Source organism: Chelonia mydas, chromosome 1 (assembly GCF_015237465.2).
Source record: "Chelonia mydas isolate rCheMyd1 chromosome 1, rCheMyd1.pri.v2, whole genome shotgun sequence".
Taxonomy (NCBI): Eukaryota; Metazoa; Chordata; order Testudines; family Cheloniidae; genus Chelonia; species Chelonia mydas.
In genome coordinates, this window is record NC_057849.1 from 20,716,477 (window position 1) to 20,830,329 (window position 113,853).

Genomic DNA, 113,853 nt, shown 5'->3' on the forward strand with positions numbered 1-113,853 from the left:
CCCCCTACGGCCAAGGGTGCTGAATGTAAACACTTTGTTCCCACCTTTTCACCCATTTCTCCCCTCACCCCCCCCACACTCTCTTGTAGTAGAGGCAGTGACTGAAAAGGAAAGGCAAGGTCAACAGGCTCCCGCACCCAAATCAAGGGATGCAAAATGCCTTGATTTGTTTGGCAGGAAGATTTATTGCATAGGGGTCTTTCTCTCAGGATCACAAACCAGCTCGCGATTCTGAGTAGGTACAATTATAATGCCTGGTCCTCAATCCTTAAATTCAAGGAGCTCCTTCCATCCGAGTTGTGATTGGAGTTTGGAGCCATTGCAGAAGAGGGTAAAGCAGTCATCTGGACTTCCCTCCAAGGCTCCCTTGATGCTGTGGACTCTGCACCATGTACTCTGGCGTCGGGGATAGCGATGAGATGCAATGCTTAGCTCCAGTTCCCTGGCCTTCCCCCAGAGGTCCAGCAGACAGACCTTACAGGACCTCCCCTTTGATGGGCAGGGTCTGTTTGCCGAACAGACAAATTATAGGCTGCATAGCCTAAAGGACTCCCGGAATACAGTGAAGTCCCTCAGAATGCACACTCCAGCGACCCAAAGAAAGCCCTTTAAACCGCAGACCACTCAGCAGTGGTCCTTCCTGCCCTAGCCCAGACAGGACTTCTCGTGTAGGAGAAGCAGATACAGCTGGCGCAAGCCATCTCGCCCTCCAACTGGGCAGGACCAAGGGCAGCCCAAGCCCCCCTTGGGCCCCAAACACCGCTTTTGAAGGTGCGCCCGAGGATGGAATACCAGTCGACCCCCCGGTTGCCTCTTCTCCATTTTTGAATGGTCTATCCCACTTCTACCATGCGTGGTCCCTTATTATGTCAGACCGATGGGTGCTCCACATGGTAGAGGCAGGATATTCTATCCAATTCTGTTCTTCCCCACCTTCCCACCCCCTTTGCCTGTCTCTCTTCAGGGACCCCTCTCATGAGCAACTCCTCATCCAGAAGGTTCAGGTTCTTCTCGCCCTAGGAGCGGTGGAGACCGTCCCTCAGGTACTCAGAGGCAAGGGTTTTTACTCCTGATACTTCCTCATCCCCAAAGCGAAGGGGGGCCTCAGGCCCATTCTGGACCTGCAAAAACTCAACAAGTTCATAGTCAGCTTGAAGTTCCGCATGGTCGCCCTGAGCACAATCATCCCTTCCCTAGACCCAGAAGACTGATATGCTGCCCTCGATATGAAGGATGCCTATTTTCACATATCCATCATGCCGGCTCACAGACAGTTCTTCACTTCGTAGTGAACAAGGTGCACTACCAGTTCATGGTCCTTCCCTTCAGACTGTGCACAGCACCTCATGTCTTCACCAAGTTCATGGCAGTTGTAGCAGCTTTTATCCATCGCCACCACGTACATGTCTACCCCTACTTTGACAACTGGCTCCTCCGGAGCCGCTCCCGTCAGCAGGTGGAAACACAGGTGAATATAGTCAGAGACACATTTGACCAACTAGGTCTCATACTCAATGTCAGCAAATCCAGAATAGAGTTCATTGGAGCTGTTCTGGACGCGATTCAAGCAAGAGCATTCCTGCCAGAGACACGTCACCTGTCCCTCTTACAAATAATCAGCAGCTTTTCCAGCTTCCCCACCACCACAACAAGGCAGTGTCTCAGGCTGCTAGGCCACATGACGGCCTGCACACACGTAGTTCAACACGCCAGGCTGCGACTCAGACCCTTGCAAGCGTGGCTTGCTTCTGTGTATCGCCCGGGCCGTGACAGGCTGGACACAGTGCTAACTATCCCTCGGCACATCCTCGATTCGTTACAGTGGTGGCAGAATCTTCACGCAGTAGGCACTGGAGTTCCTTTTCACCCACCCCAACCCGCCTAGACCTTAGTTACAGACACGTCTGCGTTGGGCTAGGGAGCGCACCTCAGGAGACTAACAAGTCAGGGCTTGTGGCAAGTAAAGGAACTGACCCTACATACCTGCTGGGCACTCAGAATGTGCTGGCGGACAGACTGAGCAGACGCTTCCTCACACATGAGTGATCAATCCGCCCGGACGTCAATCACTCCATCTTCCGCAGTTGGGGGTTTCCCCAAATCGACCTGTTCACCAGGAGGACGCCTTCAGGAGTCACAGTCCAGGCTCGATTACAGACGCATTCACGATCCCATGGAACGGGCAGCTGCTATACGCCTTCCCGCCATTTCCACTGATCCACAAAGTGCTCCTCAAAGTCCGCAGAGACAAGGCGGACATCATTTTGGTGGCCCCAGCTTGGCCTCACCAGTACTGGTACCCTACCCTCATGGACTTACTGGTCCAGCTGCCAATACGGCTACCTCTCCTTCCCAACCTCATTACGCAGGACCACAGTCGCCTCCTTCACCCAGACCTTCAGTCTCTCCACTTCACAGCCTGGAGAATCCATGGCTAAATCAGGCAGAGCTTGCCTGCTCGGATCAGCTGAGGCAGATACTTCTGGAAAGCTGCAAATCGTCTACTAGGGCCACATATGGGGCGAAATGGAAAAGATTCTCCGGCTGGTACATCCAAAGGCAGGTGCTTCCATCCCAGGCCCTCATTCCTTGTATCCTGGACTACCTCCTGTATCTAAAGGACTAGCGTCTTGCGTTTGGTTCTCTCAAGGTCCACCTCGTAGCCATCTTGGCTTTTCATCCAGGCGATTCTGGTTGTTCAGTGTTTGCTAATCCCATTGTGGGTCATTTCCTGAAAGGCCTGGAGAAGACACATCCCCCAATAAAGCACCCCATCCTGGCTTGGGACCTTAACCTAGTCCTCTCCCGCCTCATGGGCCCTCCCTTTGAGCCTATAGCTTCCTGTTAACTTCTTTACCTTTCTTGGAAAGTAGCTTTTCTGGTGGCTATCACCTTGGCACGACAAGTGTCTGAGCTGTGGGCCCTCACCTCAGAGCCCCCATACATGATTTTTCATAAAGACAAGGTGCAACTTAGACCTCATCCAGCTTTCGTTCCCAAGGTGGTGTCCCATTTTCATATTAGCAGGACATCTTCCTGCCTGTCTTTTACCCAAAGCCACACAACAGCTCTCAAGAACAAAAGCTGCACTCGCTGGATGTCAGGAGAGCGCTTGCTTTCTACATCGAGCGAATAAGGCTGCTCCAAAAGACAACTCAGTTGTTTGTTGCAATAGCAGGATGGATGAAGGGATTACCAGTCTCATCCCAGTGGATCTCCTCCTGGATCACCACCTGTATCTGCACCTGTTATGACCTGGTGAAAGTTCCTCTGCCTGCTATTACAGCTCACTCTACGAGGGCACAGGCCTCGTCGGCAGCCTTTCTAGCCCAAGGAAATCTGCAGGGCCATGACGTGGTCTTCTGTGCATACTTTCACGTCGTACTACGCCATCATCCACCAATCCAGAAATGATGCGGCCTTCGGTAGAGTGGTACTATGCTCAGCAATACCTTGACTCTGACCCCACCTCCTAGGTAAGGCTTGGGAGTCACCTCACTGGAATTGATTATGAGCAAGCTCTCGAAGAAGAAAAAATGGTTACTCACCTTTTGTAACTGTTGTTCTTCGAGATGTGTTGCTCATATCTATTCCATTCCCCCCCACCTTCCCCTCTGTCAGAGTAGCTGGCAAGAAGGAACTGAAGGGGGGTTGGGCCAGCAGGGTCGTATATAGAGCGCCATACCAGCGCCACTCCCACGGGTCTCCACAGCCGGCCCGACTGGTAGCTGCTAAGAAAAAAGCTTCTGACAGCCATGCATGCAGCACACGCACACACCTAACTGGAATAGATATGAGCAACACATCTCGAAGAACAACAGTTACAAAAGGTGAGTAACCGTTTTATTCAACCGAAGAAGAAAGGCTTGTTTTCAGAAGAACCAAGCAAAAAGAAGAAAAAGCAAGCTGCTTTGCGGGGGTTAGAGCTTGTGACTCTAGATTTTAGCCCTCCTTGTTATGAAGAGTGTCCTAAGTAGCCCTTCCCAGGATTTTATTGCTTACCAACAGAAGAACCAGAAGAGTTCCAGAGGCCACCGTTGGTGGCCCCAATTGTTACTTCCACAGTAACAAAAACTATTGCACAAGGAAACTGAGGAGGTATAGAAGAAATGGTAGAGGAAAGACCATATACCCCTGAACAGGTTAGGGCTCCAGGGAAATCTATGGTTCTTTAAATAGAAATACAGTAGTTGGATGACTGGCAAAAACATCAGGAATGCCTGGATTAACAGGAAGTGCTCTCTCAGCATTAATAAAAGAATATATGAATTCAGATTATTTTTCTGGACTCCCCTATAAAATACAGGATGGAGGAAAGAGATATAGATAGAATAGAGGAAGAAATTCTGAAGTTTTTCTTTCCTGGAGAAGATCCAGTGGTATGGTTCCATAAGGAAAAGCAACAACAAAAGGAAAGGCCAGAACCATACATAGCTAGGAAAAGATTATTATATAAACATTCAGGAATCCCTCAAGGAGGTAGAGTAATATTATATGATGTCCCGTAATTCAAAAAAGCATTATTGTTAGGATTTAATCCAACAATAAGAAGGGCTACAATCTCTGATGATCCTATCCAGACTCCTCTGTGTGACATAGAAGAAAAGGGAAAAAGACTATATGAAATAGGAGGCAAACTTGTTTCCCTTTGTAAGGGGAAGAATGAAGGAGTATCAGTAATAACTTTCTCTAATAATGGTCCAGGAAGACAGGGAAATCAACAAAATAAAAGAGGACTGTAGCGGGGAAACTACCCCGCTCCTGCCCTGAAGGAGTTAAAGCAGCCCAGGAGAGGGCTATGAATGGGAAAAGCAGGCTGATTGGGAAAACAGCCACAGCTGTGGCCAGCTTAATCAGGGTCCAGCTGGCCCTTATAAGAGGGCTGTGGGCCAGAAGCAAAGAGACATACTCTCTCTAGCTTCCTAGAGAGAGAAGGACCTGGCTGCCTGGGAAGCTAAGGGTATCTAGGGTGGAGCAGTGCTGGGGAAGGGCAGAGGGAGCTGGGGAGCTCCAGCCAAGCAAACCCCCAGGCTGCAGGCCTAGTTAAGGACACACAAAAGGTACCAGCAGGGTACCTGAAGTGGAGCAGTACTGGGGAGGGGCAGAGGGAGCTGGGGAGCTCCAGCCTAGCAAAGCCCCAGGCTGCAGGCCTAGTGAAAGGCCTATGAAAGGGTACTGGGGCTGCAGAAGGGCAGTCCAGAGATAGGCAGAGGCAGCTGGTCCAACCCTCCCTTGCCAATGATGAGTGGTTCATAGACTGCAGTCTGCCCCAGGGAGCGGGGGCTAGATGGTGACTGGCAGTAGCCACCGAGGCAAGGTGGGGGTAGAGGGTTGGTGGATCCCCTGGATGGGGAGACTTGGATTGTGGGTTGCTGCTGGGGCCGAACCCTGATGAGGAGCGCACTGGGGTCTGGGAGGGACACGGGGGCCAGTGTCAGGTGAGACACCAGCCTGCAGAGGGCGCTCCTGGCCGGAAGAGCTAATTCCCAGGACGACCGACAGGAGCTGTCGCACCGGGGAGTCATCGCCCTGTGACAAGGACTAAGAAAAGAGAAAGATAAAAATAAAAAGTTTGTTTCTTATGAACAAAGAATCAATGATCCAGGAAGAAATTGGCTATGGAAAAGATTGCTGCAGCACGAATTTAAAGAACAAATTAATGGGTACTTACAGAAGAACTGCTTCAAAGATTAGCAAATCATGAAAAAAAGCATACCTATGGCCCCAACCAGTAGAGATCAGGTATAGGGAAGCCAAGTGCCTCCTATCTCCCCAATATCAGCAAGAGATCATGCTGATTTAGTGGCACATTTACAAACAGACAATTGGGGGAAACCCACTGTTCATGGGGAGTTTAATAAGGGAGCGTTTGGACAAAATATGTTGATAGATACAGGTGCTACATTTTCTTTAGTAAATACAAGGAATAAGAATTTATTTGGATCTCCTGTAATAATCAAGAAGCTCCAGGGATTTAATGAAGCAAAGTGTAAGGTACAGTTTAGTGTTCCAGTTTCTTTTCAATTAGGAACAAGACAAGGAAGAGAACAGTTTGGTTTAATGAATCTGGATGGCGATAGAATAATTGGGATTGATGTATTAAGCAAGCTCGGAGTGACAGTAGATTTGGTAAATAAGGTATTATGGGAAATACCTTCCAATAGGACCAGTATAGTAGATCAACCAATTGTTATTGAAGCAGGGTATAGATTAGCTACTATTAAGGCAACAGAAGAAATAAAATGGCCAAATTGGCCAATAGAAGTTTTAAAAATTGCACAAAAATATAAAGCGGTCTGGACTACTAATAAGGCAGAGTGTGGAAAGACAGAAGCAGAGGTACTAATTAATTGGACTGATCCCTCACCGCAAAGACAGTATAACTATCCCAAGGAAGCAGAACCTAGCTTGATGAAGACTATCCAAGGACTCTTGGAGCAGGGAGTCATAGTAGAACAACAAAGCATAAATAATGTTGCTATTTGGACAGTTTTAAAAGCAGATGGTAAAACCTGCAGGTTAACCATTGATCTAAGACCCCTTAATAAAGTAACCTCAATGACTGCCCCAGTAGTTGCAAAATGTCCTGAAGTAATTGCTTCCATTATGGGAGGAGCATGGTGGTTCACCGTCTTGGATCTGGCAAATGCGTTCTTTGCCATACCGTTACATCCAGACTCCTGGTATAAATTTGCCTTTACATTCCTGGGAAAACAGTTCTGTTTCACCAGAACCCTCCCAGGATTTCATAATAGCCCCACCATTTGCCATATGCATGTAAAGAAAATGTGGGATAAAATGCCTAATAAGGATAATATCATATCATATGTAGATGATATCCTTATTAGCACAAAAACAAAAGAGGAGAATTTGGAAATACTAGGTCAAGTATTAAAAAAAATAAAAGAAACGGGGTTCAAGATTAGTCCAGAGAAAGCTCAGATATGTCAGCAACAAGTTAATTATCTAGGAATAACGTTGGGACAAGAAGGGTGGACACCAGATAGGCAAAAGGTAGAATTTTTGCAAAAATTACCAGCTCCAACAGATATATCAATTTAAAGGTCATTCTTAGGGATGACTAATTTCTTGAGGGAGTTTATAGAAAACTATGCAGAAAAGGCCAGTCCGTTGTATCAATTGTTAAGAAAAGGTCACAAATGGAAAAGGGGTTTAGAACAACAGGAAGCATTTACTCATCTTAAAAGGGCATTAGCACAAGCCCCAGCTTTAGCATATCCAAAAGTAGGACAGCCTTTTGTATTGCAATTGGCTACTACAAATACTGGAATAAGTGCTATTTTAAGCCAAGACCATGGTACAGGCCTTCGACTGGTGGCATATGCATCTAAAATCTTAGATGGAGAAGAACAAGGATTTACTCCTTTTAAGAAGGAGGTATTGGCATTAATTTGGGCTTTACAATACTGTGAATATCGAGTAAGACTATCCCCAGTGCTTTTGAAAACATCCCGTTCACCTGTGAAATACGTGCTGACAGGGAAAATTAATGATGGGCATATTTCCAGTCCCAGATTAGCAAAATGGACGTTAGCCTTGTTAAATAAGAATATAGCCACAGAAAAGATTCCAAGTTTATCTCCTATTCCTTATGATCTTCTGATAGAAGGAGAACAGCATGAATGTCCTTTGCCAGAAACTCCTCCTGAGGGATCTGCCATGTTCCAAGGTGGAGCAATCTCAAGTGTGGTCACAGATACCATAAAAGTTACTTGGTTTGTGGATGGGTCTAGTTTTTATGAGAGAGGCAAGGCATATATGGGATATGCGGCCATAAGGATATCAGATGAGAAGGTTTCTGAAGGACAATGTTTACCGCACTTGGCACAAGCTGCTGAAATTGTAGCAGTAATGGTGGCGCTGGAGAATACACCAATAGATGTGACTGTGGCTATTTTCACAGACTGGGTATTAAGAGCTATAATAGGTTAGATGCCTCAATGGCAAAAGAGGGGTATGAAATCAGCAGATGGTGAACCTATAAGTCATGCTGAAAAATTGAAATTTATTTATGGGGATTGACACAAGAAAGAACACAACCTGTGTTAATGGGAAAAGTAAAGGCCCACAAGAAGAATGTTGAAGGGGCTCAGTGGAATAGGAAGGCAGATGAACAAACTAAGAAGGATGCCAACGAAGGGATGATATGGAAACCAAAGTTCCAGTTAGCACCTATAACAAAAATAGAATGAGAAAAGATAGAACAAACTAATCTAGCAGCCTTACAAAGGAAAGATTCTGAGATACAAAAATTGGTGTCAAAAGAGAAACACCAAGGATGGAAAATTTGGCAGCATGAAACAGGATTAGTATTAACTACTAAAACAGATAATATGTCTGTATGGGTAGTCTCAATGAAATAATCTCCTTAGTACATAATAATGGGCATATGGGAATAGATAAAACCCTTGATAAACTGCAAATGGCAGGTTGGTAGCCAAGTATGAGGGCGGATGTAGAGCAATATGTGAACAATTGTTTACCCTGTTTAGCTAATAATGCAGATACCAAAGTAGTAAAAGGACCATTCCATCAGAGAACAGAAGGCCCATGGGCAAGGTACAAATCAATTTTATTAGACCACTTGCAAAAACTGCAAGAGAAAATCAATATTGCCTTGTGATAATTGATCCTTTCACTAAATGGGTTGAAGCAATTCCTTCGAAAAATAATACAGCATTAACTACAGCTAGGGTTCTAGTGGATCAAGTTATTATAAGACGGGGGATCCCTATAGAAATAGTTTCTGATCAGGGACTTCATTTTATAGGAGAAATTACAAAGGGATTGTGTCAAGCTTTCAGTGTTAAACAGAGGCTACATATAGCTGGCCATCCTCAAAGCTCCAGGCGGGTAGAAAGAACGAACAGGACAATAAAAACTGCCCTAAGAAAAGTGGTAAACCAGCAAGGAAAAGATTGGGACCAAAAACTGCCTTTGATATTAATGGCTATTTGATAAAAGAAGTGGGCGGGGGGGGGGGGGAGGGGCGGAGGGCGGAGTTTCCTTTTATGGACAGCCAGTTAGCTACAAAATCCCTGTTAGTAGCTGTTCTCTACTTGCTTTACCTGTAAAGGGTTAAAAAAGCCCATAGATAAAAGGAAGGGAGTGGGCACCTGATCAAAAGAGCCAATGGGAGGGCTAGAACTTTTTAAAATTGGGAAAAACTTTCCCTTTGTCTGTCTGTCTGTCTGTTGTTAAGATAATGATAGCTAGATGGCTGGGTGTCCCTGCAGTGGCTGCATGCTGGAGACTGGACAAGATCCTGCTACTTATTTTTAGCTCATAGACTTCCTTGTTCAGCCCAGTGGGAGAGGATGGCATTAAAGGTCCTGGGCTGGAGCATTGCTAATGGTAGTGGTTTCATGTGTTCCATGGATCCATTGCTACGTGGCATGAAAAGAATCCCGAGTGAGTGAGTTACTGCAAGATTGTGTCTTTGGGAATCCAGTTCCTGTCCCTGTCTCCCTGGCTGACACATGAGTTTCTGAGAGGGGAGCCACTGGGTTGGTGAGTGGGCAGGATACACCCAGCTATTGCCTGACCAGATCCTTGTTGGAATCCCAGAAAATGGGTGGGGTTTGCCATCACAAGTCAGGAAGCAGAACACCCACCCACCCCCACCAGGGAACTATTGTCTTTGTGGTGAGGTCACATTGTCCTTGTCATGCTGCAGTTTGGATTCTCCTTGGAACAAACCCGTGCGCTTCAGTCGCCAGACCCAGTTACTAGAGAAATCATTAAGGGGAGGGGACTAGACCTTTGGTCTGTCAGCTCCAAAAGTCCCATGCCTCAAGCAACTACTTTCAGGAAGTATCTCTGCTGGAGGCAATCGAGGGTCCCCATTGTCACTGAGAGCTGCACTCCAGAGCATGCCTGCTCACCCACACAGATACATTCCCAGCACATCATGGCCCCTGCTGTGATTCCCCCTCCAGAAAGAGCCACTAGGCTTTTGATCCGTCAGTGCCTGCAACTGAGTCACCAGACAGAAATACCATTCCAGCCCAGGATTTGGAGCCTGGCTCTGGGCAGTCATCTAAAGACTCATGTTCTGTTGGTTTCAGGTCTTCGGAAATATCTTCTCGGAGGTACAGAGAAGATCATTCCTCAAAACAGCAACTCTGGCCATCTGCAACCCCCTGCTCCAGATCAGCCAGGCTGGGCTGGTCCTAACCTACTCCATTCTGGGGGAAGCCGATCAGCTGATGGGTGATGAGGTAAGCAGCTGGGTTAGGCTCAGGAGTTTGGGGGTGGGACCCACTGCCTTTCACCTTTAGGCTATGGAAAATCATTCCCATCCTAATGCCATTCAGTGGCTGGGCAGCAACAAGCTTGGTGGGGAATGAGAGTCAGAGCTGGTGCCATTGGGATGGGAGATGAATTCACCTCCACAAGCAGGATGGAGACAGCTTGTCCCTGAGCAGTTCAGAGCCAGCTCTTTAGCAAGGCTATTTAATTACAAGAGTTACACCACCAGGAGAAGCTGCCATTGCTCATGGTATGGGCAAGAGAATCCCCTAGTGATGTCTATGAGCCTTTCCTGCCCCAAAGGGCCTCAGCCCAGTTCCCAGTGGCCTAGTGTCCATGTCACCAGATACGCCATTTAGAGTTGCCCCTATCACTGGCAGCTTTGGGGGGCCAGGATGGTGCAGAGCTGGTACATTACCTTGGCCATGGCAAACTGACCGGGCAGGGGTGAGGCACGTGGGCTGGGGGAAATTGCTTTGCTGCTGCCCAGGCTGGACCTGCTCTGGGGAGAATTGGATGATTCCATCCGCAGGGGCTGTTGATCAGCCTCATTCACTAGGGCTGCCAACCTGCAGCTTCACCATTAGTCACTCAGGGTCACTTGGGGAAAGAGCTCAGCCTCCCCCATCCCATATTACTGCTGCCAGAAACCCTTCCACCCACTCTGCTAGAGCCCCATCCCTGCCATGACTTGGTTGAATGGATGGTGGAGGAGAGATTCTGATAACATGAGCTGAGTCCCCAGGTGGGTTTGGAGATGGAACACCTATCAGAGGGAGGCTGAGGAAATGGAAGCCGACGCTCACCCTACAATGAGGGGATGGGGGGAGGTTGTTTAGCACTGGAGGTCACTAGAGAGAAAGGCAAGAGTCCATCCCAGCAGTCAGGAGAGTATAGCTGCCCCAGAGACACGGGCAGATGCTGGGTGGAAATGCTGCTGGTTTCTATTGCCATTAATCCCTCCTGATTCTTAAGGGCATCCAAGTCTCTGACAGGGTCTTGTTCTCTTGCAGCAGGAGGATGTCACGGACAAGGTAATGTGCCAACTCCACACAATCCATTCCTTTTGCCAGATGCCTGAGGCGCTGCAAGGGCTGTGCCTCTTAGGATGCCTATGATGGGGTGTATAAACCCCACACTGGGCCAGGAGGGTTAGATAGCAGTCCTGGGCCGCTGTGATCTCACCCCATGGAACTACAGAACCTCCTCTAGCTGGACGAGGAGTGTGGTGAAGCAGAGAAACCACCCGTTAGCACAGAAGGAGTTAAGGAGAGCCTTTGGGCCCAGCTAGCCCCCTCTGTGATACCTGCAGCTAATGCCAGGCCTGGAGGGGAGAGAAAAAAAGAGAACCTGATTCAGTTTGGGGCTGACTTGTGAAGAGAGAGGAGCCAGCCTGCCAGCCAAGGCATCCACCAAGAACCCAGCACTGTCTTCCAGGTCAAAGGACATGGAGAAAGAGTCTTAGGAGCACCCAGCCTTAGAGGAACCTGGGTGACAGAAGCGCAGAGACCTGGTGGGTGTTCTGACCCTGCCAAAATTACAGTTGTCCCACCTGGAGGAACCTGGAACCTCAGCAGGATGCTGCACAGGGTCTATGAGGGATCATTCTAGAGACAAGCCACCACAGGCACTTGGACTATAGGGGCCATGCCCCAAACCGAAGGAGCAACAGCAGGAAGTAGCCCAGGGCAGCAAATGTAGACTCCCCCTTGGAAGGTCCCCTACTCCGGGGTTAATTTACACAGGGCCCTGGGCTGGGACATGCTGGAGTGTGACGGCCCGGGTCCCCTTACTGCCACCTGCTTAAAGACTGATTGTACACAGAAGCAGGAGGTCAAGCAGGAAGTCAAATATTGCAACTACTGGGTCAACTGGCTTTCCAAGGCCCCTGTTTACAAGGAGTTTAGAAGGGAGCCAGACACCTCAGAAGGGACCGAGACAGCAGAGAACGAGAGGCTTTACCTTGAGAACTCCTGAATAAGGATGCAGCAGAAGTCCTGGCTACAAGAAAGATTCTGCAAGCAGCAGCTACCCCAGGCCTGAGAGAAGGGACTATCCCTTCCCTAAGACTAGGGAACCCTGGGCTCTAACTTCTGGAGGATCACTGATGAGGCATTTGACGATATGCCGATTGGAGAGGGAGGGCCTGGGCTCCCCTACGAACCACCCTTTTTCGTGGAGGGGGGATAAAACCCTTTCCCCTCCTTTGGAGAGGAAGAGAGGATAGAGATGTTGTAAGCCCTGAGTCTACGGTGTGCCACTCACAGGCAACATGTGGGTTGAAGACTCTTCTGTGGGGATGTTGGACTGTATACACTGTACTGGACTCTTAACTCAGAAGGGGGTGAACTTCAATTGGTGAAGTGGCCCTGTGGGTCAAGTCACTGCCCATCAAAAGGTGGACTGCCACTGGAGTGATGGCTAGCAAGGGAGGCCAGAGACAGGACAGTTGATACCCAGTGATGTACCTACTAGGCGGTACCACACATAAACCCGGCCCTCATCACAGTTGGCAAAGAAAGCAGGCAACATCCCAGATCTGCTGATAGGCCTAAAAAAGAGAAAAAAGGCTAGATATGGTAAAAGTATTGAAGTGGCTGTTAGATAGTCAACAATAACCTGCAGCCCAATTGCAGCAACAACAGTATCAGCTGCTCCAACAAATGGCCAACCAGGAGCAACAACAGGAGATACTACAGTAGCAGCTCATTCAGGAATTGGCAGAGCAGCAATAAGAACAGCAACAATGCCTCATGCAACAAATAGTCACCCTCTGTGATGGGGTGTACTCTCCCCACACTGAACAGGGAAGGGTTAACCCCTCACTGTGGGCTGAGGAAGCCATGCCCTCTCACCCCTGCTGCGCATGCTCCAGTTGGAGCACTAGTATAAAAGGGAGCAGCTCAGTTCAGTCAGGGCTGAACATCAAGGGGGGTGGACACACATCGTTGACTCCAGCCCAGGAGCTGCAGAAGCCCGATTCCAGAAGCCAGGCCTGCTGAGATCCAGGCAGATACCTGGCTACCTGAAGATGCCCAAGAGAGGACGGAGCTGCTGAGAGCTGCGCAGGCCGAGGAACCCAGAGTCCCCGGAAACTCCCAGACTGCTGTATCGGAAGTAGACCAGAGGGACTATACATGGAAATGGTTATAGAACCAAAAGCTAAGTCAGCATGTTTTGGTAGGATCCCCGCTGACCCAGTGATGAGCAGCAGTGTGGAAATAAGGCTGGCAATACCATACCCTGCCACCCTTACTTCTGTGGTGCTGCTGCTGGTGATGCTGCTTTCAGAGCTGGGTGGCCAGCCAATGGCCACCGCGATCTGGCCACCAGCTCTAAGGCAACTCTGCCATCTGCAGCAGCCCGGAAGTAAAGATGGCAATACCATAGCATGCCACCTTTACTTCTGCGCTGCTGCTGGCTGCAGCACAGAAATAATGGGAGTAATATCATACCCTGACACCCTTATGTCTGCGCTGTTACCAACGGCAGCGCTGTCTTCAGAGCTGGGTGACCTGGCAGCGGCCACCACTATCTGGCCACCCAGCACGGAAGGCAGTTCTGCCATGAGCAGCAGCATGGAAGTAAGGGTGGCAATACTATACTATGCCACTCTTACTTTCATGCTGCTGGTGGCGGTGGCTCTGCCCTCAGAGCTGAGCAGCCATCCAGCTGTCACCACTCTCCAGTCATCCAGCTCTGAAGGCACCGCACAAGTAAGGGTGCCATGGCCCACCCTTACTTCTGTGCTGTTGCTGGCAGTGGCGCTGTCTTCAAAGCTAGGTGGCTGGAGAGCAGCAGCTGCTGGCTGGGACGTTTATGTCATTTGTGGGGTGGGAAGACTATTCTTTTAATCCCATTACGTTCCCATGGGGTGGCATGGTGGGATTAAATAAATAGTCCCAGGCAAGGCTCTAGTTGGGGCGCAAATATGCTTGCTCGTCCCGGGTGCTAAAATGTTTGGTTCCACACTGTTTGTTAGCACCATCCCTGATGGCGCTGGCAAAAGCCCAATATCATGGTCTTGGTGCCATGGCCAGGCCTGACTATGCATCAGTCAAGGTGGCCATTTTAGACATCTTTGACATCACAGCCAAAACCCAAGAGTGCTTTCACTGGGAGAAAGATCCACTGAGGTCCTGATCTTGAGCAGTGGCTCAGACCCTTTAGAAATGTTGATGACTCTGACTCGAACCTGAAAGGTGATCTGAGTGGATAAACCTCTTTTCTCTCCCTTAGACAGGAGGATAGAGACGTTGTAAACCCTGAGTGAAGGGTGTGGCACTCATAGGCGACATGTGGGTTGAAGACCCTTTCTTTTGTGGGGATGTTGGACTGTATACATTTTATTAACCCAGAAGTGGGCATACTTCAATTGGTGAAGTGGCCCTGTGGGTCAAGTCGTTACCTACCAAAAGCAGAACCACCACAGCACTGGAGTGATTGCTGGCGAGGAAGGCCAGAGATGGGGAGAGTTGATACCCAGTGATGTAACTACTAGGTGGCACTACACATAAGCCCAGCCCCCATCACAGTTTGGCAGAGAAAGCAGGCAACATCCTAGACCTGCTGTGAGACCTAAAAAGAGGTAAGGTAAAATTATTGAAGTGTCTATTGGACAGCCAACAACACCAGACAGCCTAACTGCAGCAACAACAGTACCAGCTGTTCCAAAAAATGGCCACCTAGGAGCAACAACAGGAGATACAACAACAGCAGCAACTCATTCAGGAGCTGGCAGTGCAGCAATAAGAACAGCAACAATGCCTTGTCCAACAAATAGTGACCCTCTTACAACTTCAGGAGTCAAATGTAAATCCTGCAGCAAGACCTTCAAACACCGCTCCAGCTCCAAGCATTCAAATAAAACTCACAAAGAAGAGGACTGAAGATGACCCAGAAGCCATCCTCATCACTAGGTTATCTTAGTCATCCTCATCACTTTGACTAGGTTGCCATAGCAGCACTGTCCATGTAAATTGGCCAAACCGGACAATAACTAAATGGACACAAACCAGACATCAGGAATAGTAACATACAAAAGCCAGTAGGAGAACACTTCAATCTCCCTGGACATTCTATAACAGATTTAAAAGTAGCCATCCATCAACAAAAAAACTTCAAAAACAGACTTCAAAGAGAAACTGCAGAACTAAAATTCATTTGCAAATTTAACACCATTAATTTGGGCTTGTATAGGGACTGGGAGTGGCTGGCTGGACATTCCATAACAGATTTAAAAGTTTTATATTTGTCAGAGTGAGATAAACTCTGATCTCATTTACACGCACCTCTCTGAGGAACTCTGCACAGGAACCAACCTGACACTATGTCGTGCTCCTGTACCAGACATGGGAGGGTCACAGAGCTTCTTTCTGAGCAAAATACTCACCAGGGCTGAGCTTAGCTTAAATAAGGTTTGTTACACACAGCACCACCCAGTGGTTCAACAGTATAATATAGTTTAGCATTCTATTACACAGCCCGCTCTACTCAAAATGGGAGACGCACACGCACACACACAAACATCTCTCCACATAGGGACTTCCCTACAGAGATCCCATGCCATATTGCTTCCCTAGTCATCCACTTACATACACCTCACTCAGTTTACAGAGATCCATCAGACAAACAGGTTTCAGAGTAGCAGCCGTGTTAGTCTGTATTCGCAAAAAGAAAAGGAGTACTTGTGGCACCTTAGAGACTAACCAATTTATTTGAGCATAAGCTTTCGTGAGCTACAGCTCACTTCATGCCAGACAGGCATGGATGCATCCAATGAAGTGACTGTAACTCACGAAAGCTTATGCTCAAATAAATTGGTTAGTCTCTAAGGTGCCACAAGTACTCCTTTTCTTTTTATCAAACAGGTCACCTTTAAAGAGACCTCCAACCACCTTTTCCCTCAGACACACCTGATATGTCTCTTTAGAGAGACCCACATCCATCCCCACAGTTACCACCCCACCCCACTCAAAGACACCTGTTACACACACAACTGACACTGCCCTCCTCCCCCACTCCCAGACCTCTAAGACCTACACCCTTCACAGGCACCCTGACACTGCCCTACTTCTCCCACAGACCCAATACCTAGACCCCCCAGACACTACCCTCTGTTCCCACTCACAGAGACCCCTGATGCTTACACCCGTCATAGACACACTGACAATGCCCTTCTCCCCACTTACAGACCCCCCACAGACACCATGAAACTGTGTTCCTTCCCAACTCACAGACCTGCGATCTAGACTCCCCAGACACCCTGACACTGCTCTCCTCCCCACACTCACAGATCCCCCCCTGAGATCTAGACACCCAGACACTGCCTTTATCCCCCACTCACAGACCCCTGGTACCTACAGCCCTCACAAACACCCTGACACTGCCCTACTCTGTCCCTCACAACCCCCTGGTACCTACACCCCTCACAGACACCCTGACACTGCCCTCCTCCCCCGCTCACAGAGCCCTGGTACCTACACCCCTCACAGACACCCTGACACTGCCCTCCTCCCCCGCTCACAGACCCCTGGTACCAACACCCCTCAACACACCCTGACACTGCCCTCCTCCCCCGCTCACAACCCCCTGGTACCTACACCCCTCACACACCCCCTGACACTGCCCTCCTCCCCCGCTCACAACCCCCTGGTACCTACACCCCTCACACACCCGCTGACACTGCCCTCCTCCCCTGCTCACAGACCCCTGGTACCTACATCCCTCACACCCCTCTGACACTGCCCTCCTCCCCCGCTCACAGACCCCTGGTACCTACACCCCTCAACACACCCTGACACTGCCCTCCTCTCCCGCTCACACACCCCTGGTACCTACACCCCTCACACACCCTGACACTGCCCTCCTCCCGCGCTCACACACCCCTGGTACCTACACCCCTTAACACCCCCTGACACTGCTCTCCTCCCCTGCTCACAGACCCCTGGTACCTACACCCCTCACACACCCCCTGACACTGCCCTCCTCCCCTGCTCACAACCCCCTGGTACCAACACCCCTCACACACCCCCTGACACTGCCCTCCTCTCCCGCTCACACACCCCTGGTACCTACACCCCTCACACACCCCCTGACACTGCCCTCCTCCCCCGCTCACAGGCCCCTGGTACCTACACCCCTCACACACACCCTGACACTGCCCTCCTCCCCCGCTCACACACCCCTGGTACCAACACCCCTCACACACCCTGACACTGCCCTCCTCCCCCGCTCACAGGCCCCTGGTACCTACACCCCTCACACACCTCCTGACACTGCCTTCATCCCCCACTCACAGACCCCTGGTACCTACACCCCTCACACACCCGCTGACACTGCCCTCCTCCCCTGCTCACAACCCCCTGGTACCAACACCCCTCACACACCCCCTGACACTGCCCTCCTCTCCCGCTCACACACCCCTGGTACCTACACCCCTCACACACCCCCTGACACTGCCCTCCTCCCCCGCTCACAGGCCCCTGGTACCTACACCCCTCACACACACCCTGACACTGCCCTCCTCCCCCGCTCACACACCCCTGGTACCAACACCCCTCACACACCCTGACACTGCCCTCCTCCCCCGCTCACAGGCCCCTGGTACCTACACCCCTCACACACCTCCTGACACTGCCTTCATCCCCCACTCACAGACCCCTGGTACCTACACCCCTCACACACACCCTGACACTGCCCTCCTCCCCCGCTCACAGGCCCCTGGTACCTACACCCCTCACACACCCCCTGACACTGCCCTCCTCCCCCGCTCACAGGCCCCTGGTACCTACACCCCTCACACACACCCTGACACTGCCCTACTCTGTCCCTCACAACCCCCTGGTACCTACACCCCTCACAGACACCCTGACACTGCCCTCCTCCCCCGCTCACAGAGCCCTGGTACCTACACCCCTCACAGACACCCTGACACTGCCCTCCTCCCCCGCTCACAGACCCCTGGTACCAACACCCCTCAACACACCCTGACACTGCCCTCCTCCCCCGCTCACAACCCCCTGGTACCTACACCCCTCACACACCCCCTGACACTGCCCTCCTCCCCCGCTCACAACCCCCTGGTACCTACACCCCTCACACACCCGCTGACACTGCCCTCCTCCCCTGCTCACAGACCCCTGGTACCTACATCCCTCACACCCCTCTGACACTGCCCTCCTCCCCCGCTCACAGACCCCTGGTACCTACACCCCTCAACACACCCTGACACTGCCCTCCTCTCCCGCTCACACACCCCTGGTACCTACACCCCTCACACACCCTGACACTGCCCTCCTCCCGCGCTCACACACCCCTGGTACCTATACCCCTTAACACCCCCTGACACTGCTCTCCTCCCCTGCTCACAGACCCCTGGTACCTACACCCCTCACACCCCCCTGACACTGCCCTCCTCCCCTGCTCACAACCCCCTGGTACCAACACCCCTCACACACCCCCTGACACTGCCCTCCTCTCCCGCTCACACACCCCTGGTACCTACACCCCTCACACACCCCCTGACACTGCCCTCCTCCCCCGCTCACAGACCCCTGGTACCTACACCCCTCACACACACCCTGACACTGCCCTCCTCCCCCGCTCACACACCCCTGGTACCAACACCCCTCACACACCCTGACACTGCCCTCCTCCCCCGCTCACAGGCCCCTGGTACCTACACCCCTCACACACCTCCTGACACTGCCTTCATCCCCCACTCACAGACCCCTGGTACCTACACCCCTCACACACCCGCTGACACTGCCCTCCTCCCCTGCTCACAACCCCCTGGTACCAACACCCCTCACACACCCCCTGACACTGCCCTCCTCTCCCGCTCACACACCCCTGGTACCTACACCCCTCACACACCCCCTGACACTGCCCTCCTCCCCCGCTCACAGGCCCCTGGTACCTACACCCCTCACACACACCCTGACACTGCCCTCCTCCCCCGCTCACACACCCCTGGTACCAACACCCCTCACACACCCTGACACTGCCCTCCTCCCCCGCTCACAGGCCCCTGGTACCTACACCCCTCACACACCTCCTGACACTGCCTTCATCCCCCACTCACAGACCCCTGGTACCTACACCCCTCACACACACCCTGACACTGCCCTCCTCCCCCGCTCACAGGCCCCTGGTACCTACACCCCTCACACACCCCCTGACACTGCCCTCCTCCCCCGCTCACAGGCCCCTGGTACCTACACCCCTCACACACACCCTGACACTGCCCTCCTCCCCCGCTCACAGATTCCTAATACCCCCCCAGACGACACTGTCTTCCTCCCACACTGACAGACCTTAGACCTGCCCCACACCACTACCCTCCTCTCCCATGCCCAGCCCAGCCCGACATTTCCCTTTCCCGTGTGACAGTGGCCCTAGCCCCCCCTCCCCAGCCATACTGCAGGGACACCCAGCCAAGGGGAGGAAGTGACCAGCACAGGAAGTGTACACTGTTTCTATAGCAACCCCTCTGCAGCAGCCGCCAGGGCAGGCACAGAGAGGAGGAGGAGGATGTGAGTGAGGAACGCTCCCTCCTGGCTGAGTGACCAACATGCCTACGAACGCGGCTGCTGCCTCTGCCACTCCAGCTGGTGAGCCTGGCTCAGCTCCTGCCCCTTCCCAGCACCTATGAAGCTGCTTCCTCAAGGGCTGGAGCCACAGGGTTCATGACTTTGCGGGGAGGCATGCAGGGTGGAGAGGCAGGTTATTCTGAATGCTCCTTCCTCCCCACCCTGATCTGTGTAGACTGGAAGCCCTACTCCAGCATCGGGTAATGGCATGTCATAGCACAGGGATGTGACTGCATGGCGTTTATCCTGCTTGACAAACTGTTAAAAATATGGTTAAGCATGGCCCTGGGGCGTCAGGACACCTGGGTTTTATTCCTGGCTGTACCATTGATGACTCACTAATAAATGAGGCTCACTGAGGTTCCTGATTAAAGTCTGCAAGTGGCTCAGACAGAGAGGTTATGATTGCTATTATCATAAGATCTTTCCTTCTGTGTGCACTGTGAAATACCCCCTTAGAGGTTCAGTGCGTAGCTGATTCATATTTTTTTTTACTAATTAACAACAACAAAAAAATCAAAGTCTCACCGTTGTTTCTCCTTCACGGGGTTCAGAATGAAACTATTGTTCATATTTTGAAATTTTTTCCAGATTTTTTTACCTCAAAAATGGTATTGAAATTTTCACCAAATTGGTTATTGATGTTTTTGTTTGCTGAAAACTGGGTTTTCTGTTAATGAACAATCTCTATAACCACTTTGATAATAGTTTCAATAAAAAATTCAATACAATGTGACAAATCGGGAGGTTAGCTGGGAAGTAGTACAGAGGTATTGGGCATCTGGTTTACCTTTACCCTTTCAGGTTACAGATCTCAGTATATCTGCAGTTTTAGGGGGCCACTGTCCATTCCATAGAAAATGGGGAGTGCAAACTTCTCCCTCTTTACCAATTAGGTGTTTCCAAGGACATGCCACAAGTCTAAATTCACCATGTTTGCCAGCCCTTCTGTGTGTTTGTGTTATGGAAAAGATTATTTAACCCAAACTCATTGCATTAACATTGTCAAAATGCCCACATGTTCTTCTCATTGAATACAGTAGGTCAGATTCTCAGCTGATGTAAATCAGTATAGTTCCATTGAGGTCTGTTGGGTTACTGTCCTAATGATACTGCTGACACTGTTTCTGAAAATAAACAAACAAAAACAAATAACTCCTCTCCAAAAGAAAACAAACCCCCCCCCCCAAAACCACCAGCCAAAAATAAGCCCCCAAGATTGTTGAGGCCTGGACCATCTCTTTGTTCTGTGCTTATACAGCACCTAACACAGTGGAGCTCTGGGTTCACAACTGAGGCTTCTCAGTGCCATTGCAATACAAATAAATAAATAGCAATAATATGCGGAGATAGAGAGAGGAGAACACTTGTTAGGGACATTCATGCACTTTTTACATAAATTGTGTGGTGATTTCCTAATAATACTTAGCATGTATATGCTTTAGCATCTAAAATTGCTCTACAGCGTTGAGTAACCATTATTATTCCTACTTTGCACAGGGAGAAATTGAGGCACAAATAGGTTAAGCCCCACATTCTAAAACTTGTGTGATCTGTAGCATTGGACCCTGTATCTGTGAGGATCCTCATCACCTTGGCAAACCTAATGAAATAACACAATAGTGCACTCTGATACCACTGCTGTGGAAGATGGTTCTTTGCTGACATCTTATTAGCCATTTTGGGTTACTTTTAAACTTAGCTGTCTGAGGTTAACTGTCTAGAACCATACATGGGCTCATACCAGGCCATTTATTTAGGTTTGCAAATTTTGGCCCTAAGTGACTTGCCCAAGGTCACACAACTAGTTTGTGGAAAAGCCCAGAAGAGAACTGATGTCACCTGATTCCCACTCCAGTGCCAGATTCTCTGGATGATACTGTCTGTAAGTTTACAGCCTGATCCTGCATCACCAAAGTCATTGAGACTGTTTGCCAGAAGTTGGGAATGGGCAACAGGGGATGGATCATTTGATGATTATCTGTTCTGATCATTTCCTATGAAGCACCTGGCATTGGCCACTGTCGGAAGACAGGATACTGGGCTAGTTGGACCTTTGGTATGACCCAGTATGGTCGTTCTTATGTTCTTGTCACAGATGTCAATGGGAGCAGGATTGCAGGCCATAATAACAAGCTGATGGCTACTGTAGAAATGCCATAGCTATTAGTAATACCAAGCAACACAGGATGATTAATAGAGTAAGTGTAGCCTAATGGATTGTGCACTGGACTGGGATCTATTCCTGGCTCCCCTGCTGGGTGACCTTGGGCTTGTCTCTCTGTGTCTCAGCTTCTGTAAAAATGGGATAATGATGCTTACCTCCTTTGCAACGTGCTTGGAGAGCTGCTAATTACAAACGCTATGTAAGAGCTAAGCATTTTTACTGGACAAAGAATCACTCTCTACAGTAGTTGTCATTCTGGTATCAAAATATGCTAAATGATAACTTGATGTTTCAGTAGGTTTGACCGTGTGATAAAGGTTCTCACAGACATAGCATCCAGTCCTACAGCCCTCATTCTGAAAAAGTTTATATTGGCTACTAGGGATGGGGAGTTTTGTCAGAGTAAAGATCAGGTTCATTATATTGCTGATGAGCATCTTCAAAACTAATAAACATTTCCATGTCAGCATCTTCTGATTCATTCTATGTTTCATGTCCCCACAATGTCATCCAAGTGGTTAATGACCCTTTGTTATTCTTCAACAGCTGTCAAGAAGAAGCCAAATTATGCTAACCTACATGAGGCAGTGAAAGCCGGTGATGTAGAACAACTTGCATCAATGGTAAAAAGCGGAGCCAGTATTAATGAGGTGGATTTAGTCCATAAATTTACACCTTTGCACTGTGCAGCGCACTCTGGAAGCCTGGAGGTAAAACATTTTTTTAGATCTAGGACACAACAAGGTTCTTATGGATCAATGCTTTCCTTCTCAGGATAGGAGAGACTGAACACAGGCTTGCAAGCTCATGCTGATCTGGCTGAATCAATAATCTCTTTGTCTATTTATTGCTTAGTAAATCCATTCAGCATTAGTAAAGCAGGAACTTATGATGCATATACACTTTAAATATGATGCAGAAATTAATATATTATTTTTCAGTTTTCTAGACTTATTGTGCCTTTTCCATGCCCTAGGCATGTTATATGTATTCAGTGTCACAGGATTTCATAGTACATTACAGAAAAACCCAGAGGAGACTTTCCCAGTCCTAACATAGGCTCCATTTATAGTCTTCCTTACAGACTCATGCCTTCCTCCATCCCTCAAGCAACCTGTTCCGTCCTCCTCCCCTTCACTTCAGGGAAAGCCCAGGGAAATATGTAACATTTACAGAAAATCCTAAAAGTAACCAAATCTGGGCTCTGGCCAACTAGATGAAAAGTGAATTTAAGAGCCACTGATTTCAACTGAGAACTGTGCCACCAGCCCAGTTCCCTCTTATACCAATGGAATCTTAGTTTGAGTACATCAGGTGACTGAAGAAGGACTTGACAGGACTGTAACCATTTAGAGTTTTACAGATCAAAATCAACACCGTGACTATTTACCCGTAAATCAGTTGACAACCGCTGCACCAGTGTTATGAGCTTCCAGAGATTAAAAACTGGGTTACCACATTCTGAACTAGCAGCTGTGTCATGTTGTAACCTCATGTGCAATGCACCGTAGCAATCTAACCTTGAAGCGACAAATGCATGCGTAACTATGGTAAGATCCATATACCAAAGGAAACTGCTTGCTAAATGCAAGTAATAAGAAATACATTGCTGCTTTCCACGTGTCCAGAAACCACCAGGGAGCTAACAAGACCCCCAGGTTTTTGGTCTTTAGAAACAAACTGTGCTCATATCCCATCAGTCTGGGCTGTTTCTATAATTTCTGCCATTTTTCCAATGATTCCCCCACCCTGTAAGTCAAGTCGTGGTCTTGTTTGGGTTGAGTCTCATCTAGCCAACCTTCTCCAATGCCCCAGTTAGAGAGACAATAGAGGAACCAGTGATGGAGCCTGGCTTAAACTGCTGCTGGAGAAAATGCTGTACACCTAACAAATAAAGTTTTATTTCATGCTCTGGAGGGCACCTAGAGTTGCTGGAAGTGACCATTAGAGCACAAAATAATACCTCTGAAAGTGAGGCTTGGTCATGGGAAGATGGGAGGAGAGAAAGGGTACCACAAGTCCAGGAGTTTAAACAGAAAAATGTAGGAAGGCAAAGGGTTGATATTTTTCTTTGTTTGCAATAAACATAATCAGAATTGTAGAGAAGTATGTTTGTGCCCATTTCTCCAATTTTTAAATGTATCCTTTCACTTTCATAGTGGAAAGAAACATTACACAAATAGCCCTATAGGTTACATCTTAAATCTTTTAAAATTGAAATGTAAAATTACATAAGCCATACTGTAAGATCAGTAGGGCATGCTTGGGTCCGCTTTAGTACGCTATTGGTACATTTCTTGGATGGATGAAGGAATGAAGCTGTAGCTTTCTAATGCAGCAACAACTTACTAATGCATGCTCTGTTGTGATTTATTGTAATAATGGAGAATTCCGATAATGCTTTGAAACATAATATAAACTGATAATTTGCAGTGAATTCCCTATTAGAACTGTATACTGGATCCATGATAATAACCTATATTTAAAACAAATGAATGTCTTTGTCTTTGTTTTGATTGGTAGTGTCTTCACTGGCTGCTCTGGCATGGGGCTGATATAACAGCTTTAGCTATAAGAGACTGGACAGCAGCTCACCTTGCTGCTATCAGAGGTCATGATACTTGTATGCAGGTAAGCGTAAATATTGACATCAAAAGTAAATAGGGCCGATCATCACCCATTGTGAAACTGTGACAGTTCACACCAGCTGAGGATTTACTCCAGTGTTCCGAAAAGAAGTGGTAACAAGATTCATACTGTACACCATGGTGGAGTTTTCAAAGCTGCATAGGATATTTAGATGCCAACTGGACATCTGTATCCCTTAGATCAGTGGTTCTCACCCAGGGGTCCGGGGCACCCTGGGGGGCCATGAGCAGGTTTCAGGGCGTCCGCCAAACAGGGCCAGCATTAGACTCGCTGGGGCCCAGGTCAGAAAGCTGAAGCCCTGCCGCATGGGGCTGAAGCCTGAGGCCTTGAGCCCCACCACCTGGGACTGAAGCCAAAGCCTGAGCAGCTTAGCTTCATGGGGGTTGCTGTGGCATAGGGCCCCAGGCAATTGCCCTGCTTGCTACCCCCTAATGCAGGCCCTGGCTTTTATATGCAGAAAACCAGCTGTTGTGCCATAGTTGGGCCGTGGCGTTTTTATAGCATGTTGGGGGGACCTCAGAAAGAAAAAAGTTGAGAACCCCTACCTTAGATAGCTTTGGAAACCTCAGCTAGATATTTTCAGAATTAGAAACATTTCTGATTATAAATAATACACAAGATAGATCTACCTATACATTATTATTATGTTCTTTATTGTTTGTACAGTGACAGTGCCTAGAAGCCCCAGTCAGGGACCAGGACCCCATTATATTAGCTGCTGTACAAACCCAGAATGCAAAGATGGTCTCTACCCCGAAGACCTTATGATCTATGTGTAAGGCAAGAGACAACAGGTGGATATAAGACAGAGAGATGGGGCAGCACAATATACTGGATTCATTGCTATGAGAGAAGACAACATCCATGTACTTATTTAATACTCCTTCCTACTTCACCCAGAAGTTACCCTGCTGACAGTATAAAGTAATCCTCCCAGGCGACATTTGCTATTTAATTTTGTAAACTGAATTTCTGCTTTGTATTTATTTAGGCCCTTGTAATGAATGGAGTAAACTTAACAGCTCAAGATGACCGAGGATGCACTCCGTCACACCTAGCTGCAGCCCATGGACAATCATACACTTTACAAACCATACTCCGGAGTGGAATGGTGAGGAAATTTTATCTTCTGCGGGGATTTTTTTTTCTTTTTTTGAGAAATGGTACACTTGCATTATACCATTACAACTCCCTACAGGAGGGCCAAATCATGGTATACTTTTGCAAACAAAAATGTCCATTGATTTGATGGGACTTAGGACTGTAGGATTTGACCTGTAGTTTAGTTATTGTGTGTGTGCTATTGGTGAGAGCATACTTAGTTTAAATTAATGTTAGTTATTTATTATGAGGCACATAAGGAAAATGATCCAAGAATTTAGAGAGAATGAATACTTTGGAAAAGTAGAACATTTCATTAGCTGATAGTGACTTAGTTAAATAGAGATCAGAAGCTTTTATTATCATGATCTTTTTCAATCATAATATTTTTTAGCTTTAAAAAAAGGCAAATTTATATCTAACATATTGTGAGCAGCAACATGGCCAGAGTATGTCAAAAATGTTATATATATAATGTGTGTTTATGTGTTTTAATTTTTTAAATAAAACAAAAAAATGTAGGGGAAAGTATGTATCTATATGCCTATAAATGGGAATCATTTGTTCATAGCATCTTTATTTAAAGTAACTTAAAAGTAATATAGGTTTTCATAACTGATTTAGTTACCTACTATAAATTCCTGATTTCTATTTACAAATGTAATCTCTGATGTACATGTTGTTTCCACTGAAACATAAAGGAATTAAATAAATGAACCTGCTGCTTTCGTTCTAGGATGCAAATGTTTCAGATAAGAATGACTGGAAGCCAGTTCATTATGCTGCTTTTCATGGCCGCTTGGGTTGTTTGCAGCTTCTTATTAGATGGGGAGCTACTGTAAATGACGTGGATAACAATGGAAATCTTCCAGGTACCTTGGGGAAAAAGAAGTCTACAGCTCTAACTTTTGGCTTTTAGTTGCTCTGTTATGTGAATATTTAGCAAATGACAAGTCATATACACTAGCAATATTTGCTAACAGATTTCACACAGTTGCCACAGTTATCTTCTAAGAATTGGGGGAATTTATGTTATCCATAATGCTGATGCATGGTAACTGTTAGCTAATGCTGACTTCTTTTTATGGCAACCAGTGATAAGTTTCATCAAACACATTCTATGGCACTTTCTCATTCCTATATCCCAAGTTGCAACTATTGGGCCATATTCTGAACTTGGTGGCACTGGAATAAGCCTGGAGTACCCCAGTGTTTTCATTGGAGTTATTTCAGATTTACATTTGACTGAGATCAGATTCTGGATCATCTGATTTTGTCCCAATTCTGTCTCTTCCCCATCCCTGGCTCTTCATCCAAGTCCCATTCTCATCACATACAAAGTTTCAGTCTCCATTTCTCAGGTGTCTCATCCTAGTCCCAGTCTCCTTGCCCAGCAGGTCCTAGGACTTGTCCAGATGAACATTTAATGCACAGCATGCTGGGGTGTAAATCTGCATCACACTAGCATGTTGCATACTAACTTCCCATATGGACTCTGCTGCTGCACACTAAAAATTCCTGAGTGCACTATGATCTACTCTGCTTTGAAACAGAAGTAGATCAAAGTGCACTAGGAACTTTCAGTGCATGGTGGCAGGGTCCACACGGACAGTTAGTGCATGGCAGGCAAGTGCGAGGTAGATTTACGCTCCATCTTGTCACGCACTATTTGTCTAAAAAAGCCCCTAGTCTCACTCCTTCAGAATACCTGTCCCAGTCTCCCCACAATGTCCAGTCCCCTTGTCCAGCTGGTCCCAGTCTTCCATCACCTGGTCTTCCCCGATCTGTCTCTCTCTCCACCCAAACCTCCACTCACTACCCCACGCACATTCCCACTGGCTCCCTGCTCCTAGCTCCAGTCTCCCTCCCCAGGCTTCTCATCAAGTATCAGTGTCATCCCCTGCCAGCTCCTTTTCCCAGTCTCTTGGCCCAGCCAATCTTTATCTCCCCTCCCAGGCTCCTTGTCCCAGTCTACTCCTCCTGCCTTTCTCCAGATCTGGTTCTTGTCCCCTCTGCATTTGAATCAGGCATCTTCTTCCTGTACATTGCCTTGGCCCAATGATGGGGGATCACTGAGAGCACAGGAGAAACAGTCTCCCAGTTCTCAGTTCACATATCTGGACCCAGAATCAGCATGACCTGCAGCAGGCAGGGAAAGTCCTGCTCAGCCCTGGATTGGAGCATGCCCAGTACGGACAGAATCTTCAGGGAATTTAGCTTCTAAAATCTAAGAAGTCTCTACTGAGCATGTGCAAACTGCAATTTTTTTAAAGGCTTATAACTTGGCCAAATTCGGGGGGGGAGAAGGGGCTAGAACAAGGTAAGGATGGCAAAAGGCATATCCCTGACACAAAGGCCACAGGCCTGCCTAATTTCAAATCCCTGCTCCAAAGTGTGCGAGTTATAGACCTTTTCAAAGAAAACCTTAACAGACTTTTTTAAATGGGCAAAACAACATAATTTGGCTGAAATTAAATGACAACAACAAAAAATCAGCCTGAGGCAGATGCCTGGCATGGAAAATTTCAGCCTAAATGGTTAAAGTTCGGCAAAGTTATAAGCAACTGAAAACAGGATCTTATAATAAGAAGTATCGGGCCACCTTGATAATAGGGAATCGGCAGTGCTACCAGCCCTACCTACAATATAATGGCTCCATTGAATTCACCTCTTCCTGGGAAACTCTGCATCTGCTTGGGTGAAATCCTGACTCCACTGAAGCCAATGGCAAAATTCTCATTGACTTCAACGGAGCCATGATTTCACCCCTTGAATTCTGGCCTTATGCAGCAGGCTTTTTTACTGCAGAGCCTCATAGAATTTGCATGGAGTGGAAGGCTGTGCACAGTTTGTTAGATAGTTCCTTTAGTTTACACATGGCAAGAATTTACTTATATGAAATACATTAGTGGTGCTTGAACTGGATATAATGTTTTAGCTATTCCAAGGGTAATAGAATTCTTAATTGAAGAGAAACCATTTTTCTTTACAATAATGGACTTTACAGTGAAATATTCCATCTTTCTGTCAGTAGCATATCAGCCATATTATATAGAATGTTTTCATGCAGTGACATTAGGTAACTAGTAAGTTTTTATTTGACATTCAGTTCCTCCTTCCCCTTTCCCACTGATGGGAATGGAAAACACGACAGTTTATAATGCAATGAGCATATTTTTTGCACTTCCATAGCTCATTTCATTATGGCTGCCAGCGCTCTTTACAAACATTAAATATTTAAGCCGTACAGTACCCTGTAACATCAGCAAGGTAACATGTAACCCACCATTACAAAGGAGCCACCTTTGGGGTAGAACGTAGCAGCTGCTGTACACAGCAATACTATACAACAATCCAGGACAGAAAAGGAATAGGAATTCTGTATAGAAATGAAATTATAGGGGAATTTATGATTTTATATTTAAAAAAAAAGATATGAAATTAGATTAATCTTTTGCTTGTTGTAAATAACTGCACTATGTACGTCAAATATAAATAAGGTGAATTAAGCTCACACTTTGGAGCAGGTTTGAAGCTGCTGAGAAGCTGCTTTCTGAACTGGTGAGATATTAATCCTCACATTTATGTATTGTGCTGTTTTGTCTTTGCCTAATAAAACCTGAATAACCCTTGGTTATCTGATATCTGATCAATAGTCTAAATCAGACTCTAACAGTAGGCTGAACAGTAACAACAATTTAGCTAAGTAGCTCTTCATTTGGCAGGTGGCTGTGCTCAGGTTTAATATTGCCATGTTCTTCCTTTGTGCAATAGCTCATCTGGCAGCAATGGAGGGCCACCTGCATTGTTTTAAGTTCTTGGTTAGTAAAATGCCCAGTGTGTCTCACACCTTGAAAGCTAGGAATGACCATGGGGAGACCCCAAAGGACTTGGCACAGAGGTTCTATAAGGATAATATTGTACAGTACATCGACGGCGTGGAACATGAGAGAGATCATCCAGAAGAACAGGAAAGTGAGTAGGTGTCTGAAAAGCTTCTGAGATACTAGCTTGTAAAACAGAAAATGCCACAATGCAACAATAACTCTGTAGAAATGATTGATACAAATGATCTGGGCAGCAGGTGATTCCAACTTTCAAGTGGAACTGTGTATAAGCAGTGTGAGAAACAGCTGAAGCTTCCGATAGTTGTTACCTTTATTTACATGTGTGTCATGTCTCCAATTTTCTCATAATGAAAACAAACCAGCAACACTATGCTATACAGTCCTTTTGCTTTAGTTATACAAAGCTGTTCATGTTCCTCTTAGAATCTGACACATATTCCAATGTCCACAAATTTTCAGGCAGTTACATATTTAGGACAAGATTTTGGTTCCCTTATTCATTTTGAGTTATACCTTACTCTGGCAATAGTCCCACTGAAATCAATAGGACTACTTGATAAGTAAGTATTATTCAAGAGAAAGGATAGCAGAAGCTTGCCCATTATGATTATTCTGAAGGGAAGACTTGCTCGATTTTTCAAGCACTCATTCCATATCTATTAGTCTTTTCTTAGTATTAATCATATCAACTAACAAGAAAAATCAAAGTGCCTCAATGGATAATTTTTCCACCAAGAAAAATTAATACATTGTATATCCTACCTAGGACCATTGACTTGAAAATAAGGAGACAGCTTCAGTTTCCAGCATTATTAGTCCATTAACTTTCAACCAAAGGTATATTTATTACTACAGAAATATGAAGTGAATCTCCTCTCTGTAAAATTATATAAGATGCCTGTAGCCAGTAGCCAAGACATGCTTAGTGAAGCCTGTGATGATAATGCTATGTTCTGCAGCCGTGTTTCAACCAATTAAGGGTGCATTAACCTCACTAACAAGTATGACATTTCCATGTTTAAATTATTATTTAGAGAGAGAAACTATGAAAGGTGAGGTGAAAAAATAGCTTGTTTGCCTACTTATTGGAGTTACCGGCATTTACTTGCAATCATGTCTGTTCCATTTTTCAGATTTAGCATTTCCAGGTCATGTTGCTGCCTTCAAAGGGGACTTGGTGACACTTCGAAGATTAGTGGAAAGTGGAATCATCAATATTAATGAGCGGGATGATAAGGGATCCACTCTCATGCACAAAGGTCAGTAATTAGGAACTGTGTTGCAGCTCATTACTGTTTGTTATTGACTTGTTCAGTTACTTATTTAAGTGGCTGCTCATCAGGTAAGCTCATGAACTACAGCATCTCATTTTCCCAAGGGCTCCAAAGGGCAGCCAGCAGAGATTATGCAGACAAAAATACATATTTGGTGGCTGTCATCCTTTGTATGCATCACAAGTTGAAGTCTAGATTGTTACTGCTGCATCACCAAGGGTAGCAAGATGGTGCAGTGCACTCTCCAATTTCCTAATCATGCATTTCCCCACCATATTTGACCATCTTCATCACTGCCCTTCAGTCACGTTGTAAAGATTGAAGTAAGCCAAATTTCTGCATTGTGGCAGCCACTCTGGCCATTTCAGTCAGCAGCCTGTTAAGCCTAGTCCAGGATCTGCATCCCAGGTTGCAAACAGCTGGATGTAAGTGTGATATATCTGGGTACAATCTAAACTATATGAGCAGCTGTGCCACCCTTGCCCTGCAACCTGGGGTGCCTTACAATGCCTTGATGAAGAAGTTCCCACATGGGCTGCTCACAAAGCCTTCCAGCATGCAAGCCACACCTGAGTGTTTGTGTGTAACTGCGGCCTGCCAGCCACATTTGGCTTTCACCAGCCTTGGTTATACTGCAGGGTGACCCCAACATGCTCCCAGTTTTGATTTCCACCCAGGAAATTTCCACCCTCTCCTGGGCAATACAAGTTTATATAAAGTCTGTTATTTCTTTAATAGAAATAATATATATACAACTTGCCACCCCAAACGGAGTTTCCCAAAAACTAAAATTTAAACACACTGGATTAGATGAAACAACAGAACAAATGTATTAACTACAAAGAGAGAAATTTTAAGTGAGTACAAGTAACGAGGCATGAAAGTCAGAAATGGTTACAAGAAACATAGTTAAAATGCTGATGCCTAAATTAACAAACTGTGTTAAATTCAAAGCACTGTTTTCTCACCACATGCTTTCATCAGTCTCACTGACCAAACTTCTTAGGTTAGGACCGCTTCTCCCTGTATCCAGTGAATGCTTCCTTTGTCGCTTCAGGTGCCGTCAATGAGACATGCAGGGAGAGAGAGATGGGGTCCTTGAGATATTTGTCCCTCCTTTTTATAGTTTCTGTCCCCCTCTTAAAAAACATTTCCAGCTGAGTACCAGGAGACAAAAAGTCTATGGGAAAGGATGTTCCCTGCTTCTTTTTCCTCACCTGTTCGAGCTTCCTTTGTTTCCCTTCCTGCTTCAGGACTCTGTTTGCTGCTTAAATGCAAATTAAACAGAGCTTACATCCCTTTGTTTGAGACAGACCTATTTGCCAACCTCAGTATGGAACGTGTTAACACCATATAGTGGAATCTTATAACTTCACATACAATGTGGACATACACATTTTATCAGGACAATAATGAGCAGCAAATTATGAGTTTTCAAATGATACCTCATAAGGCATACATTGTACAAAGATTATTACAGTAGTGTGTAGGGTGTGAATATAGGGGTACATTCTCCCACAGTAAGTTATATCCATTTTTGGTGGTGCATGCATGCATAGGTGGGAATTGCTTAAAAATGAGAATAATCAAGTTGAAGTCCAAAAAAACTTTAAAATTTTTTAAAAATTCAACAACTCTAATCTGTTTAGATGTAACCTTTAGAAATATTGTGTATGTAGCTATGGAACTGTACTGTACTGTGAACTGCATCGTTACTCTCTAAGCACTTGAACACTATAGTGATGTGCAATGTACAAAACCACATGATAGACATACGGTAGTACACTGTGGAGGACTATGATGCTGTATATACAGGGCTATCTAACACATTGCTTTGCAGCAGAGTGATGCAGAAGGTGTGAGCTATTTTTTGCAGTTTGCCTTTAAAGCTCATCCCTCCCCTGTGCAGGGCTGGCCCAAGCTGTTTGCTGGAGCCCAGTCCTCCATGCCCACGCGGGGCTGGCGTCGCTGCTCACCCAAGCCCTACCTGCTCCCCACTCGAGCCCTGCCTCTCCCAATGTGCAGGGCTGGCATCACCACTCCCCCCGCCCTGACATTTTCCTCCATACACCACTTTTTTGGCAAAAGTGGGCATTTGTCCCATTTGCTGCAAGTTGGCAGGAGCAAACGGGGAAAATGCCCACTTTTGCCAAAAAAGTCAGGGTAGCTGGGACAGGGCTTAAAAAAGGGACTGTCCTGGCCAAAACGGAACCCTGTGCTTAGGTCATAGCTGTCCAGGAGGAGCTGCCTATATACTTGTGGAGCTAGAGGGGGGCACAGAGTGGGTTCTGGCTCTAAAAGAGACAGACACCCCAACCAGTACAGTCTACACAAACAAACTTCCATTACACATTTTCCCTTGCAGACCCTGATTCAACAAAGCACTTGGTCTGTTGACTTCCAATGAGACTATTCATGTGCTTAAAGATAAACAAGTGTTTAAGTGGTTTGCTGAATCAGGGTCCTACTCTGTGTGTGTTTTCCTTTCTGTGTCCCCTAGGATTATATTATTGTAAATTGTTCTATATCAATCATAAAATCTGTCACTTTCTTTTAAAAACATATTTAATCTTTTCCAGGAATAATTCTCCAGTCCTACAATGTTTGTTTGTAACTCCTCAGATTGATGCTATCCCTAAGGCAAATGCTTTTCTTCTAATATATACTAAAAAATTACCACTTGCTTGATTCAGATCCATCCCTTTTGCAGCACTGTTAATTATGAGTCAGATGCCCTACTTCTGACATCATATGCTATGTGGGAAGCTAAAAGAGATGGATTTTCCCTTTTATAACTGTCAATGCTGTAGTTCTCAAAGGGAACCAAGCAAAGCTCTCCTCCCCGCACCCTGATGCCAACGTGTTACTTCACAAACAGGAGCAAGAGAAAGTTGTAAATGGTGTTAACATTTCAGGTCAAGTGTTTGTACCAGCTCTAGATGGGTGAAGGAAAGCCAGTATAAGGAGCAAACAGATGGTATCCCATGACATTGATGGCTAGAAAAACTGTGAAAAGAGAGAAATATTGTAGGGATACAAAGCTATGGTTGGGGAGGACCAAAAAGAATGGAACTGCTTGACATTTCACACTCTCTCTCCAAAAGCCTGCCACCCAGATAAAATAAACATGCACGTGGCAGCTATCATTTGGTGCTTTCTCAGGGGTTGTATTGGCATTTGTGAAAAGCATTTGCCCAGATCCTGAAAACAATTTAGGTGCCTAACTTATTGAAATTAATGGGAGTTAGGCACCTAAATGCCTTTGAGGATCTGGGCCTAATCATAACCAGGAGGCATAGTAGATAAATAAGGAACCCGTAAGTAGCATAAAATACCGCACCATAGTTTTAGAACATATGGTAGATCTGCAGCTTCATATTATGCTGCATTGCAAGAGCCATGAGCCAGTAACAGAATTCTCTCCCAGGCAATCAAAGCTCTTGTCCATTCAACACTCATCCTTAGGATACTGTATGGAACCTTTAATGGATGCCCAGTGTTACAGAAGCCATAATACTTCACACAGCTGAGAACATACTTGGGGACACCAGATAATAAGGACCAAACTGACCAGCCTGTAGTGGATGAGCTTAGGTAGTGTACCTTCAGGAGGCATCCTGAGATCAAACTCCAGGCTGATAGCTATAGGGCCAGAACTTTCTCCTGACTTCAGTACAGTTGCACCACTTACAGAACTGAGGATCAGCCAATAACATTTACTTTACATAAAAGAGGAAATGAAAATAAAAACAGGCTTATACTCCAGGGTAGCATTTGGCCCATTATAAACTAATATTTCCATCATAGGTTCCTAGTGACATGTATAAACTATTCATACTTTAGAGGGTGTCAAGTCATGTTAGGGAAAAGGCATTTTTGAATAAAAGTGTGTATAATTGACTTTAGTACATATTCTTTTTCCTTAGCTGCTGGACAAGGACACATAAGCTGCTTGCAATGGTTGATTGATATAGGAGCTGATTGTGACATTACAAATGAAGCTGGAGAGACTCCAAAAGACGTAGCCAAAAGGTAGCAGTTCAGATCTCTGAGCTGTAATTTATTTGTATAGGGGCTGATTCTGCACTCACTGCTTTTATACCATTGCAACTCTGTTGACTTCAGGTAATGTTACTCCTGATATACATTGGTGTAGGTGAGAGCAGGATCAAGCCCATGAATTTCAACTTTGGGTTAACAGCCTTTTGGCTCTATTGGTGTTGCAAAGGGTTTTATTGAGGGTATTTATATTGTAACTAGACATGGGTCAAATTCTATATAAGGCGAGATGAGACCTGTTTAGTTTAGAAAAGAGAAGATTGAGAGGAGACATGATAGAGGTATACAAAATAATGAACACTGCAGAAGGCCAGCTGGGCACTCCTGTTTACCCTTAAATATAACACAGGTGCTTATTTGATTCAAATAAAAGGCAAAATAAATTTAAAATAACTAAAAGGAAATACATTTTTGCACAACTTATTAAACTGTGCAATTAACTGCCACCGGATATTACTGAGGCAGAAGTGTAGCCTCATGAAAATGGTGCAAAACCCATTTTAGCTGGCTGCAGCTTGTGCGCTAGAGATATAGGCTCCCCTGTGTACCTTAAAGTCCCACACCAACTACCACTGAAGTAAATGGGAGTGTGAAGAACACATGGGAGCTGCTGCTATTTGACATATATTCAAGTGTGTGTGTTCTAATCAGCAGTGGATCTTGGGCTGCTTTTTCAGAGGTGCGTGTGTATTTCGCTGGCTATGAACTATTGACTGTGTTGTGCAGATTCGCCCAGTTGGCAGCTGCGGAGCTTTTGAGACGGGCAATGGGAGACGATTCTGATGAAGAAATAGATGACAACGATGAAAGGTTTTTCGACAGACATGGTGTGGAAGGGAGCACAGACACCACGGAAGATTTAATTCCAGATGAAGCAAAAAAAAGAGACGCCCGCAGTAAGTTCTGTCTCTCTTTACTGATTCTTCTCTTGAATAGGTGGGAAGGAATGAGAATCCTAGAACAAAATATTTTTAGTTGCAGAGTTTCTCCCTACTGCTGCAGAATCTTTTGTCAGTACCAATGAGCTTTAAAAGAAATTGTGGAAATCAAGAAAAATATTTTAATCATGGAAGGATCTAGTCCAAGAGGTAACTATAACAGGACCGCTTGGAAATAATGACCATAATATGATAACATTTAACATTCCTGTGGTGGGAAGAACACCTCAGCAGTCCAACACTGTGGCATTTAATTTAAGAACGGGGAACTATGCAAAAACGAGGAGGTTAGTTAAACAGAAATTAAAAGGTACAGTGACAAGAGTGAAATCCCTGCAAGCTGCGTGGACACTTTTCAAAGACACCATAATAGAGGCTCAACTTAAATGTATACCCCAAATTAAAAAACACAGTAAAAGAGCTAAAAAAGAGCCACCGTGGCTTAACAGTGAGAGATAAAAAGGCATCTTTTTAAAAAGTGGAAGTCAAATCCTAGTGAGGTAAATAGAAAGGAGCATAAACACTGCCAAATTACATGTAAAAATGTAATAAGAAAAGCCAAAAAGGAGTTTGAAGAACAGCTAGCCAAAACCTCAGAAGGTAATAACAAAATGTTTTTTAAGTACATCAGAAGCAGGAAGCCTGCTAAACAACCAGTGGGGCCCCTGGACGATCGAGGTACAAAAGGAGCACTTAAAGATGATAAAGTCATTGTGGAGAAACTAAAAGAATTCTTTGCTTCAGTCTTCGCAGCTGAGGATGTTAGGGAGATTCCCAAACCTGAGCTGTCTTTTGGAGGTGACAAATCTGACGAATTGTCACAGATTGAAGTGTCACTAGAGGACGTTTTGGAATTAATTGAGAAACTTAACAATAACAAGACACTGGGACCAGATAGCATTCACCCAAGAGTTCTGAAAGAACTCAAATGTGAAATTGCGGAACTATGGTTTGTAACCTGTCCTTTAAATCAGCTTCTGTACCTAGTGCCTGGAAGATAGCTAATGTAATGCCAATATTTAAAAAGGTCTCTAAAGGTGATCCTGGCAATTACAGACCGGTAAGTATAATGTCAGTACCGGGCAAATTAGTTGAAACAATAGTAAAGAATAAAATTGTCAGACACAAGGAAGAACATAAATTGTTGGGCAAAAGTCAACATGGTTTCTGTAAAGGGAAATCATGGTTTACTAATCTATTAGAGTTCTTTGAAGGGGTCAACAAACATGTGGACAAGGGAGATCCAGTGGACATAGTGTACTTAGATTTCCAGAAAGCCTTTGACGAGGTCCCTCACCAAAGGCTCTTACTTAAATTAAGTTGTCATGGGATAAGAGGGAAGATCCTTTCATGGATTGAGAACTGGTTAAAAGACAGGGAACAAAGGGTAGGAATAAATGGTAAATTTTCAGAATGGAGAGGGGTAACTAGTGGTGTTCCCCAAGGGTCAGTCCTAGGACCAATCCTATTCAACTTATTCATAAATGATCTGTAGACAGGGGTAAACAGTGAAGTGGCAAAGTTTGCAGATGATACTAAACTGCTCAAGATAGTTGAGAACAAAGCAGACTGTGAGGAACTTCAAGAAGATCTCACAAAACTAAGTGATTGGGCAACAAAATGGCAAATGAAATTTAATGTGGATAAATGTAAAGTAATGCACACTGGAAAAAAATAACCCCAACTATATATACAATATGATGGGGGCTAATTTAGCTACAACTAATCAGGAGAAAGATCTTGGAGTCAGCATGGATAGTTCTCTGAAGACATCCACGCAGTGTGCAGCGGCAGTCGAAAAAGCAAACGGGATGTTAGGAATCATTAAAAAGGGGATAGAGAATAAGATGGAGAATATCTTAGTGCCCTTATATAAATCCATGGTACGCCCACATCTTGAATACTGCATACAGATGTTGTTCCCTCATCTCAAAAAAGATATACTGGCATTAGAAAAGGTTCAGAAAAGGGCTACTAAAATGATTAGGGGTTTGGAACGGGTCCCATATGAGGAGAGATTAAAGAGGCTAGGACTTTTCAGCTCGGAAAAGAGGAGACTAAGGGGGGATATGATAGAGGTATATAAAATCATGAGTGGTGTGGAGAAAGTGAATAAGGAAAAGTTATTTACTTTTGTTCCCATAATATAAGAACTAGGGGCCACCAAATGAAATTAATGGGCAGCAGGTTTAAAACAAATAAAAGGAAGTTCTTCTTCACACAGTGCACAGTTAACCTGTGGAACTCCTTGCCTGAGGAGGTTGTGAAGGCTAGGACTATAACAGGGTTTAAAAGAGAATTGGATAAATTCATGGAGGTTAAGACCATTAATGGCCATGAGCCAGGATGGGTAAGGAATGGTGTCCCTAGCCTCTGTTTGTCAGAGGGTGGAGATGGATGGCAGGAGAGAGATCACTAGATCATTACCTGTTAGGTTCACTCCCTCTGGGGCACCTGGCATTGGCCACTGTCGGCAGACAGGATACTGGGCTGGATGGACCATTAATCTGACCCAGTATAGCCATTCTTATGTTCTTAAATTAGAACAGAAGATAATTTAGGTCAATCTAGTTCATCTCTGGAAAGCCAGCACAGGATTGTTCCTTACAGTATTTTTTTGAGTGATGTGTCTGATGTAATTTTAAATCTATTCAGTAATGGCGATTCTGCTACTTTCTTTGGGAGATTGTTCCACAGTCTAATACAGCCCACTGCCAAAAAACATCTCCCAACATTCAGAAAACCCAGCTTCTTCATGCACATCCTCATGTTAGCTACCCAGTCTGCTACCCCGTTAGCTGTCTGTCTTGCAGTCAGAGCCTACCAAAAGATTGAAAAACTTCGGCAACTTCTAGAAATTGCCTACAGCAACTACAAACAGCTGGGAGGAATAACTGTAGAGGAGAGGAAGAAGAAGAAAGAAGAAAGGGAGGCTGAAAAGTAAGATTCAATTAACTGTAATGTTTGTAAAATCTGTGGAGATCCATGGATGGAAGGAGCTAGAAAAGTGCAATGTATTAGTGTTACTTAATATTGTATTTATTTATTATGTTTCAAATGCAGAACCTATGGTTAAGAACTTATCAGGTGGCTACTAGGTCTAAAAAACCTCAGCAAAGGCATACTTGGGCTTCTAGCCACTTCCATAATGTTTACTTAATTCCCCAGTGTCTCATTACTGTACAGAAATGTTCCGTTAAATGTCCTGGGTTTAAAGGAAGTGCAATATTGTCTTGCTATGATTTTGGAATATTAAATGGCGGTGTCACTTTTTGTAGGTTATTTCAACTTCCTCCTGGACACCTGGCTACTTACCATTGTCCAAGGCCCAGAGTTTTAAAGGTAGTTATGCATGGCTCCACTCAGTGTCATTGTCAAAAGTGATGTGGGCACTTAGGATCCTATGTCCCAGGTGCAAAGCAGTACCTAAATACCTTTAAAATCTGGGCCTGAATCCCTGCAGATCCACTGTCCCTCTCTCTCTGTTACAGTCTGTTGGCATCCCCGAGCCAATGCCTCTTGTTAGTCACTGATAAAAGGTGCGTGTTTGGGAAAGAACTGACCTACAGCAGGATAGCAGATGGACAGCAGGGCTGGCAGAGACTCTGTTGCTTTGGGAGGAGCAAAAGATGTCACCAGTGGGATTAAAAGTATTAACTTAAAACTTTAAAGGATATGACTCAAGGGACTGCTAACAGGGTCCCTTTCAGCTCTAAGTCAGTGTTCAAATCCATCCATCCCAGGTTGGTAGTGACCGAAAAGGCATGACTATCTTGTTTGGCTTGTGAAAAATGAATTTGTATTTTCAGTCCAGTTGCATCCACATCACAAAAGCCGCCATTACAACTGGCACTGATTGGCTCCTTTACTGACAATATCTGCAGAGTAACCAAGGACTGAATGGGCATATGGAGACTATACTGTCTCCATACAAAGGATTCCTCCATGGATATTTCAAGACATGCTGGCCGAGCAGCGTGGGGAAAGCTTGCCCTTGCTATTGCCTCCATGGCCAGTGACCTTTATTCTCGAGGGCTGTTAATTCCTGGCTTTTCTAAATTCACTCCAATGGCTTTTCAGTGCCCACTCGCACATTTTAAAATGTTTTGTTTTATAAATAGTTGGGGTGAAATAGACAAGCAAAGGAGCCACTCAGGACATAGTTCCCCCTTGTCAGCATATAGACTTGACAACAATCTGACTCCTTCTGTTCAACACTTGTCAGCAAGGCACTTGGCATCAGGATACCTGCCTCAGGTTCCCAGCCCCAAATATCATAGTGGTGGAGCAAGTCACTTATGGCCTGATTTTCAGACATGCTGAGTATCTGCACTTCACGTGATTTCAGTGGGAACTGTGGATGCTCAGCATACCTGACAGGCAGGCAAACTCTCAGTGCTTCCTTCTGTAAAATGGGGATAATACTTACTATGTTTCTTCCCTGTTTAAATTTACAGAGCCTGTGTGTTTCTAATGTACACCAGTGTGATTGTGTTGATTCATGGTGGCGTGAGGGAGAACAGATTCAGACACGGACATTTCAGTTTGACATTAGACAGCTGGTCACAATAAGAATGACAGGATATGAAATGTGAATGTCTAAACTGAAAAAGGGATTGCTTAGTAGCTCTTGCTGCAGCTTCACCAATAGTAAACCACATGCACATTTTGGTTCATCTTTGAATCTCTTCCTTCATTTGGGATTTAGCTTTAGACTTGGAAACAGTTTAAGGGAACCATCTACTGCTATGCAAGATCTGCCACCTGAGAGCCCATTGTTTAAGGAACTTGTTTGGAAGAACCTTCACCATTTTGTACTATCCTTTTGGTTCTGCAGTTATTTTTCTTGTCCTGTTAGTTGTGGCCAGGAGCTGAGCATGTAGCCTGGCAGGTACTTCTAAGGCTCCCAAACTTTTTACTAAGACAACCCATCAACGACATTTTGTCCCTTTTGGGGACCCATCATTACCCGTTTCCCTCCCATCACAGCCTAGCCTCCAAGGCCTCTGCTCGACTTCCCCCAGGCCCACCCGTTTCTGCAGTCCCCCTCTCCCTGCAGCTGGACTGTGATTGCTGCCCGGCTGCTGACTATCCACTCGCTTCCTCCCTGCTGTTGCTGCTCAGGGGAAGTGAGAGCAGCGGGATGCGGGCAATTGTGCAGAGGAAGTGGCCAAAGCCAATGATAGGACAGTCAACAGCCTATCCCTGCCTGTGCGTGCCTTGGAGGCACTTCTTCCACGCTCCTGCTGCCCAGTCCCACTCCCCACGCGAAATGAGAGCACACGGGGAGAGCAACACCTAGACCAGGGGTGGCCAAACTGTGACTCTTTTACTGTTAAAGTGTGGCTCACAGAGCCACCCCATGCACCCCCAGTTCTCCACCTACCAGACCTGGGGGGCGGGGGGCAGCTTGGGACCTTTGCCTTGCAGTGGGGTGGTGGGGTAGGGGCTTCTGCTGAGTGGAGAGGTGGGGCTCGGGCTTCTGCCCCATGGGGTGCATGTGCCGGGGCTTGGTACTTCAACAGGTGCGGGGCTGAGGTCCCAAACCCCGGCAGGCACACCCCAGCTCTCGAACTTCTGAAGATTTGTTGTATGCAGCTCCGAGGGTCAGTAAGTTTGGCCATTCCTGACCTAGACCCTTCCTGCAACCTACTGTTTGGGTAACACTGCTCTACAGGCTGTCAGGTCTGCTCCAGTGTGTGGGATGATGTTGCCCTCTAGTGGTTGGTCTATGTTGAGTATAAACTTTAGTACTAGTCTGCTGCCAGCGAAGGGTTATTGTCCTTTTGCTCGGGCCTGTGATGACAGCTGTTGGTTCTGAGTGACTTATCGCCCATGAACGTGATTTAGTCTTTACGTATGTAACCCTTCTGCCAGGTGGTGTTGATAGCAACAAGGGCCAGGTTCAATACCAAGCGTTTCTCCTAACAACAGAAAATAGAACCGGCTTGAGCCCCCACCCAGCAATCTGGAAAACCAACCAGAACCCCCAGCTGCCTCGAAGCATCAGTACTTCCCCTCTCACAAGCACTGAATCTGTGTATCGCAAAGAAAATTTTTAATAAAAAGGGAAAAGGAACCCAGCATTACTTTGAGAAAACCCCACAGCCACGATTCAAAACCCCAGGACCATGGGCAAACACCCACCCCAGACTACGTTGGGCAGTGTCCTTTGCCTCAGTCTCTCACCTTGTGGTGTGAAAGTCTGACATCCAAATGTTCCTCTAACATGCCACTGCCCTCTCCCTCCACTGCACTCCACTCACAGTTGCTGTCCTTGGTCAGCAAAGATCCAGAGTTCAGAGGTGTGTTCATGTGAGTTCACCTCCCATCCCGGGATGGGGTGAGGGGAAGATATGGAGCGATGTCTCTGTGCTGACACCGCCGCGGTTCACTCTGCTGTCATTGCCGGCTGCTGTTGGCTGCTCTCTGTCCCCACTGTCAGTCTCTGCCTCTGCTGGCCGCTATTCTTCTGCCTCTTCACGTTCTGAAGTTCCACCACTTAACCCAGCTCTCCGTGATGTCAGCAGGTAGCGGGGAATCTCACTGCTAGAGCAGGCTGTCCAGTCTCTTTCACCACACCATTGTCCCACACCAGATCTAAGGCTATGTCTAGACTATCACTTATATTGGCAAAACTTATGTCGCTCAAGGGTGTGGAAAAAAACATCCCCTGAGCAACATAAGTTTCGCCAGCATAAGTGGTACTATACACAGCGCTGTGTTGGTAGGAGAGCTTCTCCTGCCGACGTAGCTACTGCTGCCCATTGGGGGTGGTTTTATTATGTCGACAGGAGAGCTCTTTCTCGTTGGCACAGAGCAGCTACAGGAGAGATCTGACAGCGGTGCACCTGCATCAGTACAGCTGTGATGCTGTAGGCTCTCTAGCATAGACATAGCCTAAGTGATTTCAGCTCCAGTGATTACAGAACAAAACAAGGTTCTCAACTGAGTCTAATCAGTTCTGTCTTTAAACAGTGGAGAGATGAGAGGAGGGTCAACTGGTGTCTAAAACTCCTGAGGCAGAGCCAACGCTACCAGGTAGAAACACCTGTCCCTACTCTCTCTCCACTTCACTGGGGTTTATCCCTACCCCCTGCTTAACGAGTGAGGTTCAATTTAGGGTGACCCCCTCAATCAGGGGCAGGTTAAGTACAGTTCTGATGCCCTTTAATCGTACAATAAGAATAACAACAATTCATTACTCCTGCTTTCAATACGTCAATGCTTTAACAGAGGCAATATCGTATTGCCTCTATGTAAATCCATGGTACGCTTACATCTTGAATACTGCATGCAGATGTGGTCATCCCACCTCAAAAAAGATATATTGGAATTGGAAAAGGTTCAGGAAAGGGCAACAAAAATGATTAGGGGTATGGAATAGCTTTCATCTGAGAGATTAATAAGACTGGGACTTCTTAGCTTGCAAAAGAGACAACTAAGGGGGGATATGATACAGGTCTATAAAATCATGACTGGTGTGGAGAAAGTAAATAAGGAAGTGTTATTTACTCCATCTCATAACACAAGAACCAGGGGTCACCAAATGAAATTAAGAGGCAGGAGGTTTAAAACAAACAAAAGGAAGTATTTTTTCACACAATGCACAGTCAACCTGTGGAACTCCTTGTCAGAGGCTATTGCGAAGGCCAAGACTATAACAGGACTCAAAAAACAAACAAACCAGCCAACCTAGATAAGTTCCTAGAGGATAGGTCCATCAATGGCTATTAGCCACGATGGGTAGAGATGCAAAACCATGCTCTGAAATGTCCCTAGTCTCTGTTTGCCAGAAGCTGGGAATTGGCAACAGGGGATGGATCACTTGATGACTACCTGTTCTGTTCATACCCTCAGAAGCACCTGGAATTGGCCACTGTCAGAAGACAGGATGCTGGGCTAGATGGACCACTGGTCTGACCCAGTATGGCCGATCTTATGTAAAGTGATTTGTAACTCACCACTAGTTAAAATTGATCACTTTGGCAAAGCAGCTCCATCGGCTGCATTCCTAGTTGGAATAGGTGTGTTTACACAAATACGGTCCGTTCCTCAAGTCTTCTCCCCACAGCTCATCACTAGATGTCAGGGAAGAGTTCATTCAGACCCTGCTTACATCTGTGTAGACCTGGCTTGTTACAGCAGCAAAGAGCTTCTCTCTCTTCTCCCCACCTAGTGCAGTAGCTGAGCAGGATTCCAATTTAGAGTTCTCCAGGGTGCGAGGTCATGCACTGGCTAATGTGTGTAGTTTTTCCTCCATAGTCCCAAAGAGATTTCACACTCATTGGAGCAGGGAGCATGTCTCCATTAAACTCTTTTACAACATAGAGCACACTATTAGTGCTTAAATAATCATCTTAGCTGATAAAAGGCCACCAAGGTTTGGAATGTGGCCTTCCTGTACTTATGCTAGTGTTAGCAGCAGGTGCTGGGGACCCAGTACTCCTTTCTGGAGCAGCTGGAAGGGCAGTTCCAGGTGTATCACCCCCAGGCCTCCATAAGCTATCTTGCCTTGTAGCATCAGGATAGTGCCTGGACCCTCCTTTTGGGCCACCACAGAGTAACAGAGGCAGGAGCTGACATGGCTAACAGCATTTCATCAGACTTGGCTTGCCTGATTTTTGCGTTTGGCAGGATGGTTAGAGAACTGGAGGCCCAGCTGGAATACGAGCGAGTCCGTCGAGAGAAGCTGGAGCGTCAGCTAGATGAATACCGAGCAGAGACAAGCCACCTTAAAGAGTGTCTGGAGAAACTGCAGCTCACACCCACCATCTCAGGGATGAGTGTCTGCCCTCAGGTGACTGCTTTGTGGAATGTGTGAAAAACAACATGAAAAGGTATAAGGTTCATTAGCAACATATAGCTCCATTGCCGCAAAGACACCAGCAGCATCTGTTGTGTCCACCCGGGTCAGCATCTCTGAAGAGCAAAGAGGATGCTCAGACAGAAAGGATTGCTCTTCCTTACAGCCACCACTTGTAGCCGGACAGGTGCACAGCTGTCTTCCTTGATGTTAGTATTGGCCATAGGCCTGGACCCAACCCCCTAGATATGAACAACATTGAACTCTGGTACATGATAATTGCCCCACAGGCTGCTTCAGAAAATGCGGGGAGAAAGCCAACTCCCCTCCTCCCCAGCAACAACAGACAATTATGTAGGAACCCTGACATATAGCACAGAATCCACCCCTTGCGACAGAACTCTTGTCCACAGTCCTTGCTTTCTGCCCCCTTTCCCCATAGTTTCTAGCCCTGCAGGCAAAGAAAACCTTTCCCACAAAAACAGAGTATAAATCAAAGCAGTGTTGTATTCTGGAGCACATAGACAGCCTGCCACACCAGCTAAGTCAGGTGTGAACTGCTTCAATGTCTTAACTCTGAAGCCAGTGATGGCAATTTAAATTTCAACATTAACTATTTCAGTAGTGGTTAGTGTAACAGAAAAACAAAGATAATGTGTTTACTGCATAATCCCAAACCTGTCTTCTCAGGTAACCAAAGCCCCAGCACTCCCCATTCAGGCAGCTTAAAGCTCCAGCTTCCTCCCACCAACTATAGAGGAGTTTGCAAAAAGAAAAGGAGTACTTGTGGCACCTTAGAGACTAACCAATTTATTTGAGCATAAGCTTTCGTGAGCGACAGCTCACTTCATCGGATGCATACTGTGGAAAGTGTAGAAGATCTTTTTATACACACAAAGCATGAAAAAATACCTCCCCCCACCCCACTTTCCTATTACCAGCAGGAGAGTGGGGTGGGGGGAGGTATTTTTTCATGCTTTGTGTGTATAAAAAGATCTTCTACACTTTCCACAGTATGCATCCGATGAAGTGAGCTGTCGCTCACGAAAGCTTATGCTCAGATAAATTGGTTAGTCTCTAAGGTGCCACAAGTACTCCTTTTCTTTTTGCGAATACAGACTAACACGGCTGTTACTCTGAAACCTGTCATTATAGAGGAGTTATGCATTTTCAATACAACATTCTGCAAAGCAGTGAGAACTGAAGGGTCAGGAATAGGGTAAACTAAATAGACCACAGCCACATTCCCAGCTCCCACCTCTCCTGTTTGCCTGCTAAGGAGGAATAAAGTACTCTCATCCCCAGGGACCGAAGGGCTAAGTACTACCCCTCTGTAGCTTCACTACTGTTTTGTGTGCACATATCCTTGCCTGAAACTTGCCAGCAGAGTTCCACATATATAAATGAACCCCTAGTTTAAATCTTCCACTGCCATCTGCTGGCCAGAGGCTAATATTACATCACAATTGCAGTTAGGAATATTCAGTTATTTTCTATAAATCACATTTAATTCATTGGTGTCAGAGTAGCAGCCGTGTTAGTTTGTATTCGCAAAAAGAAAAGGAGTACTTGGCACCTTAGAGACTAACCAATTTATTTGACCACAAGCTTTCACTTCTATAATATTATTGGTATATTATAGCGCCTAGGATTCTGAGGCATGGATCAGGACCCCATGGTGGTAGGCGCTGCACAGACACAGAACAAAAGACAGTCCCTGCCCCAAAGAGCCTATAATCTATCTATAAGAAAGAGACAACAACAGAGGGATACAGACAGATGGGGGAATCACAAGGAAACAATGAGACAGTTTTTCTCCGCATGATAGCTAGTGGTCTCAACTCACCAGCACCCCAATCTTTGTCAAGCGTCAATATGCAGTTTCATGCTGGTGCCTGATTAACAGCATCAGAGACAGAGTTCTTCATTTACCCACAAGGCAGCTATTGCACAGACTGCAGCAGCAGAAGCTTTCCCACAGTGCTCTGTCCCAGGCCTCAGCCCTAACTTGGAGCTGCCCACTGTTTCTTGTGGTGAGACGTTAGCTCAGTCTCCATGGGTCTCTGTCTATGGCCTCTGATGAGACTGGCAGCAAGACTGGGCAATTAAAAAGGAGTGGGTTTTATGTGGAAATGCCACTCATGTCATAGCCACTGAGGGCTATAAAATTGCTCTATGTCTGTGCCCAACCCTAATCTCTGTCTCCTTCAATCTCACGATGCCACAGGCCCCATTCATAACTGCATTCAGCCAACTGCATAACCTGCAATCATAACTGTCCCATTTCTCACTAACCCCCAGGCTTTCTATCTCATAGCTAATCCCACATCTATTCAACTAGCTTCTCTCAACACTACTCTCTTTATGAGTGCTTCTACTCCCCTCATGCCCGCCCCCCGTCTCCTGCTTCATGGCTGCTTCCCCCCTTCTCTCCCTCACCCATGGCTGCTCCCACACAACTGCCCTTGACCTTTGCATCCCATCTAAGCTCCTCTCCTTGCCTGCTGCCCCCTCCCCCCAGTGCTGCTGAAAAGCCACCACTTTCTGCTTCCATGACCCAACCCCGGGGCATTGGCTAGGACACCAGCTCACCAGGGAGTTTTGGAAAACCTGGGGCTACTCTAGCAGCTGCATCAGTCCATTTAACTCAATACACCTACATGAGGGGTATATTTTACTCCCTTATATCAGTTCTCTGAAAGGGCACAATTGGGCTGCAGTTTAACAGTGGTAGTCACTTCAATAGCTTCTCAGACAGGGGAGTGGAAACTTCTTTCACTGAGGCAGATTCATTTTCAAATCCACCTCTGCATAAGGCAGAGGGGTCCTTTCTGGTTTCACACTGCTATGCTCCACGAGAGGACTCTGCCGCCTCTAACCCACATCAGAGGTGAGCGATTGAGCTTTCATCTTTGGAATTTCCCATCTCCTCCTGCTTGGCTCCAGAATTAAACCAATGTAGATGGCAATGGAGACAATCCCAAGTACTGCAGTAAACCAGAGCAGCATTGCTAGCATCTTGTCCGACCCCGTAAATGTTGGCATGCTGTACCTTGACTAAAGTACCACATTTGTATTCTTTGTATTATCCATAGCCTCATGAATCAAAATGTCAAAACGCTACCTGTGAAATCGATATTCTTGCTATTATTTCATTTTGATATACACCTGACTCAACTTTCAGGGGTATTTCCAGCTCCACTAACATTGAGGGATTGGGTGCTTGCGCTGGTTTAATAAAGACTGCTTAAGGCCCCAGTTCTATTTCAGTCTCTGGGATACACAGAGTTAATTCAATCTCTGAGTGCCACACAAACCTCCCTGTTGTCCCCACTCAGCAATTGACCTTCTCACTTAAAAGATGCAGAAAAAAAAAAGAAAGCAGGTAATTTTTCAGAAAGTTCCCAAATGTCTACAGTATTTTAAGTGCATCTAATGAAAAGAACAAGCTTGGGTTTGAAATTGAGACCTGGTTGTTAAGGACAAACACCAAAGTATTAATGACTGTTCAGAAAAAAGTGTTATATCTGTGGCACTTACAGAATACTCTGCAAGCTTCTTGGTGCCCTGCGGCCAGCACTGAACCACACCACAGCTGAAATAAAAGTTCTGTTCAGTTTGCACCACTACACTTTTTCAAGTCTTCACCCCTGTCTTAAAACAAATGACAGGAGCATGAAGCTGAACATCTGTGAGCTGTAGATGTATCTATCCCAGAAAGGGAGTGTTGTCTAATAGGGAGGTGGCACCTCCATCTGCTTCATGCCTCACCTTAGGCAAATAGTGGGGGGGCAGGCAGATCAGATCAGCTAGTTAGGGGTGAAGACACTGCTGGCAGGGGTGGTAAGGGTGGCTGGAGGGGAAGAAGGAAAGAAAAGTGAGATATAAGAAAACGGTCATTCCAGTGGCTTGTTTTCCAAGCTACAGGCTCAATAACTGAGTGTTAGAATAAGCCATGATCCTGGCTATTACTATATATCTTATCCTGTAAGACAGCATTTTGTGACTGTTCAAAGGAGTTTATGTGGTTTAAAATCCTCCCTTGCTAAGGAAGCAGGTGTAGGTGAGTGACTGAAGTTTAATGCCTTTTATATTCTCTTTTTAGGAAGGCGAGGCTGCCTCTAATTTAGGCAAAGAGAAAAAGAAAATGAAGAAAAAGCCACCAGGCAGCCCCGGCGGAGTGTTTGTAAGACGATACTGAGGTGCGAATTGAGAGTTGCTGTTTTGTATCCATCTTGTCAGATTGACAGAGTTAGAGAAGGGTGTTCACACAGGAAATGCAACGCTAAGAGTGACAGGACAGGGCCATATCAGACAATATTGCCATGAGCTAAACTCATGCCAAGCACGGGTTAACTTTCAGGGAGGAATAAAAGGTATCTATGTAAGTCACATTCTGATATTTCACTGGAGGGAGTGGAAATGTTATGTAATAGCACTACCTTGACACTTGTAGAAGACAACCCTCAAGATACTACAGAAGCGTGCATATAGTATATTCACAGCTTAATGCTGTACATCACGTATGGTTTCCGATCTTTGTAGTTTTAACTAGCTATGTACCAGTTTCTTTGCTTAAAGATAAATCTTATTGTGGAAAGAGACACTGTTTTCTGCAATGGTGATTTTTTTTTCCTTTTTATACTGGCACAGGGTAGTGACTGATTAGCAAGTCATAGAGGGTAAAATTTTCAAGAGCGCTTAATTTTTCAGAAGTGAGCTAGGCTCCTAAGGCCCCTGGACTTTCAATGAAAATTAGGAGCTTTTGAAAATTTTATCCATAATAAGTGGTTTTCATCATATACTCAGAAGAGATAAATGCGTTAAGTACTTCTGCAGAGACTTGCTGTAACTGAACCTCCAGCCCAAGTATTCTTGTTTATCCAAACTCTTCCATGTCTTTCACTAAGACATGGACATTGACATCTTTCATGTGTCACTTATATGAAAAAGTGATTCAAATGACAGAAGGAAAAGAGACAGGGCAACTATATAATGACCATATATACACCCTACAAATACCTGCTTGTGTAAATAATCCAACTCCTCACGTGGTCATCACTTAACAGCAAACTCCCTTACGCTGATTTCATGCTTAAGGATACGTTTTCAGTTAAAGAGGACAAAGGAGTTGACAGTTTTACTATCCAGACCCTGAGACACACTCAGGACCAAATTACAGCTGTGTAAAAAACACTGATACCAACAAGAAGTAGAAGAATTTGGCCCTTGGTCGTGACTGTGCTGCATTTGCAATACTTTAATCCAAAGCGTCACATAAAGTAGTTATACTTCGGAATAAATTAAAACGTTCATAGAACAATCCTGACTTTTGGCTGATCTGTACAGAGGTATTAAATATAAGCTCAGATTTCACACTACAAATGAATTAAATGTAGCAGGGATATGCTCAGAGGTTCTTCCTCTCAATCTCTTGTGAAAATCCTGCGATCAAACTTTAGGGAAGGTTAGGGTGATTTCTCTGCATTTGAGGGAGTTCCCTTTTCTGACTCATCACCCCACGCTGATAGTATTTTTCCTCAGGGGTCATCAAAATACTTTCAGAGAGAAAATCTTTTGCCCTTTGAACACATCATATTACATCAAAGGGCAGGTATTTTCCAAAATATTTTCTGCAGTCCTCCCACAACTCTACAACCTACAGCCCCCTCACCCAAACTTAGTATAAGAAGCCAAAAACTGGACACTATTACCAATATACTTAGAATAGTTTTCAGGAACAAATATAAAGAAACCACACACACACAAACTTCCAGCAAATGCATTTAATACAGCGGTGTTGCCTCCTCCCATGGTTAGTTAGGAGAAATCAGCTTTGTTTGAATGGGAAAACAAACGTATAGGCTCCCAGTCCCTAATGGCCAAGGATATACTTGCCCTGGATGCAAGGTTCATCACAGGCTAAGGGGAAGTTTTGGGGAGAGGCCCTTGTAGCACATAGCAGCAGCAGGTCAGGAAGATGCACCATAAAACATAGGCTCCAAGCATACGACTAGCTGCCCAATGACTCACATTGACGTCAACACTTTGCTGGAATGGCCATTTATTTTGCAAAAGTAGGATGAGCAGTGGAGAAAGACCTTTTAAATTTAACTCAAGCCCTCCATATACAAAGATACTGCAGAATCAAGAAAGAAAGAAGCCAAGAAAACACAACTCTGAAAGCTGAGGGAAGCTCGTGAATAAAATAAGAAGTTCTCTGACCGAAAACATACAATAATCAGACAGAAAATTCCAAACAACTAATGCTCCCTAGATCCCAATTTACCCCTGCAGCCATTAAGCCTAAGCCTACCATCAAGCTGTTCTCAAAACTTACATTGGTTTTAATGAGAGTGCTGCACATGCAAATGAGACACATTCCATTCAACAAAACACATACTTCCACAGTAGGAATTTACTCAATTCCATGCAATTAGGGAAGACTAAAATGATTACGAAGGGGGAACAAAGAATAAAAGAAGTGTTGCCTTTCACGTGAGAAACAGTCACGTAATGGGGAGGGATATTTAAGGAACAGGAGGTGATGATTCCTCTATTTTGAGGATTCTTTGGGTAATAAAGATTATAGGTCAATTTCAGAGGAGAGTCTAACTTGGAATAACTTGCCCTTTCTTCCAGATGCCTTAAATTCAGATTCCCTTATGCCCAATTCAGACATGTAACTATCCTTTCTTACAGTATGTCAGTTTGGCAGATACCAAATCTTAAAACTGATCAGCCATTACTGAGGAGCAGGTAATGACAGGGGGAAATGCAACTCCTGGGTTCTACCTATTGAGAGCAAATGAATCATGATCTGTGGAAGAGAACTGCAGATGTGATTACCAGTCATTTTTGGTGTCAAATATTTGTGTAGTATTCATCACTGCAAAGAGCCCTTTGTGGATCAGTTAGAAGTGGATGCTGCAAACGGAAATGGTTGAGGTACACTGGAAGATGAATACTATAAATAGGGGTCTACCAAATTCACGGCCATGAAAATCAAGTCATGTACCATGAAAATCTGGTCTCTGGCTGCCCAGTCTGAAGGGAGAGTGGAGAGCAGTGGCTGCTGGCCGGGCACCCAGCTCTGAAGGCAGTGCCGCCACCAGGAGCAGCAGCACAGAAGTAAGGCCGGCAATGCCATGTCACCCTTATTTCTCTGCTGCTGCTGGTGGTGGGGGAGCTGCCTTCAGAACTGGGCACCCAGCCAGTAGCTGCCACTCTCCTGCCGCCCAGCTTCAGGCAGCACGGCTGCTGGAGTAAGGGTGACAGTACCATAAGCCCCCTGCAACAGGCTTGCAACCCCCTTTTGGGTTGGGGCCCCCAGTTTGAGAAATGCTGTGGAGAAATCCACTGTAGGTTGGTCACAGCATAAACATCTGCGAAATCTGCTATTTATGCCATGACCAACCTGCAAAAAATGTGTGATTGTTCTGTGATTTAAGCAGACCCTTAACTATAACTATGGTGGTTAGAATAGGCTCAAGTGATTCTCTAAAACCTTTACTTGTAACACACCTAAATCTATCATACAAAGGGATGAAAAAATAATTAATTCTCTAGGTACAGAGCACATACAAGGAAAATACATAAATAGAGTACAGGTTTCAGAGTAACAGCCGTGTTAGTCTGTATCCGCAAAAAGAAAAGGAGGACTTGTGGCACCTTAGAGAGTAACCAATTTATTTGAGCATAAGCTTTTGTGAGCTACAGCTCACTTCATCAGATGCATTCAGTGGAAAATACAGTGGGGAGATTTATATACACAGAGAACATGAAACAATGGGTGTTACCATACACACTGTAAGGAGAGTGATCAGGTAAGGTGAACTATTACCAGCAGGAGAGCGGGGGGGGGGGGGACCTTTTGTAGTGATAATCAAGATTGAAGTATTCTCCGACTGGTTTTTGAATGTTATAATTCTTGACATCTGATTTGTGTCCATTTATTCTTTTATGTAGAGACTATCCAGTTTGGCCAATGTAGGCAGAGGGGCTGTCATAAATATAAAGGGAAGGGTAAACCCCTTTAAAATTCCTCCTGGCCAGAGGAAAAATCCTCTCACCTGTAAAGGGTTAAGAAGCTAAAGGTAACCTCACTGGCACCTGACCAAAATGACCAATAAGGAGACAAGATACTTTCAAAAGCTGGGAGGAGGGAGAGAAACAAAGGGTCTGTGTGTCTGTCTATATGCTGCTTTTGCTGGGGATAGACCAGGAATGGAGTCTTAGAACTTTTAGTAAGTAATCTAGCTAGGTATGCGTTAGATTATGATTTCTTTAAATGGCTGAGAAAAGAATTGTGCTGAATAGAATGACTATTTCTGTCTGTGTGTCTTTTTTGTAACTTAAGGTTTTGCCTAGAGGGATTCTCTATGTTTTGAATCTAATTATCCTGTAAGGTATCTACCATCCTGATTTTACAGGGGTGATTCCTTTACTTCTATTTCTATTAAAAGTCTTCTTGTAAGAAAACTGAATGCTTTTTCATTGTTCTCAGATCCAAGGGTTTGGGTCTGTGGTCACCTATGCAAATTGGTGAGGATTTTTACCAAACCTTTCCCAGGAAGTGGGGTGCAAGGGTTGGGAGGATTTTGGGGGAAAAGACGTGTCCAAACTGCGTTTCCCAGTAAACCCAGTTAGAGTTTGGTGGTGGCAGTGGATATTCCAAGGACAAAGGATAAAATTAATTTGTACCTTGGGGAAGTTTTAACCTAAGCTGGTAAAAGTAAGCTTAGGAGGTTTTCATGCAGATCCCCACATCTGTACCCTAGAGTTCAGAGTGGGGGAGGAACCTTGACAGGGGCATTGCTGGCACGTGATGGCATATATCACATTGGTAGACCTATTCATGATGACGACAGCACCTCCTTTGTCAGCCTTTTTGATTATGATGTCAGACTTGTTTCTGAAGCTGTGGACAGCATTGTGTTCTGCACGGCTGAGGTTATGGGGCAAGCGATGCTGCTTTTCCACAATTTCAGCCCGTGCACGTTGGCGGAAACACTCTATGCAGAAGTCCAGTCTGTTGTTTCGACCTTCAGGAGGAGTCCACCCAGAATCCTTCTTTTTGTAGTCTTGGTAGGAAGGTCTCTGTGGGTTAGTATGTTGTTCAGAGGTGTGTTGGAAATATTCCTTGAGTCGGAGACGTCGAAAATAGGATTCTAGGTCACCACAGAAATGTATACAAAGAAAGTAGCCTCAGCTTTTAGGAGAATAACTATTCTTACTGTAAGATGTTATCTCAGTTTTACAAATTGGTAAATTGTACTCAAAGTTCTTGGACAGCAATGTAACTTAATTTTATTACGCTACAAGGGAGTGTTTAAATACATAATTTCATACACAGAATATAAAATTCACAGGACACTAGCAAATTCAATTTGTAAACAGTAAACTAGAGTCACCTGAAAATGCCTCTATACAGTACTGTATACAAAACCTCTCTCCCCTGTACAGAGACTACTCAGAGTTAAAATTTACTCAATAGGAACACAGTTACCTGTAAAGAATGGAAGTAAGCATTGGCACTGTTACTTAATTACACTTGTGGTGAAAAATAATCTCTTGTGACAAGGACTTAACTAAAATACAATTGGTTGCTTAAATGTTGCAAAAATATCTTCCCATCCTGTCATGTCTTAATGTTGAAATTTATCAGCCATTGGCAGAAGGTAAAGAGATCAAGATTTAAGTTTGGTTTAGAACAGTCAATGGGACCAATTTATTTCCCAAGGACTATGGTGCTCGCCCGCTTTCAAGAGGGATCTGGAGGCAGGAGCATCAGCAGTTTCATGCAAGAAATGTAAGATTTCCACATTTCAAGCCAGATTCTGCTTTCAGGTAAAGGATATGGACCATATAGGCGAGTTCTGTATCTCCAGCAACAGAAAGGAGTCAAAAGCCAACCTTTGTCTTGCTCAGGGAGTTATACACACACATTGCTAAATGTGACATTTCCCCTCAGACAAGGGAGTTAAAAAATCGTTTGGCTGTATGGGTGGAGGAAACTGTCAAAGAAGGGGTGAGCATTTTAGTCATTTTTAATCCATAAGACTCAGCTTTATGCTGGGAAAGGGATCCTTTTGAAAAGGCTTTATTTTAACAATTTTATAAAGGTGGGGGATACATCTCACCCGGCAGGGGAGAGGAGAATCGGGATGGAACGTAAACATGCAGCTCCAGTAGTTTAAGATGCACAGAAGTCTCAGAGTAGGATAGCTCCTTGCATTTGGTCACATCAGATGGTAAACACTTTCCTTTGGCGGGGACGTGAGAGTGGGATAAATGTTCATGAGAACAGAACCTTTCCAAAATCAATCATAGGACATGTTCTTTGACTCTTATGCCAAAAAACGTTCTGATTTTATATAAACACAGATTCAATGTTTCTTCTGTATGAGGTTTTTGAAAAAAGGGCCACTGAAGAATCAATTAGAAGTTAAGGAAAGGTTCCTATTATTGCCCCTAACCATTTTGACCTTTATTATTACAGAGAATATTTTTTAGTACACATTATCAATACAAGAACAAAGGCACTACAAATACCCGCAGTAGCAAACACAGTATGACCAAACAGATGTTCCATGATGTCGGTGGCCTTTTCTTCCTCTATCTGTAGTGCAGTAGTTCCACCAGGTCTATTTCCAAAACCTATAAAATCCCAGTGCTATTGCTAGGCAAGTGAAAACAGAAGCTGTAAAAAGAAAGGAAATAATTAATATAACACTCAATATCGCCTTGTGTTACATGCAAGGAATTCATTTTCCCCACAGACAGAAGGATGTATAGAACTCTAGATGATACGAGACAATCTAAAACAGATTTTATTTTAAAAAAGTGCTTCTCTCTAAGTTTCAACCCTTTCTGTGCAGAAACTATTTTAAGGGTTGGGGCAGTTATGACACGTTTTCAGTACACAAATAAAAAAGATGTTTAAACCAAGAGAGAACTCAGTTGACAATACACATAACTGGTACAATGTCGGGGTAGCTAAGAGCAGAGTGTGTGAAATCTCAACAACTGTCCTTCTATACTTGTTGAACCAGCAGTTTAGCAAAGGTTAAGAGGGGGTTAACCATGTTCAGTTCTTATTGTTGGACTTGCTTTCTCACTTCCACAATTGTTTGGTTACTTTCCTTTCACCCACCTCCAATTCTGTGTAATTTTTACTGTCTACAGGCAGATTGGGAAATGAATCTCATCTGAGCTCAATTTGTTTTCTTTAAAGCTTACATAAATTACCAAATTTGAAAGCATGTCTCTTTGAAAACTTGACTGGGAAGTTTACTGCTACTTGTAGTTAAGGTACATTGATCAAGGTCGAGATCTCCCTACAGATCCGTAAGTCCATGCAATAGAAGTCATAAGCTTTTAAGACTTGTTCGAGCAAGCCAACTCAAACTACCACCACATCAGACCATATGGATATGTGAATATACCACTTCACTCCCTATAGACTAGCTTTAAGCCCCAGAACAATTCCTTGGTGGCTGACGGGGCCCAGGATGGTTTTCACTGGGGCATCTCTGCAGCAGGGGCTTGCTGACTGCAGCAAGGATGAATGTCATGGGAAGCAGTTTTTATATCCTGTACTCATGTCCTTCTATCCCAATTTTGGGCCCAATCGTGATCCCACTGAAGTCCCTCTCAAGTTTTGTGCCTACCCATGGTCTTATGTCAAATAATCCTTTTATAAATTATGATAAAAGCTAAACAAGAGATGTTCACTAGCAGAACAAATGACCTCTTGACCTCCTTTTGCTTCAATATTTCCCATCATTTACTTGATCCCTTGCCACACCCAACTTGAGACTAAACTTTTCGGCCTAGAGACCATATCTTTAATTTGTCCTCTTGCGAGATACATCTATGGTCTTACTTTCATAATTATGTATATACACATGCTCATTTTGTTTGCTGCTCATGTTTTAATGTGAAAGAACTCAGGAACTATGACCAGGCTACCAAAGGAGCTTTCCAAGAACTGAGCTTCCTAAAATCTGCACTTTGAATCAAATTTTACATTTCTGAAACACACTACAGTATTAATGCCCCTCCCCACCAACATACCTGCCAAATAACGTATTGTCTCCAGTTTATTTGATTCCATGAGAGTTTTTAAGGAGGCTATTTGTGTATCAATTTTATTACTGATTTCTGCAATAGCACTGTTGGTACTTGCATCCTGAAATACATTACAAGACATGGCATATGTATGGGTCTCATCTCCTGCTCCCTCAACTTAAAAAAAAACAAAACGAAACAGACGGCAATGCTGTCAGCTATTCTACGTAAAGAGAAACATCTATTAAAATGAAAAATCTCAAAACCCTTGTTGAATTAAGATGTATAGCCTATAAGTGAGCTTACAAGATGAGCAGAGCAGTATGTAATGCAACTGAAGAGTGGTTTTGAAAGGGGAATAGCAAAGAAAAAGCTAAAATTGAGTTCAACATGATGTGTGTCAAATGCCCCAACAAATCTGTCTATGGGGAGCATTCAACATGGACGTATATTTTGATTAACTTTTAAAAAATATTCCCCTCCCCTTCCATGAACTGCCTTATGAATTCAGACCCATGTTCCATTTTGTCTGCATCCTGCCCCGACAATGGCCAGTAACAGATTCTTCAGAGAAAGGTACAAGAAACTCTACAGCTGACAGTTAAGAAATAATCTGTCCAAAAGGGGAAATTTCTTTCTAACTCCAGTCAGTCTGCAATTGGCTATGTCCAGAAGCTTGACGGTTTATATTTTATGTTATACTGTCTACCTAGCAGTGACCTTGATTTAGCACATTACACCTCTTCTAACCTTCATTAAGGAGGGAGACCTGTTTCATCACTCAAACAGCATATTTAAGACCTTCCACAGAGCAGTTACTGGCTACAAAACATATACAACATGGCAGGAAGGGAAATAACAGCCAATTATTTTGTCTAGAGAGTTAAATTAATTCATTTCCATATATTTTACCATGGAAACATGGTACAGTAAGTTCTGTATCAGTTTAACTGCAATGCTGACCATGTTTAAGCACCTAATTAAAGTGGCCTTATTTTCTCTGAAGTGCCAAGTACCCACAAATTCCATTAGAAATATTATGGAAGAAGTGGTAAGTTAGATAGTACTGATGTGCAAGGCAAAAGAGTGAGGAGTCAAAGACCTGAGTGATATGGAGAAGGTTAGTGTTGTCAGCAGTTACAGAGAACTTAGAGAATGGGGAGGGTTTGAGAGGAAAGGTCAGGAGCAGTTTTGGCTGTGTGAAGTCTGATGATCAGACACCTGGGAAACAACTATAAAAACAGGCTAAAGATGAAGGATTGGGTGAAGGGAGACAGGTCAGGAGTGGAGAGGCAGACCCGTGAGCCATGGGTGTACTGATGGGAGGTGCAACCATGTGAGTGACTGAAGCACGAAGAGTGAGAAGGAGGGAGGCCACGGACAGAACATCATAGAGAGTAGGTTTGAAAATTCTGACCAGGTGTAAAGGACCTAGGTTCCTGATGTTCTTTGAGAGTACAAGTCTTCATTAAAATAAATATAAACTGTATAGAGTTATTTGTGCTAGAAATGTTAATACAGAATACAGCTAAAATACAAGAGCACAACCACCAGCATTAAAAAGTCATGCATAATGTTTTAAAGTTTTATGCAAACAGTTATTTCAAAGGAAGCAGATTAGATGCATTAGAACATGATCCAGTTTGTGATATTCATACTTGTACACGTGTATATGAGTATTTTAATGCGTGCTTAAGAAAAACAGGTTTAAGTCATGTGGTATCTTCCACTTCTTGTACACTCAAAATCCTGCTAACTCCAGTCAGAATTTTGGGTCCATGAAGGCAGGACTGGGTCCATAATATAAAACTGTCAATTATTATTACAGAACAGCGCTAACTCACTTTTTTATGAAACTCTGTAGTTGCTTCCATCAGATTCTTTTCCTGATCTGTGAACTACAGATTAAGAAGGGAGAAATTACAATCTCAGTAATGGAATATGGCAAACAATTGATAGAGACATCTTTTAAAAACAGCTTACCATATCTGTCACTCTGCTCCTTTCCAGATTTATGTCCAGCTTATTATCAGCTCTGATTTTACTAGTTTCATTCTTCAAAAGAAACAAAGATAAAATAAACTAATTACACACTTCCCTGAATATTAGACTCTATAGGTACTTGCTGTTTACCTACCATTAGCTGCTGTTTAACTTGATCCAACTCAATTTTCATTTTCTAGGTACAAAGGAAAAAAAAAAGACCATTTTACAGAAGTCGTAAGTGACTAACCATTTTAGTTGGATAGTCAGACCATTGCCATCACATATTTGTTACACTGACTGAAGTGGATCACTGAAAATTATGGTATTTCAGGAATAAATCTTTTCATGGATGGACCTGTCTGTTCCAGATTAGACATGTTAATAGTAGTCAAACTTCTAATATCAATTACGTCTGGTATCTAGAGCTATTTAAAATTTGGTTAAAACCAAGTGGGTGGATCAATGTCTATGGATAGTGCACCTAAGCATCTTGTCATTCTGAATGTTGGCTCATATATCCTAAGAATAGTGGAAACACATCCATGAATATACAAAATGCTCTCAGGAAAAGGAAAGTGAAGTAAAAATATCTAAACCCTGGTCTACACTATGAGGTTAGGTCGATTTAAAAATGAATGCATCTACACAACCAACCCCGTTCCATCGACCTAAAGGGCTCTTAAAATTGACTTCTGTACTCCTCCCCAGCAAGGGGAGTAGTGCTAAAATCGACCTTGTTGGGTCAAATTTGGGGTAGTGCAGATGCAATTTGATGGTATTGGCCTCTGGGAGCTATCCCAGAGTGCTCCAATGTGACTGCTCTGGACAGCACTTTGAACTCCGATGCACTAGCAAAGTACACAGGAAAAGCCCTGGGAAATTTTGAATTTCATTTCCTGTTTGGTCAATGTGGCAAGCTCAGCCGCACAGATGACCATGCAGTCCCCCCAGAATCGCAAACGAGCTCCAGCATGGACTGAAAGGGAGACACTGGATCTGATTGCTGTATGGGGAAGAAGAATCTGTGCAGACCGAACTCCGATCAAAACGAAGAAATGCTAATATATATGCCAAAATCGCAGAGGGCATGGTGGAGAGAGGCTACAACAGGGACACGCAGCAGTACCATGTGAAAGTTAAGGAGCTCAGGCAAGCCTACCAAAAGACAAAGGAGGCAAACGGTTGCTCTGGGGCAGAGCCCCATACATGCCGCTTTTATGATCAGCTGCATGGCATTCTAGGGGGGACCCTACCACTACCCCACAACTGTCTGTGGACACCTGCAAGGGGGGGGGGAGGAGTCTCACGCAACAGGGAGGAGGATTTTGTGGATGAGGAAGAGGAGGAGGAGAATGCGCAACAGGCAAGCGGTGAATCCGTTCTCCCCTGCAGCAAGGAGCTTTTCATCACCCTGGAGCCATTACCCTCCCAAGGCGGGATCCCCAATCCTGAAGCCGGAGGAGGAAGCTCTGGTGAGTGCACATTTGTAACTACAGTACAGGGTTTAAAAGCAACAGTGTTTAATGTTTGATTTGCCCTGAAGAATTGGGATGCATTCACGGCCAGTACAGCTACTGGAAAAGTCTGTTAACGTGTCTGGGGGTGGAGCAGGAATTCTCAAGGGACATCTCCATGAAGCTCTCCTGGAGGTACTCTGAAAGCCTTTGCAGAAGGTTTCTGGGGAGTGCTGCCTTATTTCGTCCTCCACGGTAGGACACTTTACCACGCCAAGCCAGTAGCAAACAGTTTGGAATCATTGCAGCACAAAGCATGGCAGCAAATGGTCCTGGGTTTTGGTCACATTCAAGCAACATTCTGTCTTTATCTTTCTGTGTTAGCCTCAGGAGAGTGATATCATTCATGGTCACCTGATTGAAATAGGGGAATTTTTGTAAGGGAACAGTAAAAGGACCCCGTTCGTGCTGGGTTGTTTGCGCCTGGCTAAAAGGGATCATCCCAGAGAATAGCCATGCGGTGGGGTGGGGGGAGGTGTGAGCTGCACATCCACCCGAAAACTGCAGCCCCTCCTTTTAAATGTGAAACCCAACTGCATTGCTTGCTATGGGAAAGGATGGCGCTGCAGTTTGAAACCATTCCCATATGTTATGAAGGCGTAAGAAGCCAACCCCCGCATACCAAAAGGCTTACCATGGCTGCCTGGAAACCGAATTCTGTTGCCCAGCCGTGTCTGATGTGTAACCACACCAGCAGGCACTCAATATAAAAGGCAAAATGCGACCTTGTACCTAAAGCACATGTGCTGTCTGCTGTGAATTACTTGATTCACTGTAAAAGAGTCTCCCTTTTGTTCTCAGAAATGTATCATCTTAAATTTTACTCTCCCTTTTTATCTCCCCCCAGGTGCAAATGTTTCTATGCTCCCGCTATCATCTCCATCCCTGAGGTTAATCGCAGATCAGAAGGCGAAAAAAATGCACTCGCAATGACATGTTTTCCGAGCTTGTGCAGTCCTCCCGCACTGATACGGCACAGCTTAATGCATGGAGGCATTCAGTGGCAGAGGCCAGGAAAGCATTAAGTGAGCGCGAAGAGCAGAGGCAGGAGGCAATGCTGAGGCTAATGGGGGAGCAAACGAATTTGATGAAGCGTCTGTTGGAGCTGCAGGAAAGCCAACAGGAGCACAGACCCCCGCTGCATCCATTGTATAACTGCCTGCCCTCCTCCCCAAGTTCCATATCCTCCTCACCCGGACGCCCAAGAACGCAGGGAGGGAGGCTCCGGGCACCCAGCCACTCCACTCCAGAGGATGGCCCAAGCAACAGAAGGCTCTCATTCAAACAGTTTTGATTTGTAGCGTGGCTACAATAAGCAATGTGGCCTTATCCTTCCCTCCTTCCGCACCCCACCCCACCCGGGCTACCTTGTCAGTTATCTCTCTTTTTTTTTTTTTTAAATAAAGTAAGAATACATGGTTTCAAAACAACAGTTACTTTATTTCCTTTGCCAGCTGTGATTGAAGGGGGGAGGGTGGTTGGCTTACTGGGAATTAAAATCAAGAAAGGGGGCGGGTTTGCATCAAGGAGAAAAAACACACAACTGTCACACCGTAGCCTGGCCAGCCATGAAACTGGTTTTCAAAGCCTCTCTGATGTGCAGCGCGCCCTGCCGTGCTCTTCTCAAAATGCTCAAATTCTTCTCTGCTCAAAATCAGCCGCCAGGCAATTTGCCTCAACCTCCCATCCCGCCATAAACGTCTCCCCCTTACTCTCTGATATTATGGAGCACACAGCAAGCAGCAATAACAATGGGAATGTTGGTTGCGCTCAGGTCTAACCTAGTCAGCAAACAGCATCAGTGAGCTTTTAAACGTCCAAAGGCACATTCTACCACCATTCTGCACTTGCTCAGCCTATAGTTGAACTGCTCCTTACTACTGTCCCGGCTGCCTGTGTACGGCTTCATGAGCCATGGGAGCAAGGGGTAGGCTGGGTCCCCAAGGATAACTATTGGCATTTCAACATCCCCAACGGTAATTTTCTGGTCTGGGAAGTAAGTCCCTTCTTGCAACTGCTCAAACAGCCCGGAGTTCCTAAAGATGCGAGTGTCATGCACCTTTCCCGGCCATCCCACGTTGATGCCAGTGAAACGTCCCTTGTGATCCACCAGTGCTTGCAGCACCTTGAGAAGTACCCCTTGCTGTTTACGTACTGGTTGGCAAGGCGGTCCGGTGCCAAAATAGGGATATGCGTTCCATCTATTGCCACACCACAGTTAGGGAACCCCATTGCAGCAAAGCCATCCAGTATGACCTGCACATTTCCCAGAGTCACTACCCTTGATAGCAGAACATCAGTGATTGCATTGGCTACTTGGATCACAGCAGTCCCCACAGTAGATTTGCCCACTCCAAATTGATTCCTGACTGACTGGTAGCAATCTGGCGTTGCAGGCTTCCACAGGGCTATGGCCACTCGCTTCTCAACTGTCAGGGCAGCTCTCATCTTGGTATTCCAGCATTTTAGGGCAGGGGAAAGCAACTCAAAGTTCAAGCAAAGTGACCATACGCATGCGAAAGTTTCACAGCCACTGTGAATCATCCTACCTGCAACACTATGCGGTCCCACCAGTCTGTTCTTGTTTGCTGGGCCCAGAATTGGCATTCCACTGTATCAACCAGCCCCACTGCTACAATGATGTCCCAATTGCCACAGCCCATGCTTTCAGGAACATCTGTGTCCATGTCCTCCTCACAATCGTCCTCATGCTGGCGTCTCTTAGCCCGGTTCTGCTCATATTCCAGGATAATGCGCGAGGTGTTTACAATGCTCATAACAGCAGCGGTGAGCTGAGTGGGCTCCATGCTTGCCGTGGTATGGCATCTGCATGGGTATCCCAGGAAAAAAGGCGTGAAACGATTGTCTGCCGTTGCTTTCACAGAGGGACGGGCGACTGATGACACGTACCCAAAACCACCCGTGACAATGTTTTTGCCCCATCAGGCATTGGGAGCTTAACCCAGAATTCCAATGGGCAGCGGAGACTGCGGGAACTGTGAGATAGCTACCTACAGTGCACCGCTCTGTAAGTCAATGCTAGCCATGGTATTGAGGACACACTCCGCCGACTTAATGCGCTTAGTGGGGACATACACAATCGACTGTCTAAAACTGATTTCTAAAAAGCGACTTCTATAAATCGACCTAATTTCATGGTGTAGACATACCCTATGTCATAAAGTTTTGTTGAATTCTGTGTCTCAAAGAACTACACACTTTTCCAGCATTAAATAATGGTAATAGGCCTTAAACAAAAATACATTAGACCACTGAAGGATTTAAATATGGGTTTGTTTTCTTCTGGGGGAATTGTATGAATCTGTATCCCAAATTTATGTTTATATGAACACCAAACATGCCACTTACAAGGCAGAAAGAGTCACAGACAGATTGTTAATTTTTAAAGAACAAGAAAACTAAGCTTTCAGCACTGGTGAAAGTATCAGTGATTGCTTGTATCGAAACAGTTGGTTCCAAAAAGAATACTTCTCAACATATTTTGCAATTTATCTGTTCAGTTAGAAAGATTCAGTAGTACCTCATTCTCTGCTCTCAGGTTTGCAAATTCACTTTTCTCTAGGATGACCATATCTTTCCGAATAGAGTCTAAATGCGCCATTATCTGCTGCAGAGTTATTTCCTAGAAAATAATATAGTAATCACTCAGAACTGCTAAGAAATGCTACGACCTTTTCAAGCATTGCATTTCAACAGGAAGAAAGAGACTTGCTTAGGTCACAGAAAGCAAAGTCTTGTTGTGCATGAAATCATTAACTGGTGACTGTCAGGCATAAAAAAAAAAAACGTCACATAGTAACAGACAATGAAAAGCTGGAGTTTGTTCGAGGGATTCAGAACCTTTACTTCTGCTGTTTTATAAAACAATTCTAAAACTAAGGTAGAAAAGCCACAGGTATTTGGCCCACAAAGTTGGTCAATAAAATAGATCAGAATTCCCTGGTTGAACCTTCAGTCACCACTTACTTTTGATGCCCATATGAAATGAGCTGATGGTCTCAGTCCAGTTCCTAGTGGACATCATCATATTTAGCACTAATGAGTCCTCCTTGCTATAAGGGTTGGCTGAGAGGCGAAGGACTGAATGGTTATGGACACCAAACTACTCGCTCACCCCAATGTGATGAGGCACATTCGCGAGGTGTTGTAGGAAATCTCACTGACTTACCTATTGTATGGACAGAGTTCAGTTTCCAGCACTGTCAAGCTGCCACTTGCACAAGCATTAAATTCACTTCAACTTAGAATTTTAAAAAAATAATACGAACCCTTAGATTTGAAATGAACAAAAACCTAGCTGACCTCAGGATCTTGTAGTACGTACAGGTCCTAGACAGTTTCATTGTACTGTTCCTTTAAATATTAGTGACATGGAATTATGTGGGAGCCTGCTTTTGAGGCTATTGGGCTTAGTGAGAAGGAAAATGCCCAGCCCCAATTCAGGATTCAAGAGAGTTAGTACTCCTCAGTTCCAATTCAAAATTACAGTAGAACCTCAGAGTTATGAACACCAGAGTTACAAACTGACCAGTCAACCACACACCTCATTTGGAACTGGAAGTACACAATTAGGCATCAGCAGAGACCCCACCAAAAAAACCCCCCAAAAACGCAAATACAGTACTGTGTTAAATGTAAACTACTAAAAAAATTAAGGGAAAGCAACATTTTTCTTCTGCATAGTAAATTTCAAAGCTGTATTAAGTCAATGTTCAGTTGTAAACATGTGAAAGAATAGCCGTAATGTTTTGTTCAGAGTGCCGAACATTTCAGAGGTATGAACAACCTCCATCGGGTCTGATCCCTACTTTGTTGAACACACACTGTATTAATTTCCTACAATTCCTTACAGTACGTTGGCTGTGCTTATGTTTGGATCTATTATCTCCACACACTGAATTAAAAAATTAAAAAATTTCTGAGTCTGAATATAACATTCACTAAGCTACCCCACGTTATAAAAAGGAAGCTACATTTGGGATCTAGGCAATGTACATTTATACTTCTTTAGACACAGCAGGGTCTCAAAGCCAGTAGGGTTTCCATATTAAAGGAAAACATAAAAAAAAAAAAAAAAAAAAAAAAGAACAGGAAAAAAACAAGTTCTTGGGTTCTCCTCTACTGCCATAATTCAGTTATTCATGGTAAAAGTTCTCAAAAATTAAAAAAATAACTAAGGGAAAAAAATCGGTTGGCTATAAAACTCCATGGCTTAATAATGGAGAAGTAATTTGTGCTATTTGTGCTTAATTGCATATTCTCACTGAACATAAGTGGTATATAATTCTCAGTCTAGTGTCTTCTTCATTAATTATTGAAACTATTATTTTGTATCGGAGTCTAGTTACACTGGTCCAATTGTCTACTTCGCAAAGAGTAAAATTCTTAGATCCTTTTAATTTCACACATTTGTGATGATGAAATTAATTATCCTCCCCCGTACACCCAGACATACCAAATTATTTTACTGGCTTACTACAATCACATAATTTTACAAGAACTAGCTTGAACCTACAAGTTAAATAAGACAATCAATAGGATTCTTTGCATGAAGCATCAGTGTATGTTTGAACTGTATTACTGGACCAGTTCCATGAGCCAAATATGCAGAAAGAGTCAAGATCATCATGAACCAGTTTTGGTGGTTTTTAATTTATCAACAAAAAAACAACCAAGGCCAATACCGTATACCTATGCTATTGTTAAATAAAAGACACAGGCTACTTTCCTCTACCTAAAGCATCCATATCATGATTAACAATCAGAATAATCTTCCTTGAAATTCACTTCCTGTCCTAAACTGTTGTGCAGTGTTGCTGTGCGTTGTTAAACAGTTGCTGTCTCACCCCACAGGCTGCCTTTCAGTAGCAGATGAAGCAATCCCTGCATAGCATTTGTAGATCATTCTTACTTTTAGAAAGAACTTTTGGTTCCTATGGGTTGAAAGGTGCTATAGTAAATGCAAGATATCACTTATTCCTCTCTAATTTAAACTCAGCTAGGATTTTAGGACAATTTGCCTCAGTAAAGTATCCACTATACTAGTTCTCTTATATTTTAAAAGACGAAAATATAAACTACTATATTTTATAAAGCACCATTTGCGTATATGATGCTTCATGGACATATAAAATGACAAGGAAACAATAAATCACTGATTTACCACCTGCTGAGCTTGGGTCACCATATCCTTATAGACTGTGTCTAGGCTGAGATTTGACAAAGTTGTTAATGCTGATACAATGGTCTCTGCTTGTTCTTTACCAAAACCTGGAAGACAGTTGAAGGATGACAGGTTAAGATGAAATCAAAAATTGTATGGAGAGGCAAGCAAAAGTTACACAAGCATAAAGTTCAGTATGCAAGTGCAAAGGTAAGTTCCAAGTCACACTGCCAGTGACATGGATTCAACCACCAAGCTACCAAAACTTTTAAGATCACTAACTTTTCAAAATTCTGAACTTTTTCAGCTTTGAATCTGAAGTGCATCCATTATATTTTGAATTACAAAAACCAATGACCTTCTGCAGGTGCCGCATGCAACAGGAGCATAATCTGCAACCTGTTCAACTGCCACGGGCTATTTAGTTTTTCCTAATGTACAGTATTTTCTCACTGTCAAGGTTCCTTCCCCACTCTGAACTCTAGGGTACAGATGTGGGGACCTACATGAAAGACCCCCTAAGCTTATTCTTACCACTTTAGGTTAAAAACTTCCCCAAGGTACAAACTTTGCCTTGTCCGTGAACCATATGCTACCACCACCAAGCGTTTTAAACAAAGAACAGGGAAAGAGCCCACTTGGAGACGTCTTCCCCAAAAATATCCCCTCCAAGCCCTACACTCCCTTTCCTGGGGAAGGCTTGATAAAAATCCTCATCAATTTGTACAGGTGAACACAGACCAAACCCTTGGACCTTAAGAACAATGAAAAATCAATCAGGTTCTTAAAAGAAGAATTTTAATTAAAGAAAAGGTAAAAGAATCACCTCTGTAAAATCAGGATGGTAAATACCTTACAGGGTAATCGGATTCAAAACATAGAGAATCCCTCTAGGCAAAACCTTAAGTTACAAAAAGACACAAAAATAGGAATATACATTCCATCCAGCACAGCTTATTTTACCAGCCATTAAACAAAAGGAAATTAATGCATTTCTAGCTAGATTACTTACTAACTTAACAGGAGTTGTAAGGCTGCATTCCTGATCTGTTCCCGGCAAAAGCATCACACAGACAGACAAATCCTTTGTTCCCCCCCTCCAGATCTGAAAGTATCTTGTCCCCTCATTGGTCATTTTGGGTCAGGTGCCAGCGAGGTTATCTTAGCTTCTTAACCCTTTACAGGTGAAAGAGTTTTGCCTCTGGCCAGGAGGGATTTTATAGCACTGTATACAGAAAGGTGGTTACCCTTCCCTTTATATTTATGACACTCACAAATACTATTTAATAAACCAGGTTTATCCTTTGCTACAGAGTGTGCATCGTAGGGGAAAAAAAAGAATGAAATTAATAAGGGAATCCTACATAGACTGAAATTGCTCCACATCCTTTGGGGCAAATTCAGACTGGGCATAAGCATGTGAAACACTGTTGACTTCAAGAGCACTGCACCTGTTTACACCAGGCCAAATTTTGGCCGTTAGGACTTTTACTTACCAGTGCTAATACTTTATGTGTAGTTTGGTATGATTCTAAAGCTTTAGCTTCCCTGGAGTCTCAATTATTTTTTAAAAAACTAGCTCATTTTTCTAATTACCAGCCCAATCCACACCCAAGCTGCATGGAAGTTCTAAGAATGTCATGATATCTATTTGTACTGTAAATATTTTACACTGGAAGGAGGTTGGACTCAATAGGTCTCTTCCCTCCTCTAATGCCTATAACCTCTATGTTTAGAGCTTGATCACTGTAATATCTGGGTTTTTTTATCTAAGGCAAGACCATATCAAAGATGGGACAAACGAACTTGAGAAAGAAAATGTAAAGTTAACTGTTCAGGTAAATCTTAGAAGACTGCACCCAACCAACGCAGCACAGGTGATATGCAAGATGAATCACTTTTGAGCCCAGTGGAGGGCTATATGAGATATGATACTAATGTATAAAAAGGCAAGTGAAGGATAGAATGCTACAATATATTCAGTCTCCCACCTCTGTCATTTTAAATCAAACCTTTTAAAGAAACATTGTTTTTACATAACCTAAATTTGGGGCCTAACCTGACGTATGCAAAATTTAACAAAACGTAAAATCAAAGTGTTTCTATGACATTTTCTTTTTAAAAAATTCCAATACAACCTGGCTTTAAGCATTCCTCTGAAGCGTTTGAATCCCCAACACTGCACTATCATACTAGTGTATGAGAACTGGATATGTTTTTTTTACAGTGTTTCTACATTGTTCAAGCTGAGTGAAATGAAAAAAATGTAAACAAAAAGCAAGTGGGGGAAAAGTCAATTAGATTTTTTAAAAATTTCAATTTCAATAAATTAAGGGTTTATTAGGAACTGGAAGAAGGAATGTATATTTTAAAAGGTGATTTTAATACGACCATCACAGTTATTCTTTACATTTTAGTGATACTTTACACTTACAGAGTGCATTAAGTTTCTCTGATGGAAGGCACTACATATAAGCTTCCACAAACCTACAAGGTAAGTAAATGTTACCTTACGCAGTTTATTTTTATGGCTGTATAGACAACAATCTACATGCAACGCTTCCATTTACACTGTAGCAGCTAGTAACAGACATGCATGACAAATAGGAACCCCTTAATACTTTTGGGAAAGTAGCAGGATGATTTCACTTGAGTTACTTAATAGGTATTGCTCACCATGCACTTCCAGCTCTCGTACCAATGCATGGGTATCAAAGGTTAGCTTTCTCTGTTCCAGTGGGGTTATTTCAACTCTTCTCATGTCATACGACTTCACAGGGGCTGTGGCAGCAAAACCTGAAAATGGCAAGAAGCCATTAAGAAGTTGTTTACTCATTCGCTTCCTTGTTAATTTTATCATGGAATGCAGTAACATTAAAGAGTTTTTGCTGCATAATCTTTCATAGTGGAAAGGAGGACCCCAGTGCACTAATATGTGTACAACAAAGAGTGTTGGTCCTCCTTCAATGGCTTGATTATAAAGCAGAGGGAAGTAGTCAGTCTAGCCAGCATTTTCTCCTGCCCCTAAATGTTCTAAATCTCGTAATTGTCCTCATTGTCTTTACAAAGGTTTGCTCCACCACTAGGACCCCAAACAACAATCCCAAATTCAGGTATCCAAGCCTCCAGGTATACCAAAGATCAAAATACTGTGATTGAATAACTTGATGATTATCGGTAATGTATTAACTATTAAAGGAAGGCATTTAATTCTACTTTTAAAAGTGTAACTGTTCTAATGTAGCCAACAAGAAATGGGTTGCACAATTACCATCATTCAGCTGGCCCTGTCAGAAAACTACACACCCACCAGCTGCATTCTTCACACCAACTTCTTCCCCAGCACCCTATCAGCAAAGGGACTGCATCTTCTAGTGACACACAAAACGGTAGTGCTATGTAAATAAATCACCAATAATTATGCAGTGCCAGTGCTTGGGAAGAATTTACTGGTTTACCAACTAACCAATTAGGCAACAGACTGACACATGATTTTAACACCTAATATATCACAGATTTGTTGAGTTAGAGATAATTGATTTTACTGCATGAAAGATGACATCCCAGAGGATATAAAGAACTGCGATTTGAAGTTTTAACAGTTCTTGTGATTTACCCATGCCTGCATCTCTAATTTCCTAGAAGCTTTCACTCCTCTGTGCATCTCCTTCTCCAACCTGTTTCAAATAGTCTCCTAATTGCTATCCAGCAAAACCTGTCTTTCACATCTAAATCCCTGCTGAAAACCCATTTCTTGTACAAATCCTTCCTTCCTACCACTAACTCTCTCCCTTCACTAAACTGTTGTCCTAGTCTTGTCATGGCTTTGATTAGGAAAAGAAGTAGAGGTCAGATCAGCATTTGTTAACACATAGGGTCAACCTCCTCCAGCTAAATCAAAGTCAATGTTAATCTGCAACTACACTAGGGAACTAGTTGTGGTTAATTAATCCTGACTTCACTTCCTAATCTATACAAAGCCTATATTAAATTTAAGATGATTGGGATAGAGAAAAGATATAATTCTATTTAAGAAATGCATGTAAATTGCTTATGTGGCAATACACAATATTTAAGTTTAATAATTCCCAGCTGTCCAATGCTATAAAGTATTCACTTCTAACTAGTGCTGTCAAGCAATTAAAAAAATTAATCACGACTAATCGCGCTGTTAAACAATAATAGAATACCATTTATTTAAATATTTTGGACGTCTTCTACATTTTCAAATATATTGATTTCAATTACAACACAGAATATAAAGTGTACAGTGCTCACTTTATTTTTTATTACAAACATTTGCACTGTAAAAAGACCTTCAATTCACCTCATTGAAGTACTGTAGTGCAATCTCTTTATCATAAAAGTTGACTTATAAATGTAGAACTACGTAAAAAAGAATAACTGTACTTAACAATAAAACAATGTAAAACTTTAGAGCCTACAAGTCCACTCAGGCCTACTTCTTGTTCTGCCCATCACTCAGACAAGCATTCAGTGTTCGGGGCGGACAGAGAAGGGGGGAAGTAAGCGATGACTTGTGCAGGAGGAGGGCCTGGAGGACAGGGGGCGACAATGGGGAGGAGCAAGCAGTAACTTGTGCAGGAGAAGGGTGAGGAAGGTGTCTTGCTGCTGCTTCTGGATGGGTGGTTTCTGGCACTGGGCTCGCCAGGCTCGCCTCCTTTTACTGAGCTAGGTGGGTTCCCTTCAGCTGAGTGAGCCCTTGTTTGCAAGGGAGGGTGGATTTTACCTCAGGGACTCATCATACTGCCAGGGAGGAGAGGCTGGTGCAGGGAGGCTGAGCTCACCAGGCCCATGTTCTCTATGCGGTACCCCAGAGAGAGCGGCCAGCTAGGGGCAATGGGGCACGATGCAGGGGGATTGGTCCTCTGGGACCAAGGGACCAACCAGGAACAACAGGGCCTGGGCTGGCTAGGGAGCCGATATATCCTATTTTGGCCAGGACAGTCTCCTTTTTCAGCTCTGTCCCGGCCGTCCCTACTTCTTCACCAAAACTGGGCATTTGTCCCAGCTGCAAGGCAGAGCACAGTGGCGGCTGCTGCCCAGGGAGCAGCTCTGAAGGCAGCACTGCCTGCCAGCAGGAAAGTGGAGAAATTTGCTGCTGGCGGGCAGTGCTGGCTTCAGAGCTGACCCCTGGGCAGCCCAGAGTTGGGAGAAATGGGCGGGGGGGGGGGGGGGGGAAATCAGCCTCAGCCAGGGGAGGCAGGGAGCTGGGGGGAAGGGAGATCAGCCTCAGCAGGGGCAAGCACGGAGCTCAGGTCGGGAGGGGGGAAGAGGGAGGATCAGCCCCAGTTTTGGGCAGCACAGGACTGGGGGTGGGGGTCAGCCCCAGGCGGCATGGGGCTGGGAGGGGGAGACCCCACTGTGGGCAGTGAGGCACTCAGGGGTGGGGGTCAGCCCCCAAGGTCAGGGGGTGGCACAGGGCTCGGGGTCAGCCCCAGGCAGAATGGGGCTCGGGGGTGGGGGTCAGCCCCAGTTGCGGGCATCACAGGGCTTGGGGTCAGCCTATTAATTATACAGACCTACCTCACTCAGTCAGTCCCCTCTGGTCTTGCAGTGCTTTTTTTCTTGACCAGGACTGAACATATTATATTACATGCAAAAAAACTCCAAACCATTAAGAGAATGTTAAGGTTGCAAAGTCAAGCACTCAAAAGTTAGGAAATGTCAGAATTAAGGTTGCCTGTGTGCATTCTGATAGTCTTTATTTATGTGATGGTATACTATTTTTTCCACAGGACCCCTGCACAAGCCCCCACTCTCTAGGTCCTGGCTCCACCTAAATCTTGCTAATTCTTTCTGCACAACAGCTCTAAGATACAGCCTTTCCTATCCACCCACACAGCTAAAAAGCTCGTCCAGGCTCTCATTTCACATCCTCTTTGCTTGCCTTGTCATTCTTGCCCTGCTTATAGCCATTCAAAATGTTCCTATAAAGATCATTTTCCTAGCTCATCACACCGAGTACTTCACCTCTCTCTTTGCCTCCCTCCACTGGCTCCCCCTTCTCTAACATTTCAAATGTAAGCAATTTACTTTCACTTTAAAGGCCTTTCATGGGAATTCTAGAGCCTCCCTTAGGAGCCTATTCCAGAGCTTAATTATCCTCATAGTTGAAAAGTTTTTTTTCCCTAACATCTAACCTGAATCTCTCTTGCTGCAGATCAAGCCCATTACTTCTTGTCCTGCCTGTATGGGTATACAGAATAATTGATCATCATCCTCTTTATAACAATCTCTAACATATCTGAAATCTGTTATTGGGTATCCCATCTGTCTTCCTTTGTCAAGACTAAACATGCTCATTTTAACCTTTCCTCAAAGGTCTGGTTTCTAAATCTTATCATTTTTGTAGCTTTCTTCTGGACTCTCTATTTTGTCCACATCTTTCGTAAAGTGTGGCATCCAAAACTGGACAGAGTACTCCAGCTGGGACCTTACCAGTGCCAAATAGCAAGAGTCTTACAAACAACATTCCAGTTAATGTGGCCCAGAATACTGACCTTTTCTGCAGCTGCATCACATTGCTGGTGCACATTCAGTTTGTGATTTTTCACTACAACTCACAGATCCTTTTTAGCGGTACTACCAATTAGCCAGTTATAATCCATTTTGTAGCTGATTTGTCCTTCTTAAGCATAGTACTTTGCACTTATCTTTATGGAATTTCATCTTGTGGAATTCAGACCAATTTCCCAGTTTGTCAAAATAATTCTGAATTCTAACCCTGTCCTCCAACGTGCTTGCACATCACCCCACATGCTATTTATCAATTCTCATACACTACTGAGCTCTTGACTCCCACCTCTGCTCTGCCAGTAAGCCCAGTCTTCTCAGTCAACCACTTATATTTTCAAATGAGCACTTTCCTGCTTTCGCTCTCACTGCTCCTCATGCCTACAAGGAAATTCCCATAAAAATCTGCAAATCCACCTCACTGTCCTCCTTCAAATCCCTTCTTTGCTGCGATGCCACCAAACAACCAACACAAAACACCTAGACTGCAGTTTGACACAGAGTGAGCAGTGACTGCTGCCACAGCAACGCTTTCACATGGCTGCAAAAAAACCACCCTTAGGAGGGGAATAGCTACCCTGGTGCACTGTCTACACGGCCACTTTACAGCGCTGGAACCCGCATCACCCGGGGGGGGTGTGTGTTTTCACACCCCTGAGCGAGACTGTTTCAGCGCTGTAAAGTGGCCGTGTAGACAAGGCCTCCCTCACCATAATCGCCAATTGTCTCTTGCCTTAGGCTTGGACTGCAAGCTCTCTGGGGCGGGGGCTGCGATTTTGTTCTTTTGTACAGCGCCTAGCACCCTGCTGGGGCCCTGGTCCGTGATGGGGGAGCCCCTCGGCACGGAGATACACAATGAGGCCAGGCCCCCGCACTTGCTGACAGGGTGACCCACACTCATGCCTGCGGCACCGTGGGTGGGTGGGGGGCTACGAGCTCTCCCCGCTGGGTACTGACCGGGGGGTGCGGGGGGCTCACACCGGCCAGAGTGGGGCGGGGAGGGGGAGGCTCCACCCCACTGGCAGATAACGGGGACACTCATCCCCCCCGCGGGGGCGCCTCTCACCTCTCCTTGGGGCCGGCAGCGCGGCGCCCCAGGGCGGGCCCGGCCGCGAGCCGCCCCCCGAGGCCAGGAGCCTCCGGCCCAGCCCGCCGCCCCTCATCCGCCTCCTCCGCCGCGCGGGGCCCGCGAGCCGCAGAGCCACGGACAGCGCCCCGCCCCCCTCGGCGGCTGCGGCTCTCCCGGCAGGCGCCCCAGGGCGCTCTGGGAAGTGTAGTCTGGCGGTGCCGCCCGGCACGCTCGGAGGCGCAGCCTGCGGCCGGGCGCGGCGCCCTGGTGTGGTCACACGCGCACACACTTCCACTCGTAATCACCCCCCCTTGCGTGCACACACCCGCACGTCTTCACACTCATTCACTCGCACGCACACGTCCCCGCACGCCTCCACCGGTATGCACACCCCCTTGCGTGAACACACCCGCACGTCTTCACACTCATTCACTCGCACGCACACGTCCCCGCACGCCTCCACCGGTATGCACACCCCCTTGCGTGAACACACCCGCACGTCTTCACACTCATTCACTCGCACGCACACGTCCCCGCACGCCTCCACCGGTATGCACACCCCCTTGCGTGAACACACCCGCACGAGCACACACTTTCACTCATGCACACCCACACATGCATACACTTGTGCAAAGGGGCAATACCCACACTGATGCACTCATGCACCGGTGGATGCACAGCCACTTGCACACATTTAATTGTTCAGTTATGGTGCTACCTCCATTGTGAATCTTTACATGGTTTCCCAGACACCTAGTTCTGGAGCAGATAAGAATTTTAAATGGAGTCAAACAGAGCTCAGTACTTGGCACCTACCTAGATACTTATATGGGGATGGCTTTGCAGCAAAGGAATTAAATTTCCTGTGGTCTCCTAGAGGTCTTCCTACAGATCACATGAGAGGCTCATCTCTTATTTACAAACTGCTGTGATGTATGGAATCACAGATCATCTTAAACAAGATAATGCTACAGACACTTAAGGAACAGGCTTCCACACTGCTCCAGTTCCAGTAGGGTGACCAGACAGCAAATGTGAAAAATCAGGGCTGGGGGTGCAGGGTAATAGGAGCCTATATAAGAAAAAGACCCAATAATCAGGACTGTCCCTATAAAATCGGGACATCTGGTCCCCCTAAATTCCAGTGTGATCTGGCTTTGTTTACCTTCAGGGGCCACACTGTGTCTGGAATGCTGTACAGCAGATAGAGACATCTAGTGGGTGAATTATTTAACTTCAAGCAAATATCATTTCATTAACTCGTTCAGTTTCTCAGCATTGCCCGTCTACTCTCCAACAGTCCCTGCTATAGCATCACTTCTCTTCCTGCCAGGTGGTTAGTCTCTAAGGTGTCACAAGTACTCCTTTTCTTTTTGCGAATACAGACTAACACGGCTGCTACTCTGAAACCAGACACACATTGCTACTTCGCATGAAATCTGTAGCTGCTTCTCAGCTTTCAGTCACGCAAATTGTGGTGTGAGGAGATGAAATCTTTGCCCCTTTAATGAATGCACATAACTCTCTCTGTCTCCACCAGTCATGGAGCTGCCCCATTTTAGCACATTAAGTTACAGCAACAATGAATATTAGAAGTATTTTAAAAAAAGGAGTGTTTACACTTTGTCTGCTCATATGCTCTCCATTCCTGGAGTTAGTGTCTGATCACTTAGAAGCCATGACGATTGTCAATATGCTGTCTGCTTCTGACCCAGTAAAAAAGAAAAGGAGTACTTGTGGCACCTTAGAGTCTAACAAATGTATCTGAGCATAAGCTTTCGTGAGCTACAGCTCACTTCATCAGATGCATGCAGTGGAAAATAAAGTGGGGAGATTTATATACACAGAGAACATGAAACAATGGGTGTTACCATACAGACTGTAACAAGAGTGATCAGGTAAGGTGAGCTATTACCAGCAGGAGAGCGCGGGGGACGGGGGACGGGGACGGACAGTGACATTTTGTAGTGATAATCAAGGTGGGCCATTTCCAGCAGTTGACAAGAACGTAGGGGGGGAAATAAACAAGGGGAAATAGTTTTACTTTGTGTAATGACACATCCACTCCCAGTCTTTATTCAAGCCTAAGTTAATTGTATCCAGTTTGCAAATTAATTCCAATTCAGCAGTCTCTCGTTGGAGTCTGTTTTTGAAAATTTTTTGTTGAAGAATTGCCACTTGTAGGTCTATAATCGAGTGACCAAAGAGATTGAAGTGTTCTCCGACTGGTTTTTGAATGTTATAATTCTTGACGTCTGATTTGTGTCCATTTATTATTTTACGTAGAGACTGTCCAGTTTGGCCAATGTACATGGCAGAGGGGCATTGCTGGCACATGATGACATATATCACAGTAAAGAGTCTCTTTTAGCTTGGCTAAGGTTTTCATATACCCAAGCAGCTGGATTTTGATCTCAATTACAATAGAACAAATCTGGAGTAAATGCATTTAAATCAGTGGAGTTACTCCTGTTTTATGCTACATGACTTTACAGTCTGTGTAAAATATCATCAGGTAACAATGGTTAAGAAATGAGTATAAACAATATCAATTGTGAGGAAAAGTGAGGAAAGCCTCATATGGTCCTGGCTTGGTATTAAACACATGGAAAAGAATATTCACACATTCACCCACCTCAGTGAGTTTGTTCCATGAGCTCAGATATCAGCATTGCTATGAAAGAGCCATGAACTGGAAAACATTCTGGGTGTCAGTTTGCTGCCGTATTGTAGTATCCAGCACTGCCATGCAGCCTTTGAACTGGATTTGGATCTCTCCTGAGCATGTATGCAACCATGGCGTACTCTATGGAAGCTCATCAGAATGGTGATGGAACAATCTGGCTAGGAGCACCGATGTGCCTGTTCGGACTCACTGAGATGCACAGCAAATAGAAAAGAGTTAAAAGGTCAAATTCAGCTCTGCAGCAAATGGACGATAAAACTCTTTTGATGTCAGTGGAATTATACCCAGCTACATCAGGGCTGAATATTAATCAATGTTTCAGCCTCACACATACCTACCAGACAGACCGTGGGAAAAAAGGCAGAGTTCTAATTTTACTAGCGATGGACTCAAATCCAAATCCTGTATCGAAACATCCCCTGATGTTTGATAAGCAAACCCAGATCCGGCTCCAATCATTATACCTGGATCTTAGCACACTTGCATTTTGGAGCTTTCAGAACTTGGATCTGGATTTGAATTTTGTGGCTTATGATCTTGTGTTGAAGGCACTGGACTGCACCTCAGGAGATCTGGATTCAATTCCCCAATTTGCCACAGATCCCTTACGTGACTTTGGCCAAATCTTCTCTGTGCCTCAGCTTCCCTTCTATAAAATGATCTATGCTTCTTTTCTCCCACTCTTTGTCTGTCTCGCTGTTTAGACTGTAAGCTCTTTGGGGAGGAACTGTTCTCTTACTATGTATCTGTACTGTGCCTAGCACAATGGGGCCTCTAGGTGTTCCCATACTACTAAACTCTACATTTTACAGATTTGGCCCTGCTTTGTATGCAGAGGCTGCTCAACACAATCTGCCACCCTAGGCAACACTTCAGTGTGCCGTCCCTCACACCACTCAAATTTGGTCCAGCCACCCTTTCATCATGATGCGGGGGGTGGGGTGGGGTGGGTAGCAGGGGCAAATCTGAACAAGTGACATTGCAACCATGACGGAGGATGGCAGGGCCAAATCTGCTGCTCCAGGCAGGTGCCTGGAAATCTGCCACCCTCAGTGCCTGGCTTGCCTATAGATAGAGCAGCCTGTTTGTATGTGATGACTTGTCATCTCACAAGACTGAGATGCAGTCACCAGTGTCAGTTTGAATACCATGGAGACTCATTCCTGTAGGTGCCTGACAATTTAGACAGCTTCTTAGAGAGATAATAAAAGGGAAAGCCAGTTTTTACTCTACAGATCCTGCCCAGAATGCCACTGTCATCTCTGAGCAGGCTGCCTGACTGAGTTGTACAATAGAGCATCAGGTGCTAACCAAACCTCCTTCACTTCTGTACCTGCTGAGTCAACAGATACAGGTTAGAACAGTTCCCTCTCACTTTGAACAGCCCAGCACATTGTTCCCTTCAGCGCAGATCCCTCATTACTTCCCCCTCATTAAAGGTCTTTATAGCAATTGAAAGCTTTGCGCTCTAAGGAGGGCTAAGAGTCAATCCTTTTCCGTGGCCACAGTGGTGACCATGCTGTATCCCATGTACAGATAAAGAGATCAGCTGTTAGCATTAGTAGATCTAGTTGCTTTGCCCAAAGCCAGTCATTTCCCTAAAATTGCTCCATAATCCAGGCTAGGAGTCTTGATGAGCAGGTGGTTTATTATTACGGCCCTAGCTGTGCAGTGAGCTTCTCAGACAGATAAATGACACAGGGCGACACTTTCTAACTTCAGAGTAGCAGCCGTGTTAGTCTGTATTCGCAAAAAGAAAAGGAGTACTTGTGGCACCTTAGAGACTAACCAATTTATTTGAGCAAGTGTATTTTCCACTGAATGCATCCGATGAAGTGAGCTGTAGCTCAGGAAAGCTCATGCTCAAATAAATGTGTTAGTCTCTAAGGTGCCACAAGTCCTCCTTTTCTTTTTACTTTCTAACTTCGGTGCTTAAAGACAAGCACCGAAATCCACACTTAGGCTCCTAACTAAAAGTCAGTGGAACTCATGGAACTGTGTGGGAAACATGGCAAATTCCTGCAATATCCCAGGGAGGCCTTACTGAATTAAGTTGGCGTATATTTGGAGTCCATTATATTAAATGAATGGTTTATGTATTATTGTGGGCTGCAATTGTATGTACCTTCTGGAGTGGGGAGATATGACAGATGTGAGACCTGGGAGTTCAAAAGACAATATTGAGCAATGTGCCAGACAAGAGTGGATTTTTGGAACAAAATATGCTAAGTAGTTTTCCTGGGGAATATCTGTGGGGAGGTGAATGCAAATTCCCCACCTCTGGTAATGCAAACCCTAGCTCTTTAGAAGCTACGCGCTGAGGAGTTGGCCATTGTCAAGATGTCAGTTCAAAGGCTTACGCTGTGTGAAGAAAAGACTGAGCTATTCATGGTTGTTCTGTTTCTGAATCCAAGACAGTTGTGAACTTGTAACCACAGGGAAAAAGCCAGTTGTGGGGCTTGAAGGACTGACAACTACCAGAGCCCAGGGCTGGAGTTGGGGTGATCTTTGTTTTTTAGCATGTGTGTAGGTTCTTTTATTGTTTTTAATATGCATTCTCTGTAATGTGTTTACCTTAAGAATAAATGTGCTTGCGTAGAATGAGCTGTGCGGGAACTTGTAACTGCTGGCAGTTATGCTGTTCAGCAAAGTACAGATGCTGGCCTGTTTAGGCAGTCTGGCTTGCTGGGGATATCACAGTGCAGACAGGGAACTGTGCAGCCTGGAAAAAACCCTGATCAGGTGGGAGAGAAATGTGGGTCTCTGCCTAAGAGAGGTGATAGCTGAGGAGCCAGGAACCTCGGGTGGGTGCCCTCAAGTGACCACGGGGGGAGAATATAGGCGCAGTTGCCCCGAACTGTTCCAACCTGTTTTTCAGAGACCACAAGTGCTTCCAGCTTCCACTGGCTTCAGTATGAAATTGCAGGTGTCAATATCTTTGAAAATCATGCCACGTTTTTTCAGAGTGTTTCTGTTGATTTAGGTGGCTGACTTTAGCAATCCAAGTTGGAAAATTTGGTTCCTGTTCCACTGCACCTACAGACTACAGGTGTGGTCTTGCAACCCTTTGTCATAGAGTAGCCCCACCTGGAGCACCCTCCTGTGGCAGGCTGTAGCATGACAGGCATGCCTGCCTCAGTTTCCCCTCTCAGGTGACCCAATAACTTCACTTCAGGCTTTCTTGTCTTAATAATACCCCTCTTTAAGGCTGGTTTATTATAAGCAGCATAGTTCAAATAGCCCACAACAAAAGTCCCAAACATGACGTTCATGTCTCACCCCAGTGCAGTCATTAAAACTCAAGACATGTCCCCTGTCAATGCTCCATATACCACACACTAGCACCTGTGACCATGCCCAGACTCCTTGTCAATCCTCTCCTGTCCTTGTCCCAGGACAGCTACCTTCCTTCTGCGGTGCAACCCCACTTTTTCCTTCAGGAACCCCCACAGCCTCTTTGCTGGGAGCATCCTTATCAGGGGAGCATACCTCACTCCCCCTGGCCTTTTCATAGTTCCTCTGGGTCCAGCTCTGGAGATGTCAGCTGGTAAGGTCCTCCTCTGCTCCCTAGCCTTCAGCCCTTCAGCTTAGAGCCAGCAGGCAGTGCCCTCTGCTGCTTCCTGGCCTTCAGCCCTCAAGCCAAAATATTCCTCTTGTTGTTCTCCTACCTTGAGTCTTCCCCCAGGACCCACCTTCTGCCTCCCTCCAAGATTCCTTCAGTCCCCCTGGTCTCTGGCAGCTCTCACCTGCCCTTCCTGACTGAATCAACCTGTTCTGACTCACCAAGCCTCCCTTCACTGATCTTTTGTAGCGCCCAGGTGCTGTCCCTGCCTCTGAATTGGCCAAATGAGAGCACCAGTTCTGGCACCGAGGTGCTGGATGACTTCATTTACTGGGGCCAGTCACCCTGTGACACCCTTATTCACATAAATAATTCTTAACCATGCGAGAAGTCAATAAGATGATTAAGTTGAGCAAAGTTTACTTGCCTCAGCAAGGGTTTCAGGATCAGGTCCTAGGAGAGACACCCGAATGACTGGAGCGTTTGGTCGCCATATTACCAACTCCCACACAGGAATGGTGCTGCATGTATACGGCGTTGGACGTGAAGGGCTATGAGCTCTTTCCGAATGAAAAGAGCGATGTCAGCATAAGCTATTGACTAACAACAAAGATCACAATTTTCAAAAGTGACTCGCGATTTTGGATTGCTTGAATTTTTAGGTGCCCAACTTGAGATGTTTTAAAGGGGCCTGATTTTCCGAAAGTGGAAGCTCAGCTCTGGCCTGAATGTCAGGCCCTGTGAAGATGTCTCAAGTTGGGCACCTAAAAATTCAAGCAATCCAAAATCACTAGTCAAGTTTGAGAATCTTGGCCATTACTGTCTTTGCAGGGGAAGGGGACGGAAGTCCTTTTAAAACTGAAAAATCTTTATTCCCAGTCACTCCAAAGGGCACTTATAATGCCAACCTGAATCTGTCCTTGCTGAAACACTGATCTTCATTCAGCGAAGGAAGGAATTATGATCGTGAAATAGGGTGAGCGGATGTCCCGATTTTATAGGGACAGTCCCAATTTTTGGGTCTTTTTCTTATATATGCTCCTATTACCCCCCACCCCCTGTCCTGATTTTTCCCACTTCCTGTCTGGTCACCCTATCAGGGAAGAACTACGAGACTAACTTTCAGTACCATGGTCCTGCTTCAAAAATCCTCATACCAAGAGCTACTTATGTGTAAGCAGAGTCAAGATGAGCTCCACCCTGACATCTGGTGGTGAGGTGTGGCAAGTTGTGGAAAAGAACTTCAGGGGCTGATCTCATTTGCATAGGCACACCCACCCCGCCTAGAATGAGGCCATAGCTGCCCAAATGGTCACTTTGGCTGCTGTGGGATCCCCAGTGTCTCTGTTATTGGGGCAGGAAGAATAAATTGTTATTACCCTGATTATGGGAACTGTGCTTGGAACTGTACTTGGCCTTTTGTTATGATGGAGGGACTCACCATCAACTAAGTAGCACTCGCTAGGCAAGGGTTCCAAAACTCTGTGAATTGAGAGAGACTGGGGACAAGTATTAATACTTGGTGGTATGAGTCCCTTGGTGAGGGCCTTATATGCTAATTGTACTTCCTCCTCTCTCTACTGTGGAATATCAGAGCTAATTTTGATTCCATTAGGAGTCTAGTCACAGGCTGCTGAGCTCACTTTGGGGCTAATGGTGCATTAGCACTGAGGCTCCCCTACTACAAGCTGAATTCACTAAAGAGCTGAAATCACTGAGTGTTGTGTTAAGTAGTCGGGGAGCCTGAAGATATATTGTGGAGCAGTTTGTGGGATGGCTAGAGTGCCTTGTGGACAGGCTGGTGGAGCAGTTCATAGGACGGCGGGAGCTGCTTGTGGGACGCGGAGTGGAGCAGTTTGTGGAACGGCGGGAGCTGCTTGTGGGACGCGGAGCTGTTGGAGCAGAGCAGAACAGAGCGGAGCCCTATGGAGCTGTGGGGCGGTCAGCTTCAGATCATGTAAGGTGCCCCTTACCTCTCTTCCCCCCCCCCTCCCCCGATCTCCACCCAGGTTGGGAGTTAAAGCTCTGCAGATAAACTTTCGAACTCTGGGGCTGCCCTGACCAGGGACAGAGACTTTTGGGTCATTGGACTTTTGGGACTTTGGGTGATTTCGGGTTGCTGGACTCAAGAACCAAAGGGAAAGGACATGACCCAATTTGCTTGGGGTGGGTTTTTGCTCATGGATTGTGTTATGAATCCTGTTGGTGGTGTTTCCCCAACATAATGCCACATTGTTTCTCTCTGTTATTAAAAGGCTTTTTGCCACACTCAGACTCTGTGCTTGCGAGAGGGGAAGTATTGCCTCTTGGAGGCGCCCAGCAGGGGTGGTATATATTTGTCCCAGGTCACTGGGTGGGGGCTCGAGCCGGTTTTGCATTGTGTTATTGGAATGGATCCCCTAGATATTGAACCCGGCCCTTGTTGCTGCCAACTCTGACGGGCAGAAGGGTTACATATGCGTGGAGTCGCAGCGTGCCTCTCCAGGGCATGAAGATAGTTCTGGGGAGATAGGAGTGGAGGGATACTGCCAGAGACTTCAGAATGGCAGGCAGTAAAGGAGCACACAGGAAGAACGCTGATAATAGAAGCAAGCACATGGTACTTGCCCTAAGGGTTAGCTTCCCAGTCCTACCATGGTAACAGATGCAAGATTCAGCAGAGTTGCTGAAATGAATGTAGCCTTATTTTAAACAGTGAGCTTTCAAGTCAACAATCCTATGTTGCCAAGATACAAGCTCTTGAAAAAACCCTCTGTCATTAGGGAGAGGAGGAGCACTGGAGCCAACTGTATAGCCCGGAGAAGTTACCGTTCAACAATAACAACAGCACACGCAACCTGAGAATGACAATCGCTCTTTCAGTTGTGCACAGTCCCTTTGCGCGAAAGAATGCAGAGATGATTCATGCCCCAGGGTGCTGATTTTCTAAGGAACCGTTGTTTTTATCTTCACATAGTGAACTAGCACGTTGAGTTTTGGAGGCTATCATTTTAACAGCAGGTATCACAGCCAAATCTTGGCTCATCATCTCGGAAACGCAGTGTGCTCCTTCCAGAGATGCTGGCTGAGAATGAAGAGGATGCCATTGTGACTTGCCATAGGAGGGCAGCAGCCTACAGGCAGACACTGCCAAGCACATGCAGTATATGAGCCGCTCTCCATCACTTTCTTTTTTATGTATTTAGATTTATGCAAACATTGAAGAGGGCACCTATCCATATGCTCTAGGCCTCCATGACATAACTTAAAAATACCCACAAGTAATGTGTATATATTTCATCCCCTGCAGAGAGAAATTGTTGCTTGGACTAATTCAGGCTATAAGAATCTCCAAGATGCCAGGATCTGGTGGAAGTTATTGAGTGGTTGACTTTTTAAAATCTTCTAGAAATGTAATCTATATATTTTCATTCGTTTCCCAAGCTCCAAGAGGTTTCTTTGTGCACTACCCTGGCTGCAGGACACAATTCAAGGCCTAATAGTTGTTTGTTTTCTAGACCCTAAGTAATACCAGTATGGATGCTTTATACTTCTGTGCTCTATATGTAGATCTCCAAGAGCTTTAGAGACACTTATCAAACAGCCCTCTCAACATTCCTGTGAGGTTAGGAAGCATTGTGTTCCCCATTTTACAGATGGAAAAACAGAGGTGCAGAGAGGTTAGGAAGTTGGCTAAGACCACACAGTAGGTGGACAAAGTAGGCACTGAACCCAGATCTCCTGGTTTGTCATTGGGTGCTTTAACCAGGCAGGGGTGTGTGCAGGAATGTGACCGCTTTTGGAGGGGCAGGATCTGTGCGCCCCGCCGCAGCCCTGGAGGACCTCTGTGCCCCCCACCACAGCCCTGGGGCCGGAGGAGCTCTGTGCCCCCTGCAGCAGCCCCAGAGCTGGAGGAGCTCTGTGCCCTACCAATTACTGGGGGCCCGTGCCCCTGCTTATCCCCCTTGTGCACGCCCCTGTAACCAGGAAATAACGCTCCAGCTGAACCGCACTTTAGCTGAGAGACCATCTCCACCGTGTTTACAACGAGGTTGTTTATCTGGAGCCATTGTCTTGCCTTCCTCCTAGTTTCCTCACAGCCTTGCTATTAAACTAATCCAAACGAGCATACCATAAACATTCCAGTAACCCACCACGGCTGCGTGGTGACTATCCCAGTAACCCTGTCACATGCAGTATTCGTAAATTATCACAGGTGAGCCCCACATCCTTCACACTGAGCAGCTGCCTCTCCCAGTGCAGACACTTTCTTCAGTGTGTAAATGTGGATTTAGGTGCCTAACTTGAAGTACTTAGCTTTGCAAACATTAGTCTTGGTCGATTGGTCCTTTGATGTTAAAGGGGAAAATGTTTTAATAATGCCTAAGGGACTTAGGAACACAAGGGTCATTGACTTTGTGGCATTTATGCTCCCAAACTCCTTAGGTGCTTTTAAACTCTCCCTCTAAAGTTTTGGACTTTGGCTTTGTTGTCTGGCCCTTTGATGTTTTGTGAAAGTTGCCCAATACATGGGTGTGACAGGGTGCTGGCTAGGAAACCCTGCGCCAGACCTCTGTCATGCCAGCTCCAGTCAGGAAAGGGGAATTGGAGCTGGCTGAGTAAGCCCAGGCCTAAGTGGCAAACAGGGAACAACTGCCAGCCTCGTTAGCCAGGGGCTACATAAAGGCTGCCAGGAAGGAAGCCAGGGGGAGAGGAAAGGGAGGAGTCAGGGAGTTAGAGGCCATGCTCCACTGCTGGCTGCAGAAGCTAGCAGTCCCTGAGACTGTGAGCCTGAAGCTGTCTGTAGCTACAAGGTGGTGGGAACTTGTACTGTAAATAAAGAGCAGGGGTGATTGCACCAAAGCAGAGGTCTCTGGCTGGTTTGTGGCGCAGAAGTGGCTGAAGATAGAGTGGCCCACCTGCGCCCCGTTACAATGAATTAAAATCCCTGCTCTCTCCTCTTTACTAGCAGTAGTTCTTCTAAGAGGATGCTCTCAAAAAAGAGGATGTCCATGTGCCAGAAATGTGCACCCCCATTTGCACACGTAATGCAATGCCTCTGGCTATGTCATGGGACATTTGTAATACCAGTATGGATGCTTTGTACTTCTATGCTCAAGTAGATGGGATGGGACCCATGACTCTGTGTGAAGCTCTGTCTCCCACTAGTGGCTGAGCCACACATAGAAGTTGATGATTCCACTACTAACTTTGAGATAATACAGCTTAGGTTTATTTAGTTTAGGCAATAGATGTTTATGCCTTTAGATCCAGAAGTCCTGTGTCTGTTCTCCATTACCAGTGGCCTATCCAAAGATGTTGTATTACACACACATAACTACTGCATTTGTGACCATAAGTAGCCAAGGTTAAGGCATCAGTGGGTAGGATCATGCACCCAGTGACCCATTTGTGTGTGCAAAATAACAGTCTCTGTGTACAAATGCTGTAACTGTGCACTCAGTGAAGGTGCATGCGTACTTGGGCATCTTTTGCAAGTGCAAAATATGGTGCCCGGCTGCAGTGGTTTCCCAAGTGCTGTTCTGGCAGCCGGAAATTACTTTAGGGCAATGGAACTTCTTCAAGGGAAGCCCTATGTCATCCCAAACTGGAGCATCTCCAAGCAGCCTTGGGAGGTACCAGAGTCTTTTCTCACCTACCCATAGAACTCCACCTGAGCGGGATACTGAGTGACAACACACAGCTAGCAAAACATTAGACAGCAGAATTACATTATTGGAACACGGTCATTCTCTGAACATACCACAAACCCAGGTCATTGTTACCTAGCAACTCCTGAGAGCTGCTTAACCCTTTACTGGGTATCACATAAGGATGGGCAGATAGATATTTCATCCAGTTGAACCATTGTGGGTTGGAAGTTCAACTCTAAGGCTCTGATAAGAGGACAATGTGAAACAAAGAGTAGAGGTTGGAGTGGGGGTGGGGACAAAGGGAGAGAAAGAAAAATTCTAGTGGAAAGATAAATACCGTCCATGTTCTGCAAAGAAAGGCGCCCATTTAAAGCAGCCTTTTGGAGAGTTTTCTTCTTTCTAACATATATCACAGGCCACACCTTGGCTAGACAAGAATATTTTAAACAAATAAAATCAAACATGCAGCCATGGACCACACAGAGAGTATACTGGGTTGTAACCTAGGGGTAGGAAAGACTGGTCCTCACACATCCCCGACCTAACAGCACGGGCTAGACGTGCTGTACCTTGGCTCAGATTAGTGCTATTCCTTTCAGACTTAATCTGAGTGGCGAGCTATCAATGGGCTATGGCTGGTCAGACTATGAGGGGGCACTGTTTGCTATTCATGAAAATCATATTAGTTTGAAAAGCCCTAACTCCGCCTTTCGTTGTATCGATAATTACATTAGCTGGGGCCCCAGCTGGGAGCAAACCGGATGTATCTATTTTTGCATCATTCCACTCCATGCAATGACACCATGAGCCACTCATGTTCACTAGAACACGACGGGTTATGGCACTGAAATAATATGCCCGATCACAGGCAGGATTAGAAAGAAGGTAAAACACAATGGTGTTATATAATCTATACTGTCAGAGCTTCAGGGGGTGTAAATAATCGTAGGTCCATTGAAGACAATGGAGTCACTGTAGTCAATGAAGCTAAGCTGATTTGCATCAGCTGAAGAGATACTCCAGAGTTGATATGATAGGCGGCTCAGAAGGCAGGGCAGCCTACTGCTTAGTGCACCCAACTTCCAGCCCCTTGCCCTCTGTTAGGGAGGAAGCGAAATATGTTCCTGAGCTTAAGCTGAGAATCTTTGGCTTTCCACCAGCATCTGGCTGTCAGTCCTTAAGCGGGTGTGGTAGGGGGACCCGGGCCCTCTGTCTCTACTAGGCCCTAGTCCAGAGCCCTGTGGGAAGCAATACTGGCAGGGTTCTTCCTGTAGTAAATCCAAGTTTTCTTCACCAATGGGTTCCTTCAGTCTGGGGCGTGGCCCCTATAGTCAGTGCTTAATTTGTAATGAAAGAGGTGCCAGGGCTCAAGCAATTTTTTAACTTTCATAACTGATGCAGCAACTCCAGAGGTGCCAGAGCTATGAACTGCCAAGCTTAGCGGTGCCATGGCTCAGCTCTGGCAAGCCCTGGTACAAATTAAGCAATGCCTATAGTCCAGTCAGCCTCTCAACACAAAAAAAGAATCCAAATGAGCAGGGCCTTGCAGGACCTGCTGGTTCTCAAAGTGGGTGGTGGTTGGAGAAGGCTCTGCCTGTGGCCTTATCCACCTCTGTGGTCCCCTCTGAGGCTCAACCTTCTGTCTGGCTTCTCAGGGCAGGTCTAACCTACACACTCTCTCCCGTCGACTTAGTAATTCCACCTCCGTGAGAGGCGATAGCTATGTCAGTGGGAGAAGCTCTCCCGTTGACATAGTGCTATCTACAAGGGTCGGGTGGAGTGTTAGATTAGGGTGATCAGATATCCTGATTTTATAGGGACATATATATATATTTTTATGGGCTTTGTGTATATGTAGGCGCCTATTAACCCCCACCCACTGTCCTGTTTTTTCACACTTGCTGTCTGGTCACAGCAAGGTTAGGTTAGGTATAACTACGTCACTCAGGGGTGTGGATTTTTCAGAGAAGGATTCTTCCTTCCTGCAGCCTGTCCACCACCCTTTACCTGGGCTTCTGAGCTCCTTTTAACCTGCTCCTCTAGTTAGAACATGCTTGGCAGGTCCAGAGGGACGGACCTACCTGGGCCAGTATTGCCTTTTAACTCCTCCGGGCCCAGCATGGGGTTTGTATACCCCATCACAGTCTGGTTGAAGGTGACAAAACTATGAGGAGGAAAACTAGTTGTGAAAAGAACACTCCCTGTTTGAGCTGCACAATGTGATGGCATATGTTCTGGCAGAATTACACATCTGTACTCCTTCCTGTCTCTCTGAATCAATCCCATCTGTTCCCCAGTGACCAGCCATCGCCCTCACTCTGCATCCCGACATTAGCACTTTTGGCAGGCTTTCGCAGCACATTCCAGCCCCTGCCTAGCCAGGCTCTCAAAGGAGCAAGGACGAGAGGAGAATCTGGCATCACTTCATAAATGAGCGTATAAAAGTCAGTTATATAGCGCACTCTGACCTTGTTTACAAGTCATCATGGAAATAGTTCCCAGCTCCCAATGTTTCCAGGGGAAGTAGTTTTCAAGGGCTCCAGAAGTCACTAGTAAATGCTAATAAAGTCCAAAATACTTTGCCTTCAGTTCAATACGCGCTGCACTCACACTGCTTCTAAACTCTCCTGGAATACATAAACCCAGATGCATTTTAATGCAGGCGCAAACAGCATCCACCTACACTACAGTGCTGTGTATCATGGGAACAGCTTGCATGCCATTATTTTCCCAGATCGTTGCTTGAATAGATCATAACAGGATTAAGAGCTCTTCTCATACCGGTCAAGTATTTATGAGCTTGGAAATGCAGAGAACGTATTTCTTTACGAGTTCATGCAAATGCCACTGAGGTCTTTTAAGATTTAAAAGGCAAACTTCAAAAAGGTAACGCCTTTGTTTCAAGCCCAATTTGGAGCAGACATCAACATGCTGGGGTACTGCACTATGGAGTGGTTAGATGTCAGGGAGGCATATCTTTTTAGCCGCTGCTCAGGTCTAGATGCTCATCACAGTTGTATGTCCTGTAACCCACGGGGCTATTAACTACGCTCTGGAGCATTTGCTTGTAAGGAGATTTGTCTTCTCATCAATGCCTTGATGGCTAGATCTGCTAATGCCTGTTGCAAGATGCCACAGTCTTTCAGCAATGACAGTAGCAAGTCATATGTGTCGTTGCATAACAGAGCTAAAAGAGGTCATTGTTCTCCTCTGTGTCAGGTACAGCAATTTACGTGGAACATTTCTGTCATCTTACACAAAAGTTAATTAAATATGCAAGGGCGTAAAATTCCAAAATAAGGAACCTGAAACTGACCTTCAGTTCACATCTTACTAAAGTGGTAACTACACCGCTATAACCCAGAAGTTGATTTCATCACAAAAATACACAGAGAGAGAGGCAGGCAAATTCTGTTCTCATTCACACTGGTAAATGGGGAGCAATTCCACTGACTTCAGTGGATTTTCACTAGTATAACAAAGCAGTATTTGATTTATTTGTTGAAAAATCTGAGGATCTCAAAATGCTTTACAGTTTAGGGTCAAATTCTCAGTTGATGTAAATGAAAAAAACTCCACTGAAATCAATCCAGTTGTGACCATTTTATACCAGCAGAAAATTTGGCCTTTGTTTTGTTAAATCTCACAATATATCTCCCAGGTGGACAGAGAGACTTTCACTTGCCACTTGCCGCAGGAGGCGCCGGGGAACAGAGCTTCAGCTGCGGGGCCCCGGGGCCCCCTTGAAAGGGCTCGCAAACCCCCTGGGGCCGTGAACGCCAGTTGAGACCCTTCTTAGACTTCATCAGCGAAAGTTGGCATGCTCCACCCCCTGGCTGAGGAAGACTTTCCCTGCAATATCTCTCAGTTCAGGTCCCCAGAGCCAGCGAGGCCTGCAGTAGCCCAGAACAACAGTGACTTCCCTGCTGGGCACAGACAGTAGGAAGCTGCCTGATTCAATGAAGACAGGAGAAGAGGTGAACCTGGGTGGAGAGCAAAGGGAGGCATGGGAAGGGATTGGGACAAGGAGGTTGGGGCGTGTGTATGTGGCAAATGGGATGGGAGGTTGGCAAGGGGAGAGGGGAACTGGGAGTGGGAGTTGGGATGCGTAGGGGAGGCTGGGAACCGGTGCAGAGATGGGGAGCCAGGGGACAGGGAAGGGGACTGGGATCCAGTTGATGGGGGAGACTGAGATTGGATGAACAGCCACAGGGAGACTAGGACTGGTTGGCCAAGGAGATCGGGACTAATAATGAATGGGGTGGGGGATTGAAAGTGAGGGGAGAAGGGAGAGAGATCTGATGAGGTGCAGGGGGAAATCTGGGACTGGCTGGGCAAAAAGGCAGGGACAAGGAGCTGGGGATAGGTGGAGATGACAATACTGAGATTGGACAAGGACCCTGAGGAGGGAGATTGGGACTAGGGGCCAGTCGGGCTGGACACAGGCAACCTTAATTCTGGCACTTTCTAACTTTTGAGTGCTTGACTTTGCACCCTTAATAATCTTCTTTTAACACAGGTGTTGTGTATGTATGTGTGCGTGTACAAGGCCAACTTGTGCTTCTGTAGCAGACTAGAGACAAATCTCATACAAAGTATTGAACGAAGGCTTCAGAAAGAAGGGTTCTGATCCTGAAATACTATTTATATTGTGATCCCTCCCCACCCCTACCCCCTTGCTTTTGACAAAAATTGTATCTTGGAACTCAAGAAGTCCATTGGGAATTGCTGGCGTACCTAGGCAATTTCCAAAGAAGCAATTTTGTTTGACTTTACCACGACTGTAAATGCTCTGTGCTAGGGAATCTACATAGCTAAGCCTCATTAGTCCCATTAGCTGACATAGGTAAACCAGCATTTGTGGGAAAACCAACCCCAAGAGTACGCATCATCTAGCCATGGTAAAATTCCCGCAAAGTTGGGACTTTAAGTTTACCTGTTTTGAAGAAGCTCTTGGTTCTAGTACTTAGGCAAAGAGGAATAGAGAGGGCATAACTCATGGTGCTAGTAGTAATGAGATAAAATTAAAGTAAGGTCTTAATAAGAAGTTTCTTGGAAGACTCAAAGAACCTGACAAGAAAAGTCATGGAAGCTCCCTCAGGACAGAGAATTAAAAAATACACCGTAGGAAAAAGCTGGGCATTGATAAGGGGGTGGATTAAATTATTTTATAGGTCTTTTCCATCTCTAACTTTTAAGTACTCCTGACAGCCAGCCTTGCTTGGATGAAGAACACTAACTAAAAGTACCAAACAGCATTACAAGATTGCACTCCTAAAGCATCCTTCTGGGAAGCAGGCTGGGTTGGTCATATTGAAAAATCTAAACTGAACGACTATGACTCAGAATAGAGGACGGAGTGAAGTTTGCAGAAGTCACTAAAGTAGATCACAGCTGATGGCTTTACAAGTCACTGGGTTTAAATCCCTGTAGAATTACAGGCAAACGTTCTGTAAACCTATTTCTTCCCCCAGAAGAGACTGAGATATTCTTTGAATATAGAGAGTCTCATTGTCCTTTATTTATCTGTTTTTAGTCTGCATAGGAGCCCCTGTGATGGGGAAAGAAGGCAATACTTTCTTCAAATGATTCTGACATGTTGTTTGTTGCTGTTGATCCAGTCCTTTGGCAATAAATACAACTGGACAACCAATGTATTAATATAGAGCTAGCACACTACTATTATTTATCTGTATTATCATAGCACCTAGAAGCCCCAGCCTTAATCAGAATCCCTACTGTGATAGACACTACATTTAGAGACAGACCTGGCCCTGAAGAGTTTATATTCTAAATGGACAAGACAAAGAGTGAGTGGGGAAACAGAGGCACAGAGAAATGTAGTGACTTGCTAAAGGTCACACCACAGGTCAATGGCAGAGCCAGGAATGGAACTCAGGTCTCCTGACTCATCGTCATCATTATGGTAAAAGGTTGGTGAGTAGATTCTGAACACAGGCAGGTAAAATTTCATCTCTTTTTTGCAAGCCTGGGGTGATCTCCATCTTCTAATAAATAACTGGTTGGAGCCACTTGAATATATTCCAATAGTCTCATATTTTTTTCCCTAGAACTCTTTACTCAGAGGTAGGATCACCCGGTGTGTAAATGAAGACCTGCATCCCTTGCAGAAAATGACCTATATTTTAATTATATTTACAGTAAAATGTAGGACACTTGTGTGTCCAACACAAGAGCTTTATAGCCAGGTTCTGCCTTCTGGAAGACACAGAAGCTTTGTTTTCAGCAATTCATATGGCTTCCTCAAATATACTCTCCAATGAGATTTAGTTTTGCAGTATTTTCAGGAACTTTTTAAAAAAAATCAAATAGACACCCCTGGCCAAATTCAGATGTTATTACTTAAATTACACCAAGATTCAGGCCCTAATGTGCTAGGTGCTGTACAAACACAAAGTAAGAAACAGTTTCTGCCCTGGTGATTCTAACAGACAATACTTCCCCCCCCCCCCACTCCATCTCTCTCTGATCATCTTCATTTTACAGATGGGGAACAGAGACACAGAAAGATTAACTGATTTACCCAAGGTCAAATGGGAAGATTGACAAAGATGGTAACTGAACCCAGATCTCCTGAATCCCAGACCAGTGCCTTAAACGCAAGACCAGTCTTCCTCCATTTGCTTCAGTGGAGTTGCATGTGTGTACATCGGGATGAGGTTATCCAATAATATTTGTATCAACAGACCCTATAACGCTTTTGACTCTTTGGAGACAGTGACCCTATCCTTTCCTGGCATGGAGATGTGCTTGGGATAGGAGAGATTTTATCCCTCTGACTCTGATCATGATATTTGATTCAATTTTAGCCTCCTCCTTCCCTTATTTTTTGTCTTCCTAGTCCTGTTATTTTTGTGGATGTCTTCCATTTCCTCAGCCAGAATCACTGTTGTGTCCAGCTGGTTCCTGGGAGCTTTTATACAAATACTCAGAGACACATCAGGGCTCCATCACTGATGTTTCCAAAAAGCCAGACATCTGAAATAAACAAGGGACCTGACGGAATAACCAGAGCCTGGTCTGCAGACAGATCAACCGTACATCTAATCACAGCAGCAAGAGGGCAGTTGTATGAGAGAGAAGAGCAGTGCAGTTAAATAGATGTGATGAGCTTCCTAACGCGGCCCTACAGCCAAACTTCACAGTCCCTTTTAGTATGGGCAGATCATTGTTTTTAAATAACTGACCCTTCATGGCCAACTTGGTTCATAAATTATGTTTCCCCGTGGCTCGCTCAGGAAATGCATTCCAAACTGTGTTTCCAACTTAAAATAAACTAAAATCAGCTACTCTCTGAGTATGGCACAGCAGTAAATCCACTGTAGGAGACAGTGCATGACAAATGGACCCAGAGCAGTTTAAATTTATAGCAACTGGAGGCCAGATATGTTAGTTCCAGCTTTGCAGGTAAAGAGTAGGTTAAACAGCTCAGCTCAGGAGCCTGCCTGTGCGGTAATTCTAAGTTGCTATGCCATAAAAACATTTCCTAAGCTGCCTGTGGCAGAAACGTTTTGCTGATGTTTGAACAGTGCATTTACACTGCAGAGCCAAGCTTGATTGTAACAAGAGTGTTTTAAGTTTTAGAAGGGTTACATGAAAAAATAGCAGAGCAAAGGAAAGTCAATACTCATGCCCCTCTTGTAGGAGATCAATTAACTGGAGTACAAAACTCGGTGGGCAATTCCTTCCAGAGCCAGGAGGGGAGGCTGCTCTCACTGCCCTCTCTCAGGGGTTCCACCAGGCATCTACTCCAGCCATAAACTAGGTAGTTTCCAGTCCTAATTAATCTTTTACTAGTCTTTCATCTCCGTAGTTTTACTGGGGCTTTTATGATGTTACTGGGTTATATCTTTCAGTTAGAAGCTAAGTTTTGGCGAGGGGGTTTTAACTGACTGGTTATGACCTGTGGATGCAAAAGCATGACCTCCTCCTGCCTGGAGCTAAGAGACCCAACTTTGATAGCTCACAGCAAATAGCAGTCATAATCTCTAGGTGGTCCCAGCCACCAGAGTGGGACAGAGAGCTGTACTGTTACACATCCCTGAGGTGCCTTCACCTATGGAGCCCTGAGCTACTATCTAAAGCTCTCCGACTACTTGGCGGGTGGTCAGTTAATGCATGCATGCATGTATGTATGTATGTACCTGGTGCAAGCCACTCATGGCCCGCAGAGCCCAAATGCAGCATCCTGAGGCCAGAGCTGCTGAACTGGTGGAGCAGAAACAGCATATAGCAGACACTGTGGAGCAGGCCCAGCTGGGAACTGGAAGGTCCAATCCTCATATTTAAGAAAGCTGATAGGAAGCAACCCAGCTCGAATGGGGGTGGGAGCAGGGCAGAGGACAATCTTCCTTAGATAAAAGCCACCTTCCAACAGAGGTAGAGGAGACTAGTCATTCTTGAGACACCGAGAAGGTCACTCCAGGAGAAGGGGTCATGGTTCTGAGACATAAGCTGTAGTGATCCTAAGAACCATAGATAGTTGGGTATATAGTAACTGTGAGAACTAGTCAGTGACTTGGCTACCTGGTGCACTGGCAGATCTCACAAGACTAGAGTACTGGGGAATGTCTTGGTACATATTACATTTGGAAGAAAGTTCTTCCGTTCTTCTCCATAGCTGTCCTCTATAGGGTTTCTTGAACTTTCCTCTGAAGCGTTATGTAGTGTCCACTGTTGGAGACAGCATACCAGAGTAGAGATCCCACTGGTCTGATCCAGTAGGGCAATTCCTCTGCTCCTGTCTATGCCTCAGGTTCTTCTACAGTACTGATCATTTTGGGATCCAGGCAGTGCAGTAAAGAAGTCCAAAGTGAGTAAGCTGCTGCAAGCCCCTCACCCTGACTGGTGGGAGCAGCTAGCATATTATTCTAAAGATAACAGCGTTTTCATTCTCCAATTTGCAGATCACGTACAATTGCCAGTTTTTATTTGCTCTGGGAAATAAAGAGCCCTTGCAGACTAATGTGATTCACAGAGGTTTCTACTGATCCTGTTTTAGGAGACATTTGTCATTTATCTGTGTCATGAATATCAAATGCGAGCTGGGATCAGTTAATTTATAACGAGATCTAAAACTGGGAATAAAAGCTTTAAAAAAAACACCAGGTAAAGGAAAGGAGTTAGTATGACACAATGCTAAATACAGAACAATAAACTCTTATTTAATGAATTAAAAGCTGTCGGTTAGTTTCATTCTAGTTTTGCATGCAATGGGGTCTATCCACAAGTGGCACGCCTGCTAATAGGGAAGGGAGTGACATGTGCCACTTTTCATCCAGAACAGTTCATTATTTGTTTCAGAAGTGCATAGAGACCCCATCCAAAACTCCCATTGACTTCAGTGGTGCAAGATAGGGCCCTAAATGAGACAAAGTTCAAACACACAGTGCCAATTCCTTCCTGATGCAACTCCACTGGTTTAAATGGCATGACCACCAGGGATGGGCTCGCCACTGAATTATCACCAGAGGACATTCAAGTCTCCAGGCCCATGTATTTGTGATGTTTTCATCACTGTATCTAAGCAGATTGTCACAGTGGAGGGAAATTCATCTGTATTACCCCTCCATGGTCCAGCAAGGGCCTCACTCTTAGGCTTCTGGCTCTCCAGCCATCACCTGTCTTGGGTGGAGATTTGTGTCTCTCTCCCTCCTGACTTGGGTATTTACAGGCCGCACAGTTCCCTGACTATACTGTGAATTCCCAGCAGGCCAGACTCCCTGAGCAGGCCTGATTCTGTTCTTTGCTTTCTCCTCAGAGGCTGTGAACAGTTGTAACTGCACACACAGCTCATTCCAAGCAAGCACATTTATTCTTAATGTAAACAGACTACAGAGAAAACACATTAAAAACAATAAAAGAACCAATATGGATGCTAAAAAAGCTTACCAGCTGACTCCCCGCACCTTCCATCTCCACAAGAACTCTGGCTCTGGTCCCTAAGGATTATGGTGCTCTCCTTCGTCCATTTGGGTGGATCTGAGAGGCCACTGGTAAGTTTATTAGCATTAGCATTTGGGTAGATCTGAGAGAAGGCCCCCAGTCAGTTTTAACTCAGGCTATTTAACCAAAAGCCCTTTCTTTGTTGGTCCCTAGAGGATCCAGTTTGAAAGTGTACGTGAGCTTCTCTCCAGATGTGGTACCTCTTTGGAGGTGTTACAACCTGAGTGAATTTGAAGCCTGTAGTCCCCTCACCCACGGGATTACATAAAATCCGTGGCTCACAGTGATATATAAACTTAATTCAATAAGGCTTGTCCAGGATATTGCCGGAAATCGTTATATCTGTCACCCAGCTTATCATAATTATTAATTAATGTCACACTTTGTGGTAGTGCCCGTACGGGTGCTGTTCAAACACAGAGGAAGACACAGATCCTGCCCCAAACAAGCTACAGACTGGAGGAAAGGAATGCAACATAGAAGCAGAATGGTTGGGGTTGGGGTGGGCTGTTGACTGGCACAAGTTCCTTCTACATTATGTAATTTATTAATCTGTGTATTTTGTTGGTGGCACTTGGAGCTGAAGTTGGGGAGAAGAATGGCAGGAAGGGAAGGGATTGTGGGAGTAAAAGGAGGAGTGGGAAAAGGGTGTGTGTGCAAACTGAAGTGGCGGGAGGTAGAAGGGGGAATGAAAGAAGAGGAGGAGCGCAATCAACAGGGAGAGGGAGGCTGGCTTAGGGAAGGAGATGTGAGGGGCTAGGGCTTTCTAAAGTCTATGCAGTACAAGTTCCCTTCAGCTGCTGCTCCCCATGTGAGGAGGCTCCCTTTGGAGCTTGAGGGTGAGAGGTGGTAGAAGGCCCTGACATATCCCCTGCGCTCTTAGCTGCAGCTGGTGCTGGCTACTTTGGGCAAAGAGCTTTCCAAAGTCCACCCCATCCAAGGTCTTCCTAGCAGTTGTTGCTGTTCCCAGCATGAAGAGAGGGTATGAGATAGGCCACTGGGCCCAGTGTCCTGGGCACTGGTGAGGTCAGCACTGAAAGGCTTTGCAGCTGATGTATATTCTAAGATGAATGAAGGGAGGAAAGATATTTGGTGAACAACAAGGTGAGGCAGCGAGTCTCAACTGTTCTGCTGTGGAAAATAAAGTACTTTCTCACTCCTCCACGTCTGTTAAGTCTGGGGCTCCTTGGTGAAGGAGCTCCTTAGCACAGCTGCTGTCCCTGTTCTCGGGATAAGCAGAGGATTTGGGGCTCTAGAACTGTCAGGCCAGTATCTTCCACCAGCACTAAAATTCATAGAAAAATAAAGTAATAACCTAACTAACAAAAGTGGGGCAGTTCTCACTATTGACTGGGCTCCCCTTTGCATCCAATTTGGTTCTTCCCCACTCGCTTCTACCAGGAATAATCAGCAAAATTGTCCATCTGGCTTTTCTAGTCAGTTGTGAAAAGCCTATGAAATTATATGTTCATCACAACTGACCTGTGAAATTTGTCATCTTTGTTTGTGATTAACACAAGGGCTTTCTTAATTGCTGAATTTAGTTTCAGTGACAGAGAGATTAGAAGAGATGACTTTCTCTGTAGAGAACTTGATTGAGGTATTGAAACATATGAGCCATTCACTGGGTTCTGTTGCACAAGGTATCAAAAAGTGGTGGCTCCAGCAAACCACATCTGGAATTGGAGAAAAAGGGTGTTCATTCAGCAAAGAGATTTCTGCAGCAGGGGATAACTAGAAGGGGTGGAAAATGATCACGAGGCTTCACTCGAATATGAAGCTAAGCTACAGGAGTCCAAATGCTGGGTTTGCAACACTGTAAAGGGAATTCAGAATTCAGAAAAGTAAAGTGTTCAGTGAAATTAAAAAAAGAAAAAAAAGAAAAAATTTTCTAATAGGTTTTGTAAAACACTAAAAAATGTAACAAAAAAAAATAAAATAAAGAAGCAGCTACATTTGGGGCCTAAACAAATGGAGTTTCCCTTTGAATAGTAACAGAGCTCAATGACATGTACAAGCAATGCAATGAACTACACTTACTTGAGATACTGTTATGCTACAGGTTTCAGAGTAGCAGCCGTGTTAGTCTGTATCCGCAAAAAGAACAGGAGTACTTGTGGCACCTTAGAGACTAACAAATTTATTTGAGCATAAGCTTTCGTGAGCTACAGCTCACTTCATCAGATGCATTCAGTGGAAAAATAAATCTGTTAGTCTCTAAGGTGCCACAAGTCCTCCTTTTCTGTTATGTTCCACTTACTGCCGTTAAGGCAGATATTGTAATGTCAGAAGTTTTAGGCCAGCTAACTTAAGCAGTCGGAAACCAGCCAGTTTAGTTGCACTTCCATTAAGATGTGCTTGTGCATGCTACTCATCCTATTTCCACAGACTTTGCAATTCAATCTGCAGGTTTTCCATGCTAAATCCAAAGGGGGTGCCATGCATAATGACTGAGCTCAGTGGTGGTTAGTATCACAACTGACAAGATAATTTATGGCATGACAATGTTCAGCTCCTGAAATGTAAAAAATTAAGATCATGCAGTGCGGCAAGGCCAAGTGCTACATCTTTCTTCCAGCACTATAATCTGGAAACAAATGCATTTTGCATGCCCACAAGTCAATAAGTGAGGAAGCCAGTCCAAAAATAGTTGAACTAACTTCTCCATGTGTAGCCAGTGAGATATATAGACAGCATTAGAAAATGCCCTGCACCAGTGCTAAGCGGATGTAAAATTCTACCAAATCAGAATTCCCAACTCAATCCCACTGATGATAGTTTTTCCACTTTCACTTCTCACGGGTGTAAATAGCTGCACAAAAGGTGCACAGCAAGGGAGAACCAGGCCCTGGGACTTTGTTTCTGGATCCTGTCACAGCTCCTGAGCAGTCAGGAAGATTTGGACTCATGGAGCTGATGCTTCAGCAGGATGTAGCTGTTTTGCACCACAATGCTGGCTGGTCCTGACTGTAGAACCAGCACATCTGGTCTTGAGAGGCTCACCCCAGTGTAGGTGACGTAGTCAGTTTAACACTTGTTATGCCATATCCCTTCCTGCTGCATAGGGGGCTTGGCTGAAGTCTAGGGACCATGTCGGGGCTTCCTTACCTCCCAGCAATACTCTGAGTGCCACTTCAGTTTCATGGAGCCATTGAATGGTGTAATTCAGAGGAGCCTTCAAGCTGCTGTAAATTTTGCCGGGGGGCCTGGATTGTAGAAGTGCAAAGGTAAGCTTTATATTATGTTTGCACCTTAGCCCTGCAGTTGGGCTGTGTGGGCCAAAGATCTGGTCCAAGGTGTGGGTTTGTTTCCTTTTCGGAGAGAGAAATGAGCGTAGAGAGACACTGATACAACATACACTGTCTAGGCTGCTTCATATAAAACGTGTTCCTGCACAACAAAGCTGTGAGCAGGGCTAGATATTAAAGAGCAAAAACACAGCATAAGCCCCAGGAGTGGCAGAACCTCAATAGAAACGGGGGGCCACAAGGCTCTGCCCCTCCCCTGCCCTTACTCCTCTTCCCCTGAGGCTCTGCCCCCTCTGTGGTCCTGCCCACTGCTCCTCCTCTTCCCTGAGGCCCTGCCCCCTGGCCAGGACAGAAGCTGGAGACAGGCCATGGTAAGAGCTGCCCAGGGAACCTGGGCCACTGTGGGTGGCTCCAGGCCCTTCTCTTGCGCTGGGCAGCATGCCCCAGAGGGTAGGAACACAGGCTGGGGGCTGCTTTTGGGCCCCCTGGCCCCCCACTCAGGGCAGGTGGATGGTCTGGGGCTCCACAGAGCAGCCCAGGGTCCCTGATTGGCTCTTACCATGGCCCAGCTCCAGTTTCTGGTCTGGTCAGGGCGTGGGGCCTAGGAGGAAGAAGAGGAGCAGGGGCGGGGCCATGGAGCGGGGAAGGTCCTCAGGGCAAGGGGGGGCTAAGGCCCACCTCACCCCCCACCGGGAAGAGGCTGGTGCCACGGGCAGGGGCTGCACTTTGCAGCAGGGTTCTGATCACCTTGTCAGCTCCACCGCCATGAAGTGCAGCCCCCACCGGTGCCACTCTGCACCTGCCCCAGGCTTGCAGTTTGGGGGGCAATGCTTCCCCCTCCACCCCCCCCAAAATGGCCATGTTAAAAAGTGGGCCAGCATAGCCCTCCCACTTTTAAAAACGAGGGGGCCATGGCCCTCCTGACCCCCCTCCCCAGTTCCAGCACCCCAGTAAGCCCACTGACTTGCAAACTGCAGCAACAGCTTCCAAGGTACAACTCTAAGACCAGGTGACTCTCTCACTTGTTCACTCCACTTGTTTTTTGGCAGCAACACTTGGCGGTGTTTTTAACCCTTCATCGGGAGACTCCCTCCCCAGCTTGTAAATAATTTCGTTTATTAAATGCAAAAGTTCTATTTGCTTGCCACATTATAAAGCAGGATGTCTTATGACAAGTATAACTGTAAATTAAGGATGGATGGTTATTTTTCAGAGAGAGGAAAGATGGATAATAAACCATATTCAATTATACCCTCCTGTGACAGAATACACACACGTTCACACCCTCCACACTAGTGTAATAATCTTTGTACAAAGTATGCCTGGTGAAGTATCATATGAAAACTCATAATTTGCTGGTCAGTATTGTCCTGGTAAAACATGTGTGGCAACATTGTATATGAAGTTATAAAATCCCCCCATATGGAGTTATTAACACAGCTTCCAAATCCCACAGCCCTGCCCAAACAGAAGTTGGCAAATCGGTCTATCCTAAACAAAGGAATGTGGGCTGTGCTTAATTTGCATTTCAGCAGTAAACAGAGTCATCAAACAGGGAGGGAAACAAAGAAAGTTCAAACAAGTGGAAAAACACAGCAGGGAACATCCTTCCACATAGACTCTGTGTCTCTTTTCTGTTGCAAAATTGCCACCCTTAAATCTTTTACTGAGTGGCCAGAGAGGTTGAAGGGTTCTCCTACCAATTTTTGAATGTTATGATTCCTGATGTCAGATTTGTGTCCATTTATTCTTTTGCGTAGAGACTGTCCGGTTTGGCCAATGTACATGGCAGAGGGGCATTGCTGGCACATGATGTCATATATCACATTGGTAGATGTGCAGGTGAACGAGCCCCTGATGGTGTGGCTAATGTGATTAGGTCCTAGGATGGTGTCACTTGAATAAATATGTGGACAGAGTTGGCATCGGGCTTTGTTGCAAGGATAGGTTCCTGCGTTAGTGTTTTTGTTGTGCGGTGTGTGGTTGCTGGTGAGTATTTGCTTCAGGTTGAGGGGCTGTCTGTAAGCGAGAACTGGTCTGTCTCCCAAGATCTGTGAGAGTGAGGGATCATTTTTCAGGATAGGTTGTAAATCTTTGATGATGCGCTGGAGAGGTTTTCGTTGGGGGCTGAAGGTGATGGCTAGTGGCGTTCTGTTATTTTCTTTGTTGGGCCTGTCCTGTAGTAGGTGACTTCTGGGTACTCTTCTGGCTCTATCAATCTGTTTTTTCAGTTCAGCAGGTGGGTATTGTAGTTTTAAGAATGCTTGATAGAGATCTTGTAGGTGTTTGTCTCTGTCTGAGGGATTGGAGCAAATGCAGTTGTATCTTAGAGCTTGGCTGTAGACAATGGATCTTGTGGTGTGTCCTGGATGGAAGCTTGAGGCATGTAGGTAAGTATAGCGGTCAGTAGGTTCCCAGTATAGGGTTGTGTTTATGTGACCATTGCTTATTAGCACAGTAGTGTCCAAGAAATGGACCGCTTGTGTGAATTGGTCTAGGCTGAGGTTGATGGTGGGATGGAAATTGTTGAAATCCTGGTGGAATTCCTCAAGGGCTTCTTTTCCATGGGTCCAGATGATGAAGATGTCATCAATGTAGCGTAAGTAGAGTAAGGGTGTTAGGGGACGAGAGCTAAGGAAGCGTTGTTCTAAGTCAGCCATAAAAATGTTGGCATACTGTGGGGCCATGCAGGTACCCATAGCAGTGCCGCTGACTTGAAGGTATATATTGTCCCCAAATGTGAAATAGTTGTGGGTGAGGACAAAGTCACAAAGGTCAGCCACCAGGTTTGCCGTGACATTATTGGGGATACTGTTCCTGACGGCTTGTAGTCCATCTTTGTGTGGAATGTTGGTGTAGAGGGCTTCTACATCCATAGTGGCCAGGATGGTGTTTTCAGGAAGATCACCGGTGGATTGTAGTTTCCTCAGGAAGTCAGTCGTGTCTTGAAGATAGCTGGGAGTGCTGGTAGCATAGGGCCTGAGGAGAGAGTCCACATAGCCAGACAATCCTGCTGTCAGGTGCCAATGCCTGAGATGATGGGGCGTCCAGGATTCCCAGGTTTATGGATCTTGGGTAGCAGATAGAATACCCCTGGTCGGGGTTCTAGGCATGTGTCTGCACAGATCTATTCCTGTGCTTTTTCAGGATGTTTCTTGAGCAGATGTTGTAGTTTCTTTTGGTAATCCTCAGTGGGATCAGAGGATAATGGCCTGTAGAAAAGCTTCCAAAAGCTTCAAAAACAGACTCCAATGAGAAACTGCTGAGCTTGAATTAATATGCAAACTAGATACCATTAACTTGGGTTTGAAGAGAGACTGGGAGTGGCTGGGTCATTACACATATTGAATCTATTTCCTTAAGTTAAGTATCTTCACACCTTCTTGTCAACTGTCTAAATGGGCCATCTTGATTATCACTACAAAAGTTTTTTTCTCCTGCTGATAATAGCTCATCTTAACTAATTAGCCTCTCGCAGTTTGTATGGTAACTTCCAACTTATCTATCTATCTATCTGTTCCATTCTATGCATCCGATGAAGTGGGCTGTAGCCCACGAAAGCTTATGCTCTAATAAATTTGTTAGTCTCTAAGGTGCCACAAGTACTCCTGTTCTTTTTGCGGATACAGACTAATACGGCTGCTACTCTGAAACCTGAGATAATAAAGTGGCATATTAGTCCCTTTAAGAAATAATGGATTTAAAATATTTTGTACTGTCCAGGAGTGGGCTGGGCTGTACAAGACATACATTTCTGGGGGTAAAGCTGAGACTGGGGGTGTGTTGGGATCACCCTTGCAGTATAACCCAGGCTGGTGAGAACCAGCATGTAACCCAAGTGTGGCTGGCAGGCTGCAGTTACATACAAAGACTCAGGGTGTGGCTTGCATGCTGAAAGGCTGTTTGTGAGCGGCCCAAGTGGGAGCTACTTCAACAAAGCATTGTAAGGCTGCAGGGCAGGGGTGACACAGCTCCCCACGGTCTGAATTGTACCCTGATATGTCACACCTCCCCCCAAGTTCACTGTTAATACAGTGTTATATTGTGAATTCTAATGCAAGTTTTGTTATGATTCACCCAGCAACTGTAACTTGTCCCCCTGTGCATGTATTAAGACATAAACTTAACAGTATATGTACACTGATAAGTACAGTACTATTAAAATAATATCAATACATATGCACAAAGGGGACAAATTACAGTTGCTCAGTGAACCATAACTGGAATTCTTACATTAAAATTGGCAATCATAACATCACATTCTGGCTTACGCAACCATTACTTGTTCCCTGGCGCATATGTATTAAGGCATGAATTTAACAGCAAATACTGTACTTACTAGTATTTCTACACACACTTGTAAATACTGTTAAATTTATGTCTTAATATAGATGCACATGGAAGAAAGCTACAGATGCTGCACAAATTAACTTTCTCGCTTGGGGGGAATTTAAATGGATATTGCCAACTCATTAAGGTTCCAAATTTCCATTTTGAAACAAACAACAACATATAGTGTTAGGGAGAGAAGCAAGCTGTGTGTGTGTGTACAAGACATTACAGTATTTATCACTGTTGGGCATGATTCTCCATCACTCTACTCCTGGGTGTGGGGTAGGGATGGAGGTGGAGGGCAAAGGCGGCTTTAAGACATCTTTTGCTTCTTATATTCTGGGGTCATGCAGGGACCTGTATGATCCTGGTGTAAATTAGAGTGAGCTTGGGACTGCTCTAACTTATATTGTGCTTCCCATTGACTCCTGTGGGCCCAGGGAAGCACGGAATGACCATAGGGCAGTGCACTCCAGCCATGCCCCCAATCCACCTGCTAACACCAGGAACTGGGAGCAGGGCTAGCAAAGAGCCTTTAAACCAGCTCCACACCTGCCAGGGAGGGCCTGGTGTAGGGCACATTCTCTAGGGTTTGCTTCTGCCCCCTCTATTCTGCCAGAGTAGCATAAATGGGCATTAATTAGGCTCTTATATTGAACATAGTATATAGCACGATAGATATGTGGTCAGGGCCAGCTCCTCAGCTGGGATACTTTCACTGACTGCAGTGGTGCCAAACTGATTTAGCCAAGGATCTGAGCTGTTGGCTCTGCCACAAGGAGCTTACAATCAAGGGCCTGAGCTCTGCAACTGGATCTGGGTGGACCCTTGCTCCTGTATAGACGCCCATTGCCATCAGTGGGACTTAGTCCACGTGCAGTGGCTTGCCCACACAGTTCCAATTGCGTGACCAAGGCTTCAGTTGTCTAACACTTGGCACAATAGCATCAGGCATGGGAGATGGGAGGGAGGAATACAAGGATCCACCTATCTGTGCGCTTATAGAGATCAGCGTAGCATCTGTGCACTTCATTATCAGGTGGCTTGTTTTGCACGGGGTGCATCAAGTTAGTTCCTCTATTTGACTTATTAAAGGAGTGGTTGGAAAGTTGGCAGAATAACTGTGACACCTTCCACACATAGAAATATTTCCATGATTTTAAAAGAAAGTTTCTGCTAGTTGATTCTATCAATATATAGAAATCAGAACCGATCAATTGGGAACAAGATTTTACCATAGTGTAGAAATGTTCAGGTTTGAGAAAAGAGAGGACTAAGGCTAATTCTAATATAGTTCTGACTTTAGTTTTGCAGTAAGGATACTCATTGAAAGTTATTGCCCATTATTTTACATTCACGGAAATGAAGTCTGAATTGAGCATCTTGCCACAGAAAGAAAGCTAACAATGTCTTTTGCATTTTCACGAACACAGTAAATAATGGTATCACGGAACAATAGCAAGCTCATTGTCCAATAGCATGGGGCCTGAGCTTTCATGGCTGTGTGCTGAAAGTTTCCAGTGAAGTCAATGGGAGTTTTGGGTGTGCAAGAACTTGAGGGAAACTGGTCCTGACCCTGCAATCATTCTCTGCACTAAATTCTTATTGAAGACAGTGGGTCAGATTTTGGCCTCTGCTCTGGGTCACTCCAGTAACACAAAGCAGTCAAATCCAGCCCCCTGAGCATTCTCCCTGTGTAGGGAAATCCTCAGACTGCATAGGGCAATCATTGCTTCTTCTGTACCATCTTCTCCCCAGCAATAGGGCATGTACAGGAGAAAAGGGGCTTGGCCTCCATAATCCCATTTGTCAGCATGGCCCTTTAAATTGGGGCTGCGGCAGCCCCTGTAAATTAGAGCAGCCATATGGCTGCTATAGTTATGCCAGAGAATGGTCCATTGGCCAGCTGGACATAGGATGGGGGTGCATGTAAAGGTAGTTGACAGCTAACTTTGTGCACACATCCCAGAGCTGGTTGAGCCCAGCTCAGCAGTCCACGGTCCAGCCCAATAGTGGTTTTGGAGTAAAATCCTATAACTTGTGCACAGACCAATGTGCAGAACAGATCTGCTGGGAGTGAGTGATGAAAGGTTTTATAGCTGCTCCAAGCCCGCTACATCAGCTAAATTCCCACTTGCCATTGTCTGTGGCTGCCTAGTCATCACAACTTTCCACTCAAATATCAGCGGTGAGTCAATGGAAGAGTAAGAAAATCCTCAGAGATGCCTGGAACCCAGTGGGGCTCAGGAGCCTTCTAGGGCAGACTGTTCAAGGTCCTCTGCACCCACCGCAGTGAGGATAGGCCTTCGTTCAGAGTGGCGGTAAGGATGATCTGACCTTGACAAACATGTTATTTTCACACATATGGATTACACTCTCATTCCATGGGTAAAATCAAACATGTGCCCTCTGATATGAGCTGAGCCAGAAGCCACCCAAGAGGATCTCATGGAGGACACGAATGGTTTTTACAAGGACAGTTGGCCAGCATGGGCACTGGAGTCATCCAGAACAAGTCTTGATGACGCCAAGGCCTGAAAGAACTCACTCAGCTTCGGAAAGAGTCTACAGGAGTTACAAGGTGATTCTTACGTTAACTCAACCCTGAGACTCCAACCTCTGGTGGATGCAGTCTAAGTCCATTATTGGGTAAAGGCACGTTCTAAAGGTTAAGGCAAATACAACAAAAACAGGGTCACATCCCCTCTTTGACCCTATCTTAGGTTCATGCTGAATCAAGCACTCCTTTTCACAAATGGGAGTTAAAACAGGACCAATAGCACCAACTAGCCAGGTGGCTGTAAAATAGGTGAGGTAAGGTGTTTTACAGGATTAAGGGAGAGGTTCCAAAGTCACCAATGGCAGTTAGGTACTAATTCCCATTGAGAATCAATGGGAGGCACCTAACTGCCAGTTATGCCTTTGAAAATCTCTCTAAGCTCTAGCTAAATAGAAGGGAATTAGTTTATGTATACCTCAGGCATACATAATGTATCCACATTTTTTCTTAAAATGCAGAGTTATTTAGACAGCAGCTTATTCAATAATTAACATTGTTTATTGTTCTTTAAAGTGAAGCTGTGATAAAAAAAGTGATTTATGTAAAAACCAGACACTCAACCCTCTCCGTGCTCTGTTTTAAGTAGGTGAAGGAAGCACATACGATTTAACCCCTGTTAGCACTGCAGCATTCATCCAGCTACAAGAAAGTGAACTGCATTCTATTCTGGCTTGTGTATCATCAACAGATGAGTTAACTAAGTTCCATTTGCAGAATCTTTATTACTGGTGATGATGGATGAATGAAAAAACCAAACAAAATCCACACAGTTTGATTTCCCGATCCCAGTCTGACGTTGCAATGCTCGCAGTTTACAAGTAAAACATTTTTTTTCTAAGTGGGCAAATTTAATATAGAATCATTCAGCAACAGACATGGAAGCCATGGGTCATTTATTTAGAGCAGAACTATACTTTGAGGTAGGTTCTCTTTTAAAGTTTGCATTATTCATTGCATTGTAATGATATATTTAAAAGATTACATTACCTGGGAATTTGCTCTGTCGTATGTTTAAAGGAAACAAAATTAAAATGATTTAAAACAAACAAAGATCTGGTGTCCCAGCATGTGTTATGTCTTGAACAGTACATATAGACCTCCACCCATCCACCATGGGGTTTATGTATAAAAAGGACTATGTCATTGCTGCAAGCTCATTCTCTGCTAATCTGGCTTCCAGGCTGTCGCTGGCAGAGTTCCTTCACTTTGTTTTGTGAGCTGTTAGCTTAAGAAGCTGATCTCATTGAAAAACAATGTTGCTCATCTGTATCTCAGACCTCAGGGGCTCTTACCAGTATCACGCTCATTGCTGTCAGCACAAGAAGAGTTGCATTAATGAGGTTTAATAGCACATCAGAGTGTAATAAAAACCAAAGCTGTCTCAAGGCATCCCTGATCTGTCCTTTGTATGAAACTTGTGCTTTCAAGACATTTTTAAAGAATTTAAGATACAAATATCTTACAATTCCCCCCCAAAGTCTTTCACAAATTATTTACTTGTACTATCATAGAGCCTAGGAGCTTTATTCATGGCGCAGGAGCCCATATTTATACACTAGAACTGCTTTATCCATCACTGGGGTAGCCACAGGTGCTGGGCAAGCAATTCATAATGAGTAATTTACGCAATGGATTTTACAACTTTTATTTGTCAATTGGTTGCAATTTTCTCAAAATTTATACCTCAGTTAAAATCATTTGCTGCATAATTTCAGAGAATAGATTTTGCTCTGTAAATTGTTTTCAAACAGTTCACTGAGACTGTTGGATTTCAAATTGGTTTGACTGGACATGTAGGTCATGTGGTATGCTTGTTCTCAGATCAGATGCATGTAACTCTCAGAATTATGTTTCCACTGTGAAAACTTGTACTTATGAATTTAACTAATTTTTTTGTGAATATTCAGAGTATTCACTGGAAATTTAGCTATTTTGACAAACATTCCTTATAGCTTGCTTGTTTGCAAGATATGCAGAAGTTGTTCTATGACTCACTTGGGCATGATTACATTTTGACTGGCCAACAGCCAAGGAGATCCTGGTCACATCAAATACTGAACTCATGGTAAATAGAACTAATTTTTTTTGTGATGAACAATCAATAGGTTCACTTTAATTTTTATAACTTTCTAAACAGGGAGTTGGGGATGTTGCAGTACTTCACTACAGCAGTACCTTCAGGGTCTTGTCCAACTCTGAAGTCAGTGGAAAGACAACAATTGATTTCATGGGGATCTGGATTGGCTCCAACCTACAAACACACATGTGCTTAACTTTACATTCATGTGCATAGTCCCACTGAAGTCAAGCACATGTGTTTGCAGGATCAGGGCCTTTGTGTGTCATCACTTTACAATTCAGGTTGGAATGCACTTGGCACTCTTGGGAGCATAGGGAATCCAAAGCTATGTCTACATTACAAATTACTTTGGTATAATTTATTTTACTCCTGGGGCGTGAATAATCCACACCCCTGAGCAACGTAAAGTTATACAGACCCAAGCACCAGTGTAGACAGCTCTATGTTGGCCGGAGCTTCTCTCTTCGTATGGAAGCTGTTCCATAACCCAATAATTTTTGTTGTCTCTTTCTGTACCTTTCCCAATTCTACTGTCTTTTTCTGAGATGGTGTGACCAGAACTGCACACAATATTCAAGGTGTGGGTGAACCACGGACTTATATAGTAGTGTTATGATATCTTCTGTCTTATCTTCTATCCCTTTCCTAATGGTTTCGAACATTCTGGTCACTTTTTTGACCAATGCTGCACATTGAGAAGATGTTTTCAGAGAACTATCCACAATGACTCGAAGATCCCTTTCTTGAGCTATAACAGCTAATTTAGAACCAATTTGCCTGGTACTGAAGTTAGGCTTACTGGTCTGTAATTGTCAGGATCACATCTGGAACCTTTTAAAAAAATCAGTTACATTATCTATCCTCCAGTCACCTGGTACAGAGGTTGTTTTAAGTGGTAGGTTACAGTTAGTAGTTCTGTAATTTCATATTCGTGTTCTTTCAGAACTCTTGGGTGAATACCATCTGGTCCTGGGGAATTATTGTTTAATTTATCAATTTATTCCAAAACCTCCTCGACTGACACCTCCATCTGGGACAGTGTTAGTATATAGGCTTGTTTGTCAGACTGAGATAGAACTTTTCTCAAGCCATGGTCAAGAAACCAGTTAGGAGGGGCAAGGAGGTTTTGGGGGGAGGCATAAGAAGCACTAAAAGCCAAAGAAAAGCTTGGCCTTGGCCAGAACACAGCCTCACTCCTTACCCCTCCCATGGGATACAAAAGACATGAGACAAAGATCCCAACTCACGACCCTCCAAAATGGAACATGATAAGTTGTAAGTGGTGTGACTAGGGGCATGCACTGTAGGTATATTTGGGCCTGCTAAGAGGAGGAGGGGGGAACGGGGAATAGGGAAATGGGAATGGGGAACGGGGACACAGGCAAGGCTCTGCGGTGTCAGAGCTGGGAAAGGGGATATGGGGTAAATGCTCTTCGGTGACAGAGCTGGGAATGAAACACTGGGAAACAGACTCTGCTGGCGTGTAGAGCTATGAATATGTTTGCTTAGAACTAACCTCAATAAACATGACATTGTCTGCACTTCAGACTTCTGGTCTTCTGCTTTCTGTCTGTGTGACAAGAACCAGGGGAGGATCTGTCACTAAAAAGGATGGCTCAAGTGTGGGAATCTCCTTCACTTCCTCTGCAGTGAAGACTGGTGCAAAGAATTCGTTGAGCTTCTTTGCAATGGCCGTGTGTTCCTTGAGTGCTCCTTTAGCATTAAATGAGTGATTCACAGAGTCATGAGCTGTTCTTGTTCAGAACAAAGGGGTATGATGAACTTGAAAACCCCTTGGTGGAGGCTAAAGAAGTACTCTTGCCAGAGCCCTTGGTGGAATGAGGGGGGTGATCGTTGGTAAGGTTATTAGCAGGCATGTAGGTTCTTTATTGTTTTTAATAATTTTTCTCTGTAGTGCTTTCACCTTAAGCATAAAATATGCTTGTTTAGAAAGAACTGTGTTGTAACTTATAACTGTAGGCAAATACACTGTTATTAGTCTCTGAAGAGAAGTGAAAAGAATTGTGCTTAGGCAGACTGTCTTTTTCTGGGAATAACACAGTGAAAGCAGGGACCTGTTCAACCTGGAGATACCTGGAAGGCTGAAAGAGAGGAATACAGGTGCAGCTGAACACCTTCCACAATCTCAGTTCTGTGATGATATGAGTTGGACCTGGGCTTCTTTCTTTGTGGATAGTCTGGCTATCAGCCTCAGGCGTATGGAGTGGAAATCTATCAACTGCATGAAAAAACTTGTACAGATACAGACAGACATCATCTTCCTTTAGAGTGATCACTTTAGATAAGCTATTACCAGCAGGAGAGTGGGGTAGGGGGGAGGTATTTTTTCATGCTTTGTGTGTGTAAAAAGATCTTCTACACTTTCCACAGTATGCATCCGATGAAGTGAGCTGTAGCTCACGAAAGCTTATGCTCAAATAAATTGGTTAGTCTCTAAGGTGCCACAAGTACTCCTTTTCTTTTTGCGAATACAGACTAACACGGCTGTTACTCTGAAAGCAGTAGGATGAGTTCTCTACCTCTGCTGGGGCATCTCTGTGTTCCCACGTAATTTTGGGGGCAGGGAATCTTTTTTCTCTGTATTTGTACAGCACCTGGTGCAGTGTGTTCCTGGTCCATGACTGGTACATAGGTGCTATTATCATACAAATAATAATGGCAGACTTCAAAGCCTCTGGTTTCAAATCCTGCCCATCTTGTGACAGGCTCATCCCTGTCAAGGACAGACATAACCAATCCCTTTTCTCCTAGTGGAGGGAAGACCCTCATCCCAGACATGCTCTGTGTGCAAGCTCTTTTCTTCCTTGCCCTACAAATCCAGAGGCACTCAGTTCAAGCTATACCTGCTAGAACAGTCCATGCCAGTCACTTTGGACCCTGAGGTGACAGTCTCTCTACCAGAGTGAGGCTGGATAAGCCAGCTCTAGTCAGCGCTGCCTCAAGTACACATCATACCCTGGGACTGGGAAATGGAAAGAAGACTAACAGAGCACCAGCAGAACCAGCACAGGTGATTTCAACACTGACCATGTCAGCATTGGAAAAGTCTTCAGCGCGGAAAACCTCAGCACCAACAGCCTTGTCACCGACAGATCCAATATTTGTCCAAGCTAGCCCAGCACAGATACTCCAGGCAGTAAAGCCAGCACCTGTGCCCGTACATAAGGGTGATGTTCAATCACAGATCCAGACGAATCCCGAGTAGGGCTTCAAACCAGGAAGAAAAGTCACAGAAGGAAGACATGATACCTCACTCCTTAAAGGACGGAGCTCTGAGTCCTCAATCAGACCAGGAACAGCACAGAGAACAAGAGCCTTGGCACTAACTTTGGTACCAGTATCCATGATGGAGCCCTTAGTCCATGGGGAGCCCTTAGTCAGAGCTCTGTCTCAGATGGGGCATGAGTGGCACTGGGATGGTCAGTGCCAACCAAGCCAGTACCCTTGTGGCATGTTATTTTGGCCATATTGGCCTTATTGGGGACTGTCATCTCACATGTCCAGAAGCAGGTCCTCCTCATATGCATCCAGAAAGAGAAGGAGAACCTTTTCCCCTGTGGCATCATTAGCCAGGCTGTCCACACTAGAAGCAGACATGGGAGGCATGAGCAAGAAACAACAGAGAGACTACAGTAACCTCACTCCCATCTCCACCCAAAGAGTTGTCCTTATTGCCAGATGAGGCAGTGACACCGGCCCCCACACCAGTGTTCAACGACTTTAAAGATTTTTTAAGCTGTCCCATATTGCAGAGACCCTGGATACTGAGACTACATTTAGACAAGAGAAGTCTCAAACTTTTTGGCATGTTGAGTGCCACGATGCCAGCCAGCATCACCCTCTCTATTAACGAAGGGAGCCTGGAACTGGCCAAAGGACTATGGCAAACCCGGGCCACTCTTTCTCCCACTTCTAAATGAGTGGAGAAGAGATACAGGTACTCCCAAAGTGCTCTGATCACTTCTATGCCCAACCAACTCCAGGGTCCCTGGTGGTTTTAGCAGTGCAGGAAAAATCAAAGTCTACAAAAGGCATTCCTAAGGATAAAGTATTGTCCTTCCCCACTATCCAAAAATATTGGACTTTTTTGGACAATGGGGGGAGGGGAGGTACAGCACACAAGCAGCCATGTCATGTTAGTTCCACTGTTTATATTTTGGGAGGGAGGGCTCACTGGGGAGGGTATCAGCTAAATGGAAAGAAAAGGAAGGGGACGAGGAGGACAGGGCAGGGGAGGAGAGTGTAGGAGGGGCAGGTGAGAAGTGAAGCTGCCATGAAGAGACTGCAAAAAGGAGGTGTGATGGTTGGAACACACAGTGTGAAGGGAGTGTGAAGATGATAGACACAAAGTTGTGAAAAAACAGTTTTAAAGTAGCAGGTTGGACATTTGCTGAGTTCTGCCTCATGGCCATGAGCCGTAAGAGGGAACTGAGGGAGAATGATGGCTCCTCCATGCTTTCTGCCCTGACATGGGTGCATGAGGAGGCATGGGGCATGGGCACAACCTCAGTGGGTGCTGCCATTCAAAAGAATCCATTCTCATGTACAAGGCACATGTGTGTCTAGGGTGAGATCCCCATTTTCACTTACTCGCAGAAGAATTACTGGTAGAAACTTCATTTCAGAGATTTAATAAAAAGGAATTTTAAACTGGATTTTGATCCCGTATTTCTAGACCCCACCCCAGGTAACTCGCTCGGCTACTGAAACATGAGTGAGTCCATGGCATGAAGCAGGAATTCCTCCTTTGAGAAAACACAGGTTGTAGCAATTATTTCTGAAACATTCAATTACGATCCAGACTCGATTCCTCCTGCTTCTCTCCCTGGGCTGTTATTTTACATCCTGTAGCATTTCTGCAGTGAAAACACAGAAGCCACTAGGCTGGAAGAAATGAAAATGGCAGCTTTTCAATGAATAGGAAAAAGATGGAAAAATTACAAATCTTCTCTTAGGAGATACCTCACTCTCCTGCTGGCAACAGCCCATCCCCCTTTGAAACCCCTCTTTATAATGCGCATGATAATCAAGGTGGGTCACCTCCAGCACTAATCCAGGTTTTCTCACCCCCCCCCCAACACACCCCCCCCTTTTCCAAAAACCACACACACAAACTCATTCTCCTGCTGGCAACAGCTCATCTTACAATGTGCACAGCAATAATCCAAGTTTAACCAGAACGTCTTGGGGGGGGGTTTTGCAGGAAAAAAACAAGGGGAGACAGGCTACCTTGCATAATGACTTAGCCACTCCCAGTCTCTATTCAAGCCCAAATTAATAGTATCCAATTTGCAAATGAATTCCAATTCAGCAGTTTCTCGCTGGAGTCTGGATTTGAAGTTTTTTTGCTTTAAGATAGCGACCCTCATGTCTGTGATTGCGTGACCAGAGAGATTGAAGTGTTCTCCGACTGGTTTATGAATGTTATAATTCTTGACATCTGATTTGTGTCCATTCATTCTTTTACGTAGAGACTGTCCAGTTTGACCAATGTACATGGCAGAGGGGCATTGCTGGCACATGATGGCATATATCACATTGGTGGATGTGCAGGTGAACGAGCCTCTGATAGTGTGGTTCCTGGGCTAGTGGTTCTGTTGTGTGGTATGTGGTTGTTGGTGAGTATTCGCTTCAGGTTGGGGGGCTGTCTGTAGGCAAGGACTGGCCTTTCTCCCAAGATTTGTGAGAGTGTTGGG

At 45.1% G+C, this 113,853-nt stretch overlaps 2 protein-coding genes across 18 annotated transcripts; one reads left to right on the forward strand and one right to left on the reverse strand.

The window, feature by feature from the left end:
- Positions 1-4,996: 4,996 nt before the first annotated feature.
- On the forward strand, positions 4,997-51,792 carry ANKRD42 (ankyrin repeat domain 42). Of its 5 annotated transcripts, XM_043528296.1 has the most exons (13): positions 4,997-5,060; positions 10,089-10,241; positions 22,579-22,742; positions 24,556-24,663; positions 25,673-25,792; positions 26,519-26,654; positions 29,557-29,757; positions 30,764-30,889; positions 34,831-34,936; positions 35,690-35,859; positions 38,715-38,841; positions 44,539-44,701; positions 48,813-51,792. In XM_043528296.1, exons 3-13 carry the CDS (start codon positions 22,653-22,655, stop codon positions 48,906-48,908), a joined length of 1,443 nt encoding a protein of 480 aa, XP_043384231.1. In that variant the 5' UTR covers positions 4,997-5,060; positions 10,089-10,241; positions 22,579-22,652; the 3' UTR covers positions 48,909-51,792. The 5 variants fall into 5 exon arrangements, 4 of the variants coding, with proteins under 4 accessions (XP_043384231.1, XP_037756200.1, XP_043384223.1 ...); XM_037900272.2 differs by lacking the exons at positions 4,997-5,060; positions 10,089-10,241 and adding an exon at positions 19,748-19,886; XM_043528288.1 differs by lacking the exons at positions 4,997-5,060; positions 10,089-10,241 and adding an exon at positions 19,758-19,886 and having other exon boundaries at positions 38,757-38,841.
- A 2,198-nt stretch (positions 51,793-53,990) lies between these two features.
- Positions 53,991-74,222, reverse strand: CCDC90B (coiled-coil domain containing 90B). 13 transcript variants are annotated; one of them, XM_037888964.2, is made up of 9 exons: positions 74,067-74,221; positions 69,140-69,259; positions 66,467-66,570; positions 63,821-63,922; positions 58,917-58,958; positions 58,763-58,834; positions 58,624-58,677; positions 56,786-56,900; positions 53,991-55,409 (listed from the first exon to the last, which is right to left on the reverse strand). In XM_037888964.2, exons 1-9 carry the CDS (start codon positions 74,161-74,163, stop codon positions 55,354-55,356), a joined length of 762 nt encoding a protein of 253 aa, XP_037744892.1. In that variant the 5' UTR covers positions 74,164-74,221; the 3' UTR covers positions 53,991-55,353. The 13 variants fall into 13 exon arrangements, with proteins under 13 accessions (XP_037744892.1, XP_037744883.1, XP_043384264.1 ...); XM_037888955.2 differs by having other exon boundaries at positions 66,464-66,570; XM_043528329.1 differs by lacking the exon at positions 74,067-74,221 and adding an exon at positions 73,734-73,904 and having other exon boundaries at positions 66,464-66,570.
- Positions 74,223-113,853: the final 39,631 nt, after the last annotated feature.

Coding starts and splice junctions, on each gene's coding strand:
- CCDC90B (XM_037888955.2), bottom strand. CDS start 74,163: ATGAGGGGCGGCGGGCTGGGCCGGAGGCTCCTGGCCTCGGGGGGCGGC. Junction 56,901..58,623: donor CTACAGAGTTTCATAAAAAA/GTGAGTTAGCGC, acceptor AATGTATTTCAG/GATGCAAGTACCAACAGTGC. Junction 55,410..56,785: donor GACAATACGTTATTTGGCAG/GTATGTTGGTGG, acceptor TTCTTTTTACAG/CTTCTGTTTTCACTTGCCTA.
- ANKRD42 (XM_037900272.2), top strand. CDS start 19,847: ATGCCTACGAACGCGGCTGCTGCCTCTGCCACTCCAGCTG. Junction 34,937..35,689: donor CCAAAAGACGTAGCCAAAAG/GTAGCAGTTCAG, acceptor TGTGTTGTGCAG/ATTCGCCCAGTTGGCAGCTG. Junction 44,702..48,812: donor GGATGAGTGTCTGCCCTCAG/GTGACTGCTTTG, acceptor TTCTCTTTTTAG/GAAGGCGAGGCTGCCTCTAA.